At 43.5% G+C, this 142278-nt stretch overlaps 5 protein-coding genes and 1 pseudogene across 13 annotated transcripts; 1 reads left to right on the forward strand and 5 right to left on the reverse strand.

The window, feature by feature from the left end:
- Window positions 1–1276: 1276 nt before the first annotated feature.
- MMP14 (matrix metallopeptidase 14) lies at window positions 1277–11583 on the reverse strand. Its single transcript, XM_046654111.1, has 10 exons — window positions 11225–11583; window positions 7122–7270; window positions 6733–6855; window positions 6052–6359; window positions 5376–5537; window positions 4915–5075; window positions 4599–4737; window positions 4318–4468; window positions 3729–3844; window positions 1277–3361 (listed from the first exon to the last, which is right to left on the reverse strand). The coding sequence occupies exons 1-10, from the start codon at window positions 11327–11329 to the stop codon at window positions 3030–3032; spliced, it is 1746 nt and encodes a 581-aa protein (XP_046510067.1). The 5' UTR covers window positions 11330–11583; the 3' UTR covers window positions 1277–3029.
- Window positions 11584–13058: 1475 nt separating this feature from the next.
- Window positions 13059–16691, reverse strand: MRPL52 (mitochondrial ribosomal protein L52). 4 transcript variants are annotated; one of them, XM_046654124.1, is made up of 6 exons: window positions 16405–16691; window positions 16240–16297; window positions 16083–16150; window positions 13996–14060; window positions 13470–13614; window positions 13059–13354 (listed from the first exon to the last, which is right to left on the reverse strand). In XM_046654124.1, the coding sequence occupies exons 1-6, from the start codon at window positions 16508–16510 to the stop codon at window positions 13317–13319; spliced, it is 480 nt and encodes a 159-aa protein (XP_046510080.1). In that variant the 5' UTR covers window positions 16511–16691; the 3' UTR covers window positions 13059–13316. The 4 variants fall into 4 exon arrangements, with proteins under 4 accessions (XP_046510080.1, XP_046510079.1, XP_046510082.1 ...); XM_046654123.1 differs by having other exon boundaries at window positions 16240–16300; window positions 16405–16687; XM_046654126.1 differs by having other exon boundaries at window positions 13059–13614; window positions 16405–16680.
- Window positions 16692–18793: 2102 nt separating this feature from the next.
- Window positions 18794–52837, forward strand: SLC7A7 (solute carrier family 7 member 7). 6 transcript variants are annotated; one of them, XM_046654116.1, is made up of 11 exons: window positions 18794–20492; window positions 23167–23331; window positions 27363–27908; window positions 47028–47153; window positions 47960–48104; window positions 49889–50012; window positions 50267–50370; window positions 50660–50756; window positions 51538–51687; window positions 51899–52082; window positions 52307–52837. In XM_046654116.1, the coding sequence occupies exons 3-11, from the start codon at window positions 27410–27412 to the stop codon at window positions 52411–52413; spliced, it is 1536 nt and encodes a 511-aa protein (XP_046510072.1). In that variant the 5' UTR covers window positions 18794–20492; window positions 23167–23331; window positions 27363–27409; the 3' UTR covers window positions 52414–52837. The 6 variants fall into 6 exon arrangements, with proteins under 6 accessions (XP_046510072.1, XP_046510069.1, XP_046510071.1 ...); XM_046654113.1 differs by lacking the exon at window positions 18794–20492 and adding an exon at window positions 21150–21263; XM_046654115.1 differs by lacking the exon at window positions 18794–20492 and having other exon boundaries at window positions 23054–23331.
- Window positions 52838–53357: 520 nt separating this feature from the next.
- OXA1L (OXA1L mitochondrial inner membrane protein) lies at window positions 53358–58568 on the reverse strand. Its single transcript, XM_046654119.1, has 10 exons — window positions 58465–58568; window positions 57886–58047; window positions 56959–57172; window positions 55219–55362; window positions 54878–54963; window positions 54524–54688; window positions 54233–54337; window positions 53961–54123; window positions 53795–53875; window positions 53358–53709 (listed from the first exon to the last, which is right to left on the reverse strand). The coding sequence occupies exons 1-10, from the start codon at window positions 58525–58527 to the stop codon at window positions 53582–53584; spliced, it is 1311 nt and encodes a 436-aa protein (XP_046510075.1). The 5' UTR covers window positions 58528–58568; the 3' UTR covers window positions 53358–53581.
- A 57662-nt stretch (window positions 58569–116230) lies between these two features.
- On the reverse strand, window positions 116231–119830 carry LOC124234998 (olfactory receptor 49-like). Its single transcript, XM_046652695.1, has 2 exons — window positions 119796–119830; window positions 116231–117248 (listed from the first exon to the last, which is right to left on the reverse strand). Exons 1-2 carry the CDS (start codon window positions 119828–119830, stop codon window positions 116231–116233), a joined length of 1053 nt encoding a protein of 350 aa, XP_046508651.1.
- Window positions 119831–126172: 6342 nt separating this feature from the next.
- Window positions 126173–127492, reverse strand: LOC124234999 (olfactory receptor 49-like; annotated as a pseudogene).
- Between the last annotated feature and the right edge of the window lie 14786 nt (window positions 127493–142278).

Here is a 142278-nt window from a genome sequence, read left to right on the forward strand (position 1 = left end):
GTCCCCCCTCCCCAGGCTCTTCCACTGGCTCCAGCTGTGTTTTGCAGAACTCCCACTGGATAACATCTGTAATTGCCTCCAGATGTGGGCCACAAAAACACAAAGGGGCCATGAGCTCATCTTTGAGTTCCTTGCCACACGCACGGGCCCCACCAGCCCCAGACACCCCCGACTTCCCCGTGCCAGCTTCTCAGGGTCCCCATCTCCTCCAGTGAGGGTGGCGGGAAGGTGGTGTCCAACTCCGCTGAGACACACAGGCCCTGCCAAACAGCTGTTGGCAGGAGAGGCACAGGAGGCCAGGCGTAGGGTCAGGGTTCCTGGCTGGCAGGAAGGTGGGGTACCCCTTCTGCCAAAGCAATCACACCAACCAGCCCTGGATAGCAGCTGGATGGAAGACTGGCTTAGGTGGGGCCAGGGCTCTTGGAGGCAGGCTGTGGAGGGGACCTGGGCTGGAGTCCGGGGTGGGCTGGGCTGAGGCGGGAAGGGAAGGGGGGCGAGAAAGAGGGCTGCTCCCCTCCAGCTGAGCTGACTCAGCAACTGAGCGATTCCTCCCTCCAGGCTGGTTTCGGAGGAAGGGTGGGTTGACCAGCCTGGGAACCCTGTCTGGAGCAGCAGTTTCTAAGGAAAGAGGAAACAAAGCCTTGTTATTCTGCCCTTCCAACCTGACCATCCTGGCTCTCCTGGGCCACTGGGGTGAGATGCCTGTTTTGTCAGAGACAAGCTGCTCCTAATTGGCCATGGGGCAACCTCTTCCTCTCTTTCCTCCTCTGTTCCTTCTGCCCCAGCAGTGGCGCCCCAGGCCTGGAGGAGCCGTAGATCCTGAGGGCTGGGGTGAAGGGCCTGCCGCTGGGTCTGAGGCCGAATGTGATCCTGGGAATCCCCTGGCCGCAGCAGGCAGAGAGGCCTGAGGAAACTGAGGGTCTGCGGCCAGATCACACGACAGGGTAATGCAATTTAGGAAGATTTTCCAAGAGGCTTCAGCTTGACTACTTCCTCTTGCCGTTGCAGCCCAGGGCCTCAGAGGTAGCCTCTTAGGCCAGGTTGGGAGAGAGCAGCTGGGCTCTGTGGACCACTCCCCTGGCCCCATGGACTGTGCCCTCCTTCCCAACTCTGGCCCCCCGATTCCCTTTCATCCACTAAGAATAAACCTACTCCTTTATGAAAAACCCCAACCCCCACCATGGAAAACACTGCTCATGACGCACACCCTCCCCCTTTCCATTCCCCTCTCCGCCACATCCCATTCACCCTTATAAGACAACTGCAGCCACACAAAGAATGTGAAACACCGTTTATTCTTTGTGGAAAGGTTGAACAAGGTCAATAATGTCCTTAGAGGGCACTGACCCAGCCCCGCCCTGCAGGTTCCTGGGGTCGGACGCCTCTGCCCCCCACCCCCACCCCTCCCCATGCCCCTTGTTAACAAAAAGGAACGATTTGAAGGGAATTCATATATAATAATTATAATAAAAATATACATTAAACAAAACAAAAAAACCCAAACAAGACAAATTTAGCCGAACTGCCAGCACCGTTCACCCCATTTTCTCCCACCCCCCTTGCCCCCCCACCCCTGACATCCTTCTCCTCTCACTCCCCCTACAGGGTATCTCACTCTCCCAAGTCCCCAGTACCATGACCACCTTCAGCGGCCGAAGGAGACTTCAAAATGGGTGGGCTGGGTAAGGCAAGGGGGCAGGACACCGGTAGGATGGGCTGAGGGGTGGGGGCATCAGGAAATGAGGGGCTAACCTGACCAAGAGACACCCAGCCAGCTGGCCCCCTCACTGAGGCTGGCTGAGGCAGGCTGCCTGAGTGCTGCTGGCCGCTGGGAGCCTCCTTGGCTCCCTAACTAGCTGGCCACTCTCATTAAGGGCCCGAGTCACCAGTCCCTGGATGTGTGCCATCTCCGCTCTTTTCTCTGAGCTCCCCACCCTTCCCTTCCATGCTGCCTAGTCAGAGGAAGGGCACCAAAGAGGAGCAGGTGTGCCTTTCTCGGGCCCTTCCTGAGAACTCCAATAAAAGTGCCCCATCCCCCGGCCCCGGGTACCACAGCCCACCCTGTATCGTCCCTGCTGGCCTGCCTGCCCGGCCCCCAGCCATCCACTCCTACTGCACCTCCCTTGTTAACCTTTTGGTCCTGTCCTGTCCCCTCCGACTGCTCTGCCCCTGGGTCCCTGCCCCAGCTGCCTGCATTTGGGCAAGTTCTTTGTGGCCTTCAAGCTTACCCCCAGGGTTTCGGACCGATTCTCTGTCTTTGGTCCCACCACACCCCACTAGCTGCACCCCTGGCCTCAGCTATTCCAACCTCGACATCCCCATCCAAGGCTAACATTTGGGATGGTGGGGCTGTCAAGGGTTTCTCCAACCCCAGTTTAGTCCTTAATGGCTCAGGCTCCTTCCCTGGAAGTTCTCGGGGGCAGGCGGGGCAGAGGCAGATCTTTGTGGAGAGGACTGACCCTCTCTGAGCTTTCCTCCCAAGGTCTTGGGTGGCTATACAGCCCCCACCCCCTCACACTCTCTCAGGGTCTCCCCCCACAACAAAATTAAACTCCTTTTAGCCAGAAAGAGTGGTGGGAGGCTGCCAATTGGGTACACCTGGGGGCTTGTGGGGCTGGAGTGCCCAGAGCCTCCTGAGGTCAGAGTTCAGAGGTTAAAGGTATGTCACGGAATGGAAAAGGAGCAGATGACCCCATTTGACCTTTACCAGCGAGGTCTGAGGGTCCTGCCTTCAAGTGCAGAGCCAAGACATTCAGATGGGGCAGGACATACACCAAGCTACAGGGGCCCCTAAGGGGCAGGGGCTGGAAGGGGCGGCCCCTGCTCAGCCCCCAGGGGACCCATCTAGGGATGAAGCAATGGTAGGGTTGAGGGTGGGAGAGGCCAGTCACGGGACAGAGAAGAAGGAAGGCAGGGGTGGGGGAGAGGGAGCTCGGGACGGGTGGGAGCAGCCCACCCACCACCACCTGCTGCCACTGGCCTTCAGAGGCAAAGTCCTCGTGGTAGGAGTGGGCGGGCAGCGGTGGGGGTCAGACCTTGTCCAGCAGGGAACGCTGGCAATAGAGCAGTCGCTTGGGGGTCCCATGACGTCTGAAGAAGAAGACCGCGAGGCCCACCGCCAGCACCAGGAGCAGCAGCAGCACAGGTAGCACCACGGCAGCCGCGCTCACTGCCCCGCTGCCCTCCTCATCCACCTCGATGATGATCACCTCCGTCTCCTCCTCAGTCCCCTCATCCGGCCGGCCCCCTGATGGGCAGCCCATCCAGTCCCGCAGGGCTGACTTGGGGTAGCCCGGCTCTACCTTCAGCTTCTGGTTGTTGAATTTCCAGTATTTGTTCCCCTTGTAGAAGTAAGTGAAGACTGCAGAGGTCACCAAGGAAGACAAGAGGTGGGACAGCATCCAGGAGAAGACCCAAAGAGAGGAGGAGAGCAGAAGGACAATCTCAGTGTGTGAGCCAGTTGAGTTAGTCTCCTAACCTTGCTGAGCCTCAGTTTCCTCAGCTGTAAAATGGGGCAATTCTAGTACCAGGTTGCTTCGAAGAGTGGTGGGGACGAAAGGGTCTGATGCTTGGAGAGCACTAAGCCCAGTGACTGGCACGTGGTCAGGGCTCCACTCTTATTATCGTCACCATTATTTTCCACACGATTCAATCCATCTTTCCTCCTGCTCACTGGTAACTCCCTCTTCCCATCCTCCCCTCAAGGACTCCTCCCTTGCCCCTCTCACCTTCATCACTGCCCATGAATGACCCTCTGGGAGACTCAGGGATTCCTTCCCAGACCTTGATGTTTTTAGGGTACTCGCTGTCCACTGCCCTGAGCTCCTCGTTGAAACGGTAATACCTGGGGAAGAGGAGGGCAAGGGAAGGGGTTGGACACTGGGCATGTCGTCAGAGGGTAGCAGGACCCGGGACTGACTCCACCAGTGAGCAAAGGGTGGCTGTGGACAGGGTGTGGGGACAGGGTTTTGAGTAATGAGGGCCTGCAGCTGACAGCAGCGGAAGGTGGGGGTGGGAGGGAGGGCCCAGGCTACAAGGAGCCAGCGGCTCTTAATGACAGTGCCTGGCTGCTCGGGCGGAGGCACGGTGCTTGGGGCAGGAGGCGTCAAATGACCAGGTCTGAAATGGTGACCCGGTCACATCCCACTCACTCAGCACCCAGTGGAGGCTGTCTCTTGCTAGGCAACAGTAGAAGCTCAGCTAGCTCCTTCTCCAGGGAAATATCGCAGGGGTGAAGTGGGGCTTCCTCCAGAAGTGAGGGAATCTGGTGGTGCTGTCTGAGAAGGGAGCCCTGGGGTCAAGGGGTTGAAGTCATACTTGTTTCCCCGGAAGAAGTAAGTCTTTCCATTGGGCATCCAGAAAAGAGCAGCATCAATCTTGTCAGTAGGCAGTCCTCGGCCCAGCTCCTTGATGTGCTTGGGGTAGCCAGGTTCCAGGGAAGCTTCATCGAACACCCAGTGCTTATCCCCTGGGGAGGAGAGAGAAGGGCGGGATCTGGGTTCCACTTGGGCTCTAGGGTTTTTGGCGGAGTCAAGAGAATCGGCTCTTCCAGGGAGACCCTCCCCAAACCCAAAGATGGAGGCAGAATGCCTGGTTACCTTTGAAGAAGACAAACTTGCCATCCTTCCTCTCATAGGCAGTGTTGATGGATGCAGGCAGGCCCCGCCAGAACTGGCCGATGGGCATCGGGTATCCATCCATCACTTGGTTATTCCTCACCCGCCAGAACCAGCGCTCCTGGGAGGCAGTTGAGGCAGGAAGAGTACATTATGTCTTGTAACTTAGTCCTCTGGCTCAGTCTTCAAAGCACCCTCACTGCCTCAATTTTAGTTTTTAGTCTTGTTGCTGTTTCCACCCAGCCTCCCAGTCATAGAGCCCCTTTGTCCCCCAAATCAGCCCATTTCTTCCTCTCACCTTGAAGACAAACATCTCCCCTCGGAGCACGGCCACGGTGTCAAAGTTCCCGTCACAGATGTTGGGCCCATAGGTGGGGTTTTTGGGCTTATCAGGGACAGAGGGCCTGGAGGTAGTCCTGGGTTGAGGGGGCATCTTGGTGGGGGACCCTGACTCACTCCCTGGGGCAGAGAACACAAGGGGCACTTCAGGCTTGGTGGCAGAGGGACAGGAAAGGACAGACAGAGAGGGGCAGACAATACCCTTGGAAAGGTGTGGATGGACCTTTGGGGGAGGCTGTGCAGTCAGCTAGGAAAGGACAGAAAAGGTGGGATCAAGTGGGAGCAAATGGAGGCAGGGTCAGGAGGGGGATGCTAGCAAACTGTACGGCATGGGGGAAGGGAAGAAATGCACAGGCCAGAGAGACCAGAAAGGGACAAGGAGCAGAGAGAAAGGAGCAGAGGTGGGCATAGATTACTTGCCGTAAAGTTGCTGGATGCCCCGGCGGTCATCATCGGGCAGCACGAAGTTCTCTGTGTCCATCCACTGGTAAAAGGGCGCCATGATGGCTGAGGGATCATTGGAATGCTCGAGGCCCAGGGCATGGCCCAGCTCATGCACAGCCACAAGAAAGATGTCATTCCCTGGAGGGATGGATGGTTATGATGGCAGCCTGGGTCCCTTCCCTCAGACTCCCAGCTTCCCCACCAGAGGCTTCAATTTCATACTCAAGCCTGCCTGCCATGTTTTCCACCCAAAAAGCCACAAAGCCAGTTAGCAACCTCTTCTGGGCAGAGGTGAGAGTGCTCTGGGGCCAGATCCCAAGCCAAAGAAGACTTGTGTTAAGGGAAGCTGAGGCCCTATCTGGGCCTCAGTTTCTCCCAGGAGCTAGACATGACACTTGCTTAGAAAAGTGGGTGATGTGGATACTTTGAAGTCTTTGCCTGAGAAGTCAATTATTGGGTGAGAGACAGAACCATATATAAATAGCTCAAAACAGGATTCCTGCTTTTGGTTAGAAGTCAGAGCATGAGATCTTTGTGGTCCCTTATAGCCCTGAGATTTTGAGGTTTGAGGTTTTGGGAGGAGGCAGGAGAACCCCATACAAATGATTGTTGACCTTCCCTGGAATAAGAGTCCCAGGGCTACCTCGCTCACCATTCAGATCCTCATTCCGGACAGTCCAGGGCTCGGCAGAGTCAAAGTGGGTGTCGCCTCCAATGTTGGGGCCTGGGAAGTAGGCGTGCGCAAGGAAGCCACCCTCGCCATCAAAGGGCGTGCTGTCACCATGGAAGCCCTCAGCGAAGAAGATCATGATGTCAGCCTGTTTCTCATGGCCCTCGCGGATGTAGGCATAGGGTACCTCTCGGAAACGCAGTGGTGTGGCACTCTCCCACACGCGGAATGCTTTGCGGATGGCCTCGAATGTGGCATACTCACCCACCTTGGGGGTGTAATTCTGGATGCTAAGGTCCAAACACATGGGGAGAGGATGACAGTGTGTTAGGATGACAAGGGGCAAAATTCTCCTTTCCTGCACTCTCCCAGGTCTGACTGAACCACCCAGCCACCTTTGCCTGAGCTGGCTCTTCCTGCTGCCTCATCATGCCTCTGCCCCAAGAACTGAGGGCTTAGGGAACCCTCAGGCTTTCTCGCCCTTGGGTGTACCCCCCGCAAGCTGCACCTCTCTCTAGGATTATAGCCATTTTCCTCCCCACTCCCAAGGAGGCATTCCAGGAACAGACGTGAGTAGGGCAGGAGGCCTCTGAGTCTCTGTAAGCACAGCTGATAGGGAAGGGTAACCTGATGTGAGAAAGGCCACTTGCCTGTTGGACTCACCAGAAAGTGATCTCGTTATGCTGCCATTTGAGGCCCTGGATGGCATAGCGCTTCCTTCGAACATTGGCCTTGATCTCAGCCCCAAACTTGTCTGGAACACCACAGCGGGGGCGCCTCATGGCCCTGGGGTGGGTTGGGGTGTGAAGATTGCCGTCAGGATAGTGCGAGACAGAGAAAGAGATTCAGAGGAGAGGCGGAATGTCTGGTCCCAGGGTCAGTATAGCGAAGGGCCAAGGTTATGAGGTCAGGGTGAATAGGAGAGGGCCAGGATCAGCATGTGGGGACAGGGTATGGGGGCAGGAGTCACACATTCAGGTAGAAACCTCTCTGGTGCTTGGTGTTATGTTAGTAGGTGCTAGGCAGAATTCCTGCCAGGGTCTAGCACTTACTTCATGGTGTCTGCATCAGCTTTGCCCGTTACTTGCAGACCGTAGAACCTCTGCATGGCAGCGATGGCAGCTGAGAGTGACTGGGGCGAGCGCTGTGTGTGGGTACGCAGGTCCCCAGGGGGCAGGTAGCCATACTGCTGCAGCCAGGCCTGTAGGGAAAGGGATGTGGCTTAGAGCATCCCCACGTGGCCCAAGGGGAGCCTCTGCCTGCTCCATGGTGTCTGGCATACACCCTTGGCTTGGGAGGAAAGAGCAATGAGCTCCCAGCCTGGCTCTGGCAGTGAGTCTGGAGGAACTCCCAGGCTGGACCCGTACTCTGGCTGGGCCCCAGTATGGCTTGTCCTCCTGGGGCTGTGAACTCAAACAGGGGTGGGGAGCCACAGCTCCGGAGTTTGGCTGTAACTCTCTTGAGGATGAGAGCCCTGGTGGTTTAATTGAGTTCTAGAATGTTTTCTCAGAGGTGAGATTCCTTCCAGCACTTTCCTCCTCTGTATTAGTGTTCTTGTGACTACAGCAGGTCCCACCTAAAAACGGGTTGTGCCTATGATGGGTGGAGGGGGGAAGGGCTGAGGGGGCTCCATTTTTGAGCCTGGCACGAGGCTCTCCTGGGACAGGGATGCCATGCCTCCAGGACCCTCATACTGAGATCTTTTTAGGAAGGAGGGCAGAAAAGGAGCTAGGGCTGAGGCTGGCTGCTGATGGGAGAAGCTGGGGCCTTTGGAGGTGGTGGGGTTGTGATCCAGCCCCAGAGCCCGGATCCTGCTGTTGTCCCCATCCACGCAGCATCTGACTTAGGGCTTGGCACCTAAAGGCCCATTTAAGGTTCTCAATAGAGGGAGTGGGAGATGGGAGTGGTGGTGGAGACTTGGTGACTATTTTATTTCCAGTATGTTGTGAATTGTTCATAATATAAAGGCTGGTATGCTGCCTTAACGTTAGGTTTTAGGCATATGATTGAAAGGTACATACACTGCAAAGCCCTACTGAGGAAAAAGGCAGCCTTTACTCTAAGAACAATGGAGTATTTTCCTACAGGCTGAAAAGTAAAATGAGCCAAGTTATATATGGAATATGAAAATGCTTGGATTCCTCTATGGGGAGAATGACCCAGACAGCTTTGCTCCCTGCTCTAGCTTTGTCTTCTTAAGGAGTCCAGAGTGGGGCTGCAGGTCACTGGGGATGGGAGCTTGCAGTGCAGAGGGTCCCAGCAGAGGAGGCTGCTGTCGGGTGCTGCACCCCCTACCCCAGGTCACTAGGATGGATCTCCACGTGGCCCTTCACCTCTAGGCCCTGGTGTCAAGCAGTGCTCTTGCATTGGGGCTGGGGGTGATTCAGGAGCAGCTGACTGGGGACCTGAGCCCGCAGGGGCAAGAATTGCAACATGGTTCTGGGAAGTGATCCCCCAAGGCTGACGGAATTAGGGCCCAAGATGTAAACAACCCAGCCTTTCCTTAGCCAACAGGCCTGGCCAGAACAACCCTAGCACCACCCGGCTCTGAGGGCCCCTCCTCAGGGGGAGAGGCAAGAGCTCAGTTTAACCTCTGATATACTAGAGAGGAGCAGAGCAGGGTGCTCTAGGCCTGGGCTGCTCTCTCTGGGAGCTATAGGCTTGCCCTGACCTGTGTTGGCCGATGCCACAGCCAGTGCCCGCGGGAGGCCTGCTGTGGCCTGTGCCCAAGTATGAAGGAAACTCCCTTTGCCCCTAGCCTCACCTGTAGGGTAGACACACCCTAGGCTTATGACCCCTGGTGGGGGTTCAGCTTTGGGGAAGATGAAGTGGCCTAACACTGGAGCTAGAAGTCAGGAAGACTGAGGTCAGGCCCTCTCAGCCCTCAGGGAGCAAAGCTGAGGGGAATTCTCCTAGGGCAGGATGACAGAAGGGAGGGCGGCAGACGGGGAAAATCCACATCCAGGAGCTCAGGGATAAATCCCTCTCCCTGATGAGTCTTTCAAGAAGATAGGCAGGTCTAAATATTCACACCCACAACCTCCACTCCACACCCCAGAGAGAAAAGTGTAGACTTAGTTAAAAGAGGGACTTCCCTGGAGTCCAGAGAGCCGCAAGGCCTGGGAAGGAAGTGCTCCTGTCTCTCTCCTCCTCCCAGGCCTAGGCTTTCTTCCCTCACAGGGGCAGGCTCTGAGCAAGGCAAGAACCACAGAGAAGGCTATGAGGTCCGAACCACAGAAGAGAGGACTCTTGTGTCTGCGGCCGGGTGGGGGAAGGGCCAAGTGCCAGATAGGCCAAGGGGAGAGGAGGGCCGTCCTGGAGCTGGTGCAGGACTATGGAGGCCTGGTGGGGGGACCCAGCTGCCTGAGGCCTGGGCCACCCCAGCTCTTCCTCCAGATTAGCCTAGAGAGGGAGCAACAATGTTGGGTCAAAGAACACAGTCTGCTGGCTTTGTCTTGAAAACTGAGTGGTACAAGGTATTCTCCTAGGGGAAAGTCAAGGGAACCCCTCCCACCTCTGGCCTTGGAGTCCTGGAGAGGGTGAGGGGATCTCTGGCTCTCCAGCAGGCCCTGGATCAGAGCCTCCGGGCCTGCTCCTCCCTCCCTGTGCCTCCCACCCCTCCATGGCCCAGAAGCAAGTGGTGGTTCTGGCACTGGGACTGCCCATGACCCACTTAAAACAGAGCCAGGGCAGCCGCCCCTCCCCTAGGGGGCCTAGTGGGACAGGGGAGGGAAGGCAGGCAGGGCAGGCAAAGTTGGCAGTGGGCAGCCCCCCAGATGCCCAGGGTCCTTTGTTGGGAGCTCTCCTTTCAGGCCTCAGATGAAGGCTCCAGGCCTGGAAAGAGATGCCCCCTCCTCCTAGACAATGTCAGGCTTAGCCCCAGGGCAGATTTTCACTCTCCTTGGTCACCCCCATTCCTAGGGCCACACTTTTCCTTTCAGCCTCAGATCCCTTCAGGACAGAGAGAATGTGTTCTTTCTGGAGATGTTTCCTCTGGGGGTGGGACCAGGGCCAGGACCAGAACGGAGGAAGCCAAGTCCAGATCCCCTCCCCCTTCTCCTCGGGGCCCTTCCCGGCCCCTCCCGACCGCACCCAGGCCCTTGCCGGCCTGAGTGGGTTGGGATGGCCCAAAATAAGAAGCTGATCAAATCCGTCTCCCACCTTCACCCCAAAATAAAAGAGAGGGAGAGAGGAAAAACCTCCTCAGACAACTCCCACGCGGCTTCCTCCGGGCCTGGTGGGCCAGCGTCGAGGAATGGGATGGGGGGGGGGGCGCCAGAGTGAGCAGAGACATGGCCAAGCCCTCTCCCCACGACCCCGTGCAACACCTCCAGTCTCCCTGCAGTTAACACAGTAAAACAATTAACCAAAACAACAAAAAGGGCCTAAAGGCGCCGACGGGGGGGTGCTGGGGCAGGGTGAGGAGGCGGCGGCCCGGCCGAGCCCCCGCTCACAAGGAGAGCTTTGTGTAGGGCTCCGCAGCCCGGGCGCCAGCGCCGCGACCCTCGACGCCAGGGCCCGGGCCAGGACACAGTGGGCTCCTCTCGGGGAGGCGGGGTCGTGCCGTGCACCCTCTGCCGTGCACCCCCGACCCCACCTGGCCGCGGCTTCGTCCGCGGAGGGCCCGCACTGGCGGGAGGAGGGCAGCGGCGCCGCAGCGCTGGGGGCCCAGAGCGGGCGCAGTCCCGGAGCCTCCCGGGCGACGAGCGCCGGCGTGCGCGGGCGGAGAGCGCTGGCGAGCTGGAAAGTTGGGGAAACAACAAACTCTCGCACATGACAAGAAACCGGGACAGCGCAGGGTCTGAGCGGAGTCCAGACATTTATCAGGCTCCCAACCGGTTCCCGAGCTGAGCCCAGAGCCCAGGGGAATTGCGGACGGTGGGAGTGGGCCCCGGCTGCAAAGTTCCTCCAGGGAAAGGAACGGGAAAGAAAGTCGGCGGCGGGTGGGGGGTTGTTTGGAGGAGGCAAAAGTTGGATCAACTTTGGAAGTTTGGAGATGAGGAGAGAAAGTAAACGGAGGGGGATCCTGCAGGCGGGAGCAGCCGAAACCCCGAGAACCCTCCTCTCTGTCCGAATGGGGGCTGTCGCCTTGGGGACCCCCGGGCTCGCCTCTGCGGCCGGCGCGGCTCCGGGCAGGGCCGGGGAGCTCACTTACTTCGGGGCTGAAGCTGCTCTGGGCCGAGCTGAGGGAGGCGAGCGCGGTGGCGAGCGTGAGCAGGGGGAGCAGCAGACCGCGGGCGGGTCGTGGCGCGGGAGACATGGTCCGCGACCGTCCGGGCAGCCGGGCCTTGCGGGCTCCGCGGCGGGGCCCTGGGGTCGCGCCGCCACTCCCTCGGGGCGCCTTTGTCTTCGGTGGGCACTGAATTTGGATTCCTAGAGCGCTGTCCGCTTGGAGACGAGGGGATTGTTCTTGAAGGCGCCTGTTCGCTCGTCCTTTCTTTTCCGTTTTTTGATCTTTCTTCTGCTTAGTCGGCGAACTGGATCGCGAGCCTTCTCTCGCTCTCTCCTCTGGTCCCTCCCTTCTCCCACAGCCTCTCCTCCGCCCCCGCCCCAATGCCCTCCTTTCCCGGTGCGGACGTGGTTGTTTCAGCCTGAATCCAATTACAGCCAAGAGCTGGGTAAAAAAACCCCCTAAGTTGCCTTTCTGTGGTGGAGGCTGCCATCTGCAGGGGTTGAGGCCACAGCCAAGAGCGGGGGGCTGTCGGGGGACCCAGGGGACGGGATGTGGGAGACTTTCTCCCCCTAAGCATATTTTGGGTGGCTTGATTCCTCTGGTATTCAGCGTTTGTCTCACCTCAGAGTGGGAAGTACTGGGAAGCTCAGTGGTTGGGGTGAAGAGGAGTTGAGTTTGGGATGGTAGTGGTGGGTCTTCTATGTCCAAGAGACCTGGGTTGGGGGGTTGTCTGCTGGGACTTGTGGCTCAACCAAATTGAAACTTTCGTCCCTTATTCTTGACAACTACCTCCATCCCTCCCCTGCCAAAAAACACAGTAACAAAACCCAACTAGCCACCAACAAACTCCATAACCACTCGGGATCTGGGGCTCCCGTCCCTGTAGAAAGATAAATGTGCTCCCTTTATTATTGTCATTTGCAATCTGCGGAAAGACAAATCGAGTATGGTGAAATTGTTAGAAAAGAGCGACTGGGAGTTAGGGCTTTGGGGTTTAGTTCCCTCTCTACACTGGAAAAGGAGGCAATTCCTGAAAGAGAAAAGTCTCCCCCTTCAGGGCCTGACTAGACTCTGAGAACAAAAGGTGGAGATATGCAGGGGGAACGGGGGAGGGCATGGTCCTGGTGGGAAAGGGAGACAGATAAGAGGTTGAGAACTAGATCTGGAAAAGCAGCACAGCACAACAGAAGCAGGAAGAGTGTGGGAGACAGAAAACTCGACCATCAGCGAAATCTAAGATCCAAGAATTGCATTGGTCAGCGAGAGAGGAAGGAGGTAGTGGGGGAAGAAGGGAGGGAAAGAAAAGCAAGGGAAGGAGTAGAGGAGACTGGACAGAATTAGGTCAGGTAGGCAGCTCCAGAAATCCTAGAGATCTGGGAACTAACACACGTTTGTGGCAGAAGAATAGTTGACAAGTCCAGTGCTCTGTACTGTAATGGGACCAAAGGTCCTTTCCCCCCAGAATCCACGGGAGGAGCCATGATCAATAAAATGAAAGATTTCCCCGGGTCCTGGGCAGCTCACTGGTTTGTGGGAGGTATATGGTGGATGTTAGATACCTATCTAACAGTGACTGGGGGCTGAGCACCTCCAGGGCTCCCCTACACAAACTGGAGTTGGGTTCTCTCCAACCAACTTCCGGAATTCAGTCAGAACCACGGAAACCTCAGGATCCAACTCTTTAGCACAACATGCAACATCCAAGTCTCGGTCTTCCCATGTCAGCCTTCCCAGTGGTGGTATCCCCTTGGGCCATGTATCTGATTTAGGAAAACTGACACCAGTTGCTTGCCAAGAAATGGACCTCAGCTGGAAAGACTTTTTCATCAAAATATTTATTAAATGCATAATTGCACACGGCCTGAGCTGTGTATAGGCTGTTCAAGGCTTGAATGCCTGGCTAAAACCAGGAAAACTGCTGCCCCTTTTTCATGTTCGTAGAGCAGCTACTGCGCCTAGTTGGGCCAGTCCTGCGGCCTGCAACGGAGGGACCAAATATCCCAGAGCAAGATTCCGCTGAACTGGAATGGAGCCAGGGATGAGGGCTCGGAGCCAACCCTTGCACGCAGTGATCTTACAGCCTGTTCTTCCTGCTGTCCAAGCCCTTTTGCTCTGAAGACAGATGGGGAACATAAAGGCTCTCTTCTGGCTGGGATGAGGCATCTAGGTGATAGAAAAGAAAGCCAGAGAGGCTGGGGAGGGGAGACAGGGATTGCTTTTTACTGACTTGGTTGAGGGCTCTGCAGCGCGGCCCCTTTAGGTTTAAGAGCGTTTTTCTGCTTCCTTTCTTCTTCCTGCAACTTCTCCTGCTGCCTGAGCTGCCATGCCTGTAATCCAGCATCCATTTCCTGTGACAGCAGTACCACTCGTCTCTGAAACAGACAGGGAAACAGACAGGAAAACAATGTGGATAACATCTGCGGCTTGAGATCTGCACCATATATCCTTTCACTCACAGATCAAAGTCAGAGATTTCAGCTGGAAAAGGACACTGCTGACTGGGGAAGGGGTGGGACAAGGTCCTGGGTTGGGAAGCAGGAGGAAGGCAGCAAAATGTGTGGCAGAATGTCTACTACTGGTTCCTGCCCTAGGAGTGCCCCACTCTCTTCCTCCCTTCTCACAGTACTGTTAAAACCTTGGTGTGAGGGGTACATGTTAGCTTAGGTGCCAACACAGCTCAAGACAAATTCCAATTTAAAGTTTTCCCCTCCATTTACACACAAGTTGCCCTGGTTCGGGCTCTAGCCACTCACTGCAAACTTCTCCCTCTGGGCTTGTCTTCGAAGCTGGCCTTTCATTGGAGGAGCAGGACGGCCATCTGCAGATAGAAATGAGAGAGAAGGTAAGGGTTAGGGATGGCCTGCAGCACCTTGTGAAAGCGCTGTGATGGGAGTGGGAGGGAGCAGCAATCTCTAGCTCCTCTCTTCCATTTCACACCCACTGTAACTTAATTCTCCTAAAACGAGTCCCTCATCTTCAAGGGGGAGGTATGCCAGAACCACCAAGAATAAGCTCCTGGCATGTACCTAGTCTATTCCACTTACCCCTCATTAGCCTGGAATTCAAGGTCCTTTGCAATGCTGAATCTCTTGTTTTATCTTCAGAAACCCTCCACTTGAGCAATCTGATCACTGCTCTACTCACCTTGAGTCCTTCCTAAATTCCATTTCACTCCATAATGAAATGACTTTCGTTTCCTTCCAGGCAAATTTTCATCCTTAGGCCTACCTCAAGCCCTACCTGTCCCAGAAACTCTTCTCTTAGAGTTCCACTGTCAGCTCTCTTTTCTGAAAGCACATATCAATCATTTAATATTCATCTATTTGCCTTGGGACATTTATTGTACTATTGTTTCTAGCCTTATTTAGCCATCTCAAATCCTTTAGGAAAAGGGCAGAGCACTGAAGTATTATTATTTGATTTTTTAAAATGTCCATGCTTTGTCTTCCCAGCTAGACTAAGTTCCTTGGGATCAGGGACTGTATTGCTAGTTTTCATCGTAGTGTAAGCACACAAGCAAATCATAAAAAATTTGAAGGCAAGACACATAAATACTGTTTATCAGGAAAGGGAACCAATATTGTGTATGTCAGGTGCTTTACAGTGGTTGTTTCATTTTATCCTTACAAAAACCAGAGGAGATAGATATTCTTCTTTTACAGATGTGGAAACTGAAAAGATACAATTAAGTAACTTGTCCAAGACCACAAAGCTACCAAGTAGAGAAGCCTAGATTAAGAATCAATTTCAGGAGCAGGCCACAGGCCAAATGGTTAAGTTCACTGGCTCTGCTTTGGTGGCTCAGGGTTTCACTGGTTCGGATCCTGGGCGAGGACATGGCACCGCTCATTAGGCCACGCTGAGTTGGCATCCCACATGCCACAACTAGAAGGACCCACAACTAAAATATACAACTACGTGCTGGGGGTATTTGGGGAGAAAAAGCAGAAAAAAAATTTTTTTGGCAACAGTTGTTAGCTCAGGTGCCAATCTTAAAAAAAAAAAAAAGAATCAATTCCAAGGTGTTTTCAATTACCCATACTAGTTCAAGGAGATCCTAGGCTTCCTACAGTAAATAACAAGTAGAAAAAAATCTTCACCATCCTCCTCAGCCACCAAGTATCCGATTAGCAGGAACATACTCCTGGAGAATTCAACAGGGTATTAACACTCACGTGTCTGTGCTGTTGAAGGGGGCCTGGCCGTCCAGTTCTAGTCCTGGCTTTGCTATTACCTAGCTAGTGATCACAGGCCTCAATCTTCCCACCTGTAAACTGGACTCCCAATATGGGGAGTGGGAAGTGGCTTCAACTTTTCTAAGGTCCTTCCCTTCTGAGACTAATATTTCTTTTCTTCTCTTTCTTTTTTTTTTTTAAAGTCACGGGAGGAGACTTCTCTGAAGGGAGCCCACCAGCCTCAATCCTCACCCTTCCACCTCTCCCTCTGAGACGCTCACTTAGGCAGCCTTTCAAAGAGTTTTCCCTGCATTTGGTGCCAAATGCTCAACAATGTTCTCATCACACAGAAGGGCGGTTCTCCCTAACTTTTTAAAAACAACATCCCCTTTGAGAAACGTAAAAGTCTTGTCGCTCCTTTCTGTGGGGCGCCCCAGGTCAGAATTATCTTCTGTTTACCCCCACAAGCCAAAAAGATCCCGTCTAGCCTCACTTTCCATAGACGTAGTTTAATTTACAAAATAAACAATAGGACTTCTTCCCCGCAACTCCAAATACAAAGCTCAATACACTGTCCACTCGGACACACCCCCCGACTCCGTCCAGGGGCGTTCCCTCTGGCTGAAAATCTCCAACGTAGAGTTAACTGTCAGATCAGCGCTCACCCGCGTAAGACCAGTCTGGGAGCTCCGTCAGGGGCCCGTAGCCGGAGGGGTTGGCAGCCAGGCCCTGGCTAGGTGGAGAAAAACAGTCCAGTGAGGACTCAGCCCAGCTTCTGCCCCGCCCCCCCCCCCCCCCGGCTCCCCCCAGACCGGCACTCACTGGACTCGCCACTGGCTGCCCGCCCGAGCCGCCGGGCTGCAGTGCAGCCTCCGGACACCTGCTGGGAAAACAGAGTAGAGTTGGGAGGGAGGCCGTGTAGCCAGCTCAGGGGGCCCGGGCCAGCCCCCGCGGGCTCCCGAGCCCACCGAGCCTACATCCACTTACTCGAGAGCAGAGTACCCAAAGCAGCCATGCTGAGGCCCAGGAGCCGGAAGTGGGCGTGGCCTCGCTGGCCACGTGCGACGCTGCGGGGGAAGCCGGAAGCCGCCATCTTGAATCTGACTTTCAGTCACGGGCCCCGCCATCTTGGGTCATCGTACGGCAGAGAGGGACGCAACTGGGACCCGGTTTTTTGGCCGGGAACCGTCGTTGTGTGTGTGAGTCCTCAGTGGTTGTTACCTTCTCAGTGGAAGTCGTGTCCTCCGAGACTGAACCATTTTGAAGTGTTCCCACAACTCCCCGCAGCTTTGAAATTTGTCGTAATTTTTATCTCAGAGGAGTAACGTCCACGTTACGTCATTCTGCTTTCTCCTGCGTCACTCTAACATGTTTTTCCCACCCTGGGTCAAATCTAGAGTGAGTGAACATTTGGGATTCAGTGCTCACTCATTTATTCAATAAAACTGAAGAGCTTATATGTGCCAAGTACTGTATTAGGCGCGGGAGATTCTGTGGAGAGCAAAACAGACATGGTCACTATTCTGAGAGGGCACCCAGGCTAGAGAGGGAAGGCAGTAATGGAGTAGTCGCACAGGTTATTAGAGCTGCTTAGGGAGGTATGCGTTGTTTGGGGGCGTATAATGGAACCTGACCTAGAGCAGGCTGTCAAGGCTTTAAAAAAAATGAATATATTCATCTTTATACCAACGTAGTTATAAAATGTAATTTTAATGTAGATATTTTTTTACTGAGATATAATTGACATATATTATTTTCAGGTGTGCAACATAATTATTCAATATGTGCACCTCTTGTGAAATAATCACCATGATAAGTCTAGTTAACATGTATCATGTACATAGTTGTAACTTTTTAAAATTAATTAATTATTTTTGAGGAAGATTAGTCCTGAGCTAATGTCTGCTGCCAAGCCGCCTCTTTTTGCTGAGGAAGACTGGCCCTGAGCTAACATCTGTGCCTGTCTTTGTCTACTTTATATGTGGGACGCCTGCCACAGCATGGTTTGTCAAGCAGTGCCATGTCGCACCTGGGATCCCAACGGGTGAATCCCGGGCTGCCAAATTGGAACTGCGAACTTAACTGCTGTGCCACTGGGCAGGCCTCAGTTGTAACTTTTTTAAAAGAAGGCTTTCTTGAGGAAGAGGTATTGGAGCTAAGATCTGATTCCATTTTTATAAGAGCTACCACTGCACATTGTCTAATATAATGCTTGCAACAACCTTGTGAGGTAGGTACTAGTAAATGGCAAACCCAGATCTGGGACTCCTTCCCTCTTTTTTATCACTTAATTGCCTTCATGAAGTCATTTATCCTTAATTTCTTCATTAAAAGAAAAGCTTAATATATCACATTTGCAAAAACATTTTAAGAATGATAATGTAAGTGAAAGTGCTTTATAAATGGGGAAGCTCCTACAAAAGTGCCCATTACTGTGTGCCAGGCTAGACATTTAAACACATGCTGACTAGGGCAACCTGAGAGAGTGGTGTAATGGCCTATCTGGAAGTTTATCATTTCCTTTTGCAAGACTGGGAAGTTTTTCCACAGGAGGTGGCTCTGAGCTGTGCTTTGAAAGGGGGGAAGGGTGGATCCTGGTTTAAGAAGCAAAAGCAGCTGTTTAGATAACAGTAAGAATGGTATAGGCTAAAGCTGAACCAGAGGGATGGGAATAAAAGAACCTTGGCTATAAGCTGGCAGATGGACCCAAAAAACTAAGCAAGGGAAATAAAACAAGAGTACCGTTAACCATCTTACATTCATACTCTTCATTTTCACTTATCAAAACAAATCACTTCCATATAAATGATTTCATATTATTTTCATAATAAACCTAAGAAGTAGGTAAAACAGTCCAGGAAGGAATCATTGTACAGAGTGCAATCTTCAGGTAATTGCACCAAAATATGGCTATGGATTTATTGTTTTACAACTGCAGTAAGAATGGAGTGACATCTTCCCAAACCTGGCTCCATATGCCTCTGGCTGGTTCTGAGATAGACAGCTGACGTAGACAGCACTGGATCCCATTACATAGTTTACAGTTGGGGAATCAAGGGTAGAAGCCGAGGATTGGAAAAATAACCTCAGTGTCAACATTCAAGATTGACAGGAAAGATGATAGCCTGGCACTACCACCAACACTGTATAAAGGAACTGAAGCAGCAACACTCCTATTTTCTAGTAGCTCTCACACTAGGGGGACACTACTGATTTGCAAAATCATAAAAAACGGCACATGCATTAAGGTGGACAAATAATGTGGACAATATGAACTCCACATGCAGAAGTGAACACATGAAATAATTTAATAGCTGTGGGAGTCAGCCAGAGCTGGAGGACTTCAGGGGCAGGATGGGAAGTTTGATCAGGAAACTGGGAAATCTGGGAGGAGAAAGGTCTTTGGAAGGAAGACAAGTTCAGTCTTTGACGTGGTTAGTGTGATGTGGCAGGGGGACAATCCATGGGTTGTAAATAGCAGGAAATATGGGTTAAGATTTTGAGAGAGAGCATTAGTGCTGACAGCTAACATCATCAGCATTCTCAGGGACCTCACGGAACACTGTTGCAAGAGAGGTCTGGCACTTGGACAGCACTCCTCAATGACTTCATCAGACTCATGAGCCACAGGAAAGCAGCTTCATCATCCCTAACTAGATGTGTTTCAACCTTTGGACTTCATCTGGCAAAGCGTGGAGTTAAAATGTTAAAGCCAAATATAGGCGATGATGCCCTTGAGAGGCAAAGGAGTTTAAGTAAGAGAGGAAAGACATGAAGCTCCGATTCCTGATGCTTCATATTGGTCTTTGTTATTCACTTACGGTTTTGGTCCAATATGTTTATCCCAATATCCTTCTGTCAGGTCTGTATACAGTAACTTTTGTACAAGTGCACTGCTCTGGGAAATTAGGTGCTTTTTTAAACTGTTGTAATGAATAATGATGATGTTGGAGAAAGAACATGAGTGAAGCTGACTCTGGAGAGCAAAACCCATCTCATTTTGCAACCTCTTCCCCTTTTTGCATGCTTGTGACCAAATTCTAAGGCTGAGGAAGAGCAAACTATTTGGGAAGTGTCTTATTTCATGTTCCTTCATTATCTTCCTCCTTAGGACAGCTCAAGGACCAAATCACTGTCACCCCCATGCAAAAAGTGTGTGAATTGAAGGCTAACCACCCACTCACACAATACATTGCTTTGCATATTATTTCCTTATTACTTACCTAATTTATCGTAACATATTCCTTTTCTTTTACCATGGCCGTCAAATCCCTGCTAAATGGGTATAGGCTAAATCCTGTGTTAAGTGACATAGCTTCAAGATGGGTAAATTATGACTTCAGCCTACACTCTCTTTCTTGCCTGGCAGCTGGGAAGTCTCTTAAGCTGTATGCCTTTCCACCCAGACTCATCTTGAAGGTGGGTGGTTCTTTGTGAATCTCTGCGGAGTGGCAATGTTGGCTTTAAAAAATGCCAAAGCTGGACTGTCCAAAAGGTATACAAAAGGAAATTGTATTATTTACAAGTCATCTTTTAGTCTTAAAACGTGGTGAAGCATTTCCAGATCTCTTTTATTGAACTAGCCCAGCAACTCCCTCTTTTGTTGGGTCCACGCTGCCACTACACTCTTCAGACGAAAGGTGCCTGGGGGACTCCAGCCTCCCTGGCAAGACTCAGCCCGGACACATTTGGTTAGGTGCTGCCTCCTGGCGGCGGCTCTGCTGCCCGACATCTTCCTGACCCGGTGGAGACCACCTTCTTTAATTTGAAATCTCGAAGCTGATGCAACAGCTCCCCCGAGGGGGCGGGGAGTTGAGAACCCCGGGTGGAGGAGACGCCCTTCCGGGAGACCCCTCCCCTGGCTCCAAGCGGGCGCCGCTCCCTCTCCCCCTCCCTCCTGGGGCTTTGCAGTCCAGAGTCCCTCCCGAGTTTCAGCCGTGCGTCTCGGGGCTGTAGGCGAGTTTCCCAGGGTTTAGGGCTCTCGCCCAGACCCCCGTCGGGCCACCAGCTCGAGCTGGATTGGGAGGGAGGGAAGAGGAAGCTGAGCGTTCCCGGGGCGGAGGACGCATCTCAGGGTATCCGCGGTCGTTTTCATTTCCCGGGGGCAGCGCCGATGTGCCTGAGCCGGAGAGGGCAGGGGAGCGCGTTGCGGGGCCTCTAGGTTCTGGGACCTTTGCGTCTTTCGCCTGCACCCGCCACGACCCCCTCCTCTAGCGACGTCTGGAGCGAGGAGGGGCGGGGGGGCTGCTTGGCCAGGTGGAGGCAACGGAAGGGTCGCCGGGTGGGGTCGGGTCCTGCTCCCCCAAGGCACAGCCGGTTCGGCCTCCGCAGGCTGACCTGGACATCAAGGGAGACCGAGATCTTCAGAGGGGCATTGAGGGCGTGCGATGGCTGGGTCTGGTTTGGGAAGGCGAGATCTTCGGGCCTCAGACACTGAACCGAGGCCCGAGAGAAAGGGGGCAATAAGGGGAAATGGCCAGGCGACGTAAAGGGGCCGGCCTGGGAAAGCGAGGGTGGAGGTTGGAGAGTGGGGAGTGTGCAAGAGAGGGGCAAAGGTGAGCGCCGGGAGCCGCCTGGGGCGGGGCGGAGAGGGGTGTAGGGAAGGGGCGAAGATCGCCGGGGAGGGCAGAGCTGAGGGGGTGGTAGTTTTCCCGGAAGAGTTCACGTTTAAGGGTTTGCGGTTCCACTTCTTTTGAACCCACCTGCCTTTGCGTGAACCTGAGCGCTCGCCCCCCTCTGCCGTTTCTGCCCTGTCGCCCCTTCGCGGCCATCGCCCCTTGCTCTCGCTGTACCCAAGCCGGTCACCAGAGCCTGGGTGTGGGACGGAGCAGCCAAGAGCTTGTTAGGTGAGGGCCTTTTTGTCTTTGTTTTTCCATTAATGAAACAAAGGTCCATTTCAAACCATTCTAGGCCTCCCAGTAAAACTGAAAATATACGCCTCCAACCCATTACTATCAAAAAGAATGAATACCTCCAAATACTCCTTGCTTAGAAGCCAGAGCTGCAACTGCGTAGGTGGGCCTGAAGGGCAAGTTCAAGGACGTTGCCGGAGCCCAGCTAGCTGGGAAATCAGTCTAGGAGGAACAGAATTGTTCATTCATTTATTCTTCAGCAAACATTTCTTGACCGTTCACTATGCCCTGTACTGGGGATATAGGTGAATAAAGCTCCCCAGGATGCTTGCATTCTAGTGGGGGAGGTGACAAAAAAACAAACTCTCAGTGGCAGTGAGTGCCCATGAAGAGTCAAGCATGGTGAAGAGATGGAGACTGACCCAGGGGAGAAGTTGCTCCTTCAGAGACTCGGGGAAGGCCTCTGATAGTATGGCGTTTAAGCACAGACCCGAGTGGAGCGAGTGAAGGAGTGAGCAATATCAAGGGGAAGAATGTTTCAGGCAGAGGGAACAGCAATTACAAAAGCTCTGAGGTGGGAGCGTGCTTGTGTGGCCACAGCAAGGAGGCCAGTGTGGCTGGAGTGGAGAGAGAGCAGGGGCCACACCAACAGGGGCAGTTTTAGGGCTGTCTTCCTAGGACTTCCCTCGTTTACAACTTGGACCTGACCCCAGAGTAGGATTAAGGGACAGGCCAGCTGGGCAGCAGCCGGGTCTAAAAGGGCACTAAATTATCTCTAGAGTAATTCAGACATTTGGTGCCAGTGAGTTCTGGTGTCTGTCTGTGTGTCTTGGTGACGTAGTAGGTTGGCTCCCATCCACTGACAGAATCCTTGATAACTGCTTTCCTGGACCACCGGTCTCTAGAATAATTTTATAGTGTGCTGGTGCAGGTACAAGTTATGAGGTGTAGCCCTCAGACCAGCCAGCTGGTAGTTGCTTAAAGGCAGCAGTCACAGCTGGAATTCTGAAAATGCGCCATGCACTGTGACGTGCCACTCCTTGAGAGAGATTTATGCTATGGTCTATATTTTAAATGGTTTAATATGCCTACCAAGAAATTGTCAGCTTCAGAAAATTGCATTTAATGAATCCATGTAATAAGCTCTAATTTTGAATGAAAGAATGAGGCTTACCGTTCTTATTCCGAGAGAAAATCAATATTCCCCCACCTCTACTATGTCAACATCCACTAGACATTTACATAATCCTGGTTTGAAGGGGTGCCAATGCATCAGCCTGCCCAGGATGCGAAGGCTTGCTCTAGTCCCCTTGGCTGGCTCTTACCTGACAACACACACATCACCTAAACCAATTGGGGACCTGAGCCGTATGTGGGCTTGCTTAGGATTCTCGTGTGCGTTTGGCTGTACTCCCCAAGTGGCCTTTCTTGGCATGCATTGCCTCTTGGGCATGCATTGCCTTACATAGAGACTGAAATGGTACTGAGACTCTTGAGATGGGACCGCAGAGTTCCATGGCCCTAACCATGAATCCTGTGGCCTCCGCAGGACCAAGGACAACATGTGAGTGGGAGATGCCTAGGAAACAGAATGAGGGGAAGCAGAGAGTTGTAAAGGGCATCAGGAGGGCACTGAAAGTCGCTGGGAGAGCTTAAGTGCTCAGCAACTGTGGGGCCACGAGGGGGCTCAGGGGCTGAGGTAGGGAGGAGGAGGAGCTGAGACTCAGTGGAGAAGGGGCCTGGAGGCAAGGCAGGCGTCAAGGTCCTCTGGGTCTAACCAGGCAGTCCTAGCTTCAGCCCGTCCCCTGGCCCCTCCCCACTGCCGGCTAGAGTCACACATGTGTTTTCCTGTTTTCCATTTCGGTCCCCGTCACCCTCTGCCTTTTCTGTTCCTCAGAGTCAACAGCTGCTGCAGCTTGAGCCATACCCGGGTTCCCCTTCCTAGCACTTGCCTCTCCCCCACACTCGCAGCAGCAGCAGCAGCAGCAGCAGCAGCAGCAGCAGCAGCAGCAGCGTGCTGGTAGCCCCTCCTCCTCGAACCTGCCCAAAGGTCACGGGACAGGTAAGAGGTGGGAGACCAGGGACAGTGGGTGAGAGGGGAAGTGCAGGAGGAGGATGGAGTGGGTGTCCTGAAAATTGGCTGAACAGAGACCCAAGAGCCTCTTGTTTCCTGGTCCCAGCCCCAGCCCTCCCTAGGCAGAGTCCTCTGCCCAGAGACTTCAGCCCCACGTTAATGGAAGCCCTCATCACAGGAGTAAACAATTCTTGTTTCACTTTTTTTTTTTTTAAAGGGACTGTTGTAGCCAGGGTAGAATATAGAAAAACAAATGGTGGAGAACTGGGGAGGGAGGAGCTGAGCTTCCAGCTTGGGGTGATGGGGAAATCTAGCTGTACCAGAGTCTTTGTTTTTTGTTTCTGTTGATAGAGAAGGCAGGACAGACCAGTTGGAGCTAGGAAGGCAGGACATAGGGTCTCTGCGGGAGAAAGTGTCTTCTCACATTTAGCTCCCTGAGCTTGACTGAGGAGCCAAGACCCTGAACTGTGTGCTGGTTCCTGGAGGAAGTGTGTTTTGGTGTTGCCATTCACGGGTGGAGTCAGGGCGAGGAGCTCCACTGCCTGCTATGCCAGGTACTGCATGCTGGGGGCCCTGCTCCCTGTGTTCCCTGGAGCCCTGAATCTGAAACTTCTCCCACAGGCTGTCTGTAGGATGAGTGTGTGTCCTGTAACCTCCACTAGGTCCTCAGAGATGAATGCACCTCAGACAGGAATAAGACAGGGGTGCTGCGTATCAGAAACGCTGTTATCTCCCGCGGTTCCGGACTCTGCAAGGTTCTCCTTTAAAGCCTGGGGCGGAGAGCCCTTCAGGAGAGGTCCTGCTGGTCCCAGGCTGTCTGAAGGGTGGAAGCATTACTCTGAGAGCCAGGGTCTCAGGATGGAGTGCGAGCTGCCAAAGATGGTGCCTTCCTGCCTATGGCTGCTGGTGCTAGGCAGTGGGGAGAAAAGAGGGGGCATCTTTTCTGTGAAGGACAGCCTCCTCTTGCCCAGTTTGCATGGGCTGACTGAAGACTAGGCTAGCAGGTTTCCGCTCGCAGCACTTCCTGGTGAGACCGCTTGGGCATGCTGTTTGCTGGAGTGTGGGCTTCACCCTCAGTGGGTTTATCTCAAGACTCTGTGAAGAGGACTTAATTTTTGAGATACCACCAGCCAGGAACTAAACCCTGCACACTTCTCTCCCCACTTCCCCTCATGGTTTCACCTTCCTGCATCCCTCCTTCATTCCTTTTCTTTGCATCCCATTATGACACATACCCACCCCATGGTGCCAGTAAATTTGGTCTTAAAAGGGCAAGCGTGATGATGTATTTCCGTGTGTTTTTGTTTGCTTTAGAAGTGGGCACCCTAGCAATAGCAGCGCTGCCAAGGCGTTGTGATCGCCTCTCATCTCTGCAAAGGGATGAGAAAGGGGAGGAACAGCCAGGAAGGAGATGGATGGGCTCCACTGAAGCCTTTAGCCCAGGCTTCAGGCGGAAGGACACAGCAGCTTTCCTTTTAATCTAATCACGTCCTCCCCCAGGTAATTCATTAGGGAGCCATCTGAAGTGCTTTTGCGTCTGAGAGGAAAGCCTAGAGACCGGGGAGGTTGGGAAGAGAGCACAGTGCGGTTCTGAGTTTGGGCTCTGTGGTTGAGCCTCCCCGACTTCCTCCCAGGTCAGACCCTGGCACGTGACTTAGTGCCTGCCTTAAGGGGCTGCAGGGAGAACTGAGTGAGATAAGGCATTTAGGTGCTTAGCTGTGTGTCTGGCCCGGGTAAGTGCTCAATAAATGACAGCTATTATCGTCATACGAGTGTATCGGGGGAGCTGGGAGAAAAGGACAGTCTCCTCTGGATGGATTTCAGACATTTGTGAGAGTCGCTTGAGAGAAGCATGATCTCTGCGAAGGCTAGCACCAGATTCCCTTGCTTGGTTTAAAAAAAGTTTAAGGGGCTAGAATGGGAGGATGTAGGGTAGAGATAAGGACACCCCAGGGATTTTTAGATCTTCTTTCTCTGGTTGTAGAATAACCAAAGAGAGTTAGTAAGGGTGTGAGAAGAGACAGTTGGATTTCAGAATGGATAGGGTGTATTTCTTCTGTTGGCAAAAGAGACCCTGAATACCAGATTTAAGTAGACTAAGATAGAATACTCTATGTGATTTCCAAAAATTGCTCAACTTCTTCTGTCTGTTCTAGGCCTGTCTGTCCAGGATAGCCCAATGAAATCTTATTCCCCATATTTTTAGGAAATTGGAGTGAACTTGTAATTTGTACTTACCCCAAAGATCCTGGTATGTTTTCTTAAGGATAAAAGGGCATGTAAGTCGGATGGGGATGCAGCCAGTGGCTTGAGTCATATTTCTCAACCTTGTTTCCTTGGAAGTAGCTTGAGGCTCACCCTTGGGGTAATGACCCAAGTTTAGGGGTAGCCTCCCCACACTGTGTGGGGAAGTGTCAGAGTTGTCTCAGGACGCCCAGTCACGGGGTGGAGGGACAGCAGTTACACTTCCTCCAATCTCAGCATGTGAACAAGCCTTTGTGTGCAACCTTCCTGCCTTTCTTGTTTGGGGGAGAGAGAGAAGTGGGCTAGGGTGGGGCCTGGAGGACAGAGAGAGAGGGCTGTGCATTCTTTCTCAGCCACCGCCCTGTCCTCAGTTAATTTGCTGAAGGACAGCTTCCCTAAGGCTGTAGAAACTGCACCCAGCTTACCCTCCTCTCTTCTGGGCCCTCAGTCCTGGAGCAGAGCTGACAAAGGAGATTCCTGAGAGCGTCATCTTATCACAGAAAGTGCTGAGCCAAGGGCTCCTAGCCACCCCTTTTGCAGATGTGAAGGGCCAGTGAACCTTGGACCCAGACAGTTGCTTAACCCTCCTGTCCTCCTCCCTCCCGCTCCGCCTTTCTTGACTTCTTGATTTGACTGAAATTCATAAGCATTTGCCTCGCCTTTCCTTTTACTGCTGGCTGAAAAGGAAGAGCCGTCAGACCACAGTTCCCGGAGGCTGCGTCTCCTGTGACTGCCGCTGGCCACCTCGGGAACCTGTTGACCCCAGGGCCAGGGAGTGCGTGTGCTTCCCACCCTCCCCCTCAGCCCTGCCTGTCTCCCTCTCAGCTGTCTCCTGCTCTGCGGTGCCCAGCATCAGCTGCCCGCTTCAGCTGTTTCTTTGCCTCGGCTTTGGGTGCTGTCTCTCTGGTAGCAACTCCTGGGTGGGGAGCGGCCATCAGCTGCCTCCAATCACCTCTAGGTTGGGCTGTGCATTTGGATTGCCCTTATCTCATTCATACTGTTTTTGGCGATGCAACTATGCTGAAGTGAGGGATTTGATGACAGTAGGCCTGGAGTACTAGGGACTGGGAAAGTTGTCTGGGGACAGAAAAGCAATGAAAAGAGGAGCCTAACCTGTTTTCTTTCAGGGTGGGGTAGGGCTGCTTGGGCTGGAGATTTCACCTAAGGGTTGTTAGGGGATGCTCCCTGAGCAGAGGGAACGGTTGGGGTTTCCAGCAAGAGATCTGAAGTCTTGAAGTTTGTCAGAGCTGGAGTCCTTCGGGAACAGAGCAGTGTGGTAAGGAGAACCCACAGATTAGCTGCCTGCAAGGTTGGTTCCTAAGGTTGCATCTCAGCACAGGTGACAGGTATACTGAAATTGGAGGGAAGACAGACTTTTTTGGGGTAAGGCTAAAAAATGTAGGCTCAAATAGTTATGGTTATACCTGGGAACTGCCAAATTGGCCTTATTCCTGTCTCATATCACAGCAGGCTCAGATAAAACCAGGATTTTGTTTTCTGTTTTGTAAATCAGGTGGGCAGCACCAGCCTAACGATGGGAAACAGATGCTTTCTCTTTGGGGAATGAGTGCCTTCCTCAACAATTCAAGTTGGGGTCATTTTGATGAGCCAGCTGGAGAAGAAGAGGTCAATGGGAGGTGGGAGGCAAGAGAGAGGTCTCTGAAATGGTGGGCAGTGGACAGGTTGCCCATACTGGCCCCTGTGGGAGAGAGTTCTAAGCAATTGCCAACCACCCCTCCAAACGATGGTTATATATCTTCATTTTTCTTCCTTAGAGGGCAATGCCAGGAAGCTGGTGAAGTCTTTCTTCTCTTCCTCCACCATGGTTGACGGTGTTAAGTATCAAGTGGCCTCCCAGCATGAGAGCGATGCCTCCCCATTAGCCGACGAGGCCAGCCCAGGGGCTGAGCAGGTAAAGCTGAAGAAGGAGATCTCACTGCTCAATGGCGTGTGCCTGATTGTGGGGAACATGATTGGCTCGGGCATCTTTGTCTCCCCCAAGGGCGTGCTCATGTACAGTGCCTCCTTTGGCCTCTCCCTAATCATCTGGGCCGTAGGGGGCCTCTTCTCTGTCTTTGGGGCCCTTTGTTATGCGGAACTGGGCACCACCATTAAGAAATCTGGAGCCAGCTATGCCTACATCCTCGAGGCCTTCGGGGGACTTCTTGCCTTCATCCGACTCTGGACCTCCCTCCTCATCATCGAGCCCACCAGCCAGGCCGTCATTGCCATCACCTTTGCCAACTACATGGTGCAGCCCCTCTTCCCCAGCTGCTTCGCCCCCTATGCTGCCGGCCGCCTGCTGGCTGCTGCCTGCATCTGTAAGTGGGGCTAGGGCAGGAGGTGTGGGGTGGAGCCCTGGGCAGAGTCAGGATGTGAGTCCAGTCAGCCAGTAAGAAGGAGATGGAAAGGAATGCTTTGACAAACACTTTTTTTGGCTTTTGTTATTAAATTAATGTGTGCTTTGTGTAAAAATTCGGACAATACCAAAGTGTAAAAAAAAAAAAAAGCAATTTATCTTTCCCCCAACTTCCCTCTGTAAACACCATTAGCAGTTTGCGTGCCCTTCCTGATTTTTTCTTGCTCCTTCTGACATAGTTCTGTTCTACGTTTTACAAAAATAGAATCATAGAACACATATAATTCTACAGCTTGCTTTTTCCCCAGAATTCTTTTCTACGTACAGATCTACTTTTTTTAAATGCGTCATGTAATTCCATGTTAATTTTAAGGATGAGTTCTTTATTTAACTAATCAGTCCTCTGTTAGTGGCCATTTAAGTTGGTTCCAGTTTTTCAGTTTTACCCATAGTGCTCTAGTGAATATCCTTTTGCACTTGCCTGGGTTTTTCTCTGGGCTAGATTCTTAAAACTGTCCTTTCAATCCACCTTGACTTTTTCTCCGTCTCATAAATATTTAAATCTGTACGTTCAGCAGAGCCGCACTGGAGCTACCAAGGGGCTGATCCTCTACAGCTCCACCCCTCAGGTGGCTCTGTTCTGGAAAAATCCCCTCGCAGCCTGGAAGACCCTGGGGCCTTGGAGACTCCTCCCACCCCCTAGCTGTGGAGAAGCTCAGAAATTCTGTCAGTTTAAGGGGCAGCTGCCCCAGCGCACTGGGGCGCAGGAAGAATTTTGTACTAGTGCAATTGCTTGCTGGATCACCCTTCTCCAATCAGCCTCATATCCCTTTTTCTTTCAGTTTCTCCACTGCCCCATTTTACTCCTCAGCCTCTTCTCCAGCCTCCCTGTTTTTACTGTTGGGCAGAGAGCTGGCTGTCCTCTCTGGGGTCCTCCTGTGCTTTGTGGGTCCGTGTGTGTGGCTCAGACTCATCTTTGTGTGTGTGGAGATGTTTGTCACGCATGGCAACAGTCAGGGAAGGGTGGAAGGCACTGCCTTGTGTTGCAAGAAGGGAGTTTTCCCCTGAGGTCCTAAATGTGATCTGTAATTTCTCTTGCATCATTTACAGATGATCTGGTAGGTTGACTTACTAGTGAAACTAATTTTAGGATCTGTCGGTCTCCGGGTCCCCCCAAATGTGAGTACATAGTTACAAACCTTTTGTAGGGCAAAGATTATTCCATCTAAGTAAATTTCCAAGTTGGCTGCATCCCTTTAAACACCAGAGTTCTATTATTTTAAGCATCTTTGTTGGAATGTCTTTAACACCGATGATATGTCTGCTTTCCTTCATAACTTGACATTTCTTTTTGTGACTTGGGGTTACCATTGCAAATCTCAATTCTTGTATGACTATGAGGCCTTCCCAGGCCACTCGGGTGGGGATGAATGTTTGCTTCCTCGGTGGCCTCAGACTTTAGTTCATCAGGTTTTATTTTTTTGATCTGTGTCATCTCTGACAGCAGTCGTTCTTTGATTCTGGCATGTGCCTACTTCCATCAGTCACCCCTTTTTATTTTGCTGCTTCTAATTTGGGAACAGAGACTTACTCAAACTCTTGTACACCCACATACACATCCGCACATATGTACACCCTTGTAAGAATACGTGCAAAGTAGCCACAGTTATGATTAGTCTGCGTGGCTCCCCAGTGAATAAAAGACACAGAGTTTTGTGCATGGATTTATGGCGTATGTTTGAGACAACTCTGTAGAGTGAAAAATGCACAGACTTGTGTTTGAGGCTGGGTTCAATCTAATTGCTGCGTGGCCTTAGGCCAGGTGCAGTGACTGTTTACCCCCGGGCTATCATGAGAATGAAATGAGATTCAGTGAAAGCCATAAATCATGATTTAACTGTAACTGTAACATATCGATGATTATTATGCTTAAAATTATGATCTTTCTTGGCTGTTTACAGCCCTTTTCCTGTTCCTTCTTCTTGGTTTTCTCCTGAGCAGTTTCATGGCTTGATAAAGGAGACATTGCTGCGTAGGAAGCATCTGGACAGACTGTCCTCACAGGTCTCAGCATCTGACCTGTACCGGGTGCTCATTAAATGATGACTGAAGGAAGAAACTCATGAATCACATGTCCCTGAATTCTTACAGTCTTGGTGCCCTTCTGAACCTTCTTCCAGATCTATCATTAATAACTTCAGAGGGACATAGAGAACGAAGTCCTATAAGCAGCCAAGAGAGAGAGAGTAATTTTAAACATAATAATCATCAATACGTTACACTTGAGTCGTGATTTGTGGTTTGCAGTGAATCTCATTTCATTCTCACAGGAGCCTGGAAGCAGACAGTCACTACACCTGGCCTAAGGTCACGCAGCAATTGAACCCAGCCTCAAACACAAGTCTGGTGGACTTTTCACTCTACCAGAGTTGTCTCAAAGATATGCCGTAAACCCATGCACAAAGTGAGGACTTAGGCTAAACCTTCAGATTTAGCAAGAGAAGGGCTTTAATGTAGAACTTTAATTCAGGAAACATTTAGGGCATACTATGTGCTAGGTGCTAAATATTCTAGTTAGTGCTGGGAAGCAAAGAAGAATAAAGTGTGGCCCTTGCCATGCAAGAACTCATAGTCTGTGAGGGAGACAGACATATTAACAAATAATTGGGGGCCGGCCTGGTGGCACAGCAGTTAAGTTCGCACATTCTGCTTCCACAGCCCGGGGTTCGCCGGTTTGGATCCCGGGTGTGGACATGGCACCGCTTGGCATGCCATGCTGTGGCAGGCGTCCCACATATAAAGTAGAGGAAGATGGGCACAGATGTTGGCTCAGGGCCAGTCTTCCTCAGCAAAAAGAGGAGGATTGGCAGCAGATGTTAGCTCGGGGCTAATATTCCTCAAAAACAAAACAAAACAAAAACAAAGAACAAAACCAAATATTTGTCATGCAATATAACAAGTATGAAAGAGGTGCCATAGGAGCAAGCAAGACAACTTTCTTCTCAGGAGGAGAGCTTAGGAAGATGATACAGAGAATACAATGTCTAAACTGAATTTTGAAAAGATAGGTAGCTAAATTCTAGGACATTTCTCAGAGGAAATTGCATGTGAAACTGTGTGGAGGTGCCAAAAGGCAAACAGAATGTTCAGAGAATTCCAGGTAGTTGGTATGGCTAGAATGTGGGGCGGGACAGGGCCGAGGAGGCAGATACTGGAAATGTAACCCAGGGTCAGCTCAAGGAGGGTTTTACATGGGGCCTAAACAGATTAGACTTTATCTTGAAAGCAGGGGGAATCTATTGATTTTAAGTGGGGAAGTGAAATCAGATTTACTTGGAAGAAGAACCCTGGTGGCCATGTGGAGAATGTTTTTGGAAAAAGTGGGAGATGGAAGGTAGGCAGACCGGTTTAGGAAGCTGAAACCTGAATCCACATGAATGGTAGTGAAGGCCTGCACTGTGGGCAGGGCCTTTGGAATGGAGATGAGGGGATGGATAAAGAAATAGTTGTAAGGTGGAATTTCTAGAACTTCTGGATGTGGGGGAGGTGTGGGAGCTCTTAGAGGTGATGCTAAGGATTCAAGCTTGGACAGATGGGAGGTGATGGGGCCTCCATCTGAAATAGGGAAGGTGGGCTGAGTGATGAGGTAGAAGGGTTATCTGGGGCTTTTGCGGGGCTGCTCATGTGGCCCTTCCATGAGCAATGCCTTCCTTGGGTCTTCATGACCCAGAATTGGTCATTTTCCCACCAACTGAGTCACACTTACCTAAAACAGAAGCTGATGTATAAATGATGATGCCAGTCTACTAATGTACGATGGTGAGCATACATATGTAATTTCTAATGACCAGTGGTGTGTGTTCACTATCAAGGCACTTCCTTCCTAGTATCATAGTCACTGGGAAACCAGTCTAGTAATTGGGGACTTGCTTGCAGGGCATGGAATCAGAACAAAGGAAGAAAGTTGTGACTATTCGAGAAAAATTTACTGAATGTAGTGGGTTCTATAAAACATGGAGCTGAAAGGTAGAGCCCCTGTCTGCAGGGAATGCAGTGTGGTGGAGGAGACAGGCAAAAATAGTCAATGAAATGTATCGTATATGGTAAGTGCTAGGAGCGGGTGGAGTGCGGTGTATTCAGGAGATGATGTCTGCACTCAGTGCTGAAGGGTGCGGAGGAGTCAAGTGGTGGGTGAAGCACCCACCTACCACAGCCTACAAGGCCCACTCCAGCTGACTTCTCTGGCTCACCTCTCTGCTCCAAGTACACTGGCCCTTTTGCTTTTCCTCCAATTTGCCTGGCATTCCTGCTTCAGGGGTTTTGTACTTCTTGTTCCTTCTGCTGGGAAGGCTCTTTCCCCAGATGCCCTCAGAGCTTCTTCCCTCACCCCGTTCACGTCCTTGCACAAATATTACCTGACTTGTCCTCTCTAAAAGTGTCACTCTTAGACTCCCAGCCTGTTTGGTTTTTCTTTAGAGCACTTATCACCACCTGACATTAATTATTTTACTTGTTTGTTGTCTATCTTTCCCTCTAGAATGTAAACATCATGAGAGTAAGGACTTTGTTTTACTCACTTGCTGAGTCTCTGGCACCTAGAACAGTGCCTGGCATCTGCTAGGTACTCAGTAAATATCTGGTGAATGAAGAAGGGGCAAGGACATTCTAGCGCAGGGACAGGCCCTGTAAAGGCACAAGGTGAGAAAAAGTGTGGGGTGTGCATGGGGGAGTATGGGATGTGTGGGGACAAAGGGAGGCAAGGAGCTAGAGCATGAAGCAGACCTTTCGGGAGGTTTAGATTTTATCCTAAAGCCTCTAAGGAGCCACTGAAGGGTTCTAAGCAGGAGAGCAGTGTAGCTTGGGTGGGACCTAAGGGCAAGGCTGGGGGCAGAGACGCAACGCCGGTGGTTAGAAAGCTCTCGTAGCAATCCAGGCAGGAAATGACAACAGCCTGGACTAGCGCAGTGGCAGTGGGGGTGGACAGGAAAGAATGGACCCGAGAGCAATTCAGAAGGTATAATCAGTACAGCTAATAACACTTATTGGGATGTCCAGTGTAAGAGAGGTGGGGGATGAGAAAGATGTCCCCAGCCTGTAAGTTCTGTGCTGCGGGGGCTGTGCCTGTCTTCCAATCCACTGTGTCCCCAGCAAAGAAGCAAAGAGAGGAGCTTCATAAATATTCCTTGAATGAAGAGATGAGGCTTCTAGTTTGGACAGCTCGTGGGTGGTGGCATCATTTATGAGGACAGGGAGGATGGGATCATATTGAATTTGAAATTTGTAGGCTAGTAGGTGGATGTGCCCATATGGAGCAAAGGAAAGAGATGGGGCTGGAGATTGAGCATCCAACAAATATTCCTGAAGCACTAGCCAAGTGCAGTTCCTAACACTGGTCATTGTCCTTATGGAGCTCTCAGTGTGTGTGTGTGCATATGCACATGTGTGCGCATGTGCATGCTGAAGGGGGCAGGATGGGCGATGCAACACGATTACAATGGATTATGATGAGTGTTGTGATTTGTGAGGCACAGGGAGCCAACAGGAGGAGACCTGAACTAATCTAGGAGTTTAGAACTCTCTGTAATAAAGTTTAAGCTGATACCTGAATGATGAAGAATTAACTAAGAGTAGAGAGGGAAGAGGAGCATCTCAGAGCAGCAAGAACAGAATGTATAAAAACTTGAGGACAAGAAAGGAGGGTATCTTTGAGACACTGAAGGGAGTTTAGGGCGAGCGGCAGCATTGTGTTTAAGGTAGGAAGGTTGCGAGTTGGCCTGCAGAAGTAAATGGAGGTTGGAGGATAGGTTGTTATAAGCTGTTCTAGTTATTATTGCTATGTAACAAATCACCCAAAACTGAGAAGCTTAAAACAATAGTCATTTTATTCTTTCATGTTTCTGTGGCTCAGGAATTTGGGAAGGGCTGAGTGGGGCAGTTTTGACTCAGGGTTTCTCATGTGGTTGTGGTCAGATGGTGGCAGGAGCTGGAACAGGGGAGTGCTGAAGAAGATGGGGACTAGCTGGGCATCTTTTTTCTTCAAGTGGTGTGAGGGCCTTTCCTTGTGGTCATGATCACACGGACTATGTTGTGCTTCCTGACATAATGGCAGCCTCAGAGCTGTTGGACTGTTTACTTGGCAGCTGAAGGCTTCAAGAATGAGTATCCCAGTAACCAAAGTGGATTTTTCCTTGCCTTTTATGACCTAGCCTCAGAAGTCACATGGTGTCACTCCTGCCATACTCTCTAGGTAGAAACATTCACAGAAGACTATCCAGTTTCAAGAGTAGAGGCACAGACCCTACCTCTTGTTGGGTGGAATGCCAAAGTCACATTGTGTGAAAAGCATGTGGGATGGGAGATATTGTCAACACATCTTTGGAAAATACAATCTGTCGCACGAACTGTATTAAGTTTAGTAGGCTTTCTCCTATGGCAATGAAAACCCTCTTCAGGCTTTTAAAGCAGAAGGGTGACATTTGTGATTTAGATTTTAGAACTTGTGATTTTTAGAAAGATTAGTCTGGTGAGAGATGATGGTGCTTGGACTAGAGTTATGTTTTGGAGGTGAGGAGACTGGTTAAGACTTGGACACTGATTAGATATGGGTAGAGGTTGTTGAATGATGATAAGATGCCCAGGTTTCTGATTTGGGTGATGCCAGTTACTTACAGAGGGAATACTGGAGGAGCAATTGGTTTGAGAGAATTTGACGGGGTCAGTTTTGGATAGGTTGAGTTTGTGCCTGGTGATGTCCAGTAGGTGGTTGGATATTCATACGTACGTTCATGAGCCACATAACGACGTCTTGGTGAATGACAGACCATATATATGACGGTGGTCCCATAAGATTAGTACCATATAGCCTAGGTGTGTAGTAGGCTATACCATCTACGTTTGTGTAAGTACTCTCTATGATGTTTGCACAATGATGAAATCGACTAATGACCCCTTTCTTAGAACATATCCCTGTCGTTAAGTGACACATGACTTTTTATGGAGTCATGACGCTTGGGCTGATGATATACTTTTGGGAATCATTAGTGTATAGATGGCAATTGAAATCACAGTAGCAGATGAGATAATCTTGGGACAGGATGTAGAAAGGGAGGAGAAAAGGGCTTAGGATAGCATTCTGAGGAATACCAACATTGAGGGATAGGTATTCCGCAAAAACATAGAAAAGAAGCATCTAGAGAGAGAGGAGGGGAACTGGGAGATGGTAGAAGAGAGCAGTTTGAGAAGGAGTCAGTGGCCAAGAGTGGCCAGTCTGCTAGAGGTCAAGCTAGTTAGGGACTGAGTGGAGTTGCTTGGACTTACCAACATAGAGGTCACTGATGACTTTGGCGAGGGAAATTTCAGGGCAATGAGAGGGGAGTCAGATTTCAGAGATTGTTTATTCATCCAGTGAAATTTGAGTGTCTACTCTCTGCTTAGTTCTGGGCCAGGCCCTGGAGATACAAGGATGACTGTTACCCAGTCTACCCTCATGTAGCTCATAGCTGATGAGAGAGACAGATATGTAAACCATTCTAATGCGGTGTGGTTAGTGTGGGGATGTGGGAGTCTAGAGGAAGGGCTGTGCACCCAACCATGATGGGTTTACACTGAAAGGTAGCCTTTCTGGAAGAACCGTTAAGATAAAGAATGGAATGTCATTTGGAACTGGCAGCTAAGAGATCAGAGGAATCTTTGGTGGTATCTTCAGTGGAGTGGTGGAGTGGACATCAGATAAGGGAAGGGAAGGAAACATAGAGGTGCTTTCCAGAAGACTGAAGGCAAGGAAGGTGGTGGTTAGAGGGAGGCACCAGGGTTGAGGGAGGAGTTTATGGGAAAGATTTAAGCCTGCCTTAGTTGGTTTGAGGATATATTTCTGGAAAGGTTGGATGAAATATCCTTCCTGTACAATAAGGTCTTCTCTATGGTTGGAATGCGTAGGTTCCTTGAGTCAGCATTTCTCTACCTTGAACAGCACAAGGGATGCCCTCATCCTTGTGGGAGGCAGCGATGCATGGTGGTTACGAGTGTGGAATCAGGCAGGTTAAATTTATTAGCTTCAGTTTCCTCATCTGTAGAATGGAGTCTCTACCTCACGGAGGCATGATCTATATTTCTGCCATATTTTCATCCTTTTCTATTCAGTGACAATTTCAAGAGGGCAGCTTCTGCTCCTGTCAGGGTGGCTGACTGTCCCTTTGTAGGCACAGTCTTTCTTTAGAACTGCTGATGAACTGCAGCCCTAGATATGCTAGTATTGCTAATAGACCTTGAAATCGTTTACTGCTTATTGCTTAGGTAAGTTTTTTGTATGTGTGGGTGACTTCACTCATTGCTGATTTCATTGTCAGGGTAATCACGTGTTGCCCTGTCTGCCAGGAATTCTGCCTCCCTTCCCCCAACCAGCACCAGCCTCCATGTATTCAGTCCAGGTAATGCTGGTCCTAGTGCCCACCTGCATCCCCTTCACTGCCCCAGACTAGATGGGTTGCTTCTTAGTGACTTCTGTAGCACCTGATTCTTGTAATTGTCCATGTTCACTTTTTAATTTTTAATTTTTTTTTTGAGGAAGATTAGCCCTAAATTAACATCTGCCGCCAATCCCCCTCTTTTTGCTGAGGAAGACTGGCCCTGAGCTAACATCTGTGCCCATCTTCTTCTACCTTTTACATGTGGGATGCCTGCCACAGCATGGCTTGACAAGTAGCGCATAGGTCCACACCCGGGATCTGAACTGGTGAACCCTGGACCGTTGAAGTGGAATGTGCGAACTTTAATCATTGTGCCACTGAGATGGCCCCCCCCATGTTCACTTTTTAGTGAAGGCTGGGGACTGGGTCTTAATTGCAGAACTTGCGCAGGTCCTGGAACACAGTGGATGCTCAATACATGCTTGTTAGATGAGTGGACGGATGGATGAATGAATGAATGAATCCTGAGTTCTGAAGGAACCCTGCTGTCCTCTCCAGGGTATTATAAATTGTTACTATTCCCAACCAGAGAGCTATGCAGATGGCCCCTTGTGAAGCTGATTATTCTGGCTTCTGAGTTTTTTGAGGATTGCTCCAGTTCTCTCTAGCCAGAAGCCCCATTACCCGAGGGGGAGATGATCCCTCTTCCAGTCCCAGATACAAAGGCAGTCTCGTTGCTGCCTCCCAAAGGATGAGGGTATCCTCTGCACTGATCAAGGGAGAGAAATGCTGACTAAGGGCACCCAAGCTTTCCACCCGTGGAATTCTAACGCTGGAATTGTTCCAGTCCTTGCATACAAATAGGGAGGCACATGGTGTGGTGGAATGTGTATACAAGCTTTGGAGCTGGCTACTGGCTGAATGGCCTCAGTTTTCTCAATTGTAAGATAAAGATAATAAATGTACTCTGTCAGATTAAATTAGATGACGTATATAAGAATGTAAATGACCTAACACATAATTGTCAGTCTAAAACCGTATCTACTGCTGCAAATTGTATTCACGGTCATATGGATCTGATTAATTTCTAAAAACTTTACTTTCTACATTCTGTCTTTGGATGACTTAAAAGCAGTTTTAATTTTACAGTAGCTCAGAGATCAGAGAGGAGGGCTGAGGGGCCGGCCCTGTGGCTGAGTGGTTGGGTTCATGCTCTCTGCTTTGGTGGCCTAGGGTTTTGCTGGTTTGGATCCAGAGTGCAGACATGGCACTGCTTGTCAAGCCATGCTGAGGTGACATCCCACATGCCACAACTGGAAGGACCCACAACTAAAAATATACAACTACGTACCTGGGGGCTTTGGGGAGAAAACGGAAAAATAAAATCTTTAAAAAAAAAAAAAAAAGAAAGGAGGGCCGAGACTCTTCTTCCTCTTTTGCAGGAGAGGTGGAACTTTTCTCTTGGCAGAGTCAGGGCTAGGTGTCCAGAAGTCCTCCTCCACATGACTGCCCCTTCTTTGGAGCTGACATGCATCAGTCCACTGTTGGTAGTGTTGGACAGTTGTGTTCCTGCCTTGCCTACTCTTATCCATCCTGTAACCTAGGTTTTTTGCCTTTTGTTAACAGGACATTTTAGCTCCTGTGTCCTCAGTCTGCCCACGTACCAGTCAGCCAGCAACATCTACTCAGGGCCCCCTGGGAACAGACTACTGTTCTTTAGGGATCAGGCAAAGAGTCTTTGTGTCCCTGACACTTGACCCTGCTGACTTGCGTGTAGTCGGTGCTTCAACAAACGTCAGCTGGATGAATGAACAGAAGAAATGCTTCCAGATTCAGCTTGGCCAAGAAAGGCATTGTGTGCCTTTGATTTTCAGGGTAGTGGTAGGAGGCTGAGGGCCGCTGTGGGAGCTGGGCAGAGGGGAGGGCAGACAGCTCGTCCTGAGTCTCCTAGAGCTGCTCGTGGACTGTAGAGGACTTCGGATCTCTCTCTGTCTGAGAGCTTTGGCTACGTGTCCTTGTGCAGCTTTTCCTGGTACCAGAACCACTGATTTCTGGTACTTGTGGCTAATGAGGTGGAACAGCCAGATGCTGGGCCCCCAACTGATTTTCGCTCTTTGAACCTTTTACTTGGAAGCCAGTTACCTCTCCCGGAGGGATTTTCCCAAGAGCCATTGTAAATTGGAGGTGGGGAATCTAACATTTCGTGTTCCACATTCACAGCAACAAACAGGCTAAAGTCAGAGCCTTGGGTTCTTTCTGTTGTGGGTTCACTGTGAACTTTGAGACAAACTCTTCACCGGCGTAAGTGAAGTGTGTGGGTGCGTAGAGCTCTGTGCTGGTTTGGTCTTCAGGGCTCTTCAGGGGTTCATCCTTCGTCTCTTCCTTTTTCTGTTCTCTTTCTCTCTGCCTCAGAAGAAGCTGAGGGGATAGCCTGGAGGAGGTTGGGAAAGGAGCTGGGGTCAGTGGGTCCCAACCCTGGCTGTACATTGGAATCACCAAGGGGGTTTGAAAAAATACTCGCAGCCTCTTCCTCTCCCTCCTGTTTCCCCAACCAAATAAATCTGAACCGCTGGGCAGAAGAATGGGAATTGGCTTAGAGAACAAGAATTGAGGAAGCAGAAGTTGCTGTTGAGGAGTACTGATGGGGGCCTTGGGAAGAGAGGCTCTCAGTTGTCACCATGCTTTAGAATCACCTGGGGAGCGTAAACATGCCGATACCTGGGCTCCGTCCCAGAGTTTCTGACTTCATTGGCCTGGGTGCGGCCTGAGCACTGGACTTTGTTAAACCTTGTCAAATGATGCCAGTGTGTAGCCAGGATAGAGGAAGGCTGAGTTAAGTGAAGAGTTTAGGCTTATTTTGATCAAGGCTGTTCTGTATGTGATTACGGAAGGTAGCACACCCAAAGCAGGCAGATCATCAGACTCCCCTGGGAATGCCTGTCTCAGACCTTCTGCATCAGGACTTCTGGGGTGGAGCCCTGAAGCTGGCCATTAACATTCCTCAGGTGATTCTGATGCTCGCTCAGGCTTGGGGTCCTGTTTCTGAGGAGCTGAACTAGACCTAGCTGAGCAAGCCAGTAAGGATCCGATTACCAAGGACTGGCCGGCTGTGAGAGGGAGCAGATGGAGTGGCGTAGTATGCGAGCCTCCGGGTGCCCCTCAGAGTGGCGCAGAGCCACAGCGACTCTAGAGCTGACTGAGTTCCAGGAGGCGGAGTAGGAGGAATCTGCTCCAGTGACCCATAGGGTTTATGCTTGGTGTGTCTTCTTGCCAGATGCTCTCACCCATGATGCCTGAGTAAGCGAAACGGTTCTGTAGCCTAGAAAGGTAAATGAGTTTGAGGGCCATCTGTTATCTGAGAGCTATAACAGCATCTGAGAAGGAATGGAAGAAATAATACATCAAGGAGAAAAAGCGATTTTTAAGGTGTAGAGAGTATCCTAAACTGGCATTAGACAACACAAACAAAACAAATGGAGATACAGCAGAGAAAAGGCGGAAAGGCTTGAAATTGCTGGGTTCAGGCAACACATCTGAGGCTTTTTCCGAGAGCTTGAATTTAGTTCTTCTGAGGAAGTAGCAGCGGTATTCTGGAGACATCTGGGTATTAGCAGGCCTGAGCATACCAGTTAAGGGGCTTGGCTGCTCCCTGAGCGCTGTGACTGACTCCACGTAGACAAGCCTACTGCAGAGACGTGTGGTTTTTCTTGGGCGACGTATGATGAAGAGCTCTTCATGCCAATTAAGCCCATGGACTGCTATCCTTGTGCCCATTGCTGTAGGATGAATGATGTCACACATAAGAAGACACCTGACATGTCTCACTGGTGACTTTGAAGTTGAAGATAGTGAACTGAGTGGCAGGTGGAATTTTCATCTCTCTCTCAATCAAAGGCTGTGTGTGTGAAGGAGAAAAGAGACCAGAGAACATAGTACCTGATTGTAAATGCTAAGATACCGGAAGGATGGACTCTGGCAAGGCATAGAGCAGATGTCACAGAGATTGGGAGAGATGCGTTTAATAAGGCTGTAAACTGAAATTTTAGAGGAAAGGAGTAAAATGCACAGATAAAACTGTAAATCTGGGTATTTTGGAGGCTAGGAGATAGTACATAGAAAGAAGAATAAAGCTGGAAACGGTGCTCAGGAATGCATTTAGAGAAAATAGGGTAGAAGATTGGGAATGAGGCTTTTGGACTCATATCTGCAAACGTTAAAAATAAAGCTAATAAATATAGTTGCTTTTTACTTTTACTGCAAGGAGGGAACAGTTCCGTATTTGATTAGATTTGACAGTGAAAGAGTACACCTTGTTTAAGAGTGATGGACTTGCTAGAAGCGCTGAGATTAATGTCGTATATCAAAGAGAGAGGTACTTGGAGGAGGATCTGCTGTAAGAAGGGATGCCTGCTCCCTCTGGGCAAGGTCACGTTTTGATTCTTTTGATTGCAGCGAGAGGGAAATTTCAGTACACCAAGGCACAGAGGCCTGTCAAAGGATTTCACTTGCCCTTTTTTTCTTTCCCAACAAATGTAATGAACAGGACCACCCAGTGCTGCTTCCAGCTCTCTACCTGCAGGTGGGTTTCTTCTTACAGCTAAACAGGGGAAATCTTCCCTCCCTCACCCCAGATATGTGGCCTATCTCTTAGAAAGGGCACAAAAACCCTGGCCTCAGTTAATCCTATCTGCTTACCTTGGCAAGAAGAATTATTACATGGTGTTGTCAGAGGTGGTTGGGTTCCATTTAGGGCATTTTCCTGAAGGTCTCCCGTAGTAATAGTGCATGGAAATAAATCCTCATCCTAAGGGAGAAGCATGGTTAAGAGAACAGAGGATAAAAGCAAAAAGAAGTAGGAATAATGTAACTGTGGGCATATACTACACACCATCCATCAGATCAGAGAGAGAATAAATATTTTGCTTTCCTAATAAAGAATAATAGATAATAAAGACTATAAAATTTGTACAAAAGGGAAAATACAGTAGTGATGGAAGCCTCAACTCGCTGAGCATCTTTTGCTAAAACCAGTTGCATTCTATTAGAAGCAGTACCTCTATAAATTTTTAAGAAATGGTTTATTATGGAAAGTTTCAAACATATACAAAAGTAGAGTGAATAATATGATGAACTCCCAGGATTCCAGTGCCAGCATGAATGATTATCAACGTTATTTTATCTATATTCCAACCATCCCTCCCTCACCCACTAGATTATTTAAAGCAAATCCAAGACATCATATCATTTAACCCATAAAGACTTCAAAATGAATCTCTAAAGGATAAGGACATAGTAGTAGTATTATTTACCATAACCAGGAGAAATGTGAAATCCTTGTGAGGAAGTGACTATGCCTGCTCAGAGTTTGTCCCTCCCAGAAAAAGAAATGCTGGGTTTTCTCTGGAATCTGCTCTAAATTTTAGACAAAGAGATGGAAGAAAAGTTAAGGGGAAAGAATTATAATCTCATAGCCAGGGATAAAAAAAAAAAGACCAGGAGCTTTTCAAAATGACATTCTGATAAAATAGTTGAAAATTATCTTTTTAGAAAGAAAAGGAGAATCATCTGAAGAAACCAATGTGATTGAACACATTGCTTTTTGATCAGCTTAGAGTTTTAGAAATGTGATATAAGAGATGCTGGGAGGTGATGTAACCAAGACAAAATACAAGAGTGGCCCAGAACTGCGAGGGGAGTGTCCTGAAGGTTCACGCCCGGCAGAAACACGGACCTGAAGAAGCGACTGAGGACAGGAGGCTCTGAGAGGAATGTTCAGAGTGAGAACAGCAAGGACAGGGCTGGATGCTCTGAGGGCAGTTAGTTCTATGATGATAGATGGTGGAGAGAAAGGAGGAGGCCACAGTCCCATTTTTCTTCTAACTTTGCCTGGCAAAAGGATTGCTAACCTAGAAAGGGTGCAACATCTGTTGCCAATTTCCCCCCTTTTTTTCTCCCTGAAGCTCCAGGTCATAGTTGTATATCCTAGTTGTAAGTCCTTCTAGTTCTTCTGTGTGGGATGCCGCCACAGTGTGGCTTGACGAATGGTGTATAGGTTGGCGCCCAGGATCAGAACCTGTGAACCCCAGGCCACTGAAGTGGAGCACGTGAACTTAACCACTATGCCACCAGGTCCGCCTCAAATTTTAATTTTTTATTCAAGTGTAATGTACAAAAGCAACAGTGCACATGTCAGTGTATACCTTGATCAATTTTCACAAACTGAACACATATGTGTAAACAGCATTCACATAAGAAACCAGCCCCCTGGTTTCTCTCAGTCACTCCCTCTTGCCCCCCACACTCACATGAAGGGAAATCACTGTTCTGACTTCTAGAAGCATGCATTAGTTTTGCCTATTTTTATGTAAATGGATATTAAAGGGTATGTACTCTTTTGTGTCTGGCTTTTTCACTTAGTATGTTTATGAAGTTCATCCATCTTTTTATCTGTAGTGGTAGATGGTCCATTCTTACTGCTGTTTAGTATTCCATGGTATTTGTTTAGCCACTCCACTATTGACTGGCATTTGGGTTGTTTCCAATTTTTGACTGTGACAGTGGTATAGCTATGGACATTTCAGTATATTTACTAATTTTATTTGAAGCATTTGATGGCATCATTAGATTGCTAGAGCAGAGGTATGTGTATACAGCTTTCAGAGAGGTTCTTGGCAAGCTCTCATGACCTTGTTGACAAGGTGGAAAAAGGTGGACTAGATAAAAGAATAGTTTGATGGATTCTTCGTTGATGTTGTGGAATAATTAGGCATAGAGGAAGGTCTATCGTGGTAGACTACAGGGCTCTGCCTATGCTAGTCAACGTTTTTATCAGTGACTTCAGTGAAAACTGAGGAGGTAGGCTAATCAACTTTGCAGATTCCACAAAATCGAAGGCATTTGAACTAACTGATAAAATTAAGGGGAAAAGTCCATTTCTAGTAGGTGGGAATGATGCTTAAAAATTCACAGAGGAAGGTTACTAGGAATAAATGTAAAGTCCCATATTTGGGATTTAAAAAAAATCACTTTTATGGGCCCAAAAAGGGCTAGAGGGAAAAGCTGGTCAGTTGAGGTTGGGAAAGAAAGGAGTTGTAGTTGACAATGAATTAAAACTGAGACTCTGTAGTCTGCAACAATGTCTGGAGTTTTCTGTGTGGGTGTCATGTTTCCAGTGGGACACTGACAAAGTGAAGTAAGTGCAGAGGAGAGAACTGGGATAGTGAGTGTGGTCTGGAAGCCACATTTATCACACAAGAGGTTGAAGAAACTTTCAGGTTTTTAGCCTGAAAGAGGGAAAGGATGTTAATCCTTAATGAGAAGAAGGGTCATTATGTGGAAGAGGGTTGAGCTGGATTCTGGGTGGCTCCAGAGGAGAGGTCTAGGACTACTGGGTAAAAGTTGCAAGGAAGAAGCTGTTGGCTTAGTGGAAGGAAGAGCTATTGATCTCTTTATTTTTTATTTTTTGAGGAAGATTAGCCCTGAGCTGACTGCAGCCAATCCTCTTTTCGCTGAGGAAGACTGGCCCTGAGCTATCATCTGTGCCCATCTTCCCCTACTTTATATGTGGGACGCCTACCACAGCATGGCATGCCAAGTGGTGCCATGTCCACACCCAGGATCTGAACCAGTGAACCCCGGGCCGCTGAAGCAGAATGTGTGCACTTAATCGCTGTGCCACTGGGCCGGCCCCTATTGATCTCTTTAAAAATGGAATGAGTTGTCTAATAAAGTATCGAGGTGTTACACTCTCTGGGAATTTGAAGCAGAAAATGGATTAAATAGTGGCCTAAGTTTTGTGTGTTACATTTTATGTATTTAAAACTAATGGTGCTGGGAGAATTGTAGGTTTACCATTCTTTTTCAGGGACTGTTTAGTTTGAGCATCTGAACTAAATCTGGGCGTCTGATCCTGAGTGGGCTGCAGGCTTTGTTCTGTTCTGAATCAACCTAGGTGATGCTCTCCTGGCTTTTGGTTCTACAGCTGACGCTGGGCCTTAGGGCTAGAACTAGCCTCCTGCTCCAGGGGAGCCCATATAGGCTGGGTTTGATGATCCATTCAGGGGCGTCTCTTTAGATGATTATAGGAGTGACTTGTTCACAGCTTCTCCTTCCTCCAAAGCAGGGGTCAAAGCAGGAATGGAGTTGCACCTGAGTCAAGGGTCCAAGGTGACTTCAGGCCATCTTCCTGTGGACTTGGCCCAGTGTTAGGTGGGGATTGAATTGCACCTAGACATAGGAGGGTAGGGCATCTCTGTCCTTGAGGGTAACTTGCAGTTGCCTCCATATCATTCTACCCCCATAAACCCCTCCTGTCCCTGCCTCTGAAGCAGGAGGTTGGGCTGCACTTCAAGAACAGTGCACTTGGCTGGGCTCTGGGGCCTCCGGTCAGCTGTATCCGCTGGGCATGGGGACAAAGAGCCCAGTCAGCACTGCTGCCTGCCATACCCATTTCCTGCTCCCACGGCCAAGAGGCCCTGGAGAAAGCTGGGCTCTGGGGAAGGTGAGGGCCAGCTCTCTTCAGGCAGTTCCTCTGGGCCCTGGTTTATTTTCATAGGATTCCCTTCTTCTTTCAAACAGAACCCTCTGTGCTCAACAAAGAGAGCAGACCAGGGCAAGATGGTGGGTCAGTGGGGGAGGGGAAATACTGGTGGGCAAAAGGAGGGATACAAATGGGTAGACATGAGAGTAGAGAAGCAGTAGGGATTAAAATGTAAATAATCCATGTATTTTCATTTCAGAATTTGTTGTTGTAAAGCATGATGAGTTGGCTTTTCCCCGTCCACATCCCTGGACAGAGCTGAGAACAGAACCTTGTGGCACACGCTGCAGCCTGACAATAAACCACAAGCAGTCCCTTGAGCCCACCCCAGTTTGGTGTTGTGACCCGTGGTTGCCCTGAGGGCTAACCATGAATTTTAATTAGGGGTCCCATTCCCTTGTGAATATGGCAGAATTAGGAGTCCCTGGTGTTTCTAGTTGCGAAGGCAGCTTGTGTTACATTTGTAAGCCAGCAGCAGGCTCGAGGGTAGAGGTGGAAGGGAAGTGGCCTGAGGGCTGCTGAGTGGCTGGAGGCAGAAGGCCAGTGGGGAGACAAGGCTGGGTGACTGGCTGAAGGGCATCAACACATCTGAAAGATTGTGGAGGGCGAGATACAAGCACTTTGGCCATTTTGTGGGGTGCTTGTGGAGACTGCCCACTTGTGTCTTTAATGATTAACTTAGCACTGGGGAGGCCTGGAGTTAGGGTGCATTTTTGCCCAGCCCTGTAGTAAGGTTCGTGTTTATTGTCTTGTGTGTTAGGCAGAAAGGCAAATGTTTGTATGGGACAGGAATGCCCTGTTTCTGAAAGAACAGAAAAGAACTTGGGCAGCAAGTAGACTAGGAGAGGCTTAAGTGAGGGGGAGAGAGAGACAGAAGATGGGACAGCCATTCTGAGTAGACAGGGAGTACTTCCTGACTGTGCTGGTGGCCTGAAGCAGGCAAGCCCAGCACTGGGCCTCACTCTGCCCTGGTCAGGCAGGCTGACTCTGACCTTGCCTTTGGAGCCCTCCAGTTGCTGAGCTGGGAAGGAGAGAGCAGTGAAGCGATTCACTGCCGCAGTGGGGAAGGTGTGGGGTGGGTGCCTCCCTGCCTGTTTAAGAGGTTGCTGGGGGATTGAGGAACATTCTGCTGAGTTTCAGAATTGTTTCTTTTGACTTTCTTCCCCACCACATCCTGGGGCTGTTGGTCAACCTCACAGCATGTGTGGGCTTCCCTTCTTGAATTTCTTCTTCTGAAGTAGCTGATTGTAACTTTTTTGGGGGTGATGGCTTTCTCTGAGATTCTGATGAAAGTTATGGAGGTTTTTCTTACAAAAATGAATATACTTTGGACACATGTACATAACACTTTGCAAAGAATTTCAGGCATTGTGGAAGTCCTAGGTTAAGAATCCTGGCCCTAAGGGCGATCTGTGACCTTTACTGTAGCTCGGCCAGGTGAAGGAATGGCCTCCACCCTGGGGTAGAAGGACTGGAGGAATGTTTGCAGCTCTTACTTTTGCGTTGGGTAGTCGGGAAAAACGTCCTGTCCCCATTTTATAGGAACCTCGGCTCCAAGAATCTTTCCAAGCACGAAAACAAGCAGCTGAGCTGGCAGGCAGTAGCAGGAAGTCTGGCACCTATCCTAATCCTTGGCCACACGTCCTGACCTGCTGGCCCAGACATTGGATAAGTCACAACAGGACTCGTCAAGGTTACCACAGTGTCAGAGTGCTGGGTCCCTGGAGCCCATCACAGTGGGTAGGGGGTGGAGAGACCATGACTTTTCAGAGCCAGCAGCCGGAACACATCATTAATCCTGTACGGATACCGGTTGCCTGCCCCTGCTGTGAGCATTTTGTATGTAAGCAAGTCCACAGTCACTTTGTTTTGTGTCTCCTGTCTAAGTGCTGAGGGCGTGTGTGTGTTTCTGTTTGTGCTTGGTGCTATGTACACAGCTGCTCAGCAAGTGCCTTTGAATGATGGTGGCATCGACATTCTGGGCAGAGGTTTCCATTGTAGAACAGGTCAGAGCCCAGACACTTCTGTCTTTGGCCAAAGGGTCTATTTTGGTGACTGCTACTGGAAAAATTGCTTGGGAATCTACGGCCCTCTGGATGGTAGGGTCAGTCACCAATCGGTATTATTTTTCTTGCAGGTCTCTTAACCTTCATTAACTGTGCCTATGTCAAGTGGGGAACCCTGGTACAAGATATTTTCACCTATGCTAAAGTATTGGCTCTGATCGCCATCATCATCGCAGGCATTGTTAGACTTGGCCAGGGTAAGAAATAATATTAATAGCAACTAATACTTGTTAAGTATTTTCTATGAGCCACACTCCTCTAAGTGCCTTTTGTGCACGATATCATTTGGTAGGTACTATTATTATTCCGATTTCATAGATGAGGAAACTGAGGCTGCAGAATTATCTCGCTTAAGTCCCTAGCTAGTAAGTAGTGGAGCTGAAATTTGTACCCAGGCAGACTGACCCCAAAGCCTGTCCTTTAACTTCTATGCATGCTGTCTCCCAGAGGAGGCTGATCTCGGCAAAAGAGCTGACAGTCATGCCCTGGAAGCCAGCTTTTGCAGATTGTTGAGCCCAAGACTGTGGTTATGATTATTCTCCCCTTGGGAGTGGGCAAGGGCAGAAATGAGCTCCTTGTACCCACTCATCTCCAGGTTCCAGGTATGAACCCCTACCCGACAACCACTCTGCTGACCTGGGCTTGCTGCGTCCTGCCCTTCCTCTGCCCTGTATCAGCTCTGTCTGGTGATAGAAAGGGGGCAGGAGTCGGCAGCTTACAGGGCAGGACAGGACTGCTTCACCCTGTTCTCCAGCCTCTCTGCTCCTAGAAGACCACCCCGGGCCTTCCCATCAAGATCCCTGTGATGCACCCTGCATTCCGGCCCATTGCTGTAGGCATTTCTCTTCTGTTCCCTGTCCTTCACCAGTACCCTTGCTGCCAAAGGTGGTCTAAGCCACTTACCTGCTTCAGTGCTGTATTCTTCTGCTCCTTTACTGGATTCCCTTGAAGTTGGGAGGTAGGCCACTAATCCTTCTGCCTTTCCATGTTCTCTGGGATCCAGGAACCTCAACTCACTTTGAGAATTCCTTTGAGGGCTCCTCATTTGCAGTGGGTGACATTGCCCTGGGACTGTACTCAGCTCTGTTCTCCTACTCGGGCTGGGACACCCTCAACTATGTCACTGAAGAGATCAAGAATCCTGAGAGGTAGGTACCTCACCATCAACTTTCCATGGCAATAATGATAGCTATCATTTATTGAGCTCCTTCTGTGTGTCAGACAGCATACCCCAATCGCCGAGGTAGATTTTTATCAGCTCCATTTTAATAGATTGGAGGCCTGAGGCCCAGAGAAGTAGCTTGTCCATGATTGTGGTAACAGAGCTGAGATGTGAACTTTCTTGTGTATGTTTTAAAAAGAATTTTTTTTTTTTGAGGAAGATTAGCCCTGAGGTAACTGCAGCCAATCCTCCTCTTTTTGCTGAGGAAGACTGGCCCTGAGCTAACATCCCTGCCCATCTTCCTCCACTTTACATGTGGAACGCCTACCACAGCATGGCTTGCCAAGTGGTGCCATGTCCGCACCCAGGATCCAAACTGGTGAACCCCGGGCTGCCGAAACGGAACGTGCGCACCCAACCGCTGTGCCACCGGGCTGGCCCCTAAAAAGAAATTTAAAAAAAAATCCCTTTGCACATTTATTCCTTCATGCATTAATTAAAGCAGGTTGTACCATGTGCTCACGTATACTGCTTTATAGATTTTCCTTGATAGATCTTTCATCCACTCTCATCCCCACATGGATAACTTAAGGTCAGAGATTCCTAGAAACCTTCCCGTTTCTCTTCTGATCCCTTCCTTGTTTCTCAGACTCATACTGATGTAGTGGTATTGTTTCTGTCAGTCAAGGGTATTGCCCCACCATTGTTACTCTAAATTACCCTGTAGTCATGCAGAGAGAAAAGAGCGCTGCATAGGGAGTCAAGGGCCTGGAGCCTGTCTTTCCACTAGTTGGATGATCATTAGGGAGTCTCCACCATCTCCGCCTGCTTCCTTATCTGTAATTGAGGGGGTTGAAATATGTGATCTCTAGAGACTTTCCTGGCTCTAAAATTCAATGATTCTGGGAACTAAGATTTACCAGGGAGTGGAATTTCTCTAAATTTTTAGGTCAAAAGAATAATAATAAACTCCTTTTGGCTTTGAGAAACAAAGTACACGTCCAGTGTTGCAACCCTGGGAGCACATAACAGAAGCAGGATGGAGGCCTGGGTGGTGCTTCCACCTACTGGACAGAAGCTGAATGACTCCAGAGTATTTGCCTCTTCCCTTCTTTTCTTTCCCTCCACCCCACCCTCCCCCACACTGTGAAAAATGTTTATAGAGACCGTGGCTTTATTGGGCTACAGGGACCTTGAGAGGTCTTTGCATCTTTCTCTTGGCCACTGGTTAGGCTGGCACCCAGGGTTCTCAAACTGAGTAAGGGGTGAGGTGGACACCTTTCCCAAGTTGCTTGTTTAGATATACACACTGCGCTTCCTACCGAGGGTCTATCTTATTCTCTGGTGATGTTAGATTTCACAATTTGCCTCCATAATTTCTTCTTCTATTTCTCAACCTTAAGACAAATGTTCTGATGTTGACAATCTTAGAGAAGGAATCCTGACACCAAGAGACCTTTGGATGTAAAAAACAAAACCAAAACCCTCCCATCTTCCTGTACTATTATTTTGCTGTAGACATAGTTCTTTGTTAATCCTTTTATTCCTCCTGCATAGCCCTTTCTCTGATTGTGATATTCCTTTCCCTTGATGCTCTTTAGTTCTTAACAGTTCAGAGTTTAAGCCACTATCCTAGGCAACTTCAAAGGCAAAGACACTGGAGAAATGCCACAGGAGACCCCAGCCCTGGTGGGACAGAGTCTAAGGATCAAAGGCAACATGGGGATGTGACTGTATGATTAATGTATCTATTATTCTTTTTGGTTGTAGGAATCTGCCCCTCTCCATCGGCATTTCCATGCCCATTGTCACCATCATCTACATCTTGACCAACGTGGCCTATTACACCGTGCTAGACATGAGGGACATCCTGGCCAGTGATGCTGTTGCTGTGGTAAAGGATTTTCACTAGCAGAAGGCTGAGGGTGTGTGTGTCGGCTTCTGGGTGTATTACAGCTCTTCAAAGTCCCAGAAGGGGGTAGTCCTTGAAAGAGTTTACTTAGGATACTGGGCTTGCAAAAAGGTCCTGTTACCCTCATTGTGGAAGGGGGTTGGGTTCCTAGTAGTGGGTATCTGGGGGCATGCCTGTCCATGCCTTTCATCTCTTTTAGGTCCTGGTAATGACTCTTTTCCATTCCTTTCCCTTAGACTTTTGCGGACCAGATTTTTGGAATATTCAACTGGACAATTCCACTGGCAGTTGCATTGTCCTGCTTTGGTGGCCTCAATGCCTCCATTGTGGCTGCTTCTAGGTACGAGTGGCATCTTTTCCTAGGGGGTGTTGTGAAGAACTGTGGCAGGAAAGGAGAGGGCTTCCAGGGCTCAGATGTTAGTCACTGTGCTCCCCAGATGATATTCACAACCTCTTTGCTCGTTTCCATTAGCAGCCTCTAGTTCTTACTAATCTCAATTTGAACTCCATTCCATATTATTCAAACTCTTCTGGAGGAGGGGATGGCAGAGAGGGCTGTGTGGCACATGAGCCAGGCCACACCTAACATCCCACAAGTTTCTCAGCCTCTCCTTTCTTCCTCCCAATAGACTTTTCTTTGTGGGCTCAAGAGAAGGCCATCTCCCTGACGCCATCTGCATGATTCAGGTTGAGCGGTTCACACCGGTGCCAGCTCTGCTTTTCAATGTAAGTGATCTCAAGGATGGGGCTGAAAGCCAGATTGTGGGGGCAACTTGAGTAACAGTAGATGCAACTGTTCTAGCTTCCTGAAAGTTCTAAGAGATTCTAAAAGAAAAACTAGTGACGGAACAGCCATTGTGGGCAAGGCACTGTGCTAACTGCTGCGGTGGTTCCTGAGAGAGAACCCATCTTCTCTAAGGAATGGTAACCTCCTTTGGTCTAGGATGAGGTATAAGTACATGGGATACACTGTAATGACTGCCATGAGAGAGTGATGGAGTGTTTAATGGAAGAAATGATCACTTCCATGGGGGTAGAGGGTGAATGAGGAAAGACTTCTTGGAGAAAGTGCATTTGAAAGTGGATTTTTAAGGTTAGGGCTGCAAACGGTAGAGATGGGTTTTAGGTCAAGAGAAACAGCATCACAAAGTTCTGAGATAAGGCAGTGTGGAATTTGCTAGTAGGAGATAAAAGCTGGAAATGCAGCTTGGAGCCCTTATGGGGAGGCTCTTAGGCAAAAAATTTTTGAGCAACTGTTTTGAGCTGTGCTTTACAGAGTTAACTTGGCAAAGGTTTGAAGAATGGGCTGAAAAATCAATTGAGAGGCTACTGACTTAACAGAAAAGGAATGAGGTATTGAAACTCGGGAGCTAAAGGAGGGGGGACAGAAAAGGACAGATAGACAGATGTTGAGGACTTAAGAAGGGGATGGATTTGTGGGAGATAAAGGGGGAAAAGTGCCTTGGGTAACACGCTGAGCAGAGCTCACCTGCGCTTGTGCTTACAGGGTATCATGGCACTGATCTACTTGTGTGTGGAGGACATCTTCCAGCTCATTAACTATTACAGCTTCAGCTACTGGTTCTTTGTGGGGCTCTCTATTGTGGGTCAGCTTTATCTGCGCTGGAAGGAGCCAGATCGACCTCGTCCCCTCAAGGTAACTCACCTCCACCCTACCTCTGCTCCGTCTGCTCCAGGGGATTCTTACAAGACAGTTTATTCAGAAACCTTTACCTAGGACTTGGTGGTGGTAGTGTTGAGATGAAGGGATGGAAAGAAGGCTCAGCGCGCTGATCTTCACAGGTGGGGTGATTTTGGCTGTCAGTCCAGAGCTGTCTAACCTCCAGCCGTTTTCTCTGTGCTCTTAGCTCAGCCTTCTCTTCCCCATTGTCTTCTGCCTCTGCACCATCTTCCTGGTGGCTGTTCCACTTTACAGTGATACCATCAACTCCCTCATCGGCATTGGCATTGCCCTCTCAGGCTTGCCCTTTTACTTCCTCATTGTCAGAGTGCCAGAACACAAACGACCTCGTTGCCTCCGAAGGATTGTGGGTAAGCCCTGGATCTTCAAGTTGGCTCAGCTATTGTACAGCCTACTTCCCCCTCCCCCCACTTTTTTCTCAAATCTAGTCTCCCAAGTGACTTGCCATAGCCCCTTCCTGTTGTTAACCCTGAGGCTTAACTGAACTGTCCCCTCAGGCTCAGCCCCATTCAGTGCCACTGGAACTCAGCCCAGCTGAACTTTTCTCAGTTTTGACTCAAAGTTCTCTTTATAGCATCCACCACATGGTACCTCCAGGTCCTATGTTTGTCAGTTGCTGCAGAGATGGATTTGGAAGATGGAGGAGAGATGCCCAAACAACAAGATCCCAAGTCTAACTAAATACCTCCTGGAATCCTGAGCTGTGGAAAGCAGGGGCCTCTTTCTCCTACTGGCTGGAGCCAAGGAAGCTGAAAAGGAAAGCTCACTTCTTTGAAGGCACCTTTCCAGAAGTCTGGTCTAGGCAGCTTCAACAACTTTGAACTTGCTTTTTGAGAGATGGAAAGTAATTTATTTGTTTTGCTACATATTGTTCCAGATTTTTTTAAAGGGACAATAAAGCAGACTATGGTGGGGAGCATGTCAGGTGTGGGCTTGGTTGTTCTAATAGCACATTCCCATGTGTTAAGATATTCACTCACCTCTGGATGTGCCTACCCACTCCTCTTTTCCTTTAAAAGGGCCAATAATGCTCCAAACTTCCGTCTCCTTTAGAGAGACATGAAACTGTCACAGGTGTTGGACAATAAAAGGATTATGTTCCTAAGCTTTGAGTGGCTTCATTTTATATAGTATCTCTGGGACAGCTTCTATTAACCTGGTAGGAAGACGAAAAACAATCTTATGCTTGAAAGTATCCAAGTATTTCTTCCCTCTTAAGCCAGTAGCTGAAGGCTGATGCAACCAATCTCTACCCAAGAGAACACCTAAACCGCTACAGCAAAATGTTAGGGCATTAGATAAAAAGTGTACCAACTTCCATTCTTTTAAATTACTACTAAGAATCTACTACTTGAAGGATATTTTATAGGTAATCTTGGGGTAAACAAATGTGGTTATTCTATTTAGATACAATCTGAATTTAGGAGGCACACCTCTATGACTGCAATGCAAATGTGGATGGAACACATCTATGCAATGGGGCCTAAGCTCTTAATGCCATGGATACACCACTGCAAAACTTGCTAAGAGCATGGTCCAGCAAGAGCAATCACCACTCAACCTACTCCTCATTTTTCTGAAGCACACAATCCATTTCCCTGTTTAATAAGTATCAGGAAGCAGCATGTAGTACAGAAGTTTACTAACTCTAGATGGGAAGATCACTTGGCTTCCCAGTGCTTTTTACACTTAGGTCTAAGAGTCTGCAGTGGAATCCACTTTTAAAAAGGAACATTTCCACGTCCCACGGTTTCTAGGTCTGGGGCAAGGACCCAGTGTCAACTCTTGTTGTGAGGTTGAGTCTTTGAAGAGAGAGAGAGTTCCTGCCAGTAAGACCAGGGAACAGAATTCAGCCAAGCGTGTCACGCCAGGGCTGCTTTGACTTTGGTTTGGTGCTGCTGCTGTTAGGGGTGTTGGGAGGGTGATTCTTGCCAGGCTGTACCAGGGGGTTGTGGGTAAAGGTCTGTCGTAAGGGACCTGAGGGAAGAGGAGAAAACAAATCTAGATGAACAAAGGGAAGGAAGAAACAAATGACAGAACTTAGCCTGAAAGGGTTATTTACCCCTGGCTGCTAGCTCCAGGTGATTCTGCATGCGTCGCTCCCGCTCTTGTAGCTGATGTGCCATTTCAGCATTCTTCCAGCCTGTGTAAAGAGTAAGACAGTCAGTCCTGTACCTGTTTTTAGGTCACTGTCCCCTGGTCCTGTTTCGCAGAGGACAGGCCCTTACCTCTTTTGAAGCTCTTGAAGAAGCCTTCCCGTGGAAGTAATTTGTCAGAGTCATGCACAACACGCTGGGGGATTTTAAGCACAGTGCGTACAGCTGGGATCCGGAGGCAAGCCACCTGGCCCAGGGAGAACATATTGGAGGAGAGCCAATACATGAACACCGCCTGGAGAGAAGGAAGAGAAGGTCCTCAGAAGCTGCATCCCTGGTCAGCTCGCTGGGAGATGGGTAGGCCAGTGGAAGGACTTGGAGCCAGCCCCTAAGCCACTACCTACCGAGGGGAAATGGATAGTTATGGGCAGGACTGCCAGGGGCATCAATCTGATAACATTTCTCATCCACTGAACATCAGAACTTTGCATACCAGTCTCAGCACCTAACTGCCAAAAAAAAAAAAAAAAAAGCAGAGGGACAATAGCAAAAGCAGGTCAATTTTAGTGAATCTGACTCAAATTTCTTACCTATCAACTCTATTTCTCCAGGAAGTGAAGAATGACCATTCGGCGCAACTACTTTACCCCCGCTCCCCATTGTGCAGGCCTGGCACTTGGCCAACCCGGGCTTACCTCAAGGACACCCCACATTGTAGCAGTGACTACCAGTGGTAATACGTAGGTGGGGTCAGATAGGGTGAGATCTTGGAACCACCAGAGGCCACCTGTCTGCAGGCTGGGCACAGGAAGGTTGGCCATTTCTCTCAAAGCAATGAAGAAGGAGATGAAGATCGGGGCCTATTACACAGGATAAACAGTGTCAGGACCCTTTAGCAGAGGGGACGCTTTCATTTTCCTATACATGGTATTGAAAACCATGTATAATATCACTACCACCTGGTTTTTTTGGGGATCTAGGGCATGGCAACACAGAGGAGGAAATTCGATTGGTTCAGGATGGAATAAATGGGAAATGCTTTTGCTTACCTGAGTCAGAGGTAGAATGAGAGGTCTAAAGAGTTTAACATCATGCTTTTTCTGGTAAAGTGTCATCTCCGAGGAGGCCTTGTAAACTGTGAAGTGATGGGAAGTTAATGGTTAGGCTGACAAGTTATGTTGGTGGAGGTGACCATCCTCATCGCCTGGCCCATGAAATTTCTAACTGACCCCAGCCAGTCAGTGGAAACATTTGGCCCAAGAAGCAGGTAAATCTTTAGAACTTGCCCAACTGCAGCAACTCCTGATTTAGGTTGTTTGTTTCCCTCAGCAGAATGTCAGGAAAAGTGCAAATGTGGTCCTCTCCCACGCTCATTCTGCAACTGACTCACACTCAGCATGGTCTCCTGCCAACTTGGCCTCTCTGATCCGAGTGGAAAACTTCTGGATCTCTGGCAGGTGGTTGTGGATCTTGGCTGCCTCTCGTTGGCCCTTCACGATGAGAGGAAACACCAGGCAGCGGGCAAGGACTGTACCTGGAAAACACATACTAGGACTGGAGTGAAGTGAAAGCAGTTCTGCAGCCAGGCTGAGGGTGTCTAGGTCCTCACTGAAAGGGTCTGTCTTATTCTAGTCTTTTCCACACTGTGATTCATGCCCAAGGGGCCCAAAACAAAGGGCAGGGGTATGACTTAGTTCCTTCAAGGCTCTGCTTTGACATCACTAAAGTTCTGGCATTAACTTCTCTAAGCACATGACCAGGAATCCTGTTTGTTTCCTCGAACAAAACGGTGACAGAGGACACTTTTCTAATCAATAGTTTCTAAACTTTCTATTATCAATGGGACTCATTCCCGCGCCCTCCCCAACTCTAAGTGTAGTACCAATATACATAACAGATGAAGTCAAGCTGCCCTGGCTGAGGGGGTAATCTGGCTATAGGCTGTTCAAGCTCTGGCCTTTGCTTTTCTCAGAGGCACCTTTATAGAACTCTGCAGCTCCCAAGAATGAGGCTTGAAAGCCACTGTCCTAGAAATCCATGGAGCTGGAGGTAATCTGGTGGCGTACTGCTTTAGCTCCTTCCTATTTCTTTTCTTACACTTCCTATTTCCTGATCATTCCAGCAAATATTTAGTTTATGGTATCTGTAGACAAACAAGTGGGTCTGGGCTGAGAAGAGACTGGGGGAGACACAGACTTAGGCTTTATCAACAGTATGAGGGATGATGTGGAGCGGAAAGAGAAGGAAGCTACGGACAGAACCCAGAATAGCAGGACTAAAGGGGCAGGCAGAGTATTGGGCAATGGAGATGGGAAGGTGTGGTCAGGAAGAAAATCAGGAAAGACTCACAACAGCCAAGGGATAGACTTCAAGGTCTAAAGAGCCTAATATAGAAAAGTCAGGTATAAAAAGAAAAGTGGATTTAGCAATGATGTCACTGGCAGTTAGAATGAGGTTGTATTAGTATAAGTCAGATTGTTGAGGATCAAAGAGTAAAAAGAAAGAAGCCCACTGGATGCAGAATACTCTTTTAAATAACAGCTATGAAAGGAAGGAGAGAGAGAGAGGGTAGTAGTTAAAGGTGAACTAAGGATGAAGGAAAGCAACTTTCCTCCAAGAAACACATGGTATGCTTGAGCATGTTTCTATGTTCAGAGTAGGGCAGTAAGGAGGGAGAAGCTGAGGACACAGGTGAGAGAAAGGATGATCACTGGAGCAAGGTGGAGGACGAAACAGAATTTAAAGCCTAGTGACAGCCTACAAGAGGGGCAGTGTGAGTGTCTTCCCCATTTTGGGGTTTAAGTGCCTGACGCGGCCTTCTACTCTCCTAGACCAGGGCAGCCTCTTCACTGTTAACGACGTCCCCTCACTTGAACTCTATGCTCACATTCAAACATCTATACGTCTTGAATCCCAAATGATCTAGTGGTTTTATACTGCTCTTTAGGAAATATAAGTAGAGTACATCTAACTATCGTGAGCCTCTATCCCCCTCATTTGAATCATCTACTTTTCTGACCCCTGAACTTCCGCAACTGTTTCCTCGATCCACTCCCAGCACCGCTATCTTTAGAGTTCCATCTCTAAGTCCCCGTCTCCTCTACCCTTATCCAGGAGGTATTCCCCTTACATGCAGCAATGGCTCCCCACCAAGGTAAGCCGAGGTTAACATGCATAAATTCTAGTAAGTTCTGGATCAGTCCCACTGGGGTGTATGACCCCAGCCCCAGTTCAGCGAAGCTCTGTTCTGCAGCAGCTTGAACTACATCTGCAGTCTCTCCAGAAGCCACCTCAGTCACCGCTGGAGGGGAGGGAGTTGCAGGAATGACTGGAGGAACCTGAACCTGTGCAAAAGGAAGCCATGTGTAATATTCAGTAGGAGGGACGTACAGAAATCAAGGGTCCCCTTATGATAACCAAAACGGGGTTGTTCTCTTTGACTCCTACTTTTTCTCCCAAGTTAATCTACAGTGTCCACAGAATTCAAAGCTTAAAAAAAGACATTTTACTTTCCCTTCTATGCAGGAAAATAAGTTACTTAATGTAAGATTTCATGACTTCCCTTTACGCTGGGAAGTTTATTTCCTGTATCAGCGTTTTCTAAACTTCAGTCATCTGAGCATCACTGGCACAATTTTGTACATACCGAAACTATTATACTTACAATTTTTCTTTAGAACTTAGTTTTTAAAACCTAAATAGCTACTTGGTCACATCCTCATACATATTAATATCTATGAAATCATGCATATGACATGCAGGTTGTAATTTTTCTCATACACACACACCTGGAATCATTTCCTATGACCATCGGTGGCTTACCACCACTGCAAACAGTGCCTTGTATGGAAGGTAAATCTCTCCTGCTGTACTCAATCATTTTCCCAACTGATGTAAAAAGTCTATCCCAAGCAGAGATACCACCATTCCGGGGGGCTGTGTGGACTGTGGACAAGAACTCTGCCCCACATTGCCCTTCCCTCTGGTCATAACAAAATAAAAACAAATTAACCAAGAAGCGCCACTCCTAAAGCTGCAGGGACCAAACGCCTCTTACCTGGGCTTCTGCGAACCAGACGGCAGAGGTACTGAGGCCACGGGGGCCGGAGGCCGCGAGGAGGACATAGTGCGGGCGCCCGCAGCACCGGCCGGCGGGGAACAGGAGCCCAGCGGTCAGCGGTCTCCGGGGCCACTGCGACGGCCCTGCGACGCGGTGGAACTGAAAGGAGGATGGAACCTTTTACCGGGAGCAGAAGTCGCCCATGATGCTCGCCCCCCAGGAAGAAGGCAGCCCACTACCGCAGAGGACACTGCTACTTTCCGCGCTGGCCCGAAGGCATGCAGCTGGCGATCCCGGATCTCAGCTACCGCAGCCCCACCCCGGGGACCAGAGGTCGAGGCCGAGGTTTCCTTGGCAGCGGTGACACTTGTTTTCGGGAAGAGACAACTGCATGGGGCCGCTGAGCCTGCGGGGTCGAGGACGAAACCCTCTCGCGTCCTCAGGAGACCCGAGGTCACGAGAAGCAGGTGCCGGTGAGCAGGTCAGCGTCTTCGCATGCCCCCAGCTGGAGTTGTCCCTAGCTCGGGTCACAGGGACAGGGCAGTTTGCCGGCGCTGAGACCCGGGGCATCCTTACCTGACGCTGCGGCCGTAGCAGGCGCAGAAGCTCCCGGCGTCCGCACATCAATACCACCGCCATTTTGCCCGGAAGAGGACTTGCTTTCGCGCCTGCGCACTCAGAACTGCAGTCCCGCGGGAGGAGGCCCTTTTGGAAACGGGCATGAAGCCAGAGCTGTCGCCAAGATCAGGTGGTAAAGGAGACTGGGGCTTGGCGGCCATATTTGAAGTGGGTAGGAAGACGCAAAGGGTCGCATTAAGGAGAACGCACAGGGAGTGTTTTCAGGAGGTTGAAGTTAAGACCAAGTAAGCGGCGGTAGTGAGTGGCTGCATAATCCTGGAGAGTTTTCCTCGGTTCTCTAAAGGTGCTATTCTCGTCTGTTTTGGTGAGTTAAAAAATAGCCTCCGGACAGTCTTCACTGTGCGTAGCGTGGGTTTTTTCTGTCCAGTGATACTCGATTCTTATTACTAGATAATACTGTAATCGCAGATCCAGTGAAGGTTAAGGGTAGTCTACAGTCTGACAGAAATTGAGGAAAGGCAGCTTCTAGGAAAAATTTCCTTCCCAAATAAAAAGACAAGACTTAAAGAGGAGACTCTACTTCTCCCTTTTCTCTTCCTTAAGTGGAGTTCTGTGAGGAGCATCTTGTGACCATGAGGGGGACATGTCTAAAGATGAAAAGCTAACAGGCTGAAGATGTATAGAAAGATAGAAAAACCCTGAATACTTGATTCATTGGACTGCTGCACCAAACTTGAAACCACCTCTCTCTAGACTTTGTTGTGTAAGATAATTAAAGATCTTTATCATCTAGACTCTGACTGTTATTTGGGTGTTCTGTTTCTTGAAGCTGAAAGCATTCCTCAAGATAGGTGAGGTGAAGTTCTCCGCCAAAGAGAAAATTGCTGCTCAGAAAGTTGGGAGTTGGGTATATTTGAACCCCTACAAAGCCTCCCAAACTACAGAGTGCTTTTTGAATAACAAAGTATAGCTTGGGAAAGATACCATAGCCTGAAATGATTTTAATCATACAGATTTAGTAATAATTAGGGGTATGACCTATCGATCACATATGTTGGATACTATTGTAAACAAACTTTTGGTTACGTTAAAACAATCAATACAGTTAGAGGTGATGACAAATATATAGCTACTGGATATTTGGAAAGAAAAAATAACTATCCTATGGTAGACTGTTTTTTTGGTGGCCCCAAATGAACCATATCTCCCAGTATTTGCACCCTTGTACACCCTTGTATAACCTCTATAGAAAATATTATTTAGGTTCCTCAAAAAATTGAAAATAGAACTACCATATGATAGCAATTTCACTTCTGAGAATATGTCTGAAGGAAATGAAAACACTATGTGGACAAGATATCTGCACCCACATATTCATAGCAGCATTATGTACAAGAGCCAAGACATGGGAACAATTTAAGTCTCCATCTATAGATGAATGGATAAAGAAAATGTGTTATATACACAACAGAATACTATTGAGCCCTAAAAAGGATGGAAATCCTGCCATTTTTGATAACATGGATGGATTCTGAGTGCATTGTGCTAAGTGAAATAAATCAGAGAAAAACAAATACTGTATGATTTCACTTATATGTGGACTCCAGAAAACCGCCCCAAAACCAAACTCATAGAAAAAGAGACCAGATTTATGGTTATCAGAGGCAGGGGTCAGGGGTGAGAATTGGATGAAGGTGGTCAAAACGTACAAACTTCCAGTTATAAGATAAATAAATACTGGGCATGTAATATAAAACATGATGACTACAGTTGCTGTGTGGTATATTTGAAAATTGTTAAGAGAGTAAATCCTGAGAGTTCTCATCACAAAGAAAAAAGCATTTTCTTTTCTTTTTTTTGTATCTAAATGAGATAATAGATGTCAACTAAACCTATTGTAGTAATCATTTCACAATATATGTGAGTCGAGTCATTATGCTGAACACCTTAAACTTGTGGAGTGCTGTATGTCAATAAAACTGGAAAAAAACCTCAGCAAACACACACACACACACACACACACACACACACATTTAACTATGTGAGGTGATGGCTGTATTTAACTTTATTGTAGTAATTATTCTGTAGTATGTACATATATCAAATTATTATGTTGTACATATACACAATGTTATATATCAGTTATATCGCAATAAAGCTGGGGAGAAAAAGAAGGTTCTGAGGAATATACAAAAAATTCTACTAATACTAATATGTAAATTTAGCAAGGTTGCAAGATACAAGGCCAATATGGAAAAATAAACTACATTTCTATACACTAACCGTGAACAATTGGAAAATGAAAAGAATACCATTTACAAGAGCATCAAAAACAAGAAACACTTAGGGGTAAATTTAGCAAAATATGTGTGAGACTAGTACACTGAAAGCTATAAAACATTACTGAGAGAAAAATTTAAAGGCCTAATTTAATGGAGAGATATACCATGTTCATGGATTGTAAGACTCAATATTGTTCAGATGTTGATTCTTCTCAAACTGATTGATAGCAATCTCATAAAAATCTAGCATTTTTGTAGAAATTGACAAGTAATTAATACACATATAAAAAATGTAAAAAACCTAGAATAGACAAAACACTTTTTGAAAAAGAAGAACAAAGTTGGAGGACTTACAGGACCTGATTTTAAGACTTACTGTAAGGCAACCATAATCAAGATAGTGTGGTGCTGGTATAAGAATAGACATTTAGATCAAGGGAACAGAATAATATCCAGAAGTAAATTCACACACAGTTGACGAATTTATTTCAATAAAAGTGCCAAGGGAATTCAATGGGAAAGAAAAATCTTTCAACAAATGATGCTGGAATAACTGGATATCCCTATAGAAAAATTTGATCCCCAATCCTTAGCTTGTACTATATACAAAAATTAGAATAGATCATAATTCTAAACTTATAAGCTAAAACTTTAATTTTTCTAGAAGAAAGCACAAAAGAAAACCTTGGGAGTAGGCAAAGTTTTCCTGGACAGAACACAAAAAATGCTAGTCATAAAAGAAAAATGTGATAAATAGGTCTTCATCAGTTAAAAACCTTCTGCTCTTTGAAAGACACTACTAGAAAAATTAAAAGGAAAATACAGACTGGAAGAAAAATAATCACAATATATATATCTGACAAAGGATTTGTCTCTAGAATATGTAAATGACTCTTCTTGCAATCAATAATCAAAAGCAAAACAACCCAATGAAAACGGGCAAGTGTTTTGAGCAGACATTTCACAAAAGGAGATACCAGAAGGAATAGCCAACAATCACATGAAGAGATGCTCAAAATCATTAGTCCTCAAGGAAATTCAAAGTAAAACCACAATCATACACCACTACATGTCTACTGGAATTGCTGAAATTAATTGATTGACAATACCAAGTATTGGTGAGTGTGTGAATTAACTAGAACTTCCACAAATTGCTGGTAGGAATGTAGAATGGTACAATCACTTGCTAGATTTCTATAAAATTAAATGTACACTTACCATACGACTAAGCACTTCCGCTCCAAGGTGTTTATTCAAGAGAAATGAAAATATATGTCCACAAAAAGAGTTGTACATGAGTGTTTACAGCAGCTTTATTCATAATAGGACCAAGCTGGAAACAGCTTATATATTCATCAGTGTGTGACTAGACAAATTCTAGCATATTCACACAATGGAATATTACTCAGCAATGAAAAGAAATGGGCTACTGATACACACGACAACATGGGTGAATCCCAAAAACACTATGCTGCCTGAAAGAAGCCAGACCCCGAAGAACACATAATCCAATTCCATTTAATGAAGGTCTAGACCGTAAAACTAATCTATAATGGCGGGAAACATATCTGTGACTGCCTGGAGCTGTGGGTGGGTGGGTGAGGGTAGAATTGACTGCAGAGGAGCGTGAGGGATCATTTTGTGATGATAGAAATATTCTATATCTTGATTGTGGTGGTGGTTATATAGGTGAATACATTCATTAAAACTCAACAAACTATTCACTTAAATGGGCACATTTTATGTTATGCATCAATAAATTTGATTTATAAGTAAAAAGTTTACAGAAGTCATTGCTCTGTCAAAATAGTAGGTTTGCCTCATTATCCATATACTTCAAGTGAAAAATTTTAAAATTTAATTTTCTGGATAATACATTGCTTTTCCACCCAGCATGGGTATTCACTCTTTGGTGCCTTATGAAAGATACAAATAAAGCACGTCGGCAGTTTTGAGGAGAGAGAAATTATTTCTAACTAAGAGAACACCGGAGTTAGCTTCATGGAGGAAACTGTTTTTAATCTTGTCCTTAGTAAACAGACACAGAGAAAGAGAGATAAAGAAAATGGTGTGACATTACAGACAGAAGGAATAATAAACCAAAGCAGTGTTGCCTTTTGCAAAAACACACTGTTTATTTGGAGAAACTCTGAGTCTGCCTTTTTCTGTTGAAAATGTTGAATCATGACAAGCTGTGGACTTTGGGTTTTATTATGGGAACATGAAGGATAATTTGAAGGTGGGAAAAATGACACAAGGAAGAGTATTATAGGAAGATTAGTAACAGAATGGAACAGACTATTCCATTCCAGGGGTCAGCAAACTTTATCTGTAAAGGGACAGAGAGTAAATATTTTAGGCTTTGTGGGCCATGTGGTCTCTGTCACAGCTACTGAACTCTGGCATTGTTGTGTGAAAGCGATGACAGCCAATATGCAAACATAGGAGCGTGGCAGTGTTCCAGTAAAACTTTATGTACAAAAATAGGTGGCAAGCTAGATATGGCCCATTGGCCATTGTTTGCTGACGTAGATAGCAAACAAAGTAGACATAGACAGTAGCAGAAAGGAACTGGAGGTTCAAGACCAGTTAGGAAGTGACTATTATAATAATCCATACCTACGGAGAGGAGGGCCTGAATTAAGCTGAGCCAATGTGATGGAAAGGGAGAGATTTTGGGGACATTTTAAGGGAAAAACATTGTAGATTAGGTTGGGTCAAACCCTGATATTGGATGTGGGACTTGAAGTTCAGAAAAATAAAGACATTGGGGATTTTGAGCAGGGAAGCCAGTGGTGGTGTCACTGACGTGATTGGATAAATTAGTTTGCCTCAGTTCCTCTCAGATTCTTCTCTGCTCTTACTCTCTCTGTCTTGTATCACATGGAAGTGCATTCCCTTGCCTTCTGGCTTCTGGATAAGTCTGGCAATGGAAGTCACTGGCTGGAGAATGTAGAAAGAAGAGAGAATCTAGGGTATTTCCTCCCTCCTTTCTCTGCTTCCTGCATTATTCCCAGCAGCTGCATCTCCTCCTCCTTGGCCAGACAGCCTTTCTCTCCATGATCCTAGCTCCCTCCAGGCAGACTTGGGTGTAATTCTAGTGCCCTCTGGATGCCCTTAGATTCTGGGCTCTAGTAACACCACCAACTCCCCATTGTCCTTCCAGCCTACGACGTGATAGCACTGCCTGCTGTTGCCAATTTCTGGATTGTTCCCTGCTTGACTTCACAGCCCGTCTATTACCCATGTACCAGTTCCTTGTGGTCAAATTCCTCTTACATACTTTTCATTATTGTTTCCTGGCTGGACCCATTGGAAGCTGTGTCCGTTATTAAGTAACCTTCTCTTAGCTCCAAACCTGACTGCTTTGTGATGCTGGGGCCAGTATTCTACAAACAGCATTTCTGCTTCACCAGCTGGCTCCGTGTTCAAGTCTGCCAATAAAGCGCGGTAGAGGGAGACTGGAAGGCTGGAGGAGAGAAAAATGACTTGCTTCTTCTTGTTTGTTCCATTTGGGCCTCCTATCCAACGGCATCTCCTGTGAGCAGCATCCCAGCAGCGCTTCTTCACACCAGCAGTTCTCATAGTAGTTGCTGAATCCAGTTTTCAATTTTTTGCAACACTTGCAGAATCAATCTTATCCCCCCTGCCTGCCACCCACCCCGACAAGACACCAGCATCAGTTGAAGTTTAATTCTGAGGGGGACCCTTCTTTAAGCTTCAAACTTCTAATAACCCTAGCCTCTTCCCTTTGTTCGCTCAGCTGTGGGGATGGGAGCTACTTTCTGAAGTTGCTACCATGTGATACTTTAGAGTTCTCTTTTTACCATTTCGGTTACGTAGTGTACTTTAGACCTACTTAACAATTATTTGTATTCAATATTCTCTGTCCAGGGGCTGGCCCCGTGGCTGAGTGGTTAAGTCCGCACGCTCCGCTGCAGGCGGCCCAGTGTTTCATTGGTTCGAATCCTGGGCGTGGACATGGCACTGCTCATCAAACCACGCTGAGGCAGCGTCCCACAGGCCACAATTAGAAGGACCCACAATGAAGAGTATACAACTATGTACCAGGGGGCTTTGGGGAGAAAAAGGAAAAAATAAAATCTTTAAAACAAACAAACAAACCATATTCTCTGTCCAAATAACTGGCGTGGTTTCTGTGTCCTGATTGAACTCTGACTGCTACAGAAATGGAGAAGGATTTTTGGAAAGGTGGCAGGTTTGGTTTTGGATATATTGAATTTGCGATGACAATTGGTTATCCAAGTAGAGATATTTTGTCCATAGCTGGAAAGATGGCACTGGAGTTTGTGGGAGAGATGGGAGCTGAAAATAATTTGTCATCGTCAGCTGACATGATGATAGAAACTAGAAGGCTACTTAAATTCTCTGGATGAGTGTTGTGGGGAGCCAAGCGCAGATGGTTGACAATGGTCTCATGTATACTCACAAAGAAAAAGCAGCAAAATTTTAAAAAAGATCACAAACTTGATATGATAATGATTTTATGATAAAGCATTGCTAAGTGAAACTCGTATCAAGATTTTTTTTGAGAGTACACTTAACTTCTTGCCCAGCCTGTTTCCAAGTCTATCCCAATATTGGGGCTATCCTTACAGATAAAACCGTAGCTACCTTTGAGCTCTTCCTCTCCCTCCAAGACCTTTGGGGTAAGCACAGGTTATATTGAAGACAGTGACTTATCCTTCCTTCTGTCTTTTGGTTGTGCCACTCTACTACCAACGCTATAGTTGTACCAGAGAAGTTTACAAAAATTAAAAGAAATTTTTATTATCTAATGAACTGCAGCTCTCCCTGTTACTCAACAATTATTTTTTTCATGTCTTATCAATTTATTCAAACATCCACTGAATGCCTAGTTGGTATCAGGTGTGCATTTTGTGTGCAGTTTTCTGCCAACAATTTTCTAAGCCTTTTCTCTCCTTTAGTTCCCTCTGGGTGCCCCTCAGTATCTGTACCTTCTTCTCCTTTGATGGGCTTTTACCTCCTACTTTCCTGACAAAATAAAGAAAAGACCATGTGAGACGAGCCTTTTAATCCATTCCAAAATAATTATATGTGTCCGTTTCTTTCTCTCTCCCCCTTCTCATTCCAACTGAACTCCTCTTTTTAAGTTTAAACTATCTTTGTACTCTCAAGCCTCTTTGTTATCTCCCCTGTGGGTGCTATAACATCTAGAATCAAAGATTTCCTCCCTTAGTCATCTCTTTTTTGTCTAGCTGAAACACCTTTAATTTCCTCTTCTCTCCTCTGCCTGCAGACATAATCTTTTTTCTCTGTGCTGAAAAAACCAAAACAAAACCACCAACCCTTCAAAACCTTCATTTGACCTTGACACAACTCTTAGCCTATTTTTCTCATCGTTTTATTGCTACATGTTTAAGGACAGAATTTCATTCTCTCAACGCACAGTCACTCCTAGTTCTGCTCTCTTGACTCCTGCTGTTCCTTCAGCCCCCGTTACTGTCATTCAGGCTGTTCACTGAAAGGCAATCCTGGCTTCCTAATCACGAGGCACGGTGGGTTTTTTCAGACCTCATTCTTTTAGACTTCTTTATGGTCTTCGACACTGTTGATTACCCTTGTTTCTAAAATTCTCCTCTCTTGGTTTTCATGGTACAACATATGATTTTCTTCTCATCTTTTTGTTCTAAACTTTTCAAAACAGTTTTGATGACTACATATACTGAGCTTAGTTTCCAACATATCTATCACTGTTTGAAGGGGGCATGAAGAAATAGTGGGTGTCACCAAAAGCTGATTGCTGTTCAGATAGGCTTTGTAGGATGTTGTCCAATGATGTTAAAAGCTTCCTCATCTTGGAAGGTCTAGATATTTGATTTTGTCAGAGGCTGGTTAAAGTAACCAATCTTATAAGAGACAAATGCTCTCTATATAGTCTCTTCCCTGATCAATGCTATCTAGCTAAACCATGACAAATCTTGCCTTTCTAATTCCCTTTATTTCTCTAGGTTTCAAATTTTCAGTTTCTAATCTCTTAGATATGTTAATTCCATTGTTTAGGCTATGGTCAAGCTCTCTCTTCTGACTTTTTGCTTTTTATTTCCTAATGGTATGTATTGATTTTATTTGTCAAAGTTTTAGAGTTCTAGAGGTGTTTACTGTCAACCTTAAGTATTACTCGCAGTATTCTATATAAGAAAAAAGCCCCACTTTGTTTGAGAGCCTTTTCTGTCTTAAATATAGAAGTTATTTAACATGATCTAGATTTGGAAAAGCAGAATGTTTTTTGGAGATTTTATGTTTGTTATTCAAGATGCAGAAAATAGAGTTCGTTGTTATTTGAGAAGAATTGTTCATAAATAAGATGTGTATACTTGAGAAATGTCATCATTCTATTGAGACTAGATAACAATAAGAAAAAATAACCTGGTCTTATAAAGAATTTCTTTTTGTATTGTGCTAAGTTATACGTGAACTTCTAGCTCTTATTGTTGTTACTTGATACTTATCACAGAGCCATAAGCCAAACAAAAAGAGAACTGAGCATTGTGAGTTGATGGAAAAAGAAGCCTCCACAACAAAGAAAAAAGAAACCTGAAGTTGTTTGTCTGTGAACTTTATTATTTATTCCTAATTTCAAACATGGCAGATTTTAGCAGAGCCTTAAAACTCTTCCCTGCTGCTATCATTTACTTTGAATTAACCATTTGTTACTAAAACTTAAAGATATAAACTAGGGAGATTTCTTTACTTAAGGTTCATAGCCTTTCTCTAATTTTCCCTCTTTATTCTCTTGTGTTCTCCTGCCTTTTCTCCTATACATTTGTTGTTCTTGGGTACATTGTGCAGTTGAAACGCATGATCTATTTTTACTTTCGTATGAGGGAATTTCGCTTGGCTAGTCATGAGTGAGTCAGGGAAAGAATGCATCCTGGATCTTCCATAGCCAAATTGAGGACAATTTGAGCCTCCAAATTAATAATGATAGTGACACATAATAACTCACTAATTGAAATAGGAATCCACGAATCCATACTAATGTACATGAATGAATGAATAAATATATAAAAGATGGAGAAAGGACATTCTTCTTCTTCCAGCAGAATGCCAACTAATAAATGTGATAAGTGAAGGAGGAATGATGGGGGGCTGGCCCCATGGCCGAGTGGTTAAGTTTGTGTGCTCCACTTTGGCAGCCTGGGGTTCACCAGTTGAGATCTTGGGTGCAGACTTAGCACCACTCATCAAGTCATGCTGAGGCAGCATCCCACAAAGAAGAACTAGAAGAACCTACAACTAGGATATACAATTATGTATTGGGGGTCTTTGGGGAGAAAAAAAAGAGAAAGATTGGCAACAGGTGTTAGCTCAGCGCCAATCTTCCTCACCAAAAAGAAAAAAAAAGAAGGAATGATGGAATTGGAAAATCACCATTTGGCCACCATGATAATAATTGCTTCAGGCAGGAATCTCCAATGGAAACTAAAATTAGTGAGGGCGGTTTGATAAGGAAAACGATATTTACATAGCCTTAAATTATTTCCCACAGGATTATCTAGTGATTACAAAAGGGAAAATAACAACTTTACAGTGGTGCGATCTAGTAGCCATTGCCTTAATCAAGTAATTAAAGTCAATATTACCAATAATGGGACCAAGTAACATCATGTACCTCCAATACATAAGAGTGCATTGACAAGGACACAGCATCATATTTCTGGCACTCTTCCAAAAAATGCATCAACTAAGTCTGATCATGAGGAGAGAGTAGACAAACCCAAATCAAGGAATTGTCTACAAGTAACTGGCCTGTAACCTTCAAAACAGTCAACGTCATGAAAGGCTGATGAACTCTTACAGATTAAAGGGGACAAAAGAGACATGACAACTAAATATAACATGTAATCCTGGAATTGGAGACTGGACTTGAAAGAGAAAAAGAAAGGACATTGTTGGAACAATTGATGAAATTTTACTATGGACTGTGAATTAGACAATGGTATTGTATCAGAGTTGAATTTCCTGATTTTGATAATTGTACTGTGATTACATAAGAGAATGTCCTTGTTCATAGGAAATGCACATAAGTATTTAGGGGTAAACAAGTATGATGTTTGCAACTTAATTTCAAATGAAATTTGAAAAGATGTATACACATACACATACAGAGAGAATGATAAAGGAAATGGGGTAAACTGTAAACACTTGGTAAATATGGGGGGAGAGTATATTTGAGTGCTTTGTATGATTCTTGCAACTTTTCTGTAACTTTGAAATTATATTGAAAATTGCTGGGATAATGGCAGTGTAGGAGAACTCTGAATTCACCTTCTCCCATGGACACAACAAATTTACAACTACCCTTGGAACAATTACCTCTGAGAGAGAACTGGAAACTGCATAAAAAGAACTCCCACAACAAGGGACAGTGCTGACTGAGGTGGAAGAGTCAGAAATACCTTTCTGGAGAGGAAAAAAGGCACCTTCTAGCCATGGCACTTCATGGCCAGGAGCAATCTTAGGTAAGCCGTATAGGGAATCTGCCCCACCTTCCAACACCTGAAACAATTGTGTGCTGCCGTGCCTGGGGCAGGCCCTCGAAGCTGCACTACTGACAGAGCTGACAACAGCCTTGCAGGCTGGAGGCCTACAGCAATTGTAAGCCCCTGAGCCTGACAACCTGCCACGCTGGGGGCCTACTCACTGAATAGAAAAACTGCAGTGGGAATGTGCTATTAGATCTTGCAGCCAACTGTGCTGGGGTTCCCCCTACCCAGTAAAGTGACTGAAGGGACCAAAGCAGCTGCATGCAGCTGAGCCTTACAGCCAGCTGGCCAGAGGGGCAACTTAGCCTTCCTATGCACCTGCAGTAAGAGCAACACCACCACAACAGAAGGACACATGTAGCCCTCACAGGGGATGCTACTGGAACATTTGGATCTGGTGATGAGAGGGAAGCACATTGCTGGGCCTCATAAGGCATCTCTTACATAAGACCACTTTTTTAAGATTGAGAGATGTAGCTGATCTACCTAAAACATAGATATAAGCACAGAGAAACAGGAAAAATGAAGAGACAAAGGAATATGTTCCAAATGAGAGAAAAAGACAAATCCTCAGAAAAAGAACTAAACAAAATAGAGATAAACAATCTACCTGTCAAAGACTGTGAACTAATAGTCATAAGGATGCTCACTGATCTTGGGAGAAGAATAGATGAATACAATGAGAATGTCAACTAATAATTGGAAAATATGAAAAAGAACCAATCAGAACTGAAGAATACAATAACGGAAGTGAAAACTTCACTAGTGGAGTAGATGATACAGAAGAATGGATTAGCGAGCTGGACGAAAGACTAGAGGAATTCACTTGAGCTGAATGGAAAAAAGAAAAAAGAATGAAAAAGAATGAAGACAGTCTAAGGGACCTCTGGGAAAATATCAAGCACACTAACATCCATATTGTAGGTGTCCCAGAAGGAGAAGAGACAAACAAAGGGGCAGAGAAGCTATTCAAAGAAATAAAAGCTGAAAACTTTCCTAACCTAAAGAAGGAAACAGACTTCCAGGCACAAGAAGCACAGAGAACACCAAACAAGATGAACCCAAAGAGGTCCACACCAAGACACCTTATAATTAAAATGTCAACAATTAAAGATAAAGAGAGAATCCTAAAAGCTGAAAGAGAAAGGCAACAAGTTATGCACAAGGGAAACCCATAAGGCTATCAGCTGGCTTATCAGAAGAAATGTTACAGGCTAGAAGGGAGTGGCACAATATGTTTAAAGTGCTGAAAGGAAAAAATCTACAGCCAAGAATATTCTACCCAGCAAGGTTATCATTCAGAATGGAAGGAGAGAGAGTTTTCCATACAAACAAAAACTAAAGGAGCTTATCATGAATAAACTAGCCTTACAAGAAATACTAAAGTGACTTATTTAAGTGGAAAAGAGAAGACAAAAAATTGGAACAAGAAAATTATCAAAAAAAAAAAGCAATAAAATCACTGGTAAAGGCAAATGGACAGGAAAAGTAGCTGCTCAACCACCTATGAAGCTAATGTGAATGTCAAAAGACAAAAGTACTAAAATTATCTATTTCCAAGATAAGAAATTAACAGATACATACACACAAAAAAGAGGTTAAATACGATATCAAAAACATAAAATGTGGGAGGAGGGAAGTAAAAGAATAAACTTTTAGAAAGAGGTCCAACATAAGAGACCATCAACTTAATATAGATTGCTATTTATGTAGGTTAGTATACATGACAAATTGAAATGGCAAGCAATAGGATATATTGGAGTATATGAGGAAGCAATTTGGTATAAACCTAATTCGGCCCGACTTTGTTTTTTCCAAAAGGGCCTAACTGTGGCCGTTGAGCATGCATTGTATATCTTCTTAGACATTTCCTATGGCAAGAACAAAGGCTCTTGAGATAAAGGTGCAACTCCCCCCACCCCCAACGTTGACATTTCCTTAAAGATTAAGCATCTTTCCTTAGGCTAGGAACTGATTGCTGCGCTCACCTGTGACCACCCAGCTCGAGACAACAGACCTGCCACCCTGCTGTGTTCACCGGGGCAGCAGACCTACCTGCTGTTTCCATCAATCGCTGTGCTGACAGAGCAGTCTCGCGACTATTGTAAAAGGGACATTTCAATCCTATGTGAAACATCCTCTCTGGGGGTATATAACCACTCTGTGCACCCCACTTCTTCAGTGCCCTTTCTTCCTTTGGGAAGAAAGGCCCCGGGCCATGGTCCTCAGATTTTAGCTCAGAATAAACTCTCCCAAATTTTCATTTACAGATTGGTTATGGATTATTTTCATTGACATACATGAACCTCATGGTAATCACAAACCAGAAGCCTATAATAAATACACAAAAAATTAAGACAAAGGCACCTAAACATAACACTAAAAGAAGCCATCAAACCACAATGGAAGAGAGTTGAAAGTGAAGGGATGGAAAAAGCTACTCCATGCAGACAGCAATGAAAAGAAAGCTGGGGTAGCAATATTTATATTGGAAAAAATAGACTTTAAAATAAAAACTGTAACAAGAGACAAACAAGGGCACTACATAATGATCAAGGGAACAATCCAATAAGAGGATAAAACACTTGTAAATATCTGTGCACCCAACATAGGAGCACGTAAACATATAAAGCAATTGTTAACAGACGTAAAAAGAGAAATAGACAGCAACACAATAATAGTAGGGAACTTTAACACTCCACTTACACCAATGGATAGATCATCCAAACAGAAGATCAGTAAGGAAACATTGCTTAAATGACATGTTAGACCAGATGGACTTAGATATATACAGAATATTCCATCCAAAAACTGCAGAATACACATTCTTTTCAAATGCACATTGAACATTCTCCAGGATAGATCATATCTTAGGCCACAAAACAAGCCTCAATAAATTTAGGAAGATTGAGATAATACCAAGCATCTTTTGTGACCACAATAGTTTGAAACCAGAAATCAGCTACAGGAAGAAAAATGGAAAAGCCACGAATATGCAGAGATTAAACAAAATGCTACTGAACAACTATTGGGTCAATGAAGAAATCAAGAAACATCCAGAGGCACCAGTCCCGTGTCTGGGTGGTTAAGTTTGTATCCTCTGCTTCGGCAGCCCAGAGTTTCACCACTTTGGATCCTGGGTGCAGACCTAGCACTGATCATCAGTCTATGCTGAGGTGGCGTCCCACATAGGAGAACTAGAACGACCTACAACTGGAATATACAGCTATGTACTGGGAGGATTTGGGGAGAAGAAGAAGAAGAAAGAAGATTGGCAACAGAGGTCAGCTCAGGGCCAATCTTTAAAAAAAAATCTGGAGACAAATGAAAATGAAAATACGACTTGCCAAAATTTATGGGATACAGGAAAAGCAATTCTAAGAGGGAAGTGTATAGCAACAGAAGTCTACCTCAACAAACACAAAAAATCTCAAATAAACAATCTAACAGTGCACCTAAAGGAACTATAAAAGGAAGAACAAGCAAAGCCCAAAATCAGTAGAAGGAAGGAAATATAAAAATCACATGGGAATAAATGAAAGAGAGACAAAAAAATAGAAAAAAATCAAAGAAACCAAGAGCTGGTTCTTTGAAAGGATAAAGAAAATTGACAACCCTTTAGCTAGACTCACCAAGAAAAAAAGAGAGAAGGCTCAAATAAATAAAATCAGAAATGAAAGAGGAGAAATTACAACAGACACCTCAGAAATACAAAAGATTGTAAGAGAATACTGTGAAAAGCTATAGGCCAACAAATTGAATAGTCTAGAAGAAATGGATAAATTCTCAGAATCATACAAGCTTCCAAAACTGAATCAAGAAGGAATAGAGAATTCGAATGGACTTATCACCAGTAAGGAGGTTGAAACAGTAATCAAAAACCTTCCTCCACCAAAGAAGTCCAGGACCAGACGGCTTCCCTGGTGAATTCTACCAAACATTCAGAGAAGACTTAATACTTACCCTTCTCAAACTTTTCCAAAAAATTGTAGAGGAGGGGAAGCTTCCTAAGCGATTCTATGAGTTCAACATCACCCTGATACCAAAACCAGACAAGGACAACACAAAAACAGAAAATTACAGGCCTATGTCACTGATGAACATCGATGCAAAAATCCTCAACAAACTAGCAAATCGAGTACAACAATTCACTTAAAAGAACATACACCATGAGCAAATGGGATTTATTCCAGGGATTCAGTGATGGTTCAACATCCACAAATCAATCAACATGATACATCACATTAACAAATTGAAGAATGAAAATCACATGATCATCTCAATAGATGCAGAGAAGCATTTGACAAGATCCAACATCCATTTGTGATAAAAACTCTGAATAAAATGGGTATAGAAGGAAAGTATCTCAACATACTTAAGGCCGTATACGATAAACCAACCACTAATATCATACTCAATGGAGAAAAACTGAAAGCCATCCCTTTAAGAACAGGAACCAGACAAGGAGGCCCACTTTTGCCGCTATTACTTAATATAGTACTGGAAGTCCTACCCAGTGCAATCAGGCAAGAAAAAGAAATAAAAAGGACCCAAATTGGAAAGGAAGAAGTGAAACTGTCACTATTTGCAGATGACATGATTTTATATATAGAAAACCCTGAAGAATCCACAAAAAACTTTTAGAAATAATAAATGAACATGGTCAAGTTGCAGGATACAAAGTCAACATAGAAAAATCAGTTGCGTTTCCATACACTAACAATGAAGTAGCAGAAAGAGAAATTAAGAATGCAATCCCATTTACAACTGCAGCAAAAAAAAAATAAAATACCTAGGAATAAATTTAACCAAAGAGGAGAAAGACGGCAGCCGGCCCTGTGGCTGAGTGGTTGAGTTCATGCACTCAGCTTCAGTGGTCCAAGGTTTTGCCGGTTTGGATCCTGAGGGCGGACATGGCAACTCTCATTAGGCCATACTGAGGCGGCATCCCACATGTCACAGCTAGAAGGATCCACAACTAAAATATACAATTATGTACTGGGGGGATTTGTGGAGAAAAAGAAGAAAAAAAAAGAAGATTGGCAACAGTTGTTAGCTCAGGTGCCAATCTTTCAAAAAAAAAAGAAAAAAAAGAGGTGAAAGACTTATACACTGAAAACTATAAAATATTGTTGAAAGAAATTGAAGAAGACACAACGAAGTGGAAAGACATTCTGTGCTCTGGTTTGGAAGAATTAACATAGTTAAAATCTTCATACTTCCTAAAGCAATCTACAGATTCACTCCAATTCCTATCAAAATTCTGACATTTTTCATAGAAATAGAACAAAAACTCCTAATATTTATGTGGAACAACAAAAGACCCTGAATAGCCAAAGGAATTCTGAGAAAAAAGAACAAAGCTGGAGGTATCACACTCCCTGATTTCAAAATATACTACAAAGCTATAGTAATCAAAACAGCATGGTACTGGCACAAAAACAGACACATAGATAAATGGAACAGAATCGAGAGCCTGGAAATAAATTCATACATCTATGGACAGCTACCTTTCTTCAGGGAGACAAGAGCATACAATGGAGAAAGGAAAGTCTGTTTAATAAATGGTGTTTGGAAAACTGGACAGCTACATGCAAAAGGAAAGTAGACCATTATCTTACACTATATACAAAAATTAACTCAAAATGGATTAAAGACTTAAATCTGAGACCTGAAACCATAAAACTTCTAGCAGAAAACATAATCAGTATGCTCTTTGACCTCAGTCTTAGCAGCATATTTTCAAATAGCATGTCTGACCAGGCAAAGGAAACAAAAGAAAAAATTAATAAATGGGACTACATCAATTTAAAATCTTCTTCACAGCAAAGGAAACCATCAACAAAATGTAAAGACAACCTAACAATTGGGAGAAGATATTTGCAAATCATGTATCTGATAAGGGATTAATATCCAAAATATATAAAGAACTCATACATCTCAACAACAACAACAAAAAAACAACCCAATAAAAATTGGGCAAAATATCTGAACAGAGATTTTTCCAAAGAAGACATAAAGATGGGCAACAGGCACATGAAAAGATGTTCGGCATCACTAATTATTAGGGAAATGCGAATCAAAACTACAATGAGATATCACCTCACACCCATCAGAATGGCTATAATTAACAGGACATGAAATAAGTTTTGGAGAGGATGCAGAGAAACGGGAACTCTCACACACTGCTGGTGGGAATGCAAACTGGTGCAGCCACTATGGAAAACAGTATGGCAAGTCCTCAAGAAATTAAGAATAGATCTACCATATGATCCAACTGTTCCACTACTGGGTATTTATCCAAAGAACCTGAAAATACGAATGTGTAAAGATATATGCACCCCTATGTTCATCGCGACATTATTCATAATAGCCAAGACTTGGAAATGAGGTAGGTGCCAATCAAGGGACAAATGTATAAAGAAGATGTGGTATATATACACAATTGAATACTACCCAGCTATTAAAAAAAAGATGAAATCTTGCCATTTGCAACAATGTGGATGCGCCTTGAGGGTATTATGCAAAGTGAAATGTCAGATGGAGAAAGTCAAATACTGTATGATCTTACTTATAAGTAGAAGATAAAAACAACAATAAAAACAACAACAACAGACAAACACATAGATACAGAGATTAGATTGGTGGCTATCAGAGGGGAAACGGTGAGGGAGGAGGGCAAAAGGGGTCACTGAGCACATCTGTATGGTGATGGATGGTAATTAGTCCTTGGGTCGTGTACATGATGTAGTCTACACAGAACTCAAAATATAATGGTGTACACCTGAAATTTATATAAATTTATATAAACTGATGTCACTTCAATAAAAAAAGCCTACATTAAAATCTTGAGTTTTTTGGGAGGTTTTATTTTCTTAAGTAAAATCTTTTGTTGAAGTCTAGGATGCACACAGAAGAGTGCATACACCAAAAATGTACAGATTGATATATTTTTATGAAGTGAACCCCCCATATCATCACGATCCGGGTCAGGATCTAAAACTTTACATTCTGGAAGCACCTCTCCCAGTCAATACCCCATCCTTCCTCCAGAAAGGTAACCACTATTTGACTTCTATTGTCACAGTTTAGTTTTGTCTGTTTTTGAATGTTATATAAATAGAATCATACCATATAAATAGAATCATCTTTTGTGTGTGTATTCTTTTCAACATTTGTTTGTGAGATTTCCTTTCTCGTTGTAGCAAGTGGCTGTAGTTCATTTGTTTTCTTGTTGTTTAATATGTCAGTGTATTTAAATAGACCATAATTTATCTACTCATTCTACCATTGTTGGATATTTGCGTTGTGTGGTAGCCAGTCTCTAAGATGTCCCCAAATGATCCTTGCCTCCTGTTATTTGTGACCTTATGTAATCCTCTCACCTTGAGTGTGAGTTGGACCTAGTGACTAGCGTCTAATGAATAGACTATGGCATCAGTGATGGAATTTCACTTCTGAGATTAGGTTTGAGAAAGACTGTGGCTTCCATTTTGGGTGCTGTCTTTTGGATTGCTTACCTGGGGGAAATTAGAGCCATGTTATGAGGCAGCCCTCTGGAGAGGTCCACGTGGTGAGACGCTAAGGCCTGCCAACAACCACGTGAGCTTGGAAGCAGATTCTCCAGCCCCAGTCAAACCTCAAAATGCCTGCAGCCCTGGTGGACAACTTGACTGGAACATCGTGACAGACCTTGTGTGAGAGTTGTGAAGTAAAGCCACATTGGATTCCAGACTCACAGAATTTGTGAGATAAAAATTTTTGTATTTTCAGATGCTAACTTTTGCGGCAATTTGTTTAGCAGTGGTAGCTAGTGCAGGTTTTTTCCCCCTGGTTTTTGACTATTACAAACAGTGTGGCCCAAATCTTCTTGTACACGTAGTGCACATATCTAGGCATTTCTTTTTGGATGTGTACCTAGGAGTAGAATTACTACACCGTAGGATTTATTTGTGTCAGCTTTAGTAGATACTGCCTTACAGTTTTCCAAAGTAGTGTACCAGTGTATACCTCCACCAACAACGTATGAGAGTTCCTGTTCTTCCATATCCTTGACAACACTAGGCATTAACAGTCTTTCAAATTTTAGTCCTTCTAACATCTCATTTAAAAAGATTTTATTATGAAATAACATCAAACTTTGAGAAAAGTTGCAAGACACAGTACACAAAATCTCTATATTCTCTTTATCTAGATTCCCTAGTTCTTAGTAGTCTGTTTCTCTCTAATGTATATGATGATTTTTTTTCTGAACCATGGGAGAACAAGGTGCAAACAAGATGATTCATCCCTGAAATACTACAGTGATTTCCCCACAAACAAGAGTAATTTCCTGTAGAATCGTAATACAATCATCCAAAATCAGAGACTCAACATTGACATAACACTATTATTCAACGGACAAACTCTGTTAAAATTTTGCCAACTGACCCATTCCTTCTCTTTTCTTTCTGGTCTAGAATCTAATCTAGTATCACGTTGCATTTAGTTGTCATGTTTCTTTAGTCTTCTGTAGTCCAGAGTAGTTCTTTAATGTTTCCTTGTCTTTCATGACCTTGACGGTTTTAAAGAGCGTACACCTTTCAATTTCAACTGCACTCTTAAGGTTGGGGTTTGTCCGATGCTTCCCCATGTCCAGACTCAGGCCATGCAATCTTGGAAGGAGTGTCCCCCAAAATGATGCTGTGCTTCTCTCAGTGCATCACATCAGGAGACATTCGATGTCAACCTGTTCCTTTGCTGGTGGTGTTAACCTTGATCAACTGGCTAAGTTGATATCTGCCAAATTTCTCCACTGTAAAGTCATCATTTTCCCATTTGTAAGTGAACAATGTCTTGTGGGGAGATAGTCTAAGACTACTCCAATATCCTGTTCCTCATCAAACCTTACTCACTAATATTAACTGCACTGATGACTCCTGCCTGAATCAGCCAACAATATGGTGGTTGCCAAATGGTGACTTTCAAATTCCGTCATTCCTTCTACATTATTAGATGACATTCTATTGTAAGGAAGAGCTTTCCCTTCTTCCTTATTCGGTCATTCTTTCATTCGTTTATTCACATCAGTATGGACTCATGGATTCTTATGTTAGTCAGTGGATCAGGATCTGTTACTATTATTATTACGATTCTCAGATTGTCCCAGTTGTGTCCAGTGAGAACCTCCTCAGCCTAGTCCCGTGTCCTTTGGACATATACCCATCATTCTTTGAACACTTCCTTATTTTATGCTACAAAAGAATGTTCCAAGCTCATCTTATGCCCCAGTCTTGGAGTCAGTCATTTCTCTGAGGAGTCCTGGTTCTTTTCAGTGGAGAATAGTATTCGGTAACCAAGATCTGGGTGCTTAGTATGCTTATTGCAACTAGGTATCACATGCATACATTGATTATCTATCTATCTATCTATCTATCTATCTATCTATCTATCTATCTATCATCTATATGTCTATCATCTATCTATCTTTATCTACCAAGTATGAGTTCACATCAATATCTCCAATTCCAATCCAACACCTCAGGTTTCCCCCTAGTCTTTCCCCATTCCGTATGAGTAAATCTCTCCTCAGGCACTGATAAACCTGGCTTTCATCCTCAATGTATTTACTTATTTCTCAGTCACCCTGTATGTAATTAGTCTCCCAACCACAAAGCCTGGCCTTCTTCTTGGTCCTGCCAACTTCTCAGTCTGAGCCCTGATGCCATCTCCTTGGCCAGCATCCACCTTGGTTTGCTGCCTCCCTGTGGCTGCCTCTTTGGTGACCACAATTCCACCTTCAAGGAATGGGCAAGGAAGGGCAGGGAAGAGGAAGAGTCATCCTGATATTTTGACTCTTACGTTAATGTTTTATTCATGTGGTTTCTTAGTGAGACTCCAACATTCTTCAGGAATTTACGCACACTGAGAGCTTGGCCTCTCAAGATATCCCAGTGTACTGGGTTATTTTATGACTCAAAGTGACTAATATTTGCAGGATTAAGTATTGTTTAGTGAGAATAGGAGAAAGAGAAGCAGCAGGAGCAGATGGGGAAGAAAATGTGGGAAAGGATAAACAATCACCACTGCTGTTGGGCACAGACGGAGCTCAACTCTAGTCTTAGTTTTATAGTGAGAGTGGGTCTCGTCAGCGCTCCTGTCCCAGGGCCTGAACTTGCCACAGAAAGGCTGGGCTATCTTGCAGAGGGAATGTGAGATGGGTTTTCAGATCCATCGTGGAGTAGAACGCACATGGTAGAAAAGTTTTTGAATCAACTTTGCCTTCCCAGGTGCCCTGTGGTCAGGCTAGACCTCTCAGACAGCTTCAAACTAACCAGGTTCCTGGCCCCAGGCTGGAGTCAAAATGGCCTCTGGAGGGCAGAGGAGCACTGTGTGACCTCCTCAGCTCTAGTCTTATCTATCCATTTTCATCACTCTGTTCATTTGTTAATAAATTTCTAGACTTTATTGACAGACAAACTCTCTTCCACATTTTGTCTAATAAACCAGAAAGAATAAGAGTTTGATGGTCTGGAATCAAACTCAGAAAAGTTAAGTGACATTTATTTAATGTTACAAAGTTGTATATATATATCTGTTACCTTGGCTCATATCTGTAAATGGGTAACAGCAATTAGCAAATTCATGAATTTGAGCAAAGTTAAGGACAATAATTGTTTGATATAGTCATTACTGACAGACTGTAAGACGTAGTTGTCTGAATTTCTAACAATGGGTAATAATTGCCCAGGTCCCATACATCTGGCTATGTAGAACAGTGGCTGAGAGCATTGTCTCAGGCTGCCTGGGTTTGTATCCTGATGACACTGGTGAGGATTTTAGGCTGGCTACTTTTAAAACTGCAGATGAGAAGGGGGCTAGTTACTTTTAATAAAAGCAACTCTAAGGAGTGGAGTTTTCTTGCCCTTTGTTGGGAAACATTTACATTTGTAAGGGAAACCTCCATCTGTAAAGATGCCTCTCTCTCTGTGCCAGGAAGAAGGGGGATGACCTTATCTCTAGAAACTCTTAATCAATGCCAAAGGCAAGAACTTAAGTTGTTTACTGTCTGGCAACCTCATGTAATGATCCCCCCCGCCCCCCAAACATCCTCCTTTGTCTTTAGCTGAAGATAATATTTAAGCAGTGGCTTCTGCCATTTACTCAATCCGGTTTGATTCTTATCTAAAAGTTATAGAACCACTCAATAACCAGAACCTACCGGCACTGATACCATTTTAACAACTCTTTTTACATATTCTTTCCTTTGTCTTGTAAAGAGATAACTCACATACCTATGCCTTAAATTAGCCTTACTCTCCACCCATGCCAGCAGCAGCAGCGGTGGCAGCAGCAGCTCCTCCTGCCCATGGGTCCTGTCCCCATGCTATTCCACACTGTTCTCTAAATAAAAAAGCACCACTGCCAGATCTTGAGAGTCCAAGAAATCTTTCTTTCGACTCCTTGGCTACTGACGCTGCATCAACACCACTTACTAGATGCATGTTTTTAGGTGTGTCATTTACTTTTCTGTGCTTCAGTTCCCTCATCTGTAAAAGTATCACATGGGGCTTTTGTGAGGTCCAAGTGAGATAACACACAAAATTTTTAGAGTGGTGCCTGGCACATGACAAGCACCCAATGAATATCACTTTGGAGTTGTGGTTGTTATTATCATTTTAAGCTGTAGATTCATCTTTAGTAAAAAATTTCATAATAAATCTATTTAGCTTTGACAAATAAAAATGGCAAGCAATAGGATATATTGGAGTATATGAGGAAGCCATTTGATGTAAACCTAATTTGGCCTGACTTCGTTTTTTCCAAAAGGGCCCAACATGGCCATCGAGCACACATTGCGTATCTGCTTTAAACATTTCTTATGGCAAGAACAAATGCCCTTAAGATAAAGGTGCAACTTCCCCCGACATTGGCATTTCCTTAGGGATAAGCATCTTTCCTCAGGCTAGGAACTGATTGCTGCACTCACCTTTGACCACCCAGCTCACCTGTGGCCACCCAGCTTGAGACAGCAGACCTGCCACCCTGCTGTGTTCACCGAGACAGCAGACCTACCTGCTGTTCCCATCAATCACTGTGCTGACAGAGCAGTATCGTGACTGTTGTAAAAGGGACATTTCAATCCTATGTGAAACATCCTCTCTGGGGGTATATAATCACTCTGTGCACCCCACTTCTTTGGTGCCCTTTCTTCATTTGGGAAGAAGGGCCCTGGGTCATGGTCCTCAGATTTTAGCTCAGAATAAACTCTCCCAAATTTTCACTTAAGGATTGATTATGGATTATTTTCGTCAACAGCTTTCTTATCTTGGCTCTCCTATAGATATCATAAGCATATTATTATTTATGAATAAAAATGTATAGAGAACACCCCTGTTTGCCTCTCCATTAGTTTGAAATAGGTGACATTGAGGTGGTCCATTCCAGAATAGCTGGTTGGGTCCAGCTGAAGTTCTCTTCAGTCCTATTTATGCATTCACCATTACCTCACCCAGGAGTTGAAACTGCTCTTGATAGCTACCAAAGTTCCACTCATCTGACCCCTGTCTGCTGAGAACTTTTCATTCATTGTGGTCTGTTGAGTTCTTTTTACCTCAGAGGGTTTTCCCTGTGAAGCAAAACTGAACTGAGCACTTTGAAACTCACACTTAATTCTCATTAAAAAACCCCTCCTGTTAGTGAAGAAAGGCTGAGTGATGTTGGGTGGAGCTCTGAATTGTGAGTCAGAAGGCCAGAATTCTAGTGTCAACATTGCATATATTTGCAAATATCTATTGTGTACCTTCTAAGTGTAAAGCAATATACCTGCTGGGTGTTGAGGAGATTCAAAGAAAGGATTCAAATAAGTGGACTTTCCACCCAGAGAATTTATAATCTAGTTGGAGAAACAAGGAAGCTGCAATATGAGATTGAATGAAATAAATGCAGAATCCAGCATCCCATAGTGTGCTGAAGGAAAGAATGAAATTGTAGTAAGGGGCAGGGGAAAAGGCACCCTGGGCTGTCAGCACCCTCCCTGCCATCCTGGGCTCTCCTTTGCATCACAAAGTCTGGAACCCTGAGGATGGTATTTCTCAGACTCCTTTGCTTTCATGGCTCTTGCTGTAGTTTGTGTTCTGCAATGACGGGCATTTGGCTAGATTTGGAAAGCAGAAGAAAAGCCGAAGGCGTTTTCCCCCTTCCTTTCTGGAGCAGCTGTGTGGGCTTCCTGGACATGAGCTTTCACAGTGGACTTGGTGCTCCCCAATCCGCTAGCTGTTTCATCTGCCTCAGGGCTGTGGAAGCCTGTGTGAGCTGTAGCTTCCAGCAGGTCCCTGACTGCTTGGAAGCAGCTCTCTTACTCAATATTCACCCTCTAATAAAAGGAGGTATTCTGCGATGTCATGTTCTGTTTCACCTCTGAGCCTTTACTTATCTGTCTCCTCCTATCTGCCACCTAATTTGCCCTTCCTCCCACCTCTTTTGTATTTTATTCATCCTTAGGGTCCAGCAACTAGTCTGTGATGATTGCATATCAAGCAACCAATCAATATTTTTTGGATGAATAGATGAAGGAATGAATGAAAGGAAAGGAGAAGTTACAGGCTTAGGAAGATCTATAAATGGGATGGGGGGTGGTGACCTTAGTAGAGACGGTAGGATACGAAGGGGCGACAAGGCAGAGTAACAGTTGGAGGAGTTGGGAACAGGAGAGGAATAAATGGAAATGTGGCCCTTCATTGAGTAATATCATAGGGTTTCTAATAATCTACTGTATATGAAAAAGACAAGCACCATAGTTTGCTAATAATAAGAACATTTCTTCTTAAGAATTATTAAGAACAAAGGCCAAAGATGTGAGGGAAATGGGTCTGCTACAGTTTGAGGGTAGGAAGAATGAACTGTCTGGTGGTCAACCAGTGTGGAGATGACCTATGGAAAAATACGTCAGAGGAGAACACAAACAGGAAGAGAGGTTCTATACGTGAGTGATGGGGAAGGCCCCCCAGGCTTTGGTAGAGGAGACCATGTATTTGTATGTGCTTTACAACACTAGGAGTGGTTTTCAGGTGCAGTATCCTATTTTACCCTCACAGCAACCCTTTGAGAAAAGTGTATACTATTAATAAAAAAAATAAGTTTATTTGCTTGAAAAAGCAACATGTTTATTGTGGAAAATTAGAATATATAGATACACAATGGAAAAGAATGAAAATAACTCTTAAGGCCATCATTCTTAATGACAAATAGAAATGGCAAGCAATAGGATATATTGGAGTACATGAGGAAGCCATTTGGTGTAAACCTAATTCAGCCTGACTTTGTTTTTTCCAAAAGGGCCTGACTGTGGCCATTGAGCACGCATTGTGTATCTGCTTTAAACATTTCCTATGGCAAGAACAAATGCCCTTAAGATAAAGGTGCAACTTCCCCCCCACATTGACATTTCCTTAGGGATAAGCATCTTTCCTTAGGCTAGGAACTGATTGCTGCACTCACCTTTGACCACCCAGCTCACCTGTGACCACCCAGCTTGAGACAACAGCCCTGCCACCCTGCTGTGTTCACCCAGGCAGCATTCCTACCTGCTTTGTCCATCAATCGCTATGCCGACAGAGCAGTCTTGCGACTATTGCAAAAGGGACATTTCAATCCTATGTGAAACATCCTCTCTGGGGGTATATAACCACTCTGTGCACCCCACTTCTTGGGTGCCCTTTCTTCCTTCGGGAAGAAAGGCCCTGGGCCATGGTCCTCACATTTTAGCTCAGAATAAACTCTCCCAAATTTTCATTTATAGATTGATTATGGATTATTTTCGTTGACATTAATATCTTGATGTTGGCCTCTCAGAGATTTTACATTCATATTATTTATTTCTAAATAAAAAAAATGGGATCATATTGTATATTTTAGCTTGCGTTTTTTACTTAGGGCTTTGTGAACATATTTAGATGTCGTTAAATGTTCTTCTATGCATGATTATTAATGGCTGTACGATATCCCATTGTCTGGTTATTTTATACCAAAATTTATGTAACCAATCACTATTTCTAGCATTTAGATGACTCTAGTTTTTTACTTTGACAAACAGTGTTGAGATGAATGTCCTTGTGGTTAAATCTGTGCACATATCTTCAATTGCCTTCTTACGATAACTGCCTAAAAGTGGAATTACTGGATCAGTAGGTCTACACATTTGAAGGTCTTTTTTTTTTTTTTTTTTCACATTCCCAGACTGTGCTCCCGAGAGATCACACTAACTGTTGGAGAGCACCTATTTCTCTGAATCTTCTGCAACATAAGGCATAATAATTTTTTTGTTGTCATTTTTAGATGTTGAAATAAACATTCTCATTTTAAAAAATAGGAACTGAGGCTGAAGGAGGCTGTACGTCTATGTCTATGTCTGTCTCTATATATTGTGGGTGGCAGAGGCTGAATACATCCAGGCTATCTGTTCAATCTCACTTATTCTCAATGACTCCTCTCTCAGGGTGCACTATTGCTAGAGGGCCATATTTCCTCCCAAATAAAATAGGTGTCAGGTCACCTATATTATATTGTTAAAAACTCCAACGTGACCGTGAATTCCATTAATAAAATATGACTGGTAGGAGTTAAAGAGTAATTCTGTTTACTAGCTTTGGTTAGAGACTCCTTCATGCCTTGGGTTTCGTTTGAGGCTATTTAACTAAAACAGGATATTTGAATTACTCCATAGACAGGTCATAAAAATGATCAAAGAATTAGACAGGAGGACCTAGGAATGCAGGATACTGGGTATTGAATTATTTACACAGCAGAAGAATGGGCTAAGAGGAGCTCTGGTCTTTGAAGATTTCATGGCCTGAGCTTGAGAACAAGAGGAAAGGGACTCTCAGTGAGACTGGAGTGTACAGTTGACAGCAGGAAGTAGATTTTACAAGTGAGATACTGGGGGAGGGTATGTTATATTTCTTGGAAGTCTCAAAGGAACGATCCTTGCCCAATTCCCCACTCCTATACTTTCCCAATATGACAGTTGCTTTAAAGGCAGTGGGTAGAAGAGAGTGGCTTGTTTGACTTTGTGTATGTCAGAGCATGATGGCATATCTTGACGTGGGCTAGGTGAAGCCATTTTCATGCTATTGGTGCCATCTGGATCTTTTCACAGACAACCACATTCCTTTGTGTTTTTAGTTATTTCTAGGGGATGCAAAGGGTGTGTGGGTGAGGGAGAGTAGGTGAAAGGTAGGAACTAGAAGAAAAGGAAGGGCCTGGAGAGAGCTGGAAGATGAGAGCTTCTCCACTCCCTGACTGCTCCCTTGTTTTACATCCTTCCCTTCAACTGGTGGGTACTTCTTTGGTCTTAATGGGATGAAGATGAAAATCCAAAAAGGCTGAAATGAAACTCTAAAGGCCTGGTTTCAGGTGGTGGGGTAGTGGGAACAATGGCCTAAAAGTCTTGGGTTTGGTTCCAACTCAGTCTCTTACTACCTGTGTGACCATTTCACCTTTTTTTAAGTCTCAGGTTTCCATTTTTTCCCCCATCTAACAACTACAGCCAGAACAATGTATTGGATGTTGCCTACTGAAACAGACACTGTAAAATGGAGGGATTAGAATAGACCAAGTGCCTTAAGTTAGGGCTCATCGATAAGCTTCAGGGGGTTGGCGAACTTGTAAATAATTTTTCTGGGGAAAGAGTCAAAACATTCATCGCATTTCATGGGAGAAAACCAGACAAAGTTCAAAACCAGTGGGTTAAATGAACTCGAAGTTCTTTCTAGCCTCGACTCCTTGAGTCTTGTCTTCTAGAACAAATGATATTGCACCTGGCAAAGACCTCCTTTCACCTGCCTGCTTTTGGGAAAGGTTGGTTTGTGTTGGTTATGGGACAGAATTGTGAGGGGCCTGGGCATAGATGTGGGACAAATGTGGCAGAACCTGTTCTTTGGTGCCACACTGCCTGGGTTTAAACTCCACTTTGTCACTTACTAAGGAGGTAATGTTGGGCCAGTTAAATCTGTTTGAGCCTCAGTTTCCTCATTTGTAAGATGGCAATGATATTAAAAACTGCACTCCCAATGTTATTAATTCATGTAAAGTGTTTAGAGAAGTACCTGGCAAATAGCAAACATTATTTACCTACTATTACTATTGAAGATGAATGTATATAGGAGTGTAAGTGAAAATGTTTGGGAGAGGTGGGGTGTGTGTGTGTGTATGTGTGTGCTGGGTACGGGAGAAAGAGCATACAGGAGAATGTACTTGTGGAGCAGGATATGAATTCTCAAAACATTTTTATATGAAAATTTGAATTCATTCTCTATTTTTTTCTTTGCATCAGAAATGGTTTGAAAGAAAATGTTTGTTCTACCTTGGTAGGGTAGAACTGGGTAGAACTCCATTTCACACCACTGCCTTATTCCTAGGATTGGCATGTGTAGGACTGACAACCTGAGGCCTGATCCTGGTTTCTGACTGATTTTCCCATCCTGGAGATCCTGAGAGAAGCCCATGGAGGATAGTAATCCTGTGATCATCATGATTTCAGGACCCCATTGTTGGACTATACCAGAGACCTCATGAGCTGATCCTTGCATCCTGGCCTGAGGGAAACCTGGCATTTTAACCACAGGCCCTCTAGGACCAGTTCAACTGACCCCATCTTATCATCAGAGTAATTAAGAGTGGTTTCTCAGAAACTGAGACCCCTTGTCCAGTTCAGGCTATTTCAGACCACCAACTTATCAACTGGACCTGCACAAATGCCTGATAAGTGACTCTTGTGACCTCAAGGGGCTGAAAACTCCACCCTCAGATCATGCTAACACCACAAGTTTGTGAACACACATTCTATGGAAAGCCAGGAAGCTTGACTACGTTTGTGCAGGTCAATTGCCTCACTTCTCTGTACCTCCAATCATCTATGGATAGATCCCATAAATTTTGCTCCAAGCCCTGGCTGGGGGAGACAGTTCTGAGAGCCTATGCCCCTGTCTCCTTGCAGATTGATCTAGCAATAAAGCTGTTTTCTTTTCCCCAAAACCAATGCAGTAATAATTGGCTTTTTTTTAATGTGCATCAGCAAAGAGAACCCCAATTTTGTGCAGTAACAGCATTAGCTGTGGCCAGACCCCCAGAGTCAACTGTCCAGATACCATAAGCAGAAACAACATCTGCCCATGTCTCAAATGTGCGCTATGAGAACACCATTTGGCTTTTGTAGGATAAAGGGCACCCTAGAGCCTTGGTGGAGTGGAAGGAGCCATGCCTGGTCTATACTTTGGGGCTGGTCTCAGTGGCTGGAATACTTGCAGCTGGGACAGCGTGGATGGTGCCTCTGCTACACTTGCAGGCACAGCCTACTCTGTGTGTCTATCGTAAATCACACTGAGAGTCTTCTCTTTGTTTCTTTTAGACGTGGAGAGAAGGCAGCTTTGTCTTTGATCCTGTTCTCAATTCCTTTGTATATTCTATGATTGGACAGGGCATTTCTTTGTGCAGGACAAATTTTCCCAGGGATTTCCTGGAAATCACTGGGGGATGCTGTCTCAGTCCGTTCTAGCTGCTATAACAAAATACTACAGACTGGGTATCTTATAAACAACATAAATTTCTTCCTCACAGTTTTGGAGGCTAGAAGTCCAAGATTAGGGTGCTAGCGTGGTTAGGTGAGGACCCCCTACCGAGTTGCAGAATTCTTGTGTGCCCTCACATGTTGGAAGGGGCTAGGGAGCTCTGCGGGATCTTTTTCTTAAGAGCACTAAACCTATTCAGGAGGTCTCCACCCTCATGACCTAATCACCTCCCAAAGGTCCCACCTACTAAAACCATCAACCTTGGGGGTTGGAGTTTCAACATACGAATTTTTGGGGGACACAAACGTTAAGACCATAGCAGACCATCTTTTTCTTTTCTTGGTAAGAAATTCTCTTCAGCATTTATGAGTCAATGTGATCTCATTCCAATCAGGGATGGACCTGGAGTTGGAAGCTTTGCCCTTTTAGGGATCCCAGAGTGAAGGAGAGAACAGAGCTAAAAAGGAAACTATGAGAGAATTAGATTTTATATTGAGAGATACTTTAGATATAGTGAAATATACTCCTTTAAAATATATGGTTGGATGTGTTTTGACAAAGGTATGTAATTGTGTTACCACAACCACAATTAAGAGATAGAAAAGTTCCATAACTTCCTAATTTTTCCTCCTTCTCTTTGCAACAGTTTCCTTTCCCCATCCCTAGTCCCTGGTAACTACTGATTTGATGTCTGTCCCTTTTGCCTTTTCCAGACTGTCACAGCAATGGCATCATGCAGTATATAGCCGTTAGTGTCCGGCTTATTCTTCTTAGCAAATGCTTTTGAGATTCATCCATGTTGCTGCATGTGTCATTACTTAGTCCTTTTTATTGCTGAGTAGCATTCCATGGTATGGATATTCCACAATTTGTTTATCGATTAATAGTTGACGGACATTTGAGTTGTTTCCAGTTTGAGGCTTTTTTTGAATAAAGCTGCTATGAAATTTGCATACAAGTCTTTGAGTAGACATATGTTTTCATTTCCTTTGGATAAATATCAAAAAGTGGGATTGTTGGGTTGTATGGAAAGTATAAGGGAGGGAGACAAACCCTCTACCCTCTGGGTCCTTCTGGCTGGGCTATGAATTAAATTGACATGAAACAGAATAACAGGAAAATCAAACAAAGCTTTATAACATGTACACATGGGAGAAACCCAGGAACACTGAGCAACTCACCGAAACAGTGGAGGCTGTTACCTTAAATACTATCTTCAGCTAAAGACAAAGGAGGACGTTGGGGGTGTCTGAGTCAGTTATGGTAGATTACCAGAAAAGCATAGCAAACAAGAGTGAGGTTGTTAGGCAGATTTAAATCCTTGCCTTCCACGTTGATAAGAGTTTCTAGAGATAAGGTTATTCCCCCTTCCTCCTGGTACAGAGAGGGAGATACCTTTACAAATGGAGATTTCCTTACAAATGTAAATGTCTCTTACAAAAGGTAACTTCTACTTGTCAGAACCTCTCCCCCGTCTGCAGTTTCTTAAAAGTAACTAGCCCCAAATAATCCTCATGCCAAAGAGACACATTTTGAGGTGGTCAATTCTGATACCACACACAAGTGTTTGTTTAACTTTGTTTCCAAAGTGGTTATATCATTTTGCATTCCTACTAGCAATGCGTGAGAGTTCAGTCATCCATAGACTCTTTTCAGGACAGTTCACACACATATACTCTACTTTCCCCCCCACAATGAGCCTTCTTTTTTTTTTTTAGGAAGATTAGCCCTGAGCTAACATCTGCTGCCAATTCTCCTCTTTTTGCTGAGGAAGACTGGCCTTGAGCTAACATCCGTGCCCATCTTCCTCTGCTTTATATGTGGGACGCCTACCACAACATGCTTGCCAAGCGGTGCCATGTCCGCCCCTGGAATCCAAACCAGCGAACCCTAGGCTGCCGAAGCAGAATGTGCGCAGTTTACTGCTGTGCCACTGGGCTGGCCCTGCAATGAGTCATTGTTGAGGATCTTTTTTACCAAGAAACCTCCAGGAAAGTTTTCATGATCTGTTTGTTACCCATTCTAACAGTCAGCATAAAAGACTCCACTGTTAGGAAACTCTCCTGTTTAGAAATAGAGAATATCAAATCCCAGTCCTCTTCGTAGCTGACCGTTGCTCATCACTCCTCTGATATCTCTTCACCCTGTTTATTAGAATCACCAAAATTAACAACTTTGACCAATTAGCCAATCATTAGTGTCAAAGGTTTTTATCTTTGACTGACGTTGTTGTTTTTTTTGAGGAAGGTTAGCCCTGAGCTAACATCTGCCACCAATCCACTTTTTGCTGAGGAAGACTGGCCCTGAGCTAACATACGTGCCCATCTTCTTCTATTTTGTATGTGGGACGCCCGGCACAGCATAGCTTGACACGCAGTGCGCAGGTCTGCACCCGGGACCCAAACCGGTGAACCCCAGGCCACCAGAGCAGAACATGTGAACTTAAGTGCTGCGTCACCGGACCAGCCTTGATGTTGTTGTTGTTGTTTTTTTTTTTAAATAAGAGTAAAATACACTGCTCAGCTTCTTTTACTCATTCTTGTTTTTCTTCATCTGTTTTCTCTGAATTTTTGTTTGTAGACAAAGCGTTTCCTGGTGATTTACCTTTCCCTTCAGTCTGCCTCTTGTTGGCAGCCCTTTCTCTCCTTCCCCTCCTCAGCAGTGTATCTCTCAGGCATCCCTTTTATTCTCTGCCTTTGGGATTGGCGGTGGCATCTGCCTGCATCTGCTTCTTGCAGGAGGACAGCAAGGCCTTGGCTTAATTGTAGGCCTCCCTGTGTGTACAGCTTTTGCTCCCTTTTTCCACACTGCAGAAGGGAAAGAAGGAAAGTTACATGATGCTCTGACTGTGTGTGTCCAGGAAAGGTCCTGTGAGCATTAAAGCCCTGGGTTTTTATTACCCAACCAGAGGGAGGTATTCATTTCCACTTGAATAGAGGCACACAGCTCTTTTCTAGACTGGAGCTGACTATTTTGCGTAAAACAAAGAAGTTATACATTAGCATGGGGTAACTGGCTTTTCTCACTGGCATTCTAATAGTGACTAGAGACAATGCTTTAGTTATGAGCTACCACAGTTAAAAGACTCAGAACCCACACACAATATCTTATCAAAATTTCACCATTCCTTTTGAAAGAGATTTAAACTGGTTTGTGGATCTAATGAAGAGCCTGCTTTGTCCTGTCCATTTCCTCACTGTTCCCCAAAGCCCTTCGGGCTTATTCCAGCCTCTGGCCTTGGCCAAAGCTGTTCCCACAGCCTGGGGTGCCTTTCTTCCTTTCTTTTCCTTATGTGTTATTTACTTCTCTTTCAAAGCTCATTTCAGGAACTTCCTCCTTTAAGAAGGTTTTTGTTTTCTGTTTTTTGCTTTTTACCACTTCAGTGCCTTCTGAGCTCTGTTGTCTTTGAACATTCATTTCTGGTACACATAATTCAACTCATTATTCCTCAGCTGTATGTATCGGTGATCTTGTCTTCTCTGCAGAAATGAGCTATTTGAGAGTAGAGACCACATCTTACCCCTTTTTACATTCCAACACCTAACACAGATCCTGGCAATATACAATTTTGTTGAACCAATGAGTGAATGAATGTTAGGCATATGGTAGGTTCTCAATAAATAATTGTTGATTGACTGATTATGGGGCCCTTGTAGGAAATGTTATATAACCTCCTTCACAGTATCACCATTTTAATGTGGGTCAGTACTGCTTGCAGAGGTTTGGCTAGAAACTACCCTACCCCATGTCTTCCTCTAGCACCGATTCCTTTTCTCTCTCCCTCTCCCTTCCACTGATTTGCCCTGAATTGAACAGCAAAGGGGAAGATGCCCTAAAAGAGGAGAGGATAAGGATTAGGAGGGATAAACAGACAACTGGAAAATACTTTAAAATATTTTATGATCTTGGTTATGAATTATATTCAGCTCCACAGGTTGGGAATTATATTCCATAATGGTTACACGAAAAATGCAGGACAAATGCTGACTGGACAGGCAAGGTTGTGTTCACGTGTAGTTGGTAAAAACCACTGAGTACAGCATCTATTCTAAGGATGGCAGGGCATTTTGAAGCTCCCTCTGGAGCCAGGGACACTTCATCCAAAGGGAAGGCTCCACTGGGATATCATTCACAGAGTGAAGATTTAGGAATGTATTCAGGGAGAGAAGCAGGCTTAGCATCCTAGTGTGCCTTCTTAATGGCCAGTTCTCTCTTTCCCCTTCTCCCTGGGGTTAGCCAAGTCAGACAACTCAGGTCAGAGGGAGGAAAGAAAGCCACTCTGCACTCCTTGGGCTCCTGCATCCTGCCCCCTGAGGACTGTCTTCCTCGCAGGGAAAGAGCCTTCCAGACTAAGGAACTAGAGAGTCTTCCCTTGGCATTTCCTCTTCAAATTGTTTGGGTGATTAAGGCAGAAGTACAATTATGAGCCAGCCCTGTTCTCCTGGGAAAAAGCAAAGAATCATTCCCCTCAATTGTTAAAACTTTGTAATATGATTTGTGAGCATAGAACGCTGAGGGACAAAGCAGGCAGATTAATACAGATGCAGGGGGCCTTGTTGTCTTGTCTGTAGGCAGCAAGAGGATGATGAAGTAACAATAGCAGAGTGAACAAATATATGTGCAGCCTGCTGTTCCCCCATTCATTAAAATTTTACTGAATGCCAACTGTCTGCTAGTCCCCAGACAAGTCCTCGTCTTCAGGAAGCTTGCAGAGAAGTGGGGGAGGAGGGGTTCATTTTAAATTTGAAGTGCTGTCAATGGAACAAATAGGTATTGAGGTAGAAAATTGTGGGGTGAGAGGATCTCTATAAATAGAGTGGTCAGGGAGGACTTTAAGCTGACGCCTGAAGAATGAGCTGAGCTCATCATAGGCAGAGCTGGGGATAGAGCAACTCTCCAGAGGAAAGAGCATGTGCCCAAGGTGGGGGCAAAGCTGACATGTTCCAGAACCAGAAAGTATGCCAGTGTGGTTGGAGGAGGGGAGGTGAGGGGTGAGGGCAGGAGCTGCTGCTGGACAGCTAGACCTGGGCCAAACCTAGGAACCAAATGAGTCACTCTTAGAAAATAAATGATCTTGGGATCACCAAAGGACACTGAGGGTTAAGCTAAGGCATTTGGGTTTTATGTGAAGATTAAAGGGAAGCTACTAACAAGTTTTAGGTAGGGAAGTGACTTGACCTGACTGACGTTCTATAAAGCTCACTCTGGCTGCTGTGTGGAGGATGGGCGGGAGGTGGGCAAAAGAGGGCTCAGGGAGGTGGATGAGGAGGCCATCGCAGTCATCCATGGCAGAAGCTGGAGATTGAACTAGGTGGGAGAAAAGAGATGGAGAGAAATTGATATTGAGATTTTTTTCAAGGGAAAACTGATAGAGGTTAAATGTTCCTTCTTAAAAGTGACAGAGGTGGTGTAAAGCCACAGGTCTCCCTGAATCACTGAAGGAAGGCTCCTGTGCCACGTCTTCTCCAAAAGGGACCCATGGGCACCTCAGAGGCAGCTTGGAAACCTCCTTTAGAAAGATGAATGATCCTGGACTCACTAAAGGGTATTTCCTGCAGAAAGCTCTGTCTGAAGTCATCCTTTCTAAAGGAGAGTTGGTAAGTGGCAGCCGCTGGTGCTGCGAGCACAGACAGAGCAGCTCCTGTGGCTAGAGAAAGCCCTTAAAGCTCTTTGAGAGCAATGTTGAAGTCACTAGTGTGCACTGAAATGGTGAAATACTGAGTGGATGTGTGTGTGTGTGTGTGTGTGTGTATGGGAGTGTGTGGCCAACCTGTCTGCTATACCGTCTTTCTACGTAAGGACCAGAATTCTGGAAACCTCACAGGGGGAACAAGAAGGCCCAATAAGGAGATACCAGAATTGCTGTCAATAGAGAAGGTAGAGACTCACATAATTAACTGAAAAAATGAAAGACATATGACCACAAGTAGGCATATATCACCATGAGTTTGTAGGGTAGTTGATACTGGTTACAAATGAATAGATGAGTGGATGAATGAATGAATGAATTTATTTCACACCAGGGGAACTTGGAATAGTTTGGTTTGTAGTCTGAAGAAAGCTAGATACTATGTACCACCATATATCTATAATTTACCCTCTAGTACAGAAGGCCTTAGACCCTATGTCCAATGTGAAGTTTTTGAGATTCCTAAAATGGTGTAACTCTCAATTGTCTAATGCAATGTTGGAGAAAGATAAATGGATAGCAATCAAGGAAGTGAGTTGGGCACTGAGACCAGAAATCTGCAATATGGTTTAAGAGTAAAATGGGAAGGAACATTTCATTTATAGTTACTTATTGCTCTATAAAAAGGGAATAGTGTAAGAGTGTTGTTTGTTGGGCAAGGTGTGGGAATTTAAGATTGGAGAAGTTGGGAGACTACTATATTCTCTTTTTAAGAAGGATGCTGGTGGTAATGGGGCAGGTAGGGAGGAATCCAAAGGCAGAGAATGCTGGAACCAGTGGGCAGAGGCATGGGGAATGTGGAGAGGGCACTGGGAAGATTGGAGATGAGAACTGAGACAGCCAATGGAGATTTCCATTCTGCTGTGATGTGATCCCTGTCTGCTTCTCTTATGGAACCCTCTGTCTTTACTCATTTTAAAATGGATGTCCCGTGGGCTAGGATTTCTTTTGGGGAGTAAAGAGAAGTGCTAAGTTTTGCTCCAGGGTTGGCACAAGGCAAGGGCAGAAGTTACCACGGGAGGCAGCAGCCTGGGGGTTTCATTTTGGGGTCCAATCAAGGCTTTTAAAGATAAGCTACAGTCCTAAGTACATCTGAGATTAGTTCATTATCTCGGAATCTTCACCAAGGCTGCCAAACTTTTGAATTTGTGGAACCTCCTGTTAAGGACCCTATCTTTTACCTCACTCTCCTGCTCCCCTCTAGAAAGTGCTTAAAGGGCAGTATTACAGCAGCTGTTGCTTGCACTGTTTGATGGCCATCGTGTGCAGAGCTGAATTGGTTGATGTTCTTGGTTGCAAGCATGGATGCTGACTCTGTTTAACTTGAAGATAAATGGACTGTTTTGGAAGTATATTGGCCGGTCCTTACGATTTCTTGGAGGTTATAGAATGAGGCTCAGAAGAGAGGCAGATCCAAGAGAGGCAGAACGGCCCAAACTGCAGCCCGAATCTTGCCCAGGGCCAGCCTGGTTAGGAGTCCTCTGCTGCCACCGAACTGTAGATGCCACCATTAACTCCCATGGGGTCTGAGTGAATTCTGAATTCTTCCCTGCTCATTTGTACCACTCTTCAGATGCAAAGGCCTGTACAGATTCACCCTATTGGCTGAACCCAGGTCACACTCCCATTCCAACTGTACCCCTTGGTAATGGAGATAGGGTCCTGTTTCCTACCCATTTTGGAATGACCCTCTCTACCCACAACAGGAAATTGGAGAAGTTGAACTGCCAAGACTTTGCATTGCCATCTCTGGCAGTGGCAGCCCCCACTGTCAGCAGAGGTGACATTCACCAAAGGAGCCATAACTAAGGCTTTGGCAAAATCACGAAGTTGTCAAAGTTTTCCCTGAGTTTGTGCACAACTTTTCTCTCCCCTTATCCCTCGTTCCCCCACGCCCCTGAGTCTCCATGTTGTCTTCCATGATTTGAAGTACTGCAACCCACTTGGGCTGGCTCTCTTTTAAGGGCTTGTGCTCTCTCTTTGTTCTTATTCAGTGACTTTGCACAGGGGAAGGCAATGGGGTTGGTATGAAGCATGAGAAAGATGTCCGATGAGGAATGGTTGATAGAGTGGCAGAGGAGGCCTGAAGAGATGATGGGAGAGCGTGGTAACTGTCTTTAAAGGGTTCATGGCCGTCAACACACTGTAGCTCTGGAGGGCAGAACTTGAGATACTTTTAGCTCCATATAGTGGGAGACTTATCTTGCTCTGACTGTACAGCAAAGCAAGACTTGTGTGAGTACTCTTCACTTAGAGGGTAAAGAAGCCAGAACCAGCCACACACAGGTTGGACCCTGGGTAGAACAAGATGTCAATATCCTATTGTTCCCGCAATAGGAAAAGTAGAGTCAGGATAAGCCCCAGGCCAGGTTCAAGGCAGCCCAACAGGAGATGCTAAGCCCCTGGCCAGCAAGCTTCAGGATCAGCTTGTAGGGATATCCGAGGCCAAAGTCAGTTGAAGGTTAGAATAAGTCCTGAGAGTTAGGATTGGTAGCTATAAATTTGGACAAATGTATGGACAGAGTTGTGTTTCCGTAGGACCCCTTTGGAGGCCTGGGACCCACAACTCTGTCCAATGACCCTAATAATTAAATGACCTGGGCAGCAGTGAGAAGGTCTGCTTCCCAGTGACTGAGAGATTTGCCCTGGCTGTTTTTAAAGCAAAGCCTAGATAACATCTTTCATCAGTAAATTCTGCGATTAGGGCAATTTTTTTTAGGGATGTTAAAGCACATCTTGGGTATTTGTTTCCCAAAGAAAAGCTTGTGAACTCCAGAAATTCTTCAACTTATGACAAAATGTAACACCCACATTTTCCTCCTATGCGTCAAACTCTTATTCCCTTAGTGGCAGTCCTCAGCCAGCTGTTGGCAGGACTATAAATGGTTAAGTCGATTCTCAGTAAGGTATGTGCATTATTAATTTTGGTTTGAGGTGCTTCTCATGGGGATGTGAATTTTATTTTATTTAGAAATTATTTTATTAAATATTAAATAAAAACTAAGTATTTATAATCTACGTGTAAGATGAACAGCAATAAAATGAACACACACGTACCTACCACCCAGCTCAAGAAATAGAACATTATCTTTATTATTGATGGCTCATGGGTGCCCTCCCCATCTCCATCTTCCTCCCCCACTGGAACTAATTGCAGCCCTGAATTTTGAGTTTATCTTTCCCTAACTCTACTTTATAGTTTTACTGTATGTGTATATATTCCTAAACAACATATTTTTATCTCTGCACTTTTATGAACTTTATATAAATGGCATCAAATTGTCTGTATTCTTTTATGACTGCAATATTTTGTTCCTGACAGCTAAAACGTGTGGCTATAGTTCATTCATTTTAACTGCTGAATAGTATTCCACTATCTAAAAAACTACTTTATCCATTACTTCATGGATAGACATTTGGATTGTTTTCAGGTCCTCCCCCCCCATTTCTAATCATGCTGCTATGAATGTTCTTGGACATGTCTCCTGGGACGCATGTGTAAGAGTTTTTCCAGGCTATATGTCTATGAGTGGCTTATAAGGTTCTGAGTTATGCAGATCTTCAACTTTATTAGATAACAGAAAATTGTACCAATTTATTTTCTCACCAGCAATTTATGAGGGTTCTATGTTTTTTCCAGTACTTAGTATGTTAGACTTTGATATTTTTGCCAATCAGGTGGTTGTATCGTGGTATTTCATTGTGGTGTCAGTGTACATTTTGCTGATTGCCAATAAGATCGAGCATATTTTCCCACAATTATTGGCCATTTTTTTTAGCATTTAAAAAATTACGTTCTTGTCTTTTTTTTAAAGACTTGTAAGTTTGCATTTTACTAATATTTAGTCCCTTAAATTGGATTCAGCTTGCTTTTTTCACTTTGTGGCCTGTTGGTTCGCTTGCTTTCTTCAGATGAATAGAAACTTTGATTTTTACATAGTCAAATTTATCATTCTTTCTTTATGATTTGTGCTTATCTTAGGAAATTGTACCCAACTTCAAAGTATGAGTATATTCTTACATGTTATCTTCTAAAAGTTTTGTTTTTTTTTCTTCTACATTTAAGTAACTGCTTTTCTTGGAATTGATTTTTTGGGTATGACGTGAAAGAAGGATCCAATTTTGTTTTTTTCTCCTTTAGATAATAAATTGCCTCAGCACTCCTTTCCCTACTATTTTGCAATGCTAGCTGTATCCTAAATTAAGTTTCTGTGAATGCTTATGTGTGTTTCTGGGTTTTCTGTTCTGTTCCAGTGGTGCATTTTTCCTTCCCTGCACTGATATTCCACTGACTTAGTTTCTTTAGCATTACAATAAATATTTTCTGACGGCTCATGACCACTAAGTTTGTTCTTTAGAGCTATCCTTGATTCACTGCTCCTTCATATAAATTTTAGAGTAAGCTTTCCAAGTTTCTCTAAAATACCGTTTTGAGGTTTTGATTGTAAACACATTGAATCTACAGCGAACCTTATAAAATGTGTTGGAGAGTGTTCCCTGTTTATTTCTGTTTTTCTTCTCTTCTCTGGAATAGCTGGGTAAGAACACAATAATATTTCAGTTTTCTATTGCTGTATAACAGCCACTCCACATTGAGTGGCTTAAAACAACCACCATTTATTTTGTTCACGAATCTGTCATGTGGGCAAGGCTTGGTGAGCCATCTTGTCCCTCTTCATGTGGCAATAGCTGGGGCAGCTCAAAGGCGGGGGTGGGGTGAGGTGGAGCTGCAATCATCTCCAGGCTTGTTTACTTATGTGTCTGGCAATAGATAATGGCTCTTGGCTGGGACCTCAGCTGGGGCTGCTGGCCATGGTACCTATGTGGACTCTCTCCATATGGCTGTTTGGCTTCCTCTCAGAATAGTGCTGGGTTCCAAGAGCAAGCATTCCTAAGAGGCAGGGAGTGAAGCTGCCCATCTCTTAAGATCTGGGCCTGGAATGGGCACAGTGTCACTTCTGTTGAATTCTACTGATAGAGTTGTCACCAAATTCAGATTCAAGGAGAAGGGACACAGAGGCCATTTCTTGGTGGGACGAGTGTCATAGACTTTTGGAACTCTTTTTAAAAATTGCTACAAATAATCCAATCCTTGAATGCTTGGTAAAACTTGCCTTTAACACTCTCTGGTTTTGGTTTTGTTTTTTTTTGTAGGAAGTTTAACCGCAGATTAAATTTCTTTAATTGTTTTAGGACCAATCAGATTTTCTATTTATCCTTAAGTCGTTTTGATGGATTATATTTTTCTAGGGATGTGTTCTTTTAAATCAAATTTTTCAAATTTATGCACAGGATTCTTCCGCTGCCATATTCTTTTATGAGCTTTTAAATCTCTGCAACATCTCTTCTGTCTCATTTTATCCACTTTCTATTCATTTTTAAAAATCTTTTTTTGTTAGAAGTTTTCAATTTTCAAAGGTTTTTGATTTTCTTTTCAAAGAACTGACTTTTGGCTTTGTTGCTTTTTTCTATTCTATCTGTTTTCTATTTCATTAGTTTTATTCTGTTTCTATTATCTCCTTTTTCTCTTTTCAGTGTGTTTTTTTCTGATTTCTTTTTTCCCATTTCTTCAGCAGGATGCTTAGCTCATTCATTTCTATCTTTTTTCTTTTCTAAAATAAATGTTTGATTTATAAATGTTCTTCTAAGTACTACTTTAGCTACATTCTACAAGGTTTTATGTAGGTAGTGTTTCCATTATTTTTCAGTTTAATATGTTTTCCAATTCCCAGTATAGTACTTCTTGGACCCTTGACATGGCTGGAAGTATTTTAAAAAATTCCTAAACATGTAACATTTTTTAGTTACCTGTTTGTTATTGAATTCTTACTTAGGTTTATAGTGGTCAGAGAACATAGTTTGTATAATGCCAATTAAATTTGTTAAAAACATTCATACTTTTCAGCCTCATATGTGGTCAATTTTGATAAATGTTTCATATATTCTTTAAAAGATTGTGTGTTCTCCACTTGTTGGGTATGATGTTTTTCTGTGTTCCTTGGAACAGGCTTTTTTTTTTTTTTTTCTCAAAAACCCCTCTCTGGTTGCGTTTAAATGTTCTCTTTGTCTTTGGTGTTCTAAAGTTTCATGAGAGTGTGTCTAGTGTGTGGGTTTTGCTGAGCCTCCTGAATCTGAGGATTGATTCGCTAATTCTAGAAACGGACACTGTCATTCTCTCTCTATAATCCTTTTACAATTCTGATTAATTTATGTTAGAATATCTCACTCTAAGCAGCGGGTCTCTTAAACTCACTCTTATGTTTAGTGTCTCTTTCCCTCTCTGCCTGCATTCTGGATAATTGCTTCACGTCTACCTTTGAGTTCATTTATTTTCTCTTCAGCTATATCCAAGCTGCAGTTTAACCTGAAAATTGAGGTGAAAAAAAATTTAGCGAGATATAATTGATGTACAATGAAATACGCTTATTTAAAATATACAATTTGATGAACTTTGACATATGTATATATCCACAAAATCATCACAAAAATGAAGATAGTAAAATTCTTATCACCTCCTAATGTTTCCTTACGCCTCTTTGTAATTTGTCTTTCCCTCTGTCTTCATGCCCAGGCAACGCTGGTCTGCTTTCTATCATTATAGTTTAGTTTGCATTTTCTATAATTTTATATAAATGGAATTATACAGTATGTACTTTTGTGCATGCGTCTGACTCCTTTCACTCAGCATAATGATTTTGAGATTCATCCAAGTTGTTATGTATATAAAATTTGTTTCTTTTAATTGTTGAGTAATATTCGGTTGTCTGGATATACTAAAATTTGTTTACCCATTCATCTGTTGATGGGCAATTGGGTTGTATAAAGTTTTTCGCTATTATGAATAAAGCTGCTATGAACATTCATGTACAAGTCTTTGAGTGGACATATATTTTCATTTCTCTTGAGTAGACATCAAGGAGTTGAATGGCTGGGTCATAGACAGGTATATATTTACCTTTTTAAGAAACTTGCCAAATGGTTTTCCAAAGTTGTAACATTTTACATTCTCTCTGGCAATGTATAATTTTAGCCATTCTAGTGGGTATGTAGTGGCATATTATTGTGGTTTTAATTTGAATTCTGTAATCACTAGTGATCATTTACCATCCATATGTTGTCTTTGATGAAGTGTCTGTTCAAATCTTATGCTCATTTAAAAAAATTGGTTTGTCTCTCTTCTTTTAATTCAATTGTAAAAGTTCTAGATACAAGCCATTTGTTAAATATGTTTTAAAAATCTTTCCTTTCTGTCTGTGGTTTGTCTTTTCATATTTTTAACAAGGTACTTTGAAGAGCAAGCATTTTAATTTTGATGAAATCCAACGTATTAATTTTTCCTTTTATAGTCTTGCTTTTGTGTCCTACTTAAGAAACTTTTGCCAAATTCAAGGTCACTAAGATTTTCTTCTACGAGTTTTATTTCTTATGTTTAGGTATATGAACCTTTCATTTTTTTTAGATTTTATTTTTCCTTTTTCTCCCCAAAGACCCCCGCTACATAGCTGTATATTTTTAGTTGTGGGTCCTTCTAATTGTGGCATGTGGGACTCTGCCTCAGTGTGGCCTGATGGGCAGTGCCATGTCCGTGCCCAGGATCCGAACTGGTGAAACTCTGGGCTGCCAAAGCAGAGCACGTGAACTTAACCACTTGGCCACGGGGCCGGCCCTAGAACCATTTTTGTATATTGTGTGAAGTGAGGGTTAAGGTTCACTTTCTTTGCGGTTGGATTATTTAATTGTTCCAACCATTTGTTGAAAATATTATCCTATTCCAGTTAAAATGTCAAGAGTGAATTGGCCAATTAAATGTGATTTTATTTCTGAGCTCTCTATTCTGTTCTGTTCCATTGATCTAAATAAATGTCTACCTTTAATCAGTGCTACATTGCCTGTACTGCAGCTTTGTGTAGTATGTCTTAAAATCAGTAGTGTAAGGTTCTGCAACTTTATTCTTCTTTTTCAAAATTGTTTGTTTTATTATAAATACTTTGTATTTCCATATTAATTTTACTATCAGTGCTTTAATTTTTACCAAAAAGGCTAGTGGAATTTTGACTGGGATAGTGTTGAATCTATAGTTCAAATTGGAGAGAAATGGCATCTTAATAATGTTGTGTTTTCGAGTCCATGAGCATAGTATACTTCTCCATTTATTACTAAAGTCTTTTTCAATTTCTCTCAATACTGTTTGGTAGTTTTCAATATTCAAGTCTTGTACGTCTTTTGTCAAATTCACCCCTATTTCATATTTTTTGATGCTATTGTAAATCGTATTTTAAAAAATTAATTTGATTGTTTATTGCTAGCAAACAGGTATATAATTGATTTCTTTATTACAATCTTGTGTCCTACAACCTTCCTGCACTTATTTATTAACTCTAGGAAATTTTGGGGTAGATTCCTTAGGATTTTCTACAGAGATGATTATGGTATTTGCAAATAAAGACAGTTTTATCTCCCTTGCCAATCTGCATGCCTTTTCCCCCCCTTTATTGAGGTACAATTGACAAATAAAGTTGAAAGTTATTTAAAGTATGTAATGTGATGATTTGATACATGTGTACATTGTGAAAGGATTTCCCTCACTGAGTTAATTAGCATATCCATCATCTCAGATGTTTAACTTTTTTTTTTTGTTGTTGAGAACATTGAAGTTCCACTCTCTTAGCAAATTTAGTTATACAATACAGAGTTATAAATTATATGGGGGTTGGCCCCATGGCCAAGTGGTTAAGTTCGCGCGCTCCGCTTGGGTGGCCCAGGATTTCGCTGATTCAGATCCTGGGCACGGACATGGCACTGCTCATCAGACCATGCTGAGGCGGCATCCTGCATGGCATAACTAGAAGGACCCACAACTAAAAATATACAGCTATGTAGCGGGGGGCTTTGGGGAGAAAAAGGAAAAATAAAATCTTAAAAACAAAACAAAAAACTATAGTCACCATGTTATACATTAGATCTTCAGACTTCACTCATCTTATAATTGAACATTTATGTCCTTTACCAACCTCTTCCTATTTCTCCCACCTCCCAGCCCCTGGCAACCACTTTTCTGCTCTCAGTTTCTATTAGGTCCACTTTTTTTTTGGTAAAAGATTTTATTATTTTTTTCCTTTTTCCCCCAAAGCCCCCGAGTACATAGTTGTATATTCTTCGTTGTGGGCCTTCTAGTTGTGGCATGTGGGACGCTGCCTCAGTGTGGTTTGATGAGCAGTGCCATGTCCGTGCCCAGGATTCAAACCAACGAAACACTGGGCTGCCTGCAGTGGAGTGTGCGAACTTAACCACTTGGCCACGGGGCCAGCCCCCCACTTTTTTTTTTGATTCCACATGTAAGTGATACCATACAGTTTTTTCCTTATCTGGCTTATTTCACTTAGCATAATGCCTTTCAGGTTTATCTATGTTGTTACAAATGGCAGGAATTCCTTCTTTTTTTAAGGTTGAGTAATATTCCATTGTTTATATAACACATATTCTTTGTCCAACGGACACTTAGGTTGTTTCCATATCTTTGCTACTGTGAAGAATGCTGCAATAAACATTGGAGTGCAGATATCTCTTCAAGATAATGATTTTATTTCCTTTGGATATATACCCAGAATTGGGATTGCTGGATCATGTGGTAGATCTACTTTTAATTTCTTGAGGAAACTTCATGCTGTTTTTCACAGTGACTGTACCAGTTTATGTTCCAACCAATAATGCACACGGTTCTCTTTTGTCCACATCCTTGCCAGCATTTATCTCTTGTCTTTTTGGTAATAGACATCCTAACAGATGTGAGCTGTGCTCTCATTGTGATTTTGATTTGCATTTCTCTGATGATAGTGATGTTGAGCATCTTTCCATATACCTGTTGGCCATTTGTATGTCTTCTTTGGAAAAACATCTATTCAGGTCCTTTGCCTAATTTTTCATTGGATTGTTTGTTTTTTGCTATTGAGTTGTATAAGTTATTTACACTTATTGGATATTAACCCCTGGTCAAATATATGATTTGCCCAATACTTTCTCCCATTCCATAGGTTGCCTTTTCATTTTGTTGATTGTTTTCCATGATGTGCAGAACCTTTTGAGTTCAATGTAGTCCCACTTGTTTATTTTTGCTTTTGTCGCCTTTGCTTTTGGTGTCAAATCCAAAAAATCATTGCCAAGATCAATGTCAAGGAGCTTACTCCCTATTTTTTTGTTCTAGGAGCTTTACAGTTTTAGGTCTTATGTTCAAGTCCTTAACCAATTTCTTTTTGAATTTTTTTGCCTGTTTTAATCTTTTATTTAATTGAGTTCCTTATAGTTTACATCATTGTGAAATTTCGGTTGCACATTATTTCTTGTTTGTCACCACATAAGTGCTCCTCTTTAGCCCCTTTGCCCACCCTCCAGCCCCTTTCCCCTGGTAACCACTGAACTGTTTTCTTTGTCAGTGTGTTTGTTTATATTCCACATATGGGTGAAATCATATGGTGTTTGTCTTTCTCAGTCTGGCTTATTTAGTTTAGCATGATACCCTCCACGTCCATCCATGTTGTTGCAAATGGGATGATTTTGTCTTTTTTTTATGGCTGAGTAGTATTCCACATCTTCTTTATCCAATCATTGGTTGATGGGCACTTGGATTATTTCCATGTCTTGGCTATTGTGAATAGTGCTGCAATGAAGATGGGGTGCATAAGTCTCTTTGAATTGTTGGTTTCAAGTTCTTTGGATAAATACCCACTTTGGGATGGCTGGGTCATATGGTATTTCAGTTTTCAATTTTTTGAGAAATCTCTATACTGTTTTCCATAGTGGCTGCACCAGTTTGCATTCCACCAGCAGTGTATGAGAGCTCCTTTTTCTCCACATCCTCTCTAACATTTGTTGTTTTTTGTCTTGGTTATTACAGCCATTCTAACAGGAGTAAGGTGATATCTCATTGTAGTTTTGACTTGCATTTTCCTAATGATTAGTGATGTTGAACATCTTTTAATGTGCCTGTTCGCCATCTGTATATCTTCTTTGGAAAAATGTCCAGTCATATTTTCTTCCCATTTTTAGATTGGGTTGTTTGTTTTTTTGTTGTTGAATTGTACGATTTCTTTATATATTTTGGAGATTAAGCCCTTGTTGGATATATGATTTGCAAATATTTTCTCCCAGTTGGTGGGTTGTCTTTTCATTTTTTTCCTGGTTTCTTTTGTGTTGCAGAAGCACTTTAGTCTAACATAGTCTCATTTGTTTATTTTTCCTTTGTTTCCCTTTCCAAGTAGATGTGGGTCCTTGAAAAACTCCTTCCAAGACTGATGTCAGTGTACCACCTATACATTTTTCTAGGAGTTTTATGGCTTCACATCTTACCTTCAAGTCTTTGATCCATTTGAGTTAATTTTTGTGTATGGCAAAAGGTAGTGGTCTGCTTTCATTCTTTTGCATGTGGCTGTCCAGTTTTCCCAACATTGTTTATTGAAGATACTTTCCTTTCTCCATTGTATGTTCTTGGCTGTTTTGTCAAAGATTCACTCTCCATAGAGGGGTGGTTTTATTTCTGGGCTTTCAATTCCGTTCCATTGATCTGTGTGTTTTTTTTTGTACCAGTACCATGCTGTTTTGATTACTGTAACTTTGTAGTATATTTTGAAGTCAGGGATTGTGATGCCTCCAGCTTTGTTCTTTTTTCTCAAGATTGCTTTAGCTATTCGGGGTCTTTTGTGCCCCATACGAATTTTAGGATTCTTTGTTTTATTTCCACGAAGAATAGCATTGGGATTCTGATTGGAATTGCATTGAATCTGTAGATTGCTTTAGATAATATGGACATTTTAACCATGTTTATTCTTCCAATCCATGTGCATAGAATATCATTCCTTTTCTTTATGTCATAGTTGATTTCTTTCAATAATGTCTTATAGTTTTCATTGTACATGTCTTTCACCTCCTTGGATAAATTTATTCCTAGATATTTTATTCTTTTTGTTGCAGTTGTAAATGGGATAGTATTCTTGAGTTCTCTTTTCGATAGCTCATTATTAGAGCATAGAAATGCAACTGATTTTTGTAAGTTGATTTTGTACCCTGCAACTTTGTGGTAGTTGTTGATTGTTTCTAATGGTTTTCTGATGGATTCTTTAGGGTTTTCTATGGATAAAATCATGTCATCTGCATACAGTGAGAGTTTTACTTCTTCCTTGCCAATTTTGATTCCTTTTATTTCTTTTTGCTGCCTAATTGCTCTGGCCAAAACCTCCAGTACTACATTGAATAAGAGTGGTGAAAGTGGGCACCCTTGTCTTGTTCCTGTTCTCAGAGGGAGAGCTTTCAGTTTCCCTGTTGAGTACGATGCTGGCTGTGGGTTTGTCATATATGATCTGTATTATGTTGAGTTACTTTCCTTCTATACCCATTTCATTGAGGTTTTTTTTTTTTTTTTTAGCATAAATGGATGTTGGATCTTTTCAAATGCTTTCGCTGCATCTGTTGAGACGATCAAGTGATTTTTATTCCTCATTTTGTTAATGTAGTGTATCACATTGATTTCTGGATGTTGAACCATCCCTGCATTCCTGGTATAAATCCCACTTCATCAAAGTGCATGATCCTTTTAACGTATTATTGTATTCAGTTTGCCAATGTTTGTTGAGGATTTTTACATCTATGTTTATCAGTGATATTGGCCTATAATTTTTCTTCTTTGTGTTGTCCTTGCCTGGTTTTGGTATCCAGGTAATTTTGGCTTTGTAGAATGAGTTGGGGAACATTTTGTCTTCTTCATGTTTTTGGGATAGTTTGAGAAGGATAGGTACTAAGTATTCTTTGAATGCTTGGCAGAATTCCCCAGAGAAGCCATCCAGTCCTGGACTTTTATTTTTTGGGAGGTTTTTGGTTGCTGTTTCACTCTTTTTACTTGTGATTTGTCTGTTCAGATTCTCTATATCTTCTTAATTCAGTTTTGGGATGTTGTATGAGACTAAGAATTTATCCATTTCTTCTAGGTTATTCAATTTGTTGGCATATATTTTTTTTGTAGAGTTCTCTTATAATCCTTTGTATTTCTGTCATATCCATTGTAATTTCTCCTCTTTCATTTCTAATTTTATTTATTTGAACCTTCTCTCTTTTTTTTCTTAGTGAGGCTGGGTAAGAGTTTGTCAATTTTGTTTATCTTCTCAAAGAACCAGCTATTAGTTTCATTGATTTTTCTGCCATTTTCTAAGTCTTTATTTCATTTATTTCTGCTCCAAGTTTTATTATTTTCCTCCTTATGCTGACTTTGGGCTTTGTTTGTTCTTCTTTTTCGAGTTCTGTTAGGTGTAGTTTAAGAGTACTTATTTGAGATTTTTCTTGTTTGTTGAGGTAAGCCTGTATCGCTATGAATTTTCCTCTTCTAACCACTTTTGCTACATCTTGTAAGAGTTGGTATATTGTATTTTCATTTTCATTTGTCTCCAGGTATTTTTAATTTCTCCATTGATCTGATGGTTGTTTAGTAGCATGTTGTTTAGTCTACACATATGTGTGACTTTCTCAGCTTTTTTCTTGTAGTTGATTTCTAGTTTCATAGCACTTTGGTCAGAAATGATACCTGATATGATTTCAATCTTCTTAAATTTATTGAGGCTTGCCATATTTCCCAACATATGGTCTATCTTTGAGAATGATCCACTTGTAATTGAGTAGAATGTGTATTCTGCTCTTTTTGGTGGAATGTTCTATATATATCTATTAAGTCCATCTGCTCAAGTGTTTCATTTAAATCCACTATTTCCTTGTTGACTTTCTGTCTGGATCATCTATCCATTAATGTAAGTGTGGTGTTGAGGTCCACTACTATTATTGTGTTGCTGTTAATTTCTCCCTTTATGTCTGTTAATGATTGCTGTATATACTTTGGTGCTCCTGTGTTAGACACATACATATTCATGAGTGTTATGTCCTCTTGGTGGAAAGTCCCTTTTATCATTATATTCTGCCCTTCTTTGTCTCTCATGTCTATTTTATCTTGAAGTCTGCTTTGTTTGATATAAGTATTGCAACATCCACTTTCTTTTGTTTGCCATTTGCTTGGAGTATCATCTTCCATCCCTTCACTCTGATCCTGTTTGTCTTTAGAGCTGAGATGTGTTTCCTGGAGGCAGTATATTGCTAGGTCTTGATTTTTAATCCATCCAGCTACTCTGTGTCTTTTGATTGGTGGACTCAATCTATTTAGATTTATATCTATAGAATTATTGATATATGAAGGCTTAATGCTGCCATTTTATCTCTTGTTTTCCAGTTGTTCTATATTTCCATTTTTCTCTTCCTTTGTTTTCCAACTGCCATTTCATTTTGGTTATTTTCTATTTTTTAATGAATTGTGAGTCTGCTCTGATTTTTATTTTGGTAAGGAAGATTTGCTCTTAGCTAACATCTGTTGCCAATCTTCCTCTTTCTTTTTTTTCTTTTTGCTTATGGAAGATTAGCCCTGAGCTAACATCGGTGCCAATCTTTATCTATTTTTGTAGTGGCTCACCGCCACAGTATGGCTGAAGAGTTGTGTCGATCTGTGCCTGGGATCTCACCTGTGATCATGGGCTGCCAAAGCAGAGTATGCAGGACTTAATTACCATGCCATTGGGTCAGCCCCTCTGCTGTGACTACTTTGTTTAGAAGTTACCATGAAGTTTGTATAAAAGTTCTCATAGATGAGATAGTCCATTTTCTGATAGCCTTCTATCTTCACTAACCTAAGCAGGTTCCACCCCCTCCCTCTTCCTCTTCTGAATTATTGTCGTCACAAATTATACTGTTCTGTGTTGTGAGTTTGTGATTAAGTTGAAGTTTTTATAGTTACTTTTGATGCTTTCCTTCCCTTCATCTGTTAAGTTGTAATTAAGTATTTGCTACCCTGTTCTGAAATAGAGCTACAGTTTTCTGATTTTGTTTGTCTATCTCTTTGCTCAAAGCTTTTTAGATCATTGCTTTTTTGTTTCAGGTATGTGGGCATGCTTGATCATTTCTCGTAGGGGAGGTCTAGTGGTAATGAACTTTCTCAGCTTCTGTTTATCTGGGATAGCTTTTATTTCTTCCTTGTATCTGAAGAAGAGTTTTGCTGGATAGAGTATTCTTGGCTGAAAGTTTTTGTCTTTCAGTCTTTTGAGTATATCATTCTGTTGTCTCCTAGCCTTTAAGAATCAGCCTCAGATTTCTGCTGAAAAATCTGCTGAAAGCCTGACAGGGTTTCTTTGTAGCTTATTTTCTTCTGCCTTGCTGTTCTTAATATTTTTTCTTTGTCATTTACTTTTGCTATTACATTCCTTGGTGAAGGTCTTTTAGCATTGATGTAATTAGGAGTTCTATTGACTTCATGTATTTGTAAGTCTGGTTTCATCCCCAGGTTTTGGAGGTTCTCAGCTATTATTCCTTTGAGCAAGCTTTCTGCTCCTTTATCCTACTCTTCTCCCTCCTCAATACCTATAATCCTTATGTTGCTTTTCCTAATTGAGTTGGCTATTTCTTGAAGAATTCCTTCATTTTAAAAAATTCTTAGTTCTCCTTCCTCCTCCACCTGAAGCATTTCTATATTTCTATCCTCTAAATCACTAATTCTTTCCTCAATAATGTCAGCTCTGTTTTTATATCATTCTACATTATTTTTTAGCTCATTAATTGTGTCCTTCATAACCAGAAATTTTGGTTGTTTTCTTTTTTATAGTTTCAATCTATTTGGTGAAGTATTGCTTCTTCTCTCTAATTTTATTCTTGAGTTCATTGACCTATTTGTTGTAACTCATTGAGATTCTTTATGAAAGCTATTTTGAATTCTCTGCCATTTAGATTGTAAATTCTGTGACTTCAGGGTTAGTTTCTGAAGACTTGTCATTTTCCTTCTGGTCTGAACTGTTGATGTAGTTTCTTATGGAGTTTGATGAACCTAATCCTCTGACTTGCATTTTTGGTAGTATCAGGTCGCAGGTTTGACCTACTGCTGTTGCAGGGAAGCAGGAATTGTGTTTCTGATGCCAGTCTGTTTCCTGGACCTTTTGGGGGTGCAAGGGGAACTCTGGCCAACCAGAAAAGCATTCCCACCTGGGCTCAGGGCTGCTGCCACGTTTTCTTACAGTTGAGCTGAGGTACATTCACATTTGTGGGAATGCAGCCCTACTATGGGTGCTCTCACTGGCTGGGACAGTGTTCACCTGTGCACGTAGATCTGCCACCACCTCTTCTCTTGTTTGCTCTGGCTGCTTTGCTTTGTGGGTGGGGCTTCTTTGCAGGATCTGAGCCTGGGCCACAGTTGGGACTGCTGTGACATGGTTGGCTCTCTTGCTGGCTGGGAAAACATTTGTGCATGGGTTCAGGGCTGCCAGGACATCTTACAGTTGAGACAGGCATGTTCCCACTTGTGGGACTGCAGCAGCTCTATGGGCACTCCTGCTGCCTGGGAAAGTGTTTGCATGCATGCACAGGGATGACAAGGAAGGGTTGGGGAATGCTCACCTATCTCCACTACTTCCCCAAGGGCCCAGTCCATCTGCCCTCAGATGTATAGCTGCATGGGTCTCTCAAGGATCCTGTTGTGCAGGGCGAGTATCCTCCATTGCCAATGAATGTCCATTTAGTTGTAGTTCAAAGGGGGGCAGCAAAGGGAACAGCTCACTCTGCCATGTAACTGATATCACTCCCTCAAGAGCTGGTATTTTTGAGGTACAGCAAGAAGGCCAGTGAGTTAGGAAAAGGGTGATGGTGATTTGAGATTTAGCTGGAGAGTTGTCCTGGGTTTGAAATTTACAGAGCCTTGAAGACCACTCCTGGTGAGGAGGATAGATTTCATTCCAAGTGCAACTGGAAGCTATTGGAAAGTTTTAAGCAGAGAAATGACATGATCTTGTTTGTGCTTTAAAACATCATCACTTTGGGGGATGCTAAGAACAAGAAATTGGAGGAAGGAAGAGAAATGGGAGACTAGATCAAGGGAGTTATTGCAAGACTGGAAGAGAAATCACATAGGAAAACTTTGATTAATTTTGATAAAGAGTTAATAGGAGGCAAAGATGGATTGAGGGAATAACCAAGGAACTGTGCCCAGAGGATAAAACCTTGAGAATGTCTAAGTCTGACCAGGCAGGCAGAGCATAGAAAGAGGATCTTTTAGGAGGAAGTAGTTGGTAGTCTGGATTGCAGCCAGTCGATATCTGGGAATCTGTCTGAAGTGGGCAAATGTTTTGACGAGGTTGTAGTTTAGGAGGATGGCTGTAGTCCCTGGGGAGTTTGGGGAGCAGACTGGCATAAACCAAGTAGAAACTGCATCATCAATGATGGAAGAACGGGCTCAGGATCAGGATATAAGGCTGGGGTCCTATTTCCAGAACTGGGCACAAGAGACTTCATTTCAGAAACAGGGAAAATGTTCAGTCACTATAACTGGAGCACCAGGTCAAATTGGACTATTAAGAAGTAAGCTGAGGCTAAGTCCCACAAAGCTGGCTTGGATCTTTCAAAAATCTCCCTCCACATAGCCAGGATTGTCCCAGAACTTGGAAGGACAGGTCAAATGAAGAAAGGACAGGTCTTTCTATGTGGGAACCACCACTGAACCCACTCTCAGTTGTCACACTGGGATCCTGTTGTCTACACTTTCTTGACTTGTCTTCTCTTAACCATTTCTCTGCTACCTTAAATTCCCTTCCACTCAGTTCAATCAATATTTATTGAACACTCACCTTGTGTTCAATGACATAGGGAGCCCAACAATGAGGAGGACATGATCCCACTCAAGGAGAGCTCACAATTGAGTATTTTCTAGGTGATTAACACACTGTCAGATTGCATCACAACTTCCTGGAGATTCAGTAAAGAGTCTGTTTGCTTCTAGCCATCAGAATAAAGACAGATGTAATACAGTTTCTGTGTTGTTAGAGAACTTTTGTAATATTTAGTGGGACATCAAATAGTATATGTACTTGGTGTCACAGATTGGTGCTACATAGTTCTTATGATAGACAGCCTCTATGATGGCCCTAATGATCCCCACATGCTGGCATTCATGTCCCTGTGTAATCCTCTTCCCTTGTGTGTGGCTGGACCTAGTGACTAGCTTGTAATGAGTAGAATACAGTAAAAGTGATAGGAAGTCTCTTCTGAGAATGTTACCAAGAGCCTATATTTTCCATTCTGCGGACCTTCTCTTGTTCTTTTGCTTGCTTTGAGAGAAGCCAGTTGCCATGTTGTGAGCTGCCCTATGGAGAAGCCCACATGGCAAGGAAATGATTTCTCTAGCTAACAACCAGTGAGCTTGAGGCCTATCAACAACCACCTGAGTGAGCTTGGAAGCACATTGTCTCCTAGTTAAGCCTTGAGATGACTGTAGTCCAAGCCTACACCTTAGTTTCTCTCTTGTGAGAGATCCTGAGCCTGAGATGCCCAGTCAAGCCATGTCTGCATTTTTTGCTCAGAAACTGTGACCTGATGATTGCTTCATGTTTAAAGGTGCTAAGTTTAGGGTGATATGTTAGACAACAATTGACAACTAATATAGTTCTCTTCAGCATTCTAGCCCTTATTCTTGAGGTGTAATGGTGGGGCATTCATTGCATGATAGAGTGATTACAGATATCATACCTCATATAACTTTTGGTCTTGAGTTCTCTGCCAGTGAAAGGTTCTTTGGACTTTGTTATGCTCTACATCTTGATCTCAGTTTATAGCATTAATTATTCTCATATAAACTTAAAGAGAACAGTATTTGCTACTTGCTGGATTTGAATATGAAGACTTCCCTTTCCAAGTGGTTAGTGACAAGCTTACAAATACTAACATCACAATTTTTTTCGGAGCTTTATGAAAATCCACTTTTTGGACATCTTTCTTTGCTATAAACTAAACAATGAGGATGAGAGATGCACAACTGGACAATACCAATGCCACTGGAGACTGTTGTAAAGAGTTCCTTGTCCAAGTCAACAGGCGTGTCCCACATTTAGTGTGCCTACACTATAGATGTCTGAAACAGAGCTGACCCTGTCAGATCCCAAGCCAACTTTTCCTCCTTCCTGCTTTATTTCTGTGATAACACCTTTCTAATTACCTAGACTCAGTACTTAGAGATCTGCTTTAATTATGTTTTTTTCTCTAGTCATTTTATCTCTTCAGAACCTAAGCCCTATCAAGTTCTGCCTGTGCAACATCTCTTTCAAGTTTTTCCTGTTGCATTGCTGTAGGTACCACCCAAGGTCATATGCACATTAAATTGTTTGAAATGTTTCCATTACGTTTTTATTTTCAGTTTTTACTATGGAAGTTTCAAACATAAAGAAAAGTAGACAAATTGTATAATGAATCTCCGTGCAGTCATCACTTAGCTTCAACAATAACCCAGTCATGGTCATTCATGTTTCCCCTAGACTACCAGCTACTTTCCCCTTTTCCATATTCTTGGGAAGGAAACTCCAGTCATCATAATCATTTCATTTGTAAATATTTTATTAAGTGTTAAAACAATAGTACTCTGTAATATATAAATATAATACCATTATTACTTTAAACAATTAAAACCACTTCATCAGTCATCAAGAGAGTTATTTTAATTTGAATTGTTATGGCTGTTAATATGCTTGAGCATCTTTTCATCTATTTATTGGTACTTTGGGTTTGCTTTTCTGTGAAGTGTCCATGCATATCCTTAGCTAATCTATCTATTTCGTTGTTTCTCTTTGTATTTTATGGCTAATAATTTTTATCTGTATTATACATTCTCCACTCTAGCCTCTTCCTGCATGCCCATTCAACCTATTCATGTAGCTATTTCTTCCATGGTCCTTGGATGGAATCTAGGACAGGTATGGTGATTTTTCTGGCCTCTTATACAATTTTAGAAGTCCTCTATTCACTATCAGTCCAAAGAATAGAGTTATTCAATTGTCCAATCCTATGAAACTTAAAATTCTGAACTTCATTTAAAGTTAAAATGTACTCCTTCTTCCTTCCTCCTAAGGCCTGTTTCAGGCAGGAAATCTTCAGAGAGAAAGGGTGTGTGTTGTTGGCCTCCTCTGTCTTAACTCTGCAAGCCCACCTTCCTTTTACCTGTGTTTTCTAACCCTGCCCTCCTCCAGGGATATGTTAGTGGGGTCAGGTGGTGAGTAAGCGATGGAGAACCTAGAGGAAATGGCAGGTGGTGTGGACAAATCTGGGAGTGGTGGTGGTGGTAAGAAGTAGGAGGGTATGAAATCCATAGAATTTGCTCATGGATTGGCTATAGCATATAACAGAAAAGAGGGAGAGTCAAAGATGATATAATTTTGTTTTTGATCTCGAATCTGGGTTCTTGTTATTGTGGTAAACTACATATTACATAAAATTTACTGTTTTAATCATTTTAAAGTGTACTGTTGAGTGGCATTAAGTACATTCACATTGTTGTGCATTCATCACCATTATCCATCTCCAGAACTTTTTATCATCCCAAACTGAAACTCTGTATCCATTAAACACTAACTCTCTATTCCCGCCCCACCTACCAGCCCTGGTAAGCACCATTCTATTGTCTGTCTCCATGATTTTGACTACCCTAGGTACTTCATTTAAGTGGAATCATACAATATTTATCCTTTTGTGTCTGACTTATTTCACTTAGCATAATGTCTTCAAGGTTAAACCATACTGTAGCATTTAACAGAATTTCATTCCTTTTTAAGACTGAAGACTATTTCTATGTGTGTATGTATCTCATTTTGTTTACCCATCAGTGGACATGTGAGTTATTTCCATCTTTTTAGCTATTGTGAATAATGCTGCTATGAACACGGATGTACCAATATCCGTTGCAGTCTCTGCTTTCAATTGTGGTGGGTATATACACAGAAGTGGAATTTCTGGATTACATGGTAAATTTACATTTAATGTTTTTAGGAACCACCATATTGTTTTCCACAGTGGCTGCACCGTTTTACATTCCATGGGTTCTGCATGAGGATTCTAATTTCTCCACGTTCTTACCAACATTTGTTATTTTTTATTAGAAAATCTTTTTAATAATACTCATCTTAATGTGTATGAAGTAATATTTCATTGTGATTTTGACAATACTTATCTTAATGGGTATGAAGTAGTATTTCATTGTGATTTTGAATTCCGTTTCCACAATGATTAGTGATGTTGTACATGTTTTCACGTGCTTATTGGTCACTTGTAGTATTGCATTGTTTGTTTTTGTTGTTGAGGACACAGTTTTTGAGTTTATAGTAGATATATAATCCCAGTTTGGTATCTTTCTATGGTAATTTGTCTCATTAAGTTTTGCATTTCTTTTAAGATTTTTGAAAATTCTCTTTTTCTAGGAAATTGTACATTTCATCTTGGTTTTCAAATCTGTCATTGAAGAGTTACACATGATATTTTCTTACACAAATCATTTTCTACCCTGAATTATAGTTATTTGTGTACTTTCTATCTTCCTTATTAGAATTCAAATTCTTGAAAGGCATAGATTAAGTATTTTCTCCCAGACCAGATAGTACAATTCCTTGAACATAGAATTTGCATAATCAATATTTTGGAATGATTTAATATGTTAATTTTATTAATTAATATTTTTTCATTAATATGGCTTTATTTTTGTCTTCATCAAAATAGTGAGCATCTTAGTAACAAATTTCAATAGGTCAAATATTGTATTAATATAAGATTTAAGATAACATTTTGAATATAAAATTTATGGCATTTTGGATAAAGATGCTTTTGTTGATAACTAGTGTGAAGTTCAAAAGGAAGAGAGAGAAGGTGGGATGAGAAATCGAGGAAATGAACTAACATTTACTGAGTACTAACTATGTGCCAGTACCTTTTTTTTTGATGAGGGTGATTAGCCCCGAGCTAACATCTGTAGCTTTTTTTGCCTGAGGAAGGTTAGCCCTGCATTACCTCTGTGCCAGTCTCCCTCTATTTTGTATGTAGATCACTGCCACAGCACGGTTGATGAGTGTGTAGGTCCTTGCCGGCTAACCAAAGCCACGAACTGAGGCTGCTTAAGAAGAGTGTGCTGAACCTAACCACTGTGTCATGGGGCTGCCTCCACGAGTGACTTTTTAAGGCACTTTGCATAGAATATGTCATTTGATTTTCATCATAGTCCTTTGAAAGGGCATTGTTAGCCCCATTTTACAGATGAGAAAACTGGGGCTCAGAGAAGTAATCAACTGGTAGGTGGAAGAGTCTTCATCAACAGGAGTGAGGGATTTCAATGCATTTTAATACTATAAAAGCATATATGCAAAATAATAAGCAATGAGCCTTAATCATTTTTTGAGATCTTGCTGATATATTGCTGTGACAGGAGTGTAAGTGTGAAATGAAGATGATCCTGAGGACTGCTCTCCTCCTCTGGAAAAACAGACACAAAGCAATCAATCAGTCTGCCAGTACTTACTGAGTATTTAAATGGCCTATGACAATGGTTTGGTGCTTGAGCCTAGTGGTGAATTATAGAGCTAGTCCCTGACCTCCAAAAGTTTGTTATATTCTGTTGGGAAGCCAGGCAGACATAGAAAGAATGAAGAAAAATATTCAAATCAGGTAATTAATAAAATTGTCTTGAGGGTCGAGACAGCTTCCGAGTTTATGCTGCACTGCATAGCGACTGGCACCAAGAAACATGTCACCAGGCTTTTTCTGATTGGGAATGTCTTGATTTCTTACAGGGGCCTGATATTCCCTTAGCTTGTCTAGGAATCCTGGCTTCAGCCTCTTGGTTGCACAGATTCATAAGAAGAGCTTGTTCACCTGCTCCCTAAATACCTGCTTCACTTGTTTGTTCCTCAGGTTGTAGATGAAGGGGTTGAGCATTGGGGTCACCACAGTGTTGAGCAAAGCCACCACCTTGTTTCCATCTTGCCCCTGGTCACCCTTGCCTGACCGGATATACATGAAGATGCAGCTTCCATAGAAGAGAGACACAACAGTGATGTGAGAGGAGCAGGTTGAGAAGGCTTTCTGCCTCTCCTTGGCTGAGGGGATGCGCAGGATGGTGTGGAGGATGTGTCCATAGCAGGTGGCTGTCACGGAAAGAGTGCCTAGTAAGGTGAAAATGGCCTCAATAAAACTCAGAAGCTCTATCAGACTTGTGTCTGCACATATGAGTTCCAGGAGTGGAAAGTTGTCACAGAAGAAGTGATTAATGATATTGGGGCCACAGAATGGCTCCTGAAATATGAGAAAACTTGCAACAATGTTGAGAATGAATCCTATCATCCATGAAGGAAGAACCAGCTGGACACAGAGCCTTTTGCTCATGATGGTGACGTAGTGCAAGGGATTACATAAGGCCACATACCTGTCAAAGGACATCACTGCCAGTAGGAAAAACTCTGTGGTGCCCAGGAAGAAATAGAGGAAAGTTTGTAAGAAACAGCCTAGGCGGAAGATGGTCTTGTACCCAGTCAGGATATTGATCAGCATCTTCGGGAAGATGACCAAGGTGAACCAGATCTCCAGGACAGCAAAGTAGCAGAGGAAGAAGTACATGGGGGTGTGGAGGTGCCTGTCCATGAGGGTGATGACCACGATGAGGCGATTCCCCAGTAGAGTGAGGAGGTAGGTCAGGAGAAGCCCCAGGAAGATGAGCATCTGCAGCTCACAGGCATCTGAGAGCCCCAGCAGGACAAACTCGGTGATAGTGGTGTGGTTCCCGATGGCTCTTCTGACCTCTGCTGGGGATGGCCAATCAGAGGTGTGCAACACCAAGAGTTGTGATGTTTTGGGAATCTGAGGACACTTGGAACTGAAAGGCAAAAGGGACGAGTGTGGCCTTTTGAGCTGCAGGAATCCTTTTTCTCTGAGAAAGATGTATCTTCACACCACTGACTACTCAAGCTTATTTTGCAGAGGCCCTGTCTCATGTTTGCTCCCTGGTGTGTCTGTGTGTTAGAGGAGACAGTGGTGATTTGCAGGGTGGCCTTAGTAGGCCCCAAACCCAAAATTATCCTTGCTTACTTTTTTAAACTAAACTTTTATTCCTGATTCCTTACAGTACTCTTTGCTCCTAGTAGTATCACCACTTTCAATACCTTTTACTCTTATCTTTACTCTATTGGCTCTTCATCCATAAGTAGTTCATACTGGAGGGTGGTAACTTTTTTGCCTAACTTAGCCATTCACTACATGGATCCATATCCTGAGGTAGACTGGATAAACAGACCCTCTTTGCTGTTTCAAGATACCTGAATCTTTGATGCCTTTCACTATCATCTTGATTAATAAAAAGGAAAAAGGAAATCTATGAGAGAAAAGCACAACTCTCACTGATCAGAAAAAGGATCACCCAAGTAAAACATACATAAAAATTTCTTAGTGGGAGTTTGGTATTCAAGGTTCTTAGTGATCTGTTCCCAAATGATATTTCCAGATTCTCTGCCGGGGTCCAGCCCCAACTGAAGAGGGTCTCCTGAGGGATGGACGGCGTCAGCGAGGGAGGAGGCGGTGAGACAAGGAGTTTGGTATCCAAGTCTAACTTTATTTTGTGTATGTATGATTTGTATAGGGCTCAGGGTATGCAAGGATGGTTTTATGAAACAATCCCAGTACATATTTTTGGCTCGTGTAAGCGGGTTTTTGCAAGGTAGACAATAGTCCAAAGAGCAACTGATTGTAAGGTAGACAATAGTCCTAAGAGCAATTGACTGTGTGTAGGCCCGGGGGGAGTCAAGCTTCTGCCCAAGAGTAATTGATTGTGTGTAGGCCTGGGGGGAGTCAAGCTTCTGTAATTCTTTACTTCAAGGAGGCTACCCCCAGCCGCCTCCTGACTCAATGGGCTTTGTCAACCACCGTCCTCCCAGAGAGATCTGTGGGGGCTATAGATTTCTTTGTTCCCTCTCCACTCCCATCACTTCACCAGACCAAAGGACGGGTCAGAATGTTCTTTCCCTAGAAGATGTTTTTTCCCCAGAACTTTCCGTAGAATATTGCTTTGTTTCGTTCTCATTCCCAGGGCTGGGCTGACTTCCCCTGAAATAATCCCAGGTGCAAAGCAGAGTGAGCAGAAGCAGGAAAGTCAAAAGTATCAGGGAGACTTGCAGGGGTAGCCTGGTAGATTCCCTTGAGGGTCGCCGTGCGTTCACTCATCTCTCTCCCGGACCATGTCACAAGGCAGAGGCTTAACTTGTAGGCTGACGGCTCCCAGCAGTTCTCCTCTCATTACAACCTCCCATGGGCTCTAGAAACAATAATAGACTCCTTTTGGTTTTTTTTTTCATCCACTTTATGCACATGTTTTACGCACATGGTATTTTTTCACCTTGGAACCACCAGCCTTTCAAATCCTATTTATCCTTAAAGTCTGTCCTCAAAAGGGCTATCATTTCTATGAAGCCTTCTCTTCTTGAATGAATGTCTTTCCTCTCTCTCTCTCTCAATTTTATTATATTTATTTTAATTTCTATTATATTTTACAGTTTCTTTCATTTTTTCTCATTGAGTCAAAAATTTCTTAAACTCTCTTTGTATTTTCTACAGCCCTTAGAACAAGTTTTTTAAAATGCTGGCTTTTAGTAAACATTTTTAGAATGAGTGAAGAACACCTCAAATGTCTAAGGATGGAGTGGTGGCATTAGAGACACAAGGACATACTTAATGGAGTGTTTCCTAGAGGACGGCAACCTTGCAGAGTCATATGCCAAGTAGTCTTAAGTTGGTCCATTTGAAGAGAGTTTGCTTTTCCTCATGAGAAAGTGAAGATGTTCCCCACAAACATTCTCTAACGGGAGACTCCATCTTTGAGAGTGTCTAGAGTTTGAGCTAGTAAATAGACAGAGGCCATGCTGGGTCTTCTAGAGTGCTCCCAGCAGCAAAACCCCCCAAACTCTTAAAAAGATCTCTCTTTAAAAATCAGAATCCCTGGAAGTTTCTTTCCTTGAGCATTATCAACTACTACCTTAATTATCAGGCAGAGCAGTAGCAAGAACTATTTGCCAGTCACTGGAGAAAAAGATTGGGACTCAGTTTAGATACTTGAGATGAAGGAGATGCTGAGGGGTATTAGAGAGGAAGAAATAATAAACTGTATCAACTTTCCTTTTTCTATGGTTTTGACTTTTTAGCACAGGCTATGGTATTCAAAGCCATTCCACAAACTACCATACTATTTAATATTTGTTGACAGTTATTAGAGAACACAAAATAGTTGATCAGCCTCTGAGGATATAACTAGAGCCCTTCCCCACAGGTCATTTCTAGATTGAACGTTGTCTAGATTCATCAGCAATGTGGAAAGGAAATCTCTGCAGCTTAATCATTTGGTTCAAAAGTGAGCTCAGGTGGCCAAGGAACTTACCCAGCTCTTTCCAGAACAAAAGCAGAATCCGGCATGAATGTGATACCCAGGAACATCATCAGGAGCTAATAGAATAGAGGGTGAGGTCTTCTCCTTCTAAGGAAAAGCATTTGGAGTTTCACCCAGACTCAATTTGTTCAGAACTTTGGGTTTTCCAAGGGGACAGTTACACAGAGCACAAGGTGGGACAGGGACAGTTCCTCAATGTAAATGAGTAACCTAATGGCTCTGGATAAACATTGACTTGCCTAGCATGGACCTGCACGGTGTAGCTAAAGCTACAAATTAGACTCAGTGTGTGTGCTCGATGTGCGACATCTTATAAAGGAATATAAGGGACAAGTGCCAGGAACAGGAGGGTTTGAGGAAGCCACTCCTGCTCTTCCATCCTGTGCTGTGCCAAGGTGAAGATTACCCTACAGGTCCAGGGCCAGGTGTCTAGCTGCCCATGGTGAAGTCCCAGTCAGGCCATTCTAAATACATTACTCACAGTATTGCAGAAGATACCTGGTTCTCATGGGTATTTCTAAAGGTTGCAAAATTGTCTGTAGGCTTTAAACGCAGATCTCATACTAATGGTGTGAGATATCTCACTCATGAATTTGATGGCATTCTCTGAAAGCACTTATGCTTTTCCAAAGCTTCGTGAATGGTCAGCAGCATTCCCTGGGTAAGAGAATGGTTTCCTTGGGACTTTGTTGTCATTCAGCTCACAGGATCTGATGAATCCAGAATGTTTTGAAATCTTCCATTTTAAGCAAGCTCATCCTGCAGAAAGCCTTGGAAGAGTACAGTTATTATTTGGTGCAATCCTCCTCTTGGGCAATGGGGGTGATTTTGACTGATAAAGACTTTTATTACATCCTCATATTGGCCCAGTCTCTGTGAGGTGATATTTCTTCTGTGGCCAGTGTGACTCCAGGAGACAGTGGGTGAGCTACTCCTGGAACAAACACAGCTCTTTGTGGAGGTGACATCAGGGCTGAAAGATTTGGGTTGCAACTTTGTTTTCCTAAGGGATCTACTGTTCTTCCAAATTTGATGGGGTTTGGGATCCCTGGAGAATTAATATAATGAGCCTCACTCAGCCTCTTCCCAAGTCTGTTGGCTGTTACCTCACTACAACTTTGTAAACAAAAGTTTCTGTTGTTTGTTGATATCAAGAATAGCAGTTACTTTTAGTTAAAGTAATAAATCTAATTATGCCTCTGAAATTGGGGCTCCTGTCTAATATTAGGCAGTCCTGTTGTTACCGGCATGTCAGGAACCATCACAAGTAATCCAGATCCTTGGCTAATGCGATCGTGACCCCTACCTCTCTGGGTCTGGGAGATGGTAGACGCTGGGGTCCTGGGGGGAAGGGACAAAAGGGATGGAAAGGAAAAAGTTGGGATTAAAATTTTTCCCCAGCTTTATTGACGTATAATTGACAAATACAATGGTATGTATTTAAAATGTACAGTGTGATGTTTTGATATACATATCTGTTGTGAAATTATTACTATAATGAAGTTAATTAACACACCCATCACCTCACTTAGTTACTATTGTGTGTGTCTGTGTAGTGAAAATTCTGAAGATCTACGCACTTAGCAAATTTTATGGATGCAATGCAGTATTACTAATCATAAACACCAACCTGTATGTTAGGTTCCCAGAATTTATTCATTTTATAGCTAGAAGTTTGTATCTTTTGGTCAACATCTCTCAATTTTCTCTACCCCTCAGCCCTTGGCAACCACCATTCTACTCTCTGTTTTTATTGCTTCAACTTTTTATTTGTTTGTTTGTATTCCACATTTAAGTGATACCATACAGTATTTGTCTCTCTGTGTCTGGCTTATTTCACTTAGCATTATGCCCTCCAGGTTCATCCATGTTGTTGCAAATGGCAGGATTTCCTTCCTTTTTGGGCTGAATAATATTCCATTGTTTATATAACACATTTTCTTTATCCATTCGTGTGTCAACGGACACTTAGGTTGTTTCCGTATCTTTGCTAGTGTGAATAATTCTGCAATAAACATGAGAGTGCAGATACCTCTTCAAGATAATGACTTGTTTTCTTTGGATATATGCCCAGAAGTGGGGTTGCTGGATCATGTGGTAGGTCTACTTTTAATTTCTTGAGGAAACTCCATGCTGTTTTCCACAGTGACTGCACCAGTTTACATTCCCACCAAGAGTGTACAGGTTTCTATTTTCTCTACATCCTTGCCAGTAGGTTTTATCTCTTGTCTTTTTTATAATAGGCATCCTAAAAGGTGTGAGGTGATTTCTCACTGTGATTTTGGTTTGCATTTCCCCTATGACTGTTGATGTTGAGGACCTTTCCATGTGCCTGTTGGCCATTTGTATGTCTTCTTTGGAAAAATGGGCTTTCTATTCTGTTCTTTTGACCTGTGTGTCTGTTTTTGTGCCAATATCAAACAGTTTTGATTACAACAGCTTTGCAATATTATTTGAAATCAGGAAATGTGATGCCTCCAACTTTGTTCTTCTTTCTCAGGATTGCTTTGGCTATTTGTGGTCTTTTGTGGTTCCATACAAATTGTGGAATTGTCTTTGCTATTTCTGTGAAAAATATCCTCAGAATTTTGAGAGGGATTGCGTTGAATCTTTATATTGCTTTGGGTAGTACGGGCATTTTAACAATATTAATTCTTCCAATCCATGAACATAGAATGTCTTTCCATTTCTTTGTGTCTTCCATTTCTTTTATCAGTGTCTTATGGTTTTTAGCGTACAGGTCTTTAACCTTGTTGGTTAAATTTGCTCCTATTATTTTATTGTTTTTGATGCTATTGTAAATGGGAGCGTTTTCTTAATTTCTCTTTCTGATAGTTCATTGTTAGCATATAGAAATGCAACCAATTTTTATATGTTTATTTTGCATCCTGCAACTTTACTAAATTCATTTATTAGTTCTAACTGTTTTTTGGTAGAGTCTGTATTATTTAATATATGTAATATGTCATCTGCAAATAGAGACAATTTTGCCTCTTCCTTTTTGTTTGGATTCCTTTTATTTCGAATTTCTAATTTCTTTTATTGCTAATTTCTCTGGCTAGGACTTCCAGACTATGTTGAATAAAAGTTATGAGAGCGGGCATCATTGTCTTTTTCCTGATCTTAGCAGAAAAGATTTCAGATTTTCACTTTTGAATATGATGTTAGCTGTGGGCTTGTAATATATGGCCTTTATTATGTTTAGGTACATTCCTTCCATACCCAGCTGAAAAGACTGATTACTAGTAAGGACATTAAATCAGTAATCAAACACCTCCCAGCAAACAAAAGTCCAGGGCCAGTTGGCTTCACTGGTGAATTCTACCAAACTGTTAAAGAAGAATTAATGCCAATTTTTCTCAAACTCTTCCAATAAGTGAGAAGCAGGAGCACTTCCAAACTCATTTTATGAGGCCAACATGACCCTGATACCAAAGCCAGAAAAGGACACCACAAGAAAAGAAAATTACAGACCAAGATCCTTGATGAACATACATGCAAAAATCCTGAATAAAATGTTAGCTAATTGAATTCAACAGTACATTAATAGGCTCACACATCATGATCAAGTGGGAAATCCCTGGTTTTCCAGGGATGCAAGGATGGTTTAATATCCACATATCAATAAATGTATATATAAAGATGTACTCCTGAAACTTATATAGTGTTATAAACCAAGGTTACCACAATAAAAAAGAAAATAAATGTAATATACTACATTCAACCTCCTTTCATGATAAAAACTGCATTTCTTTTATTTCTTCCTCTTGCCTGTTGCATTGGTTAGGATCCTCCAGTACAGTGTTGAATAGAAGCCATAAAATTTTTGTTCCTAATATTATGGGGAAAGTATTCAGTCTTTTAACATTTAGTATGATGCTTACTGTAGGTTTTTCATAAGTCCTTTTTATCAGCTTGAGGAAATTCTCTTGTATCCTAAGTTGCTAAGAGTATTTTTTTATAAATCATGAATGGATGTTGAATCTTGTCAAATGCTTTTTCTGCACATATTGATATGATCATATTGTTTTTCTCCTTTTCTGTTCATATGATGAATTACATGTGGTTGGTTTTTTGGATGTTGAGCCAATCCTGTATGTGTGGGATAACTTCCTTTTAGTCATGATCTTTTTGCTATACTGTTGGAAATAATTTGCTGATTTTGTTAAGAATTTTTTTCTTCTATGTTCCTGAAGGATATTTATGATTTTCTGTCTTTGTAATATCTTTGTTGGATTTTGGCATCAGGGTAATGCTGGCCTTATAGGTTAATTTGGGAAATGTTTCTTCCTCCTCTGTTTTCTGGAAGAGTTTGTGTAGCATTGGTATTATCTCTTCCATAAATAGTTAGCAGAATTACCTAGTGAAGCCATCTGGGTCTGCACTTTTCTTTTGTGGAGGTTTTTAACTGCATATGCAATTCTTTAAAAGATATAGGGCTATTGAAGTTATCTATTTTATTTTGGGTGAGCTTTGATGGTTTGTGTTTTCCAATAAGTTTATCCATTTCTTCTAAGTTCTCAAATATATGAACATAGAGATGTTCATACTGTTCCCTTATTACCTTTTAGTGCCTATAGAATCCATGGTGGTGGGCACTCTTTTATTCCTGGTATTGGTAATTTGCATCTTTTTTTCCTCCACCTTCTCCCAGTTTCAAGTCTAGCAGAAAGAGAGAGTCTCCCTTCCATCAGTTCCCATAAGTATTTCTGAATTGAGACTCATTTGGTCTCACTGGCCTGATTTTAGTCGTGTTGGCCATCCCTGAGCTGATAACCATGGCTATGCTCTGATTGGTTGGGGATGAAGTCAGCACCACTCTAGGTACATGGACTGAGAATGGGACGGGACTTCCCTGTGAAAAATCAAGGTTCTCTGACTTTAAGAATGGGAAATGGATGCCAGGAAAGCAGAAAGTACATAGAGCAAATACTTCATTTATGTTTTATTTTCTAACATAAAGAAGTTGAAAAATTTTACATAGCCTAATTTATAAATTTATTTTTATGTTTCTTCCCTTAAAAATTCCCTACACATCTTTAATAAGATAATTTTTACCTAAATTTTCTTTATGTTTCCATGGTTTATATTTATCTGTTTAATTCATCTTGAATTTATTTCAGTTTAAGATATGAGGTGAGGATTTAATGTAACTTTTTCTCCAAGATACTAAATGATCTCTTAAATTACCTTCATTTATCCAACTTATTCCTTCAGTAAAACATAATAGCTGACACTTAACATGGTATTTACTCTGTACCAAGCCCTATGCTGAACATTCTAACGTATATTAATGCATTAATGTTTACGAGGATTCTATGTGGTAGATACTATTCTTATCTCCATATTTATAACTGAGATACAAAGAAATATTGATTTCACAAGATCAAATGACGAATAGATAGCTGGGATCTGAACTAGGTAGTAGGTTTCCTGTAGCTGTTCTCAGTCTCTGTGCTATGCTGCCTCTCAAAATGATTGATGTCCCTGGCGTGCCTTGCAGCTACTAGCTTTGCACCTAGTACCTTCTGTGGTACCCTGCATACTTTTGTTCACACCAATTAGCTTCTACCAGGAATCAGTTGTTAGTTTCTAAACCTCTATTTGAAATTAGACTTGTTACTGTAACTATGTATTATAACTAAATAAAGATAAAGCAATGAAATATGAGTGTAAAAACAAAGCTGTTTCTGTGAAAACTTAGTTTATTCTTTTCAATAGATTCCACAAAGCCAGATAATAAAAAAAATTTTCTTTATGTAGTTGTGGGCAAGAACTGTGAAGAGTGGCAAACAAACAAACACAAAGTGAAAATTCTAGAATTCTGCTCACAGTTTCTCAAGCATCTTTAAAATTTTTGTACTACTGAAATAAATCCTGAAAATTATAGAGTCTACATTATGAATTTGGCTTAAAGAGGAATGGCTATAGCAATTATCTCGTTCATTTTTAAAGAAAAGGATATTTATAGAATAGTAAATACATATTTGTTTATAGTTTTTAATTTCAAGTAAATATTTGTCATGACTTTTAAATTGATCTTCTGCTTTAACTACCCCCTGCCTCCAATAACCAACCAAGTACTAGTCCCAATCTCTGAAAGAAAGGCTTCTACTCTGGTTAGCCAAGAGTTTTGGCATTTATTGAATTGACCTTCTTTTCTTTACTGATTAGAAAGTCTACTTCGATCATCTATTAGATCCTTATGTGGACTGCATTATCTTTCCAGACTATTTACCCAGTTCCATTGTTCTATTTGTTAATTCTTGACTTAGATTTTAATATCTGATACTGTTTCTTTTGGTTCAACATTTCTTGGCTATTCCACTTCATTAATTTTTCCATATATATAATAATTCTGAAGTTTGTTATAAATACATTATTGTTGAGGATATTTTTATCAATTTTGAAAGGTTCCAGTGAAGAAGGTATGTTGTTTATTATTATACCTTAAAAATGAGGCAAAATTAAAGAACTCAGAAACAGGCTTGGGTCAGAAATATTAAGACATACCAGACAGAGTAGTGGTCCACTGAGTTTTCTGTATTCTCTGGCAAGACTTCATGAGCCAATAATGGTACATGTAAGAAACCACTGTGGATTAGGTCACAAGATAAAACGCTGTCTGGGAGGTGGTAGCTCATGGAGATGAGGACAGGAGCTGCACTTGTAGGGGTTCTGGCAAGAAGGCAACTTTCCCCTTTTCTCAGGTCCAGCTCATCTTTATGAGAGGAGCTTGCTATTTGCTTGCTAAATACCTGCTTCACCTGTTTGTTCCTCACGGTGTAGATGAAGGGGTTGAGCATCAGGGTCACCATAGTGCCAAGCAAGGCCATCATTTTGTTCCTGTCCTCCTCTTGGTCACTCTTGCCTGACCGAAAATATATGAAAATGCAGCCGCCCTAGAAAATAGAAATAACAATGATGTGAGAGGAGCAGGTTGAGAAGGCTTTCTGCCTCTCCTTGGCTGAGGGGATGCACAGGATGGTGTGGAGGATGTGTCCATAGCAGGTGGCTGTCACCAACAGAGTGCCTATTAAGCTGAAGTTGGCCACGATAAAACCTAGAAGCTCTATCAGACTTGTGCCTGCACATATGAGTCCCAGGAGTGGAAAGCTGTTACAGAAGAAGTGATTAATGATATTGGGGCCACAGAAGGGCTGCTGAAATATGAGGAAACTTGCAACGATGATGAGAAGGAATCCTGCCATCCATGAAGAAAGAACCAGTTGGACACGGACCCTTTTGTTCATGATGGTGGCATAACGCAAGGAATTACATATGGCCACATACCTGTCAAAGGACATCACCACCAGTAGGAGGAACTCTATGGTGCCCAGGAAGAAATAGAGGAACAACTGGAGAAAGCAACCTGCTAGAGAGATGTTCTTGTGTCCAGTCAGGATATTGGTCGGCTTCTTGGGGAAGATGACTGAGGTGAACCAGATCTCCAGGACAGCAAAGTTGCGGAGGAAGTAGTACATGGGGGCGTGGAGGCGCCTGTCCATGAGGGTGATGATCATGATGAGGAGATTCCCCAGTAGAGTGAGGAGGTAGGTCAGGAGAAGCCCCAGGAAGATGAGCATCTGCAGCTCACAGGCATCTGAGAGCCCCAGCAGGACAAACTCGTTGACTGTGGTGTGGTTCCCCATGGCTCTTCTGACCTCTGCTGGGGGTGGCCAATCAGAGGTGTGCGGCCTCAGGAGTCATGATGTTCTGGGGATCTGAGGACACTTGGATGTGAAAGTCAGGAGGGATGATGTGGCATTTTGAGCTGAAGGAGTCCCCATTTTTCTTTGACTTACTAGTTCCCCTCTCCCTCTTCAGGCTGGTTGTCCAGATCTCTTATTGAGTAGGATCAGGTCACATAATTTGACCCAATTTAAATCAATTTTCTGAGATTCTTGGAGGAAATTTTCCCTTTACCAATTCTTTTTCCATGTCTCTTGTTTCTGTGAGCAAACTCTGTATTAAATCCCTTTCATTCTTTTCTTTTAGATCCTATGACTTTTCCCATATTCGTCCAAATATTGTAAGGGGTCTCTGAAGTCCATTAAAATTATTCCCTCCAAGAATCCTCTATTCAATGGACATAGACCTTCATTGAAAGCATTGATAGAATATTTACTCTAGAGCTTGTTATAGAGGCATTTAATTTAAAGAGATTGTGGGTGCACCTGAGCCCCAGCATTTACTAATTTATCTTGGGCTGATTATATAACCTCACCAAAACTCTGCTTTATCAAAGGGAATAATTACAGTAACTATGTAAAAGTTCTAAAAGTTAAATGAATAATGCATACTGAACACTTAGCACAAGGCTGGCCACAGAGCAAGGAGTCACATAATCTTTGCTACTTGAATCTCTCTTTGTGGCTGAAACTCTAGCAGGAAAATAATAAGTAAGAGCAAAATTGAGGAAAAGATACTTGACTTCGGGCAATACGTACTTAAAGAAAAGTTTTAAAAATAGTATCAACTCATTATGAAAAATTTAGAAAATACAAAGAAATGGAATAAAAAGAATCACCTATAGCCCCATGGAGACAACTTTTAAGATTTTGATCGATCTCTGTTGTATTTTTTCTATTCTTATTTAGTGCTGATTGGCTTATATAACCATGCTCATAGATTATGTATTTTGCACCTCATTCCTTCCAAAATATTAGTATAACAAATTTTTGTTGGGTTAATGCAAACATTTTGTTAATATATTATTTAGCTGTTATTTTTGGAGGGATGCATGTGTTATGAATTGATATATAGGGGGGAGAGAGAAAATGCGTTTGTAGATTAGGTATCATGCTTAGTAGTTTCAGACACTTTCCTCAGCAGAAATAATAAAGAATAATAATAATGAACACTGATAATCAGCATTGTTCATTGGTTCAATTTTACTTATAGAGAATATATCTTTGCTTTAACTGATTGTTATTTGTACATTTACATTGCTGAATATTGTCCCTAGAGATCTGGATAAAGAACTAGGCAATTTTGTCATTGGCTATTCTTTATAGAAATTAAAGGTTAAGGCAGCCCTCTGTAGGAAAGAGCTGACTCTATCTGAGACGGCAGCAGGAGCCAATGTGATAATTTTGCATCAGAGAAACAATAACACACTACATTGTAGCTATGAAAACTATATATTTATATGGACAAGGACTAGATGAAAACATGGGAAAATGAACATAATTACCATATAAGGACGGAGGGATCTTAGGTGATTTTTCTTTCCTCTTTTTGTTATTGCTTATACAATACCTTAAATACAAAGCCATAAAAGAAGCCAGCACAGTGCGCCCTTTGTGTTAAGAGTTGTGTAGCACATTTCAGGAGAGACAAAGGAGAAGCAAATGACTGTCCATGAAAATGGTGAGAAAAAGCCTTAGAGATTCTGTGACTCATCAGCTGGACGATGAGTAAGGATACTGAGAATGATGAATAAAATCAAAGAAGTCAGCTGTGCTATAGCCTGCCAGTGGACACGTGAAAGCAGATGACAGGCTTCTAGACAGAGTTTCCAGGGGAATCAGAGTCTCCTTCCCCCATTCCAAAAATTGCTCCAGTGCAGGTCACCTCACAAGCTAGTAGGCGAGGTGCCTGATTGACTTCAAGGCAGTTCTGATGATGGAGATTCCTGGTTTTCACAGGAAGCTCCTGGCTTTGCAAAGTTGCCTAAGGACTACACTCCTTTGGGGACTCACCAGAGATTCAAAGTGGAGGAATCTCCAGAGCTGTAACATTGTCTGCAGGTCATGGACTCACACAGGTCCTGTGTAAGTTGTTCTGCAGGTGTCACCAAACTTCCATGTTTTCCACCAACTAGTCTCCCTTAAGAAATGCTCCCTGACTCTGTTGTCACTGAGACATCCCCAGATCTCCTCAGAAATGAGCTATCTCTGGATCTTCCCCAGAACTCCTGAGTTCACAGTTTCTCAGGAAGTTTCTATTGCTTCTGCTCCATCACAGTGTCACCGCTGGACCACTTTCCTGAAGAAATGAATGTAGAAACCTAATTAGTTATTCTTCCATCGCTCCTAGACTAAGTCAGATACAGACATCAATTGATGCAGATTCATATGACTCATCTTCAGTTGGGCTTTCGAGGCCTTGGCTAATGGCACATGCCCTTCCAGGGACACGGTGCCCATAGAGGATTCTGGAGTAAACTATTCATGGCAGACTCCTTGTCTCTGTGGAGCAGACATCAGGACTGGACTGCTTGTGGTTCTGTTTGGTCTCCATGGAAACTCAGAGCTGCTAGAGAGTACACAGCTTAAACTTAATCAGTCTACAGATTCTCACTCTTCTCTTGTTGGATGGAGCTGTGCTTCGCCTGAGATTCATTACCATCGTGGTAATAGGAACCTAGGTAGGTCCCTTGCCTTTCATTTTCTTAAAGTTTGGGATTGAACATTTACTTCTCAGAAACAGCTCAGAAACTTCTAATGAAGTTTAATTGTAACAAAAAAGGATAATTATTAAGACATCGAACAAATTCTTGTTGAGCATTTATTGTATGAAAAGTACTGCTCTAGATGCTGGAGATACACCGGCAGTCTTATGGGGAAGACAAACATTAAACAATTACACAAGTAATTAATTACTGTTGTGTCTAATGTTCTGAAGGAGAATTCATAGTAGATCCTGACCCAGACTGAAGGATAAGGCAAAATATTCCTGATGGAGTTATGTAAAACTCCTGAAGGATGAGTTGTAGCGTGAAGAACCTTTAATTAATTAATTAATCAATCATTCTTCCATACATGCTCACTGAGCATCTACTCTGTGCTAGGCACTACAGTTTGCACTGAGGATGCCTGTGAGTTGTGAATGAAACAGACATGGTCCCCATCCTCATGGAGCTTCTCCATTGTGGGAATCTTGGTAAGAGAAACTTGGGACAGTCTCCATCTTAGTTCTTGGCCCACTCAAGCTGAAACTGCTTTGTGATCCCACTTTCTTCCTTTGGTCACCAAACTATTCCTTAGACCAGATAAAACTGGCTGATATAACTTGAGTGTAGTAAGTGGTATGATTTTAGGAGCCAATGATGTATTTGAAAGGCAAATGAGTGACTGGCTTTCAATTCTCTCTTTTAAATGGATTAGTGGGTTAATTTGATTAGGGTGCCTCTCCTCTGAGAGTCTGGCTATCCTTGATGTGGTAGGATGGGGATGGCTAGGGTTGGCAATCCACTTCCTAAATACCTGGTCACCTCATATAAACTGCTTGTGTTGTCACCTGACTCCTGCTGAGAGTCATAACTATGCCAATGACCTATAAGAAGGAGGTCCAGATAGCTGGACAGCTGAAGGTAAGGAGCATACAGGGCACACACTGGTTGCTGGGATCTGCTTAAAGAAATTTTATTCCTCCTCCAGCCAGACCAGAAAGAGCCCTGCAGCTCTCAGGTGGAGATCACCCATCAATGGGCCCGTGCCGTGATGGTGAGAATGGAAACTTCACCTTCGCCATGTGACTAATGATCTTCCCTTTTCTTCCCCACTTGGTCTCTATAGAGTCAGGTAGGACGTAAAACTTCCTCATGGTTTTATCCTGACTATAAGAATCTTTGTTTCTGGGTAAATGGCCTTTCATCTAAAGGAAAAATAACCTGAACTAGAAAATTAGTCTTTTTGTCATACTCCATTTCAGGAAGAGGAACAAGTGTGAACGGACTATGTAATAACAAGACGTTATGAGGGCTACAAAGGCATATGTCTGGGTGTTTCCAGAGAGAAAAACAGGTGAGATCTGCCTTAGGTGGATGGTCAGGAAAGGAATGCCTCAGGGAGTGTGATTGCAGCTCAGATTTGAAGGCAGAGTGGGAGTTATCCGACTGACTGTTTGGGAGAGTTCCAGGCAAAGAGAAGAATGTATGTCAAGTCCGTGATATGGCAAATAGCTGGTATTTTTTCCTCAATTATTTTATTGAGATCATGAAGGTTGATAACATTGTGTAATTTCAGGTGGACTTTATTATTTGTCAATTTCTGTATAGACTGCATTGTGCTCACCACCAGTAGTATAATTTTTTAAAAATTTTATTTGATTGAGGTCAAAATAGTCTACAACATTGTGAAATTTCGGTTATACCTTATTATTTGTCAGTCAACATATGTATGTGCCCCTTTACCCCTTATGCCTACCTGCCAAACCCTTCTCCTCAGGTAACCACTAATCTGTTCTCTTTGTCCTTGCATTTGTTTATCTTCCATATATGAGTGAAATCATACAATGTTTATCTTTCTCTATTTGGCTTATTTCACTTAATACCCTCAAGGTCCATTCATCTTGTTGCAAATGGGATGATTTTGTCTTTTTTTGTGGCTGAGTAGCATTCCATTATATGTATCTACCACATCTTCTTTATCCATTCATCAGTTGTTGGGCACTTGGGTTGCTTCCATGTCTTGGCTATTGTGAATAATGCTGCAATGAACATGGGGTGCATGAGTCTTTCTGAATTGTTGATTTCAAGTTCTTTGGATAAATACTCAGTAGTGGGATAGCTGGGTCGTATTGTATTTCTCTTTTTAAGTTTTTGAGAATCTCCATAGTGTTTTCCATACTAGTTGCACCAGTTTGCCTTCCCACCAATCTATTGATCTGTGTGTCTGTTTTTGTACTAGTGCCATGCTGTTTGATTACTATAGCTTTATCATATATTTTGAAGTCAGAGATTGTGATGCCTCCAGGTTTCTTCTTTTTTCTCAGAGTTGCTTTAGTTATTCAGGTCCTTTTGTTGCCCCATATGAATTTTAGGATTCTTTGTTCTATTTCTGTGAAGAATGTTATTGGGATTCTGATTGGGATTGCATTGAATCTATAGGTTACTTTAGGTAGTATGGACATTTTAACTATATTTATTCTTCCAATCCATGTGCATGGAATATCATTCCATTTCTTTATGTCATCATCAATTCTTTCAATAATGTCTAATACTTTTCATTGTATAGGTCTTTCACCTCCTTGGTTAAATTTATTCCTAGCTATTTTATTCTTTTTGTAGCAATTTTAAACGGAATTGTATTCTTGAGTTCTCTTTCTATTAGTTTGTTATTAGAGTATAGAAATGCAACTGATTTTTGTAAGTTGATTTTGTACCCTGTGATTTTGCTGTAGTTGTTGATTATTTCTAATAGTTTACCATTGGACTCTCTAGGGTTTTCTATACATAAAATCACGTCATCTGCAAACAGCAAGATTTTCACTTCTTTGTTGCCAGTTTGGATTCCCTTTATTTCTTTTTCTTGCCTAATTGCTCTGGCCAAAACCTCCAGTACTACATTGAATAAGAGTGGTGAGGGTGAGCACCCATGTCTTTTTCCTGTTCTCAGACGGATGGCTTTCAGTTTTTCCCCATTAAGTATGATGTTGGTGTGGGTTTGTCATATATGGCCTTTATTATGTTGAGGTACTTTCCTTCTACACTCATTTTATTGAGAGATTTTGTCATAAATTGGTGTTGGATCTTGTCAAATGCTTTCACTGCATTTTGAGATGATCAATCAATCAATCAATAAAATAAGGATTTTATTCCTTATTTTGTTAATATGGTGTATCACATTGATTGATTTGTGGGTGTTGAACCATCCTTGCATCCTTGGTATAAGTCCCATGTGACCATGGTGTATGATCCTTTGAATATATTTCTATATTCAGTTCACCAATATTTTGTTGAGGAGTTTTGCATCTATGTTCATCTGTGATATTGGCCTATAATTTTCCTTCTTTTTGTTGTCCTTGACTCTTTTTGGTATCAGGGTAATGTTGGCCTCGTAGAATGAGGTAGGAAGTACTTGGTCTTCTTCAATTTTTTGGAATAGTTTGAGAAGGATAGGTATTAAATCTTTTTTGAATGTTTGGTAGAATTCTTCAGGGAAGACATCTGGTCCTGGAATTTTATGTTTTTGGAGGTTTTTGATTACTGTTTCAATCTCTTTACTTGTGATTGGTCTATTCAAATATTCTATTTCTTGATTCAGTTTTGGGAAGTTGTGTGATTCTAAGAATTTATCCATTTCTTCTAATTTATCCAATCTGTTGGCATATAGCTTTTCTTTTCTTCTTTTTTTTAAAGATTTTATTTTTCTTTTTTCTCCCTAAAGCCCCCTGGCACATAGTCCATCTGTGGCATGTGGGATGCCACCCCAGCATGGCCCGATAGTGGTGCGATGTCCTCACCCAGGATCCGAACCAGGGAAACCATGGGCCACTGAAGCGGAGTGCACGAACCCAACCACTTGGACATAGGGCTGGCCCTGCATATAGCTTTTCATAGTATTCTCCTATAATCCTTTGTATTTTTGTGGTATCTGTTGTAATTTCTCCTCTTTCATTTCTAATTTTGTTTATTTTAACCTTCTCTCTTTTTATCTTTGTGAGTCTGGCTAAAGGTTTGTCAATTTTTTTTATCTTCTCCAAGAACCAGCTCTTAGTTTCATTGATTCTTTCTATTGTTTTTTCAGTCTCAATTTCATTTATTTCTGCTCTTATTTTTATGATTTTCCTCTTTCTGCTGACTTTCAGCTTTGTTTGTTCTTCTTTTTCTAATTCTGTTAGGTGCAGTTTAAGATGACTAATTTGAGATTTTTCTTGTTTGTTGAGGTGAACCTGTACTGCTATGAATTTTCCGCTTATAATTGCTTTTGCTGCATTCCATAAGAGTTGATATGTTCTATTTTCATTTTCATTTGTCTCCATATATTTTTTAATTTGTCCTTTGATTTCTTCATTTATCAACAGTTGTTCAGCAGCATGCTGTTTAGTCTCTACATATTTGTGACTTTCTCAGCTTTTTTCTTGTAGTTGACTTCTAGTTTCATAGCAATGTGGTTGGAAAAGATGCCTGATATGATTTCAGTTTTCTTAAATTTATTTCCAAAGATATGGTCTATCTTTGAGAATGTTCCATGTGCACTTGAGAAGAATGTGTATTCTGCTGTTTTTGGATGGAACTCTTTCTGTATATCTGTTAAGTTCATCTGATTGAGTGTTTCATTTAAATCCACTGTTTCGTTGTTGACTCTCTGTCTGGATGATCTACCCATTGATGTAAGTAGGATGTGGAGGTTCCCTACTATTATTATGCTGCTGTCAATATCTCCCTTTAGTGTTAATAGTTGCTTTATGCACTTTGGTGATCCTGTGTTAGATGTATATGTATTCATAAGTGTTATAGCCTCTTGGTGTAGTCCCTTTTATCACTATATACTGTCCCTATTTGTCTCTCATCTTTTTTATCTTGAAGTCTGCTTTTTCTGATATAAGTATAGTAACGCCTGCTTTCGTTTGCCACTTGCTTGGAGTATCATCTTCCATCCCTTCACTGTGAGTCTATGTTTGTCTTTAGAGCTGAGATGTGCTTACAAGAGGCAGCATATTGTTGGGTCTTGTTTTTTAATCCATCCAGCTACTCCGTGTCTTTTGATTGGAGAAGTCAATACATTTACATTTACGTGATTATCGATATATGAGGGCTTAATACTGTCATTTTATCTCTTGTTTTCTGGTTGTTCTATATTTCATTGTTTTTCTTCCTCTGTATTTCTGAGAGCCATTTCACTTTGGTTGTTTTCTCATTTTTTATGAATTGTGGCTCTGCTCTGATGTTTTTTTTTTGCGTGGAAGATTTGCTCTGACCTAGCATCTGTTGCCAATCTTCCTCTTTTTTTTTTTCCAGCCTGAGGAAGATTAGCCCTGAGCTAATATCTGTACCAGTCTTCCTCTATTTTTGTATGTGGGTCATTGCCAAAGCATAGCTGATGAGTGGTGTAGGTCCATGCCCAGGATCCAGACCTGAGAACCTGGGCTGCCAAAGTGGAACACACTGGACTTAACCACTATGCCACGGGGTTGGCCTCTTTGCTCTAAATTTTTTATTTAGAGGTTACCAAGAAGTGTGTTTAAAAGTTCTCATAGATGAGACAGTCCATTTTCTGATAGCCTCTTATCTCCATTAGCCTAAGCAGCTTCCATCCCTTTCCTGTTCCCCATCTGAGTTATTGTTGTCACAAATTATACTGTTTTGTGTTGTGTGTTTGTGACTAAATTGAAGTATTTATAGTTACTTTTGATGCTTTCCTTCCCTTTATCTTTTAAGTTATAATTAAGTATTTGCTACACTGTTCTGAAAGAGAGGTACAGTTTTCTGATTTTGTCTGTCTATTTATCTTCTTGCTCAAAGCTTTGTAGATCTTTGCTGATCTTTGCCTTTTTGTTTCAGGTATGAGGTCATGCTTGATCATTTCTTGTAGGGGAGATCTAGTGGCAATGAACTTCCTCAGCTTTTATTTACCTAGGATAGCTTTTATTTCTCCCTCATGTCTGAAGCATAGTTTTCCTGCATAGTTTTTGTCTTTCAGTACTTTGAATGTATCATTCCATTCTCTCCCAACTTCTAAGGTTACTACCAAGAAATCTTCTGAAAGCCTGATAGGGGTCCCTTTGTAGCTTGTTTTCTTCTGCCTTGCTGCACTTAATATTTTTCTTTTGTTGTTGATTTTTGCTAGTTTTACTATTATATGCCTTGGAGACGGTCTTTTAACATTGATGTAATTATGAGATCTATTGGCTTCATGTATTTGTAAGTCTGGTGTCTTCCCCAGGTTTGGGTAGTTCTCAGCTATTATTTCTTGGAACAAACTTTCTGCTTCTTTCTCCCTCCCTTCTCCCTCTAGAATACCTATAATTCTTATGTTTCTTTTCTAATTGAATTGGTTATTTCCTGAAGAATTCCTTCATTTAAAAAAAATCTTAGTTCTCTCTCCTCTTCCACCTGAAGCATTTCTATATTTCTATCCTCTAAATAACTAATTCTTTCCTCCATGAAGGATTTTAAATTATTTTTTATCTCATTGTGTTCTTCATATTCAGCATTTTTTTTTAAAGATTTGCACCTGAGCTAACATCTGTTGACAATCTTTTATTTTCTTCTTCTCTCCAAAGTCTCCCACTACATAGTTGTATGTTCTAGTTGTAGGTCCTTCTGGTTGTGCTATGTGGGATGCTGCCTCAGCATGCCCTGATGAGTGGTGCCATGTCTGCACCCAGGATCTGAACCAGTGAAATCCTGGGCCATGGAAGTGGAGAACATGAACTTAACCACTTGGCCATGGAGCTGGCCCCCATATTCGGAATTTTTGCTCGTTTTTTTATAGTTTCAATCTCTTTGGTGAAATATTACTTCTTCTCATTAATTTTATTTCTGAGCTCAATGAGCTGTCTTTCTGAGTTTTCTTGTAACTTGTTGAGATTATTTGTGACAGCTACTGTGAATTCTCTGTCATTTAGATTGTAAATTTCTGTGACTTCAGGGTTAGGTTCTGAAGACTTTTCGTTTTCCTTCTGCTCTGAATTGTTGATGTAGTTTCTCATTGTATTTGTTGAACTAATCCTCTGATGGCACATTTGTGGTAGTATCAGTTCCCAGATTCCACCTGCTGTTGCTGGGGTGAAGTAGGAGCTGTATTTCCGATCCCACTCCATCTGCTGTACATTATACGGTTACAGTGGACACTCCTGCCAACCAGGAAAGCACTCTGTTTGTCCTCAGGGCTACCGCCACCTCTTCTTACATTTGAGCTGAGGTGTGTTCCCACTTGTGGGCATGCAGCAGTTCTATGGGTGCTCTCACTGGCTGGGAAAGTGTTTGTTCACCCACATAGATCTGTTACCACATCTTCTTATGGTTGTGCTGGCTTCCCGTGAAGGCCAGGAGTCCCCTGGTGGGCAGGGCTTCTTTGCAGGGTCTGAGCCCGGGCCAATTGTTGGGACTGCAGTGGCATGGTGGGCTCTCCAGCCAGCTTGCAAAGCATTTGAATACGAACTCAGACTGCCAGTCACCTCTTCTTATAGTCTTGCTGAAGTGTGTTCCCACTTGTGGGACCACAGCAGCACTATGGGTTCTCTCCCTGGCTGGGAAAGTGTTCATGTGTGTGCACAGGGCTTCCAGGGGAGAGTAGGGGAATGCTCACCTATCTCCACTACTTCTCCAGGGGCCCAGTTCATCCACATTTAGATGTATAGCTGCGTCAGTCTCTCAGGCATCCTGCTGTGCTGTTTGGGTATCCTCTGTTGGTCAATGAATATCCATTTAATTGTAGTTCAAAGGAGGAGAGCACAGGGAAGACCTTAATCTGCCATGTTGCTGATCTCATTCCCTCAAGAGTTGGTACTTTTGAGGTACAGCAAGAAGGCCAGCAAGTTAGGAAGCGGGTGATGGTGATTTAAGATTTGACTAGAATGTTGTCCTGGGTTTAACATTTATAGAGCCTTGAAGACCACTCCTGGTGAGGAGGATGGATTTCATTCCCAGTGCAATTGGAAGCTATTGGAAGGTTTTAAGTAGAGAAATGACATGATTTTGTTTGTGCTTTAAGTAGTCATCACTCTGGGGGATGGTAGTAAGAAGAAATTGGAGCAGGGAAGAGAAATAGGAGAATAGATCAAGGGAGTTATTGCTGAGTCCAGGGGAGAAATCACATAGGAAAACTTTCATTAATTTTGATGAAGAGTTAGTAGGTAAGGAGAAAAATAAGGACAGGCAAGAATGGATTGAGGGCATAACCAAGGAACTGTGGTCAGAGGATAAAACCTTGAGAATGTCTAAGTCTGACCAGATAGGCAGAGCATAGAAGAGGATTCTTTAGAAGGAAGTAGCTGGTAGAATAGATTGCAGCACTTGATATGTGGGAATCTGTCTGCAGTTGGCAAAGTTTTTGGCTAGTTGTAGTTTAGGAGTATGGCTGTAGTCCCTGGGGAGGTTGTGGGGAAGAGTGGCAAAAACTAAGTAGAAACCACATCCTCACTGATTGAAGAGTAGGCAGATTCTCCGGATCACAATATAAGGCTGGGGCCCATTTCCAGCACTGGGTACAAGAAACTTCATTTCAGAAACAGGGTAAAAGTTTAGTCACTATAAATGGAGCACCAGGTCAAATGGGACTATTAGGAACTAAGACTGAGGCTGAGTCCCACAGAGCTGGCCTACATGTTTCAAAATCCTCCCTGCCCATAGCCAGGATTGTCCCAGAACTTAGAAGGATGGGCCAAAGGACAGATCTTTCCCTTTGGGAACCACCACTGAACCCACTCACAGTTGTCACACTGGGATTCTGTTGTCTACACTTTCCTGTCTTGTCTTCTCTTAGCCATTGCTCTGCTACCTTAAATTCCATTCCATTCCATTCAATCAATATTTATTGAACACTCACCTTGTGTTAAATGCCATGGGGAGCCCAACAATGAAGAAGACACAGTCTCTGCTCTATGAGAGCTCAAAATTGAGTATTTTCTCTAGGTGATTATCACACAGCCAGAATGCATAGTAGCCTCTTGGATATTCAATTAAGAGGGTGTTTGCTTCTAGCCATAAGAATAGAAGACAGATGTAATGAAGTTTCTGTGTTGCTAGAGAACTTTTGTAATATTTAATGGGACACCAGATAGCGTATGTACTAGGTGTCACAGATTGATGTTACATAGCTCTTTTGAAAGACAGCCTCTAAGATGGCCCTAATGATCCCTACCTCCTGGCGTTCATGTCCCTATATAGTCCCCTTCCCTTGTATGTGGCTAGACCTAGTGACTAATTTTTAATGAATAGAATACAGTAAAAAGGATGAGAAGTCACTGCCAAGAATGCTACCAATAGCCCGTGTTCTCTAGCTTGCATGTCCTCTCTTACTCTCTTGCTTATCCTAAGGGAAACCAGCTGTCATGCTGTGAGCTGCCCTATGGAAAAACCCACATGGCAAGGAACTGGTGTCTCTAGCTAACAACTGGTAAGATTGAGGCCTATCCACAACCACATGAGTGAGCTTGGCAGCAGATCTTCTCCCAGTCAAGCCTTGAGGTGACTGTAGCCCCAACCTACACCTAGGTTACTGCTTTATGAGAGATCCTGAGTCTGAAGACCCACTCAAGCCATGTTGAGATCACTAGCTCAGAAACTGTGAGCTGAGGAATGCTTCTTGTTTAAAGGTGCTAAGTTTAGGGCAATGTATTAGACAACAGTTGATAACTAATATAGTTCTCTTCAGGATTCTAGCCTCAACGCATGATATACTGATTACCGATATCACATTTCCTATAACTTTTGGTCTTGAGTTCTCTGCTGATGAAAGGCTCTTCGGACTTAGTTATACTCTAAATCTTGATCTCAGTTTACCTCATTAATTATTCTCATATAAACTTAAAGAGAACAGTATTTGCTACTTGCTGGATTTGAATATGGAGACTTCCTTTTCCAAGTCGTTAGTGATAAGCTTACACCACAATTTTCTTCTGAGCTTTATGAAAATCCTCTCTTTGGACATTTTCTTTGCTATAAATTAAACAATGAGAACCAGAGATGGACAACTGGACAGTTCCAATGCCATTGGAAACTGTTGTAAAGAGTTCCTTGGGGCCGGGCTTCGTGGCCGAGTGGTTAAGTTCGTGTGCTCCGCTGCGGCGGCCCAGGGTTAGGATCCTGGGCGCGAACATGGCACCACTTGTCAGGCCACGTTGAGGCGGCGTCCCACATCCCACAACTAGAATGATGTGCAACTAAGATATACAACTGTGTACAGGGCGGGTTTGGGGAGGTAAAGCAGAAAAAAAAAAAGATTGGCAACAGTTGTTAGCCCAGGTGCCAATCTTTAGAAAAAAAAAAGAATTCCTTGTCCCAATCAACATGCATGTCCCGAGTTGGTTGTCCTATGATATAGATGTCTGAAACAGAACTGATCCTGTCAGATCCCAAGACAACTTTTCCTCCTTCCTGCTCTGTTTTTGTGATAACATCTTTCTGATTACCTAGACTCAATACTTATGGATCTCCTTTAATTGTGTTTTTTTCCTCCAGTCATTTTATCTCTTCAGGACCCAAGCCCTATCAAGGTTCTGCCTGTGCAACATCTCTTACAAATTTTTTTTGTTGCCTTGCCATAGTACCAAACAAGGTCATACAGACATTACCTTTGTTGGAAATATTTCCACTATCTTTTTATTTTCAGTTTTTATTTTGGAAATTTAAAACATATACAAATTAGACAAATTGTGTAATGCTTCTCCATGCAGTCATCAGCTAGTTTCAGCAATAACCCAGTCATGGTCATTCATGTTTCCCCTAGACTACCAGCTACTTTCTCCTTTTCCATATTCTTGGGAAGCAAATCCCAGTCATCATAATCATTTCATCTGTAAATATTTTAATAAGTATTAAAACAATAATACTCTTTAAAATGTAAATATGATACCACTATTACCTTAAAAAATTAAAAATGCTTCATCAATCCTCAAGAGAGTTATTTTAATTTGAATTGTCCTGGCTATTAATATAGTTGGACGTGTTTTCACCTATTTATTGGTCCTTTGGATTTGCTTTTCTGTGAAGTATCTATCCATATCCTTTGCTCATTTATCTATCAGGTTGTTTCTCTTTGTATATTATGGATAATAATTGTTTATTTGTATTAAGCACTCTTCACTCTAGCGCCTTTCTGCATGCCCATTCAATCTGTTCATGTAGCTATTTCTTCCATGGTCCTTGGATGGAATCTAGGATAGGTATGGTGGTTTTTCTGGCCACTTATAAAATTTTGGAAGTCCTCCATTCATATCAGTAAAGGAATAGAGTTATTCACTTGTCCAATCCTATGGAACTGTTAAAATTCTGAACTTCATTTAAATTTAAAATGTACTCCTTCCTCCTAAGGCCTACTTCAGGCAGGAAATCTTCAGAGAGAAAGTGTGTGTCATTGGTTTCCTCTGTCTTAACTCTGCAAGACCACTTTCCTTTCACCTGTGTTTTCTAACCCTGCAGGGATATGGAGATGGGGTGGGGTGTTGAGTAGGGGATGAAGAACCTAGAGGAAATGACAGGTGGTATGGACAAAGATGGTAGTGTATTAGTGGTAAGAATAGTAGGGTGTATAATCCACAATTGTTGCTGATGGATTGGCTACAGGATATAACAGAAAGAGGGAGAGTCAAAGATGACAGTTTCGTTTTTGATCTGGAATCTGTATTGTTTTTATTGTGGTAAAATACATACAACACAAAATTTACTATTCAATCATTTTAAAGTGTACAGTTGATTGGTCCTAAGTACATTCACATTGTTGTGCACTCATCACCATTATCCATCTCCAGAACTTTTTCATCATCCAAAACTGAAACTCTGTATCCATTAAACACTAAATCTCCGTTCACACCCCACCTCTAGCCCCTGGTAACCATCATTCTATTTTCTGTCTCCATGATTTTGACTACTCTAGGTACTTCATATAAGTGGAATACTACAAAGTTTATCCTTTTGTGTCTGAAATTTCACTTAGCATAATGTCTTCAAGGTTCATCCATATTATAGCATTTAACAGAATTTCATTTTTTTTAAGGCTTAAGAATATACCTGTGTATGTATATACCACAGTTTGCTTATCCATCCATTCATCAATGGGCATGTGATTGTTCTCATCTTTTT

The sequence above is a fragment of the Equus quagga genome, chromosome 2 (genome assembly GCF_021613505.1).
Source record: "Equus quagga isolate Etosha38 chromosome 2, UCLA_HA_Equagga_1.0, whole genome shotgun sequence".
NCBI lineage: Eukaryota > Metazoa > Chordata > Mammalia > Perissodactyla > Equidae > Equus > Equus quagga.

Coding starts and splice junctions, on each gene's coding strand:
- MMP14 (XM_046654111.1), bottom strand. CDS start 11,329: ATGTCTCCCGCGCCACGACCCGCCCGCGGTCTGCTGCTCCCCCTGCTC. Junction 6,856..7,121: donor GCTGATGCAGACACCATGAA/GTAAGTGCTAGA, acceptor AACCCACCCCAG/GGCCATGAGGCGCCCCCGCT. Junction 6,360..6,732: donor CATAACGAGATCACTTTCTG/GTGAGTCCAACA, acceptor TTTGGACCTTAG/CATCCAGAATTACACCCCCA.
- MRPL52 (XM_046654123.1), bottom strand. CDS start 16,510: ATGGCGGCTTCCGGCTTCCCCCGCAGCGTCGCACGTGGCCAGCGAGGC. Junction 14,061..16,082: donor CCCAGACTGGTCTTACGCGG/GTGAGCGCTGAT, acceptor TTCTATCTGCAG/ATGGCCGTCCTGCTCCTCCA. Junction 13,615..13,995: donor CCCAGAGGGAGAAGTTTGCA/GTGAGTGGCTAG, acceptor TGTCTGTTTCAG/AGACGAGTGGTACTGCTGTC.
- SLC7A7 (XM_046654112.1), top strand. Junction 48,105..49,888: donor GAGATCAAGAATCCTGAGAG/GTAGGTACCTCA, acceptor TTTTGGTTGTAG/GAATCTGCCCCTCTCCATCG. Junction 52,083..52,306: donor TTGCCTCCGAAGGATTGTGG/GTAAGCCCTGGA, acceptor TTCTCTTTATAG/CATCCACCACATGGTACCTC.
- OXA1L (XM_046654119.1), bottom strand. CDS start 58,527: ATGGCGGTGGTATTGATGTGCGGACGCCGGGAGCTTCTGCGCCTGCTA. Junction 54,964..55,218: donor GGCAGGAGACCATGCTGAGT/GTGAGTCAGTTG, acceptor ATCACTTCACAG/TTTACAAGGCCTCCTCGGAG. Junction 54,689..54,877: donor TCATTCTACCTCTGACTCAG/GTAAGCAAAAGC, acceptor CCTGTGTAATAG/GCCCCGATCTTCATCTCCTT.
- LOC124234998 (XM_046652695.1), bottom strand. CDS start 119,830: ATGCCGGATTCTGCTTTTGTTCTGGAAAGAGCTGG. Junction 117,249..119,795: donor TTTGTTCTGGAAAGAGCTGG/GTAAGTTCCTTG, acceptor TTTGCCTTTCAG/TTCCAAGTGTCCTCAGATTC.